Raw genomic sequence first — 144,179 nt, forward strand, 5'->3', positions numbered from 1 at the left:
TTTGTTCCTTTTCCCCTTCCCTAATGCCATCTAGCATACTAGATTTGCTTATGTATCTTGATTGTTCTTCTCCACCTACTAAAATGTAATTTCACTAAGAGAGAGATTTCTGTCTTTTTAATTCACTTTTTTTCTCCAGTGCCTGAAACAGTACTGAATACATAGTAGGTGCTCCTGAAATATTTGTTGAATAAATGAATAAAGTGATTTGTGAATTACAAAGAAAAGATTGAATTGTGTTCTGAATAGTTTCAATGCAGTATATTTTATAGTGTTCAAGTTTTTGGAAACTGACAACCAAAATAGGCATATTTATTTATGTAACCCAAATAATTGAAATGCTTCCAAGCCTCAAAACTGGCTCAAATGGAGTGTTTTTATTTATTTATTTATTTTTGAGAGAGAAGGAGAGAGAATGAGAGTGGGAGAGGGGCAGAGAGAGAGGAAGAGAGAGAATCTCAAGCAGGCTCTGTGCCATCAGTGCACAGCCTGACTCTAGGCTCAAACTCATGAACCGCAAGATCATGACTGAAGCTGAAACCAAGTGTTGGTGGCTTAAGTGACTGAGAAACCCCAGAGCCCGTCAAGTGGAGTTCTAACAGTAATCAGATACCACTGGTTTCAGCTCTTCCCTGTTCTTGTTATTTTTGTCTTTGTCCTAATCTTTTATGTGAATGAGAATAGCATACTGTACTCGTATGTACCCATCTTGGAGCACCAGTTAAGTTTGATCTCTTTCTTTCACTCACTCCCCACACCCCAGGAATTTTAAAGAAAATTCAAGACATCATGTCATTTCACCTGCAAATTCCAGATGCATTTCTAGATGTTAAGTACATTTTTAAGAGCATTACCAGCACACCATTATGACAGATAACAGAGTTAGCAATTCCTTTCATCTAATACCCTGCCGGTGATCACATTTCTCCAAATGGTGCCACAATATTTTTATTCAAATCAGAATCCAAACAAGGTCCACATACTGCATTTAGCTGTTATTTCTCTTGTCGCAATTATTTCATAACAGTTTTTCCTCCTTTTTTAAAATACCATTGATTTGTTGGTTGGACCTTGTGTCATTTGCCCTGTAGAATTTCTTATGTTCTAGATTTGGCTCACTGCTTTCCTGAGATAAATTCAGACTTGTTCTCTCATCCTCATGTTTTCTGTAAATGGTAGTTATATCTGGACATATGATCAGGTGCAGGTTTGATTTTTAGCCAATAATATTTCATAGGTGTTACTAAGTACTTCTTAATGCATCATGTCATGAGACTTATAACGTGATTGCCTCAATTGTAATAATGCTAAAATTGATTAGGGGTGTATGTCATAAGCCTGATTTCTTACTTATAAAGTTTTCACCAACCTCATACCTAATGCTCGCAGCATCCAATTATGATATTTCCTTACATTTATTTCACTAGGATTTGCAAAAATGGTGATTTTCCTACATCAATTTTTCCTTCCTAGCTTCAATTTTTCTTTGAATAGGAACTTTGTTAACTATTAGGTTATACTAAAATGCATTTTGTACTGGAAAAGCAGAATAAATGCTTCATTTTTTTCATTTATCAATTTTCAGACTTATGAATGAGGTGGTTCTCTAGAAATCCCTATGTAATCAACACATTTATTTTTAAAACACCATTATGAACTTTTAGATTTTAATATATTTTCATGCATTTCACTCTAGATTATTCTTTATGATCCTCAAATTTTCCACTTTAGACCAATGGGAGCTTCTAGAAGTTGGTTTCTGTGTCCTTTTGATGTGATCTCATTAGTCTGACAACATCTATGTCTCTGGAATAAGGTATCATAGGTCATCTTGTACATTAACTGATTTAAAAGAAGGATCAGCTATTTCCTATCCATGCCTTTTACACAGCAAATTATCTGATGCCTCCTGTCTTCAACATGGTACGTCTCAGAATGTTTTTGTTTCTGTGACACACTAATTCTGTCATTAGAGGTTCTAAAGATGTACAATAGGAACTTAATCCCTAGTGACTGCCTTCTCCCTTTTCTATTTCTTTTCTAAGGCCATGACTGAAAAGATGTTAGTTAGGGCACTGAAAGGTGGTAAAAACACTAGGATTGTTACGTTGAATGGGAAGAAGATTACAAAGATGCCCTCAGTATTAGATAAACTGCCTGGCCTCAAGACTCTAGACCTTCAGAATAACCAAATTCCCAAGGTGTGCTCAGAGATAAGCACCTTGACCCAGGTGAGGAATAGCATATCTTTTTGGATTGAGGTTGGAAAACAGGAAGAGAGAAAAGAGGTGAAAGGAAAGTAAAGCTTTGATCTCTGGGGACTTTGCTCTGGGAGACTTACTGTGGAGTGTTATTGGAGAGGCATCAAAGAGCTTTCTCCCTTAGGGGGTTACATGTGGCCAGGGAGAAGATGTTTCAACTTATTCATGTGCTCTTTGGCCCACATCTGGAATCAGAGGATTAGGTCTCTGCCACACTCTTCTTTCTGGAGGCTGTCATCTGGAGAAGGGCTGGGAAACTGGATCTCTTGTCTACCTTGGGGGCCTCATCTGGAAGTGATATTGAGCATCCCAGAGATGCTGTTCACCTTGGGGACTAATCTGAAGCTTTCGCTTATAGGCTTTTTTTTTTTTTTTGATATGAAGAGCCTTTTGGGTGGTAGGAAAGGGGTTCCTTTTCAATTTCCTAGAGCAGGCTGAACTTTGAAATGGGAGTGTTGGCAGGGAATGGGAAGGAGGAGACATTCATTTCTGGTGAAGCAGTCTTTAAAAGGTTAGTATTTTAAATAAAGAATACCCTTCTTAAAGAGCAGCAGTTGACATGAATGAATCCCAGATGCTTGTGTTAAATATTTCTGTCCAACAATGTGAAACTTCAGCTGCTAGAAGTCTTGAGGTTGGGAGAAAGCAAGGGATATTAACTTGCAGTTTTCTTTTTGTTCACTTCTAAACTAATTAGCAAGCACTGAAAGAACCTATGAACAGTAATCTCATTGCAGTTCATTAGTTCTGAGTTCAGAGTTACAAAAACAAAAACAAACAAAAAAATAAAACCCTATTTTCTTACCTTCATCTACCTCATTTCCTTTTAGGTTCGTAGAATTATTTGAACTTGCAATCTGTGGTCAAGTCTTTGCCAAAAACAGAGTAATACAAACTCCTCCCTTTAACGGTAATTTCCAGAGGTGCATTTTTGGGTTACAGGATGAGGATTTGGACTTTTCTGGTAGGAGAGAGGAGTTTCTATACAAAGGAATTTAGGATTTGACTGAGCCATGAGTTAATCTCCCCCCACTTGTTTTTTTTCCATTAAAGTACCACAGTGCATTGTTTCATGATTAAAAAACCACAAAAGGCTTGTAATAAAAAGCTACTATCTTCTGTCCCACTCTCCCCCACCTCCAATTCTGATCTCCATGTACAACCATTTTCCACTCATCTTTTTTCCCCTTGAATTGTCCATTTTAGATATCACTGTTCTTCATTCTTCCAAATACAATATATTTAGCTTCTCCATGGCTATCTTTTAAACTTAATATTACTGCACCTTCATTTCTACTTTTCCCAACTACAGTCTCTTTTTAGTCCCCACTTTGTAAGATGACAATGTTAGCATCTCTAATCCATCTTCAGCTCTCCTACCCTCACCCTCTTCCCCATCAAAAATTTTAAACTGGTTACTTAAAAACTTTTTTTTAAGTTTATTTATTTATTTTGAAAGAGAGAGAGAGACAGAGATAGAGAGAGAGACAGAGAGAGAGAGAGAGAGAGAGAGAGAGAGAGAGAGAGTATTGTAGGGGCACAGAGAGAATCCCAAGCAGGTTCCTCACTGTTAGTACAGAGACCAATGTGGGGCTCAACTCACAAACCATGACCCGAGCCAAAATAAAGAGTAGGATGTTTATCTGACTTGAGTTATCCAGGAGCCCCTAAACTTGTTGCTTTTATAACATGTATAGCATTTACAGTATATTCAGTTATAACTGTGGGTAAATATTTATTTTGTCTCTTGGACAATTCTAAAATTCTAAAATGTATATCATTAATAATTAAGTACCATTCATGCAGAATCAATTAATGTATTATGATTATATCTTTTTCCTCATATGCTATTTTTATTCCCTTGGAGTTTCCAATTGCCTTTCTTTCATTCTTGTTTCTTTTGCCTTTGTTCTGGCCTCATATTATTTCAATCTTGGTTACATTTTATATTCTATCAAATGTACTTTTTCTTTGAGTGACTTCCCTGCAGGAGCCTCCATTCTCCTGCCTCCCTCTAAGCTGATCACTATGTAGGTTTGCTGAATACTGTCAGTGTAGGCATCCCATTGTGGTTCTTCTGAATTGGAGCCACTGTTTCCTGTGCACATATTTTCCTCTTTCTTGGTTTCCTTTCTTATTTTATAGAAGTAAGTCTTCAGATGGGGCACCTGGTGGCTCAGTCGGTTAAGCATCTGACTTTGGCTCAGATCATGATCTTGAGTTTCATTGAGTGTGAGCCCCAGGTCGGGCTCTGTGCTGAGAGTGCAGAGCCTGGAGCCTGCCTTGGATTCTGTGTCTCCCTCTGTCTCTGCCCCTCCCCTGCTTGCACTCTGTCTCTCAAAAATAAATAAACATTAAAAAATTAAAAAAAAAAGAAGTCTTCAGATACCATCCTAGTCTGGGTATGTGGAAATTCAGTTTTCTGAACTCTTGTGTATCTGAAAACATGTACTCTTCCCTCTTGTTTGGTTAACAGTTGTTTAGTTAAAAATTACAGACTGTAAAATATATTTCCTTAGGAAAAAAAAGCCTGAGCCTGATTATCATTAGTGGGTCTTCTTGTGGCTCCCCCAGTACTTACCTCCTTATCCTATTTATATGAGCCCTTAAAATTTTGACTTCTATTAACTCACAATTTCCTTAAATAGGGAGCTGACTAAACTCAGTCCTTAGAAATTAGGTTTCTTGTGGTCTCCTTTTTCTTTCTTTCTTTCTTTTTTTTTTTTTCAGTTTGTTTGTTTGTTTGTTTATTTATTGATCATGACCTGAGCTGAAATCAAGAGTTGGGCTCTTAACTGAGCCACCTAGGCACTCCTATTGCAGTCTATCTTTAAAGCACCTTACAAGTCAGGTTCAGGCTAATGGCATTGTTAGCTATTCATGAAATAGCAATTTTTCAATATTAAGTTTCACAGTTGTGGAATTTTGAAAAGAATCAATCTCTATTTTTTTTAAGTTTATTTATTTGAGAGCGGAGAGCATGCACCTGTACGAGCAAGTGGGGAAGGGGCAGAGAGAGGGTCATAAGTAGGCTTTAGGCTGCCAAAACACGAGCCCAATGTGGGGCTCAAATCCATGAACCCTGAGACCATGAGCCCCATTGAAACCAAGAGTCAGACGCTCAACTGACTGAGCTACCCAGGTGCCCTTCAATCTCCCTTTTATAATGGGAGTTCTAGAAGCAGTTCAAATAAAATGTGCAAGAAACCTTCAAAAGATTTCGACTGTTCGTACAGTTCAGAAATACTGCATAGTCATTCCTACAATCTCTAACAGAAAGGACAGATGATAGTTTTGAAAAGAGAGAGGTAAGAGGGGCCACAGGTCCTGGAGGAGCATTTGGGAGTCCTGGATATCTTAACTGGTTCAGCCACTTACCAGCAAGTAAAAAGTGCTTAATCCCCAGGGGTCTCAACTTCTGCCTTCATTTACTCAATCCACACAGAAGTATTGAGCACCATCTGTGTGTCAGGTGCTAGGAACTGGTGATTCAGTAATAGGTGAACATCCTTGCCTTCACGGAGCTTCCACTCCAGCCAGAAGAGCTGTAGGAAACAAAGAAGCAAAACAAACGGGACACGAGGCAGTGATCAGCGCTGAGGAGGACACTGCAGAAGAGACAGGCAGGGCGTGGCCTGGAATTCAAGCTCAATTGTCGAGGAACGATCTAAGCCACAAAGTGTCCTTGTGATCTTTATAACCTGGTGATATGTATGTCACAGTTCTAAGATCAGAATTTTTATTCTAACCATTTGCTACAAAACCCCTGAATGTATTTTTCAAAAGTTAGTCTGAACTCTTTCTTGTATCGCTTCAGATCCTATCTTTTATTAGTAATTATTGGAAGTATCCCCCTACTACATTGGGCGAGGGGTCATCTATACTGCGCTTGCTTTTTGGACTAGCCTTTTTATCATCATAGGGAGTCCATTCAACCCCACTATTCTAACTTTTGGTCATATTTTCCAAAAAATAAAAAACACGAAAATATTCTTGATATTTTTTAAGTTCCTGGAATAAAAATAATACTTTTAAATTTCAGCACCCATAAAATGCTATCAAATAGAATAACAACATCAATCATTTCTAGAGAATGCTTGAGCACAATGCTAGGAATTCTGGTCCTCTTCAGGGAAGTTACTACCTTCATATTGTTAAATAAAATGTATGGTTCGGTAAGAGGTTAAGTTGCTGGTTGAAATCACTCAACCAGTGACTACTTCTAGGAAATGAGGTCTCTTTCAAGGTGGCTTTCAGCTTTACAGTTTCTTTACTTACATACTTAGTGTGAAGTTTGCCAGGGTGTGGTCTTCAATTTGTAGTTCCTAAAGACAAAAACTGGGTTGCCTGAAAATGGCAGGTTTGAATGCTACATGGATTGTCCCCACTTTCCATTTGTTTACATACACATTCTTTTAACAAATATTTACCATTCATCTTCTTGTGTCTGTGCTGGTTCCAAAGATACAAATGTGAAAAACACATGGACCTTATCTTGTTTAAGGATTAAGTTGAATGTTAACATATGTAAAGTTCAATACCGGGCACATAGGAACTTTACAAATAAGTTAGAGTTGCTATTATGATTAGTATTACCATTATGGTGTAACTGGCAACAAAGGTAAAGTGGGAGGAATTTCTTTAAACCTATAGATCGTCTTTCTTTTCTTTGCTTATTTGACTAGTGAAACTTTGGAAACTTTTAATCACTTTTAATGACATAAAAAAGATGAGTTAAAGCCTTATAATTCATGGTGATTGCATTTGGTCTGTGACGGATGAAGTGCTGGGATATCAACAATTTTCAAAGAAGCATTTTACAACTCATGAGGGTGGTGACCTTGTCTTGTTCCTAGTGCCTGGCACCTAGTAAACCATATAACGTAGACTTGAGCAGAATAGGATGGTAGTCATTTTCAGAGTTCAGCTTAACCAAACACAGTGTTGTCATAGTATGGCATCACCTAGGAACAAAGTTCCCACATAGGTAAATCAGCCATAGTTTTAAAGTCCCCAGAGAAACAAATAGCCATCATCTCTAACTGTGTGTAGCACTGTTGACATGCACCATAAGGTCCAAGGGTGGTATTGTAACTGTATTATTTTACGAGGCTTACATGTGTAGCTGCCCAGAACAAAGATACAGTCTACCAGAGATTTTTATTTGACCATAAACAATTGACAGTAAATAAGGCCAACTCTAAGCAGAGTTGGGTAGTTTGCAAATTTGTTATTGTGTTCCTAGTCGCTCCTTTTTCTATTTTCACTGTCCTCCTTTATGACCCGTAACACAATCAACTTCCTTTCTGCCTCTGACCCTCCCTCCCTCGCTTACTCTCTTGCTTCCTTCCATCTGTCCTTCCTTCCCATGTTCAGCAAAGAGTTATGTGTGCCTGACATGGATGAGGCACCATGCTGGATTTGGGCAATATAAAAAGGAACAAAACATCCACATGTCTCTATTCTCAGGTTTAGTGGGAAAGGCAATCAAAAATACAGATAGATGTAAAATCACCATTGTGAAAAGTCCCATGAAGGAGAATTAGGCTATGATATAAGCATCACTAGTCAGAAAATTAGAAGGTGGTCCCGAGAAGTGCAATGGAGTTAAGATCCAGAGGATGGGTTATGCGGAGGAGCACAGGAGGACGGCACAGGAAACATGTCCCTCTCCCCCTCCTTGGGCTCTGGGTCTCACTCTCTGGGCCTAGTAGAACAGAAGGGAGCTGCTGCCACTGCACTCTTTTCAGCAGTGCTATCCTTTCTTCTGTCCTTATCTACTGGAAATTTCTTCTTCCTCCATCAAGTAGGTAATGCCTCTGTTTCCTAAGCCTGGCTTTTGTATCAAAGAGAGATTGATTATCCTGCTTTACTGCATCTGTTCAGGTACAGAGGCACCTATGGAGTTCCTTCTCTCCAAGCTCCTTTACTCTTCCTTTGAACCTGATTCTTTGCCCAAGCCTGTGTTAAGCCTCTTGCACCCCTTCAGGAACTTCAGCTTCCTCTGCTAGAGCCAGTCAGCCTCTAGAAGAAACTCAGCCTCTTCTCTCACTTGCTGGCTGGGTGATGTGAAACAACTCACATTATCTCTGTGCCCCGCTTGTCTCATCCCTAAAACACGCTTCATTGTTCCTAGCGCCTAAGGTTGCTATTAATGCTATCTTGTATAGAATGCCTTTATAACGGCAAATTTTAGCTCCTACCCTAAAGTTACCTAAATATAAGTATTAACATTAACTTGTACAGAATGCCTTACCATACTGGTTACTTAGAAAATTTTAGCCCCTACCCTCACTCAGATATCCAAATGTTCCGTTCTTCCAAACACTTGAGGTTTTACATTTTTAACTGAATGTCAGTTTTGTGTTGTAAATCTCCTTTTCTGATAGTTTGAAACGCTTTCTTTGTTTCTTCTGTATTCTTTCCTTAAGAAGCTTCTGACAGGATGCTAACAGGTAATGCTTTGCTAAAGATTTTACTATGAATGCTAATCAGAGAGTCCTTCTTATATTGAGTGAGCAGGTCTTGCCAATTGCATGACACTGGACTTAAATTTGGGCTCTAAGGGGACCATGCTTAACGGTTGCAGGGACCTCTAGAGATTCGATGCCATGTTGGACCTGAGAACTTTTGCCTCTTTTTCCAATGAAATTACAATTGTTTTGAGAAATCTGACTTTGTGGATTAAGAAGTTTCTGTGGAATGAAATAATAGTTTTGAAATTTGTAAACTTATTCAAATAAATTCTTTCCAGAATAGCTAGACTTAGAAGAAGCATTTGGCAATTGTGTTGAACAGTGGTTTTAAAAATGCCACAGATTCCTTAAAAAGAAAAGGCATTTATAAGAATTAGCAGAGTGAGCCATGATACCACCCTCCCTGATAGGCCTTGGCCATACACATGTTATTAAAAAATGTAAAAATTCTGTTAGTCTTCTCTCACTTATTTATTTTTATTAAAGAGTTTATAGAACTTGCATTATATTATATACTTCTTAGGCATAGTGAATGGGAATATTCACTGTCCTTAAGGAATTTAAGAACACATATTAATAATATGTGACTAGTAGTCACATACTAGATCAAACATATACATATACAAGTCATAGGCAAGGTGATCTAACAGCTTATTCGAAAATGGTGTCATCAAGCATGATTTAGTTCAAAAAGATGTCCAGATAAAATGGACATTTTAACTCAGTTTTTTTAAACTTTTAAAAATGTTTTTATCCAAGTTAGTCATAGATATTATTTTAAAAATTAAATAAACAACTGAAAGACACAATAAATAGCACAAAGTTTTCTAGTAGTAATTAACAGCTACAAGCACAGTATATTTAATGTTAGGGGAAGTTTCCTGGTGCAAATTCTAGGCACGCATATGATAGGTCTTACATTGAAATGAGTATAGGAGTTAGTAAGAGGGAGCAGATGGCTAGAATAAGGAAAGCATGCAACCCTTTAGAAAGAAGTAAATCAAGATGGGAAGATTAGAACTGATCGAGCTCAACAGATATTTGATTTGGGTGGGAAAAAATGACATGGAGCCATATGAGTATTGCACCCACAGTGTGAACCATTAGCTTGCAGAAATGATCTAAGCAAGCAACATTTAACTAAAGATTATTGAGCAGCTATTCTACTCCAGACACTGTTCTCTGAATGTTAGATGAATCACATAGAGACCCTGTCAGTGCAAAATTTCCAACTTAATAGTAAAGGTAAAATATATACATGAATCACTACAACACAAAGGAGAAGATAATAATTGATCATAGAAAGCACCTAGTGCTTGGGGCACCTGGATGGCTCAGTTGATTAAGTGTCTGACTTCAGCTCAGGTCATGATCTCACGGCTCATGAGTTTGAGTCCTATGTTGGGCTCTGTGCTGACAGCTCAGAGGCTGGAGCCTGCTTCAGATTTGTGTTTCTGTCTCTCTCTGCCACTCTCCTACTCATGCTCTGTCTCTGTATCTATGTCTCTCTCAAAAATAAATAAACATTAAAAAAAAGAAAAAAAAAGAAAGCACACAGTACTATGCAACTACAAAAGGAAGGTGGCTTCCTGGAGAAGGTGCTATATACCAAGGGGAGCAGTAAGCACAGACCTGTTGTAATAATAACTGGAGTACTAAGGTGCAGTGACAGTTTAATGGAAACAGAATCCTGAAGCACATGATCACTAGAAACAATAAAAATTGTTTTCCTATCAAAATTAACAATTTAACAGAAAGTCATTATTCTTTAGCCAACATTTTTCTTTTTCCTGAAAATGTCATTGAAAAGTTACTGTGAGAGAAGAGAATGGTGTCTACCAGGGGCTGGGGGGTGGGAATATTGGGGATATGTTGTTGAGAGGTACAAACTAGGAGCTAGTAGATAAGTGAGTCATGGAGAGCTAATGCATAGCATAGTGATTATAATCAATAATAACTGTGTTATAAACTACAAAGTTGCTAGGAGACTAGAGCTTAACTGTTCACAGCACAAAAAAAGAGATGATAATTATGTGACATGATAGAGATGTCAGCTAAAGTGATGGTGGTAATCATACTGCAGTATGTATATGTATCAAATCAACAAGTTGTACGCCTTGAACTTATAAAATGTTACATGTCAATTCTACTTCAATTTTAAAAAGTGGCTTTGAAGTTAGAAAACTTTGAAAAACTGAGTTAGAAATCATTAAGAAAACAGATTTAAAATGTGAAAGCTGAATGGAAGTGTCAACAACATATATAGATGAAGCACCTATTGAATTTCTAGCACCAGGCCTGTCCAACATTTTGTACCATGGTCTTCTGGATCTAGAAGATTATATTTAGCATTTCATAGTATTTTCTATTTTCCACACACTTTATTATATTGTCTCTAATCCTTAAAACAGTCCTGAAAAGTAGACACTCATATTCCCGTATTTTTAAAGTAATCTATACACGCAATGTGGGGTTTGAACTTGCAATGCCAAGATCAAGACTCATATGTTCTACTGACTGAGCCAGGCAGACTCCCTATCTCCATTTAAAAAAAAGAAAAGAAAGAAAGAAACAAAGACATGGGGATTTGATTTGCCTGAGATCACATAGCTTGTACATTGCATATCAGATGGTCTCCAAATCCTGTTGCTTTGCCTATTATGCAATACTGACTAAAGAGTGTGAGCACCAATCGAATAAGAATATTTAAAATGAGAATTTCATGTACTGCATATAAGACAACTCCATTGTGTGTGTGTATGAATCAATGTATATATTATGTGCATGTATGTGCATATATATGATCATTCTGAACAATACTAAATTCGTTTTAAAAAATAGGCAGCTGCTGGGGCACCTGGGTGGCTCAGTTGGTTAAGCGTCCCAACTTCATCTCAGGTCATGATCTCACAGTCAGGGAGTTTGAGCCCCACATCGGGTTCTATGCTGACAGCTTAGAGCCTGGAGACTGCTTCAGATTCTGTGTCTCCCTCTCTCTCTGCTCCTCCCCAGCTCATACTCTGTCTCTCTCCCTCAAAAATAAATAAATGTTAAAAAAATAAATAAAATAAAAAAAGAATACATAGCACCTTACACCTTACAGTGTAATGTAGAAGTTAAGAATATAGGCCATGGAGTGAACGTGTGTTATTTCAGCATAAATCATAGCCTGGATGTGAGATCCCTTTTCTGTAAAATCAGGGGTATTGTGAGGTCTACATAAGGAATGTATGAGGCTGCCTGGCAGTGTTTGGCACATATTAAATTCTATTTAAATATTAGTCATTAGTATTGTCATTAATAAGTTAATCAGTACTTTTTCTTCTCAAATTTCTTGGTCTCTTCTCTCCTATTTATGCAAACATTGCTACACATTAAACCTGGATCCATAATCTAGTGACACTGAATTAGTGACACTGATGCTTATCTTGGATGATATCTCATCCAAGATGTAAGAGGATACATATCCATCTATTTTAAGGTAGGCCACAGACAGGCTGTACCTCAGAGGTAAGAGTATGCCTATGTAATCAAATAAATCAAATCAAATGTAGAAAAAGTTGGGACAGACAGACACTATTTGGGGCAAGTACACCAAGATATAGAAGAGGCTACAGGGATATTGAAAAAACATCTAGGACACATTGTGTAGGGTAATTCTTCATGGACTGGCGTGGCAGCTGTTTGTATATAATCTAGCAGGATTTACACATATTCCATTGTATACGCAGTCCATTCTTTACACTCTTTGGCTATGTAATGCTATAGGCAGGAAGTAATGATTACAGTTATAGGGTGGTTGCAACGAGATAGAGCTGAAAAAGGTGCATCTAAAAGGAATTTTGAGAATAAGAATGGTAACTGACTGAATTTGGGTGTAGAGAGAGAAAGAAATTCTAGGTGATTCCAAAGTTTGGCCAGAGCAGGATCACAAGAATAGTGGGTACATTAACCAAAGTGGGAATGGAATAAACAGATCTAGCATGCCCACTGTCCCTGTCCAGTTTTAGACCTTGAATTTAGAAAATGACATTACATTCACATGAGACATCTTTTGAGCCAAAACCAACAAGACACAATTTTTACAGGGATAACTGTACATTCCTACATTTACGAAAAGGATTAACTTGCACAAGTCCAGGATGTGGGTTATATCCTTCACAGTTCTCTTTGGCAGTGGGTTTTTGATGGGCACGCACAAAAGTAATTATGCAGCAACAATGTGCCCTGCTGCTGGAAGGGCGTATGGGTGGTGGGCTGCATTAGTACAAGTGTAGTCATCTGCCCGAGGGAGATTTCGTGGTCTCACCAGTAGCTTTGCTGTGAGATCACATTTCCTGTCTCACCCTAGGTACCGTGTTTCCAGAGAGCGGTACTTACAAAAATCGGAGAGTGAGCAGGACAGTGAGGGGTCTGGAAATTAAGTCCTGAGGGAAATGGTTAAGGAAGAATGGAACAAATTCAGGGGGAATATGATAGCAATCTTCAAATATTTGAAAAATTATTATGTGGGAGAGAGGAGAGAAAACAATGCTATTTTTTATGTTTGCCATGGGAAGAATTAGATAGAACTTACAGAGAGCCTGACAAAAAGAAGTATAATAAGTAAATAACACTTTGTAACAAACATGAGAACTACTGAGTGTGTGCATGAGTGAGGTATATAGTTGCGCACTTGGATTTTATATGCTTCACTAGGTGATTTAAAAAAAAGTTCTTCCTCAGGACACTTGGGTGGCTCAGTCGGTTAAGCGTCCGGCTTCGGTTCAGGTCATGATCTCACGGTTTGTAGACCCCAGCCCTGCATCAGGTCTGTGCTGATAGCTGGCTCAGAGCCTGGAGCCTGCTTCAGATTCTGTGTCTCCCTCTCTCTCTCTCTGACCCTCCCATGCTTAGGCTGTCTCTCTCTGTCTCTCAAAAATAAATAAAAAACATTAGAAATTTTTTTAAAAATTAAAAAAATAAAAAAGTTCTTCCTGATTATAAGCTGCTCTAATTCCCTGGTCAGGTGTACACAGGAAACCATTTCCTAGCAGTGGTGTCTGAATTTCAATCTATGGCAATATGCTAGTTTCCAAAGGACATGAGAATTGTACTCTGACATACCAACAGAAACTTCACTATAGATAATTATTGAAGTAACCTAAGTTTCAAACTTATCCAGTAGCTATCTCTATTATGACTAAGTCCTGCCTCAGGAATTACCCATAATAGAGAAAGACTGCATGAGTTTTGTTCTCCCCAAGTTTACTTATTTATTTTGAGAGCAACAGAGCACAAGTGAGGAAGGAACAGAGAGAGGAACAGAGAGGAAGGGGGTGGGGGTAGAGGATCCAAAGTGGGCTCTGTGCTGACAGCAGAGAGCCTGATGTGGGTCTCAAACTCATGAGCCATAGGATCATGATCTGAGCCAAAGTCTTAACTAACTGAGCCACCAAGGCGCCCCCAGATGCCTGGTATTTTTTAAACCCTTTGTGATTGGGACACCATTTGGAACTACCTTATCGAGGTATCTCAAATACCTCACCTCGAACAATTATCAACACATCCCAATCAGTGCAGCTCAATCAAACACCTTCTTAGGGAAGTCTTCTCTAATGACGTAATCTTGCCTTGAGTACTTTACCAACCCATTATCTTGTTTTCTTTCCTTTATAAGAAGCACTTAAAACTAACAGAATTTACTTGTTTAGTTATTTGCTGTCTGTCTCACTTTCCAACATATAAGCATTATGAGAGAGGGACTGTGGGTGTCCTTGTCCCTCTCTCTAGCACTCAGAATACCTTAAACATAATAGACACATAATACATATGATTGAATTAACAGACCATTTAGGTTGGGTCCTGAGGTGTTTGTCACAGGTAATTCAGTCCTGCTACAGTGTCTCTGGAACTTCTGTATAAATTATGTAATCTAGGCTGAACTTCTGACATATTTGTTCTGGTGATGGAGGATAACCCCACAGTCTTTAAGATACCTTTATGAATTCAAAGGTCATAACTGAATCTTCCTTTAGTTACCCTACTCTATCAAGAATAATTCCATTCATTCTTAGTGTTAACATGGGAATCCTTTAAATCTTGAGGTTTTCAGTTGAACCCTCTTCTTTTTCTACATGTCATAGTCTTGATGTGGAGCTCAGAATTTCACATGGTAGCCTTTTCTAGCCAAAGGGCCATGTACTTAATGTGTTATCCACAGCAGGTATTTTTTCCTGGGTCATCTACCTACTTTATACCATCTTTGGAGCTATTCCCTCAGAAAATCAGCTGTGACTTTCACAGCCACCCTACCACATTTGCTCAGATTGCTCTTCAAAATTACATTTTCTCAAATCTTGTTACATCTCATCCTCTAAGCAGATGGTTTTGTTTCATATTTCATTGAAAAAATAGATATTGTCCATAGGGAACTCCCTCATATTTTATCACCAAATCCATCCATGGCCCTGAGCTACATGTACATTCTCCACCTTCTTCACACAATCTCAGCGAAGAGTCCCTACCTTATGCAGGGCCAGCACCCACTTGTACTCTGGATCATATCCCTTCTCATTTTCTGAAGGATTTTTTTTTAAGTAGGCTCCACACCCAATGTAGGGCTTGAATTCACCATCCTGAGATCAAGAATCTCATGCTCTACCAACTGAGCCAGCCAGGTGCCCTTCACTTTCTAAAGAATTTTGATTCTGCAATGATCCTTCTCCTTATATCATTAGTTTCTCATTCTCTGCAGAATTATTTTCATCAGCATATCAACAAGCTATAATATCTTTTATTTTTTAAGAAACAAACCCTCAAGCTCCCTGCTAATTTTCTAAGCCCCCTTCATAGCAAAGTTCTTTAAAAAAATGTCTGTTACTCATTGTCTTCACTTTTCCACATTTTCTCCACAGCCCAGTTTAATCAGCATTTCTTCCCCAACAGTTCACCCCTATTGCGAAGGTCACTAGTGATTTTCATGTTGCTAAATCCTGTGGTTATTCCTATGCTTTTATTTTACTTAACTTTCCCTTGGGATTTGGCCTGTATCTTCTTTTTTAAAATAGCTTTCTTTTCCTTTTCTCTTCCTTCGGCTTCTGTGACACTATGTATCTTAGAGAATCTTAAGTCATAGATTTTTGTAATTTATTGAGGCTGTGCTCTCAGAATAAACCTGTAAAAGCATGAGGAAGCAGAATAGAACAGGGAAAGAATTAAGGTTATGATTGATTTCAGGAGAAATTTAGGCTCAGCCTTATCCCATCGGAGTTCTGGAGCATGCCTTGCACCACAGAGGCAAAGGCGCTGGCTGTTACATCCCTGCATCCATTATGGGATATAGGCCACCTTGGGAGGATGGAGTAGAGGCATGTCCTCCAGGTATTTCCAGATAAAGTGTGTCCTAGTAGCCAAGGGAATTCTTCACAGGGAGTGCACGAAAAAGTCCTCCATAGGAAAAGTCCAGTTCCTGAAGACTGGACACTGTCTCAATAAAGTAGATCTGTTCTACCAAATGCTGTAGGTGTCCTACACTCCCTGGCTGTAGGTGTCTACCTCACTGGCCATTCCTTCTCCTCCTCTCCTAGGCTCAGTCCTCTCCTCACACCCTCACTCTCATGATCTCTTACAATCCCACAAGATACCTTTTACCTGGTAAAAGCTCAAGTTTCACCCTCTGGTCTTAACCACTGCAGAGAATTCTAGACTTGCCTTTATAACTGTCTACTTTTCTCCAGAAAGAAATGCAGCCCTGTCAACCCTTTGTGTTTAGGTCAGTGAAACCCATTTCATTTCATCTGATAATAAAATAGTAATTTGCCTTGTTTTAAGTCACTAAGTTTGTGGTAATTTGTTATAGACCAATAGGAAACGAATATAGTCATAGACTCTGGATTAAGTCTTTCCATTAGAATGGCTTCATGAACGTATTTTAACTACACCTTTACAAAAGAATAAGGCCTTCAAGATGGTACAAGATGGTCATTCTCAGTGGAAAGCAAATATAAAACAAAACCTTTAAAATGAATTCTAAGACATGGAGTTTCATTGTAAATATACTATGTCTGCTTTACATTACTTTAAATCATTAATGTACATCCACATCAAATGCCAGATGATATTAAAATATAAACCATAATTTGCCTACAATTTCTCATTTTTCTTAAATCATTAATTTGTCAAGACCCCCATGATTCTCAGGCACCTGGCTGGCTCAGTCAATAGAGCATGTGACTCTTGATCTTGGTATGATGAGTTTAAGCCCCACCTTGGGTGTAGAGGTTATTTACAAAAAAAAAAAAAAAGACTCCTGTGATTCCTTTTTTAATATCCTTTAATATTAAAACTCTGAAGTTTGGAGTTGGTAATGAAATATGAATGGTAAATTCTGTTTGGGAGTGAAAGAAAAAATTCTTTTTATATCTTGGAAGATATAATTAGATTTCAAATCAATTATAATATTTTAGAAGCCAATCCTGTATCAGTGATATATGGGGTTAGAAGATCAAGGAGTATCTTTCTTAAGTGTAGGGGTCTTCCTTCATCTGACCAATCAGTCATTATATGACAGGAGGACCTCAGATCCTGGGTTATATTTCTGATTTCAAGAAATTAGCCCCTATGCCAAGGTTTTTTTCTTTTTTAATTCAAATATAATGAACAAACAATGCTATATTAGTTTCAGGTGTACTGATTCAAGTTCTATATATTTCTCAGTGCTCATAAAGATAAGTCTACATGATAAGTGTATGTGTGTGTGTGTGTGGGGAGATGAAATAGATAAAGGGGATTAAGAGTACACTTATCTCAGTAAATCCTTCGCCAACTTTTTAAACGCTTTGAGTCTGTGGGTTGCAATATTAGGATACTCTTTGAGATGCTCAAGTGAATTACAAATGAATCATTAATTGCGTTTTTAAATGCCTTTGGAATGGTTTGTATAACAATTTTAATGAAGTTCAATGGTTTAATTAAAAATGAAATTGTGCTTTAATTAACAAAATATATTTGAACATGAAGCTCAAATAAACTTTAGTTATAAAGCTCATTTTAGGTATAGATGAAATGATTGTTTAAGATTATGCTGACATTTTCTTAGGTTACATGAATCTCAACAAAGGTCCATTTTAAGTATATATATATATAAATATATATATATATATATAAATAATTTTAATGTTGAAATTGTAAGGTATCACATGTAAAAGAAACTGTCAGACATAAATTTTGAATAGAAAGAATTTTATACAGAACAATAACCAAAAATAATGATGCTATTTTTAATAGCAGTCACTTTAGTTGGTCTTTCCCTGGTTTGAATTACTATATTATTTTCAGCACATTCTTCCTGACATTTCTCATTTCTATTCCAATATTTTTATTCTGACATGCACTTTTATTGTACCTTATCATTTTAATTTTTCATGCAACATGCCTAACAAGACTTTTTTAATTTAATTTTTTCTTCCAAGTATTTATTTAAATTTCAGCTAGTTAACATACAGTATTAGTTACATGTGTAGAATTTAGTGATGAATCACTTACATACAATATCCAGTGCTCATCAAAAGCACCCTCCTCAATACTCATCACTGATTTAACCCATCCCCCTGCTCACCTCCCTCCAGTGAATCATAGTTTGTTCTCTATAGCTAAGAGTCCGCTTTATATTGGCTCTTTCCCCCACTATGTTTATCTGTTTTGTGTCTTAAATTCCAAATATGAGTGAAATCCTATGTATTTGCCTTTTTCTGACTTATTTTGCTTAGCATATTCTCTAGCTCCATCTACATTGTTGCAGATGGCATAACTTTTTTTTGATGGCTAAGTGATATTCCATTGTGTAGATATGTACATATATACATATATATCATCTCTTCTTTATCCATTCATCAGGTGATGGACATTTGGGCTCTTTCCATAATTGGCTATTATTGATAGTGCTACTATAAACATTGGGGTCCATCCCTTTGAATCAATATTTTTGTAAACTTTGGATAAATACCTAGTCATGCAATTGCTGGGTCTTAGTGTAGTACTATAACTTTTTGAGGAACCCTCATACTGTTTTCCAGATTGGTTGCACCAGTTTGCATTCCCACCAACAGTGCAGATTTCCCTCTCCCTGCATCCTCGCCAACATCTGTTGCTTCCTGTTGCTAATTTTAGCCATTCTGACAAGTGTGAGGTGATATCTCATTGTAGTTTTGATTCAAATTCCCCTGACGATGATTGATGTTGAGCATCTTTTCATGTGTCTATTAGTCATCTGGCTGTCTTCTTTGGAAAAATGTCTATTCATGTCTTCTGCCCATTTTTTAACTGGAGTGTTTTTTAGGTATTGAGTTTTATAAGTTTTTTTAATATATTTTGGATTACTAACCATTTATCAGATATGTCATTTGCGAATATCTTCTCCCATTCTGAAGGTTGACTTTTAGTTTTGTTGATTGTTTCCTTTGCTGTGCAGCTTTTTATTTTTATGAAGTCCCACTAGTTTATTTTTGCTTTTATTTCCCTTGCCTCTGGAGACATGTCTGTTAAGAAGTTGCTATGGATGAGGTCAAAGATTTGTGTTCTCCTCTAGGATTTTGATTGTTTCCTGTCTCACATGTAGGTCTTTCATCCATTTTGAATTTATTTTTGTTTATGGTATAAGAAAGTGGTACAGTTTTGTTCTTTTCAATGTTTCCACCCAGTTTCCCCAGCCCCATTTGTTGAAGAGACTGTCTTTTTTCCACTGGATATTCTTTCCTGCTTTGTTGAAGATTAGTTGACCTTATAGTTGTGGGTCTATTTCTGGATTTTCTATTCTGTTCCACTGATCTATGTGTCTGTTTTGTGCCAGTACCATACTGTCTTGATCACTAAAGATCTGTAATATATATTGAAGTCAGGAATTGTGGTGCCTCCATCTTTGCTTTTCTTTTTCAATATTGCTTTGACTATTCAGGGTCTTTTGTTTGAAGGTGAATAATGCATGAGTTCATTAAATTTATGTATGTTTACAGCTGACAGTACTAAATCTGGGAAATAATCTTTTAAAAGAAATTCCAGAAGAGATGAAATACCTTACATCCCTGAAGAAGCTTCATTTATTTGGAAATAAGATTCGTAAATTTGCATCTGGAGTATGTGGTAAGTTAGCCATAGAAGAGAAACATGATAGGGCTTATAAATTTGAGGTTTGTAAAATACATGTAATCTGTGTACAGTAGGTTCTGTATTTTGTGGTTTAGGGCTATTGAGCTCAAACTTAATAGCCTTATATTGAACAAGTGCAAAAGTAAAAAAGAAATTTTACCTTTTAATAATTTTTATTGGAGACATTTACACACTGCTCTTGAAATTAAGGAATTTTGGGGATTTTTTTCAACTATTTTAATATATATTTTTAAGGTTGACCTAAGAAAATAAATTAGTATTAGATTAATGAATTTTCCATTTTCAGAATCAATGTATATTTTGACTCTTTAATCTGGGCACCCTTTTTCTGCACCTAAGAGGAGACTAGTTGAAAATAAAATCAAGAAAACTTTCCTTATTTTTTACACTTTTTATTCTGTCACAATATTAAGCTACAATGTTTGATCAAGATGTTAAGATCTAAGGCTTTGATCCAACTAATAAAGCTAAAGCTATGTTATGAAATTTATAAGGTTCTGTGAACTTTTGAGACATGGATGCTATATATAATCACTGTCATCATTAAGCAGCATTTATTAAGGATATCATTGGATGGGGTGCTAAATTAGGGGTATATTTGGCAAACAGCACAAACAGACTCTGGCACCATCTCTTTACTTTAAAATCTTAAATCATGTATCTTGGAGAAATACTTTTTCTCAAAATAAGGGCAGTAACAAACACTTATTAATATTTATGCACATTATGTATGCAAAGCCACAGAGTCAGGGTTCAATTACAGTCTACTTAGGAAGAAAACAGTTTATATAAGAAAAAATTAAGGGCATGAAAACAAGTAGAGAATTTTATAAACTATTTTATAAACTGCACTTTGGGAGCAAAGTAGGTAAAACCTGATATATATAAATAATATTCAGCAGCCTAATTAAGGCTAATTCAGGTTTTCTTAAAGAAAAATTTTGTCTTACATGCCCATAAATTTGAGGTTTATAAAATATATGTAATTTATTTTATATGTAAGTATATATATGTGTGTGTGTGTGTGTGTGTGTGTGTGTGTGTGTGTATAGATATATAAAATAACAACCCTACAGGGCTGTTGAGCTTTGAAAATCCCATGTGAATGGCATTAAGTTATGTTCTATGGCGTGTTCTTATTATCTGAGGGCAGAAGCAGTTTGGTGTTAAGGAGTTGAGCATTATCTGGCAGGTACTACATGACCCTGTCCCCCCTGACCAGACCAAGGGGCTGGGCCACAGCTGGACTTGTGTCCCAAGGTGGGCCTGTTATTAGTCTCTTTCTTGGCAATTATGATAGAATCTAAAACAGTTTAATCAGTCTGAGCTAATCATATGAACTAAGACAAAGGTTGCAGTAGGTGGCCTGTGGGACGAAACTGGTTCACAAACAAGTTGGTTCTGTTTTGACTGCATTTTATAAAATCTGAATTAGGGTACCAAAACTTGGAAATCAAAAGTTCGTAATATATAAATTATATAAAATTTATATATCTGGTTCTCTGGCTCTTTTTCATCTGTTCATTTTATTTATTTATTTAAACTTTTTAAAATATTTTACTTATTTTTGAGAGACAGAGAGAGACAGTGCAAGCAGGGGAGGGTCAGAGAGAGAGGGAGACACAAAATCCGAAGCAGGCTCCAGGCTCTGAGCTAGCTGTCAGCACAGAGTCTGATGTGGGGCTCGAACCCACCAACCGTGAGATCATGACCTGAGCTGAAGCTGGACACTTAACTGAGCTACCCAGGCGCCCCAACGTCTAATCATTTTAAGAAAGAAAGACTAGGCAACGCTGGAACTGCATTCCCACGAGATAGCTGTGGCCAGAGGCTGGCTGAATGGCAGCTGGCCTGTTAGATAAGGCAGGTGCCCGCCAGTTCAGCACACTCCTGCCAGTTACACTGCAGCCAGGGCCGCTATTATGGTCTAACTTCTCAGTTCATACAGGCAGTTCAGTTCGAGACCCATCTACTCTGTCTGTGAACCTACGAACACAGGAGTTGTCGGATGTCTATCAATATAGAGAAAATTAGAAAAAAATCTGTTCAGAAGAAAAGCCTGGGGAATAGGGCAAAGAAAGGAGTAGCGAGAGACAATATGAATACCAAGTGAGAGAAGCTGTAGTGAGAGAAAACTATGTTCTGCAGAGACTCCCTGAGAGTCTATCCACCAGACTCTGAGCAGATGGTGGGAAAGACCGAGTTATTAGCCTAGAGAGTGGTATGGGTGTCCTTGGACATCACAACCTGGTTCAGTGGTTAAGAGAAGCATGAGAAGCCCAAGAAAACCAGGCATAAGCATTTCTGTGACCATCAAGAGTAACTAAAGGCCTATGTATATACACACACAGCCAAAACATATATATTTTGCGCCTATAATTACGTAGCACTACATATAGATTATGCGTATATAAATATACGTATATTAGTGTGATATACACCCCCCCCAATCCCTGTGGGCTGAGGGCCCAGTGCGTTGGGCGCAGGAACAGCCATGGCTTGACTCTAAGGGAAGTCCAAAGCTAAGCCCAAAAAGGAGAAGCCTGTCGCGGAGATGTACCTGGAGCCACCCTACACATCTGGAGTCACAGATTTGGAGTTCAAGGGGCTGGTGGTGCTGCGTGGGGAGATGCGCCTCATCCAGAGACTGGCCAGCCCGCAGCATGGCACCATCTCAGAGTTCTGCGCCGGACAGGTGCGCCTGGCCACGCTGTGTGGACATACGGTGCTGTCGGTTCAACTAGCGGGCAAGAAAGACAAGTGCACAGGCACCCCGTCCATCCATTTTGCCTTGAGCTCCGTGGAGAGAGGCTGGTGGCCGTGGAGGACACAAGTCCCCAGGAAATACGGCAAAGTCTTCTTCAGACCCTTCCGGCCCTGGCGAAAGAGATCCACGAGGACTCGCGCCACGTGCTAGCGCACGTCTACTTGTCCCCCTTCAAGCACACGCTGGCCCCGGAGCTGCACAGGCGCTTGTGCACACTGTATGCCCCCTTTGTCCTCCTCACAAGGCAGTGTCACCGGCGCGGCCCGGGCCACCACCCGGAGGTAATGTGCATCGGCGGGGCTACAGGGGCGCAGAGCCAGCCCCACAGGTGTGCCACACGTGCGGAGAGACGGAGGTGTGTGTGCCCCAGCGCGTGCGCACGCGTGCCTGCGGGAGTGCGCCTACGTGCGGGGCATGCGCACTGGAGGTCTGGGAGGCCGCCCTGCGCACGCGCTGCCGGGTGCGGCGCTGCTCTCCAGCCCAGCGGTGCCGGGTTGGGGTGGGCGGATGGCTTGCAGATTTCACTGCTCACCCCAAGCCTTGCTGATGGATAGATGAGCGCGGCCTGGAAAGAGGAACTTTTGGAACTCATTCATTCAGTCAACAAACATTTATAGGACAAAGCTTGTGAGTTAAAACTAAAACATACGAACCCTTATTTCTCCAAGGCATATAGGTATGCTGTTTCGAAGGGGCATATGCACCCCGATGGTTATAGTGGCACTATCAGTAATAGCCACAGTGTAGGAAGAGCCCAGTTGTCCATCAACAGATGAATGGATAAAGATGTGATAAAGTCTCCCCTTTTTAGCTTACGCCAGTTTAAGAGGGCATCTGTCGCCAGGAGCCCCAAGAGCCTTAGCCAAAGCAAGAAACCAGAAGGAAAACAAGGGTGTATAGAACAAGTTATGTTCTAAAAGGTATCTAAAGTGATTAAAATTATTTTCTAACAGATGGCTTACAGAATTTGATTCTGCTTAATCTGAACAACAATCGGCTGACATGGCTACCTCAAGAAATCAGCAGGTAATTTTGTTTATAGTGAGACTTGGTTAAACATCCCTTCACCAGCCCCACCCTGGTCATCTGTTGTGCCTCAGTGACCTCAAGTCCTTATGGGGTTTATATATGGAAGAGAGGCTTCTGAAGGACTGAGGCAAGCCAATGATTTTAAGCAGATGATTCTTTAAGCACTTGAGGGAAATGAGAAATAACAAAGCGTGATGGTCTTGGTGTAAAAGTGGGGGGTTGAAACATAAAGTTCTAAAGTTGATTGTAATATTGATTTCCTAACTCTGGGGTTCTTGGCATTTGCCCTGATACAGGGTTGGGGATGTGAAATTTTACTTCATTTAAGTATTGGAAAACGTTTTCAGCTTGATGGGAAAGGTAATATAAAGCAAAGTGTTGAAAATAAAGATACCATTTTCATGAAAAATCCTCACATTTTATTATCATTAACAACAACAACAACAACAAAATGCTGCACGTCTTATCCTGCGTGTCTGCACAGATGGGCTGCCATTTCAGTGGCTTTCTGGAGCCAGCTGAGGGCCCTGCCTTCTGCAAGCAAAATGCTCTCTTGGGCTTTTCCTCCAACAGATGGAGAGAAAGCCCTACTTGAGTTTACTTGACTTTGGAGATTCTCTTTATTGCCTGTTGAGTAGAAACAGATGTGTTACAACATAAGAGCAGCCAGATATTTAAAGGATACAAAACTATGCACAGTCCTTAACAAAGGGATTTCTGCAGCACCGAAAGTCTATTCCCATTCACTTGTCTATACCACTAGCCCATCTATTATGCTTCCCAGAGAGATTTTCACAGAGACAGTTATGTTTCAAGTCTGAGTAACTAGAAAAAAGTTTTAAGGGTTCTACTTTCTGAAGAAAAGGAATATTTATAATAATGAACATACCAATAGTTGTCCACTTGCTCCTTCATTTATTCAGCTTCTCAGTGGATTTGTGTATCAATGATGTAACGAAAAAAGGGATGATCTGGTGAACTAGGTCATATCTTTGTGCAACTAGCCTTATGACTTTGGGCCAGTAATTTAACAGCACCTTAGCTTTCTTACCTCTAAAGGAAACATTTTGGGTGGATGAATGTTAAAACCTTTGCAGCAATAACATGTTATAATTTCACAATTCAGTAAGCTTAGTTCTGTTTGGAGTACTAAGTGTAATATTCAAAGAACTTATAGATCCACAGGGATATGTTGGAAAATGAAATGAAATAAAAGCTTTCACTGAAAAAAGTAGGATTACAAAACATATAGGGTTGATGCTATTTTATAGATAATTCTGGATTGTTTGTATTCTGGCTGTGTCCTTTATGTAAGCTGAATGGTCACCTCTTCAAGCAGTATTTCCGTTTTCTGGCCTTGGGAAAGTTTCTTCACCTTCCCATGCCTTAGTGTCTTCAACTGAAGCAGGAGAACAATAATCGTGCCTATTCATAAGGTAGTTTTGACAGTTAAATTCTCTAATTAATCAAAAATATTTAGGGTTGAGTCTAAGACATAGTAAATTGGATGCTAGTTTTTATTTTTATTGGTTTTTTTTTTTCTTTCTGTTCCTCCCATTCATTCCTTGACTTAGTGGTGGATTTGGGAAAAGCATTGAGCATACATGACTCTGCATCCTGTTTTTACTCTACCATCAAGTAAGCAGCCGCCTTAGCAGGAAAGGCTGTGACTGGGTGGGTGTGTTTAATTCAGTGCAGGGCTGGTAGGAAGCCTGAAAATGTTCATGGAAGCTCTATGCTGATGTGTGATTCCCTTCTTCCTAAACCTCATGTCTTATTTCTCAATTTGTTTAGAACCCGGGAGAGGGAACGTTCTGTTTGTTGGCTTACTTAAACTACAGAGTAATGGTTCATGGACTGCTATAATATTAATTCAGAGTAGAATCAATTAAAATAGTGATTATAACAATGATTAGTGAAGAAAATTCCTCGTCCCTTCCTCCGCAGGACCTACTCCACACATTTTCACTCTTCTAACGTTCCATTTTCGACACTATATCCTCTCTGCAAATGACGTTGCCCCTTATTTTACTGAGACATTTGCACTCCCTTCATTCCTTTCTTTTCAGCCTCTTTCCCTTGCCTTAAGTAGGCCTTAAGACAAAGACTACTTCTTGCCTTTTTCTTCCTCATGGTCTCTCTTTCATAACCAGACTTCTGTAACCTGCCATCTGTCTGTTGATTTTATTTCCTACTTAATCCCTTAAAATTCTGTTTCTTCCCTCTTCATTCTACTGAATATTATTTTCAAAGTCCATTAATGTCCTTTGGGCAATCAAATCTAATGGCCTTTTCTCTCTGCTGAATACCAAGTTATACAAAAATCGTGAGTGTTCCATTCAATGAGTTTTGGCAAATGTATACACACCAGTAAGGTATTGAACATTTCCTTCAACCTACGAATTTCCTCATGTGCACTTCCGGTAAATTCTTGCCTCTCATAAGCAACTTCTATTCTGATTTCTACCTCTACAGATCAGTTTTACTTGTTCTAGAACTAAATAAATGTAATCATACAGTATATATTCTTTTGTGCCTGTCTTTTGCTGAGCATATATTTTTTTGAGATCCACCTTATTGTTGTATTTGTCAGCAATTTGTTGTTTTTTGTTTATCCCCAGTAGCATTTCATTGCGTGAATTATGCCACAAATTATTTTCTCCTGTTTAGAGACATTTGGATTATTTCCCACTTAGAGCTATAATGAATTAAACTATTATAAACATTCTTGTGCAAGTCTTTTTGTGGACATATGTCTAAATTATTTTTCATTTCAATTCCTAGGAGTAGAGTTGTAAAGTTGTAGAGCTGAAGTAGGTCGCTTAACTGACTGAGCCACCCAGGTGCCCCCATCCTAGCAGTTTGAAAAATGTTAACCATTGTGTGGGTATGCAGTTACCTTCCAGGGTACTTTTAGTTTGCATTTCCTTAATGTCTAATGACAGTTGAGCACCTTTTCTGTTCTCATTCCCCATTTATATATCTTCTTTAGTGAAGTGCTGGTATCAAGTATTATTTCCATGTACAAAATTATGTTTTTTTTTTCTATCTTAAAATTGAGATGTAAGAGTTCTTTAGGGGCACCTGGGTGGCTCATTTGGTTAAGTGTCCGACCCTTGATTTCAGCTCACATAATGATCTCATTGTTAGTGAGTTCGAGGCCTGCCTTGGGCTGTGCACTGACAATGCAGAACATGCTTGGGATTTTTTCCCTCTCGCCCTCTCTCTCTCTGTCCTATCCCTGTGCTCATGCATGCACTTTTTCTCTCAATATAAGTAAACATTAAAAAAAGGTCTTTATGTATTCTGGATACAAGTGCTTTCATACGTGTATGTATTGCAGATTTCTTTTTTTTTAGTATGTGGCTTGCCTTTTAATTTTCTTAACAATACTTAGAGAAGAACTGAAATTTTTAATGTTGATGCAGGTCAATTCATAAATATTTTTATTTTAAGATAAGTGCTTTCTGTGGCCTTTTAAGGAAATATTTGCCTACCCCAAAGTTATCAAGATATTATCCTATACTTTCTTCTACAAGCTTTATAGTTTTAGTGTTTATATTTAGGTCTGTGATTCATCTCAAATTAATGTTTGGGCATAGTGTGGAGTAATAGTCAAAGTTCATTTTTTCCCCACATTTTCCTATATTCTACGAGTTTTTTATAGTTTTAGTTTTTATATTTAGGCCTATGATTCATCTCAAATTAATGTCTAGTGTGCTATGGGGCAGTGGTCAAAGTTTATTTTTTCCCTGTATGTTTATCTAGTTGTTCTAGCACCATTTGTTGAAAGACTGCCTTTTGAGGGGGTGAGCACTGGAGCAGCAGGCCAGCAGGGGAGAGGTAAGGGAAGAGGGTGGGAGAGAATTTTAAGTAGGCTCCACAGCCAGCAGGGAGCTGGTCTTGGGACTGGATCTCACAAGCCTGAGATCATGTTATAAACTGAAAGAAATCTCAGTTATAAACTGAAAGAAACATTACTAAGAGTCAGTTACATACAGCTGACATGTTATATACTATGAAATAAAATAAGAGAACCAGGCAACTGAAACAGAGTTATTTTTTTCTTAGAGAAAACATTTTTAATTTTTTGGTTATTTATTTATTTTGAGAAAGAGAACATGAGTGGGAGAGGAGCAGACAGAGAGGGGGAGAGAGAATCCCAAGTGGGCTTCATACTCTCAGAGCCCAATGTGGGGTTCGACTTCACAGCCCTGGGATTATGACTTGAGCTGAGATCAAGAGTCAGCTGCTTAACTGACTAAGATACCCAGGGACCCCTTGACTTTGTCTTTTTTATAATAGTTTTGGCCACACTAGGTACTTTGAATGTCCATATAAATTTCAAAATTGATTTATCAATTTGTACACAAAGAAACTGTTAAGAGTTTTGTTTGGGCTGAGTTGAACCGTAGATCGATTTGGGGAGAATTGGCATCTTAGCAATATCATTTCTTTTTATATATGAACAAGATATATCTCTACTTTTATTTAGAACTCTCTTAAATTTACTGTCATGATTTACAGTTGTTAGTATAGAAGTCTCTCATATCCTTTGTTAAATGTATTCCTAAATATTTTATAGGTGTTTTCTTTTTTTTGATGTTACTGTAAATGGAGTTTTTAGAACTATTATTTTTCAGTTGTTTGTGTCTACAGTGTAGAAATCCAATAGAGTTTTCAATATTGACTTTGTAGTCTATGACCCTGCTTTTGGTTCTGGTAGGTTTGTTTGTATTTCCTCTCTTTAACATTAAAATATTTTTTAGGTGTTTATATTTGAGAGAGAAAGAGATAGGGCACAAGCAGGGGTGGGGCAGAGAGAGAGAGAGAGAGAGAATCTGAAGCAGGCTCTAGGCTCTGAACTGTCAGCACAGTGCCCCATGTGGGGCTCAAACCCACAACCCACAAGCCATGAGATCATGACCTGAGCCAAAGTTGGACACTCAACCAACTGAGCCACCCAGGCCCCCCTCCTGTTTTAACATTTAAAATGTTGATCATCTCTTTAATTTTGAGATACTCTCCTCCCATGCCTTTAAATTCCTTGTTAAGCTGGTTCATTTCCTGTTTCTCTATTCATACATTTGTCAGAAGTTCACTTTGCTCAAGAATCTTTCCCACTGGCTTCTCTCTCTTCTCCTGACCTTTTTGTTGTTCTTCTTGTCATTCTCATCTATTCACACGGGTTCCATTGTCAAGTTTATAGTTTTCCTCTAGTCTCCTTCACCTGCACTGATGACTTTCTTCCCCCTAGGTCCCTCTTTTTTGATAATCTAAAAAACATCATCTCATTCTGTTATTACTTTAATCTCAAGACATTTGTCCTTGAGATTAATGTATGTTTTCATTCTTAGTTTTGCAAGCAGACACATTTGCATCTAAATCTTAAGACTGTTATCTACTGGGTGGGTAATTTGGGCAATTTATTTACTGCCTCTTTTCCTTTATTTTTCTCATTTCTAAATTAAGGATAATAATTCCAGTCTTAGAGTTGTACTGATGATTAAATTTAATGCATACATGCATAGTTGGTGCTCAACATTACTAACATCTTTCTCCTTTATTCAAAATATTAATATCTTCTCAGCTTATTATGTCCCCCATTGCCCTGATTTTACAAGTTCTGTTATTCAAAGCCAAGTTCAAAATGTTTATTCTTCTAAAATGCTTGTGCTATACCTCATGTACCATATCTGCAATTAGAAACTAAAATTTCCTTAATCCGTTTCTCCAGGTCTGATGGCATTTTCTATCTTCATTTCATGGCTCTATATCTACTATCTCCTTCTCGGCCATAATATATGTAAGGGCAGAATGTGTGGCTGATTCATCTTGGCATCTTTCACAGCAACTAGGAGTTCTTAAGTCTGGTGCAGGATATTTAATCTGTACCTATATTGATATCTATACCTCTATTCATGTTTAATATGTATATGTATACTTGTGTATATGTATGTCTTCCTTTGTCTTCTGGCTTCCTCTTTATTGTAGCTAATATATACATACAAAGGATGAAAATAGAGTTTTCTCTTTTTTAAATCTAGGTTTTGATTACATAAAATACTTCTAACATGAGGGATGCCTGCATAGCTCTTTCAGTTGAGTGTCAGACTTCCACTCAGGTCATGATCTCAAGGTTCATGAGTTTGAGCCCTGCATCAGGCTCTCTGCTGTCAGTGCAGAGCTTGCTTCAGATCCTCTGCCCCGCTGCCTGCTTCTTCCCTGCTTGCACTTTCTCAAAAATAAACATTAAGAAAATACTTTTAACACAAGCTATCCAATTATATAATAGCTTTAAAAGTTAAAAATTTTTTATACTCAAAATATTTATAGTAGTTGTGAACCTGTGACTAAAGTAAGGCTCAGGTGAGCAACAACAAAAAAAATGAATTGACACATGACTTCTGATAAGTGGTATGCCCAATTGACTTTCTTATTCTCATGAATATCATTCATATCCCCTTTTTTTAGATTAAAACGCCTTAAATATTTGAGTATAAATCATAACCAGCTAGCCCGCATTCCTAAAGAACTCTGTTTTCTTAAGAATCTTTCTGAACTTCACCTAAACTACAATCAACTCATTTGCATACCTGAAGAGATTAAGTTCTTGAAGAAGCTCCAGAAGTTTCTTCTGGTCAGGAACAACATTGAATTTCTGCCAAAGGTAAGCAAAACATGGAACCAAATTTCCTTGGGTAAGAACTCATTGTAACTTGATGGGGAGTGGTTATGAAATACGTTTGGACAACTAAGTATAAGCCATCAAATATTTGCTTTCCCTTCAGTTAGACATAGTCAGTTCCCAACACCCTATGACATAGGAGGGTAATAGTTTGGATTATTCCACATAGTAGGTATTCCAAATTTAGTAAACAAGAATACTGGATGCTCACTTAAATTTGAATTTCAGATATGGAATGAATATTTTTTAGTGTAAATATGTTCTAAATATTGCATGGGACATACTTATACTAAACAAAATTGTTCTCTGAAATTTATATTTAAGTGGACTTCTTGTATTTTATCTGGCAACCTCGTGTACAGCGTAATATGTAAGTGTACTTTGGTTTTGGAATACGTGCTATCTATCTTCCATTTTTCCTACATAGCTATGCTTCATCCTTTTCCAACCTGTTCTGTGCCTGGGAGACTGACCTGCATGGGCATCAGGAAGCTCACTGTCCTCTGACTTCCTCTTGGATATGGCCAATAAGAGCCACTAGTAGGATGTGAAAGGGCAGGAGGAGAGTGAGTTCCAGATGGTATGCCCCTGGTACCCTCCCTGATAGGATGTTGTAAGTTGCTTGCACACTTTTCTGGAAGACTGTAGTTAACATTAGGTGATCATCATATGGACCGTTTCTACCTGCCCTTGGCTCTTCAGGCCTGTGGCAGTGAAGAACCCCCTGCTGTTTGGGGGAACTTTGTTGGAACCTTCCCAGACATTAATCCATGGTGCCTTTATTAAACTCTCCTCAAATTTCCCAGTTTGAGAGTGCTGTTTCTTGCTGGGAACCTGTCGGTGGGTTTACTTTCCTTCCCTATGCAAATAAAAATGACTTGATAGTTGGGAATGCATGTCAGAGTAAATTGAGGAATACAAAAAGTAGATCCATCCCTACTGTTTCATTTTTGTCTCAAGAGGATTACATTACCTTTAAAACTTCTGTGCACACTGTAATGTGATATGTGAAAATACAGCAAGGTGTAGGCTGTAAATAAGTATATTTCAAAAATTTTATTCTTCGGGTGCCTGGGTGTCTCAGTTGGTTAAGCATCTGACTCTTGGTTTCAGCTCAGGTCATGATCTTGTGGTTTCATGAGTTCAAGCCCCGTGTTAGGTTCAATGCTGGCAGTGCAGAGCCTGCTTGGGGTTTTCTTTCTCCCTGTCTCTCTCTGCCCTTCCCCCACTCATGCTCTCTCTATGTCTCTCAAAATGAATGAATAAACTTTAAAAAATTAAAAAAATTATTTCTTAAATTCCTTAAAAATCCTAATTTTTCTTGAAATTACAAAGTAAATCTCTTACAAGTATAACTCCTTTATTCGAGGGGAAAATCATCACACTAGTAACAGGATCATCATCATGAAGTGTTACATTATCTAGTGTTACTAACTCTGACATGTTGTTCTTACTTACTTCTTAAGTAAGAAGAGCACTCTAAAATAAGGAACAGAAGTTATGTGACTTAAACACAGTTTAGGTCAGAAAAGGGACTTCAATCCATGTCTGTCTGACTTAAAAGTCTGTACTTCCCATCATTACTCTTACTACAGTTCTTAAAAAAAATCTCGAGGAGTTTGGACATTAAAATTTTAAATGCTAATAAGTCCTGTCCTGAATTATTATGTAAAGAATGCCTATGATTGTTTATGTCCTTGTACATTTAATATGATTCACTCTTTCATTGTGCTTTTTGGTCTGCATTATACATGATAAGGTATTATAGAAAATACTCATTTGTTTTGATAATGAACAAATTATGAATCATTTTCTGGTACATTATAAATTATGTGTGTGTCTGCACATGTGTGTGAATGTGTATGCCCATTCAGTCACATTGGACATGTGTATAGAGACACTAACAGGTTTTATTTATTTTTTTATGAGGAAAGGATTGAGTTAGCACAGAGCTAAGCAAAAGGTAGATGTGAAATAAATGCCTTTGGAAGTGTTGCTAGAGAGACCTTTTATATCTGTTTTTCTAATGTTCTTTCTATTTTAAATTCTCACTATAAGGTGTTTTAGTAAACACTTCCTGATTAGTAACTTATTTACTCCATTCAACAACCATATCAAAGTAAGGGCTTCAGTTATCATTTTCATTTTGCAAATGGAGAAAATAAAGTACAAAGAGATTGAGAAATTGGTCTATAGTTACATCGTGTTGGAGGTGAGATCTAAGCCTACAGATAGGCCAACTCTCGGCCACCATGTTATGTTGTCCTGGAGTGGTTAGAGGAAGTGGAGACCTTAGAGAATCTGGTGTCCTAGGACATAATCGCTCCTTAGGGAGGTTATACTGAAAAACTGACCAGGTAATTAGGAAAGATGGTCAATCACATCAAGTTTGAATTCAAAAGAAATATTTATGATTCTACATGTTAGATTGTTAAAAATCTCTCTCTTATTTTTGACACAGGGAGTTTGTGATCTTAAAAACCTAAGAATCTTAGACATAGCTGGAAATATTATTCGGACATTTCCATCAGGAGTAAGTAGAGCCTACTTCTATTGTAACTGAAACATGACTTCATTTATGCTATTGAGATTAGAGAAATATACACAGCCGTAAAACCTGTAGTAATTGGAACCGTGGGTTATACAAATGACTCAAAGATTTGCTTTGTTCTAGCATTTCAAAACCTGTTCTCTCCCGTTCCTTTCTGTGTGTTCTCTGCCTGCTGAAATTGTTTGAGCTAAGTGAACTCTGATTGCTATCATAAATATTTTACTATATTAGTTATGGGTAAGTATTTTTGTTTTTATATACTGCTTTTAGTCACCTTAGACTTTTTGAAGATATGACTTCCCAAGACATAAATTGCTATCCCTTGTAATTAACCCACAGTGACATTTTTGTTAGCTTTTTTTGAGCCATAAACGTTGAAGAATACATTTTTCCCATTTGTAAACGAATTCTGACTTTCCTTATTTTAAAGAACTGAGAAATAGTTGGTCTTGGCAATTTTTGAATTTTGGAAGAGAAATGGCAGTTTTTCATATCACATTTTCTATCTGAGCAAGAATAATTCCACACACAAGGTAATGATTAGAAGCCCATCAGTCCAGAAGGTATACAATAAATAGTTTTTGATCTATTAAATACTTTTTTTCATTGATCAAATACAAATTGAGATTTCAGAGCTTTTTACTCTTAGAGCAATTTTTTTGTATTGAAGGTGACTCAAATATGAAAAATGAGTATAAAGTCTATTTTAGAAAAAAATGTAGTTTTTGTTGGGTTAAAATATACATTAACATAAAATTTATCATTTCACCCATTTTTAAGTAGAGTTTCCTGGCAGTTGTACAACCATCAGTATCTATCTCCTGATCTGTTTTTTTATCATCTCCAACTAAAACTTTGTTCCCCTTAAACACTACCTCCCCAGCACCGCCTCCCCTCAGCCCCTGGCAGCCGCCATTCTACTTTCTGTCTCTACATATTTGACAACTCTGGGAACCTCACTTGAGAACCCTATGCATCATACAACCGTACCATAAATTGTCCTTTTGTGACTATATTTCACTTTTAACATGGCTTCAGAGTTCATTTATGTTATAGCCTTGGTCAGATTTTCCTTCCTTTTTTAAGGCTGAACAATCTTCCATTCAATGTAAAACATATCACATTTTGTTTATTCGTTCATCTGTCAGTGGACACTTGTGTTGCTTCACCTTTTGGCTGTTGAGAATAATGCTGCTGTGAGCATGAACATACAAGTATCTATTGGATTTTCTATTGTCATTGCTTTTGGGGATATACCTAGAAGTGGAATCGCTGAATCGAATGGTAGTTACATGTTTACTTCTTCTTTTAAAGTTTCTGTTTAAATTCCAGTTAATTAACAGTGTAACATTAATTTCAGTTGTATAGTAGAGTGATTTAACACCTTCATACAACACCTGATGCTCATCACAAGTGCAATCCATAGGAATCGCCAAACTGTTTTTCAAAAATACACAGTTGTCTTTCAAAAATAACAACAGGATGTTGTTAATATTGACCTGGTAAATGTTGCCAGGTTTTGTCATCCTGCAAGTCTTAGTTCCTCTCTCTCTCTGCTCTGTGATGCCTTCCCTGTTTCCCAGAGTAGCTCTCTGGGGCCATCTCTTCGGTGCTAGCATTATAGTTTGTACCTCACAGTAGAGTAATTTTTTTCAAGTCTGTCTTGCCATTAGACTGTAAGCTAATTAAATTACTGAATATTTTAGTTCCCTTGAAATAAATATTTTTAAATTAAACAACGTCTTTTAAGCAGAGATCTTTCTCCAGCTCCTCTCTCCCTTAAGGCCCCAGTTATTTTTCAAACTGCATTTATTTGAAGAAAAAGTTGACCTGATAAAACTGGAAAAGTTTTAATGATTATCACCAGAGGGCATCATGACATTTATCTTTGATGTGCAATTTGTGACAAAATATCATCTATAAAACATTTGCAGACTTAACAGAAAATTTCACATTTCTGTAATGCTCTTGATTAGAATCCTCTCTTAGCAATCTAACTGCCTGAACTCTCATGACTGTGATTTTCAGATTAGAGGTGGTGGTAAAGGTTATATTTCTAAAGCTGTTCTTTGCAATTATTAGTAATTTGCAGATTTGCAAAGCGATTTTGCATGTTATCAAATATTTGTAACAATTTGATATTGAATAGCCCATGGAAGGAGAGAGATGGTACAATTTTTCCTGATCAGCGCTGAGACTCCAGAGAAGTAATTTGCCTTCCGCAGTTGCCCTTAAACTTGAGAGGGCGTCAGAGTACCTGGATGACTTGTGAAAAAGCAGAGGGCTGGGCCTTACCTGTGGAGTTTCTGATTCAGTAGGTTGAGGAGCCCAAGAATTTGCATTCCTGGTAAGTTCTCAGGTGATAATTATGCAAGTCCGGGCACCACACCTGGAGCACCACTGGCCTGAAGTATAGAGCAGTGTGAGAGTTTGAACTTGCACTCCAGATTTTCAGCTGCAAGCCCAGGGCTCTCCCCATATTAGAATGCTCCCTCTGAGAAAAAAAAAAAAAACAGAAAAGAAATACTGAGGAATAAATTCTTTGTCTCAGGAGTGACAGGCAGGGCAGTCTCTGTTATGCTACACAAGTAAATGAGACATTTCTTTCATCTCACTGGGAGTTTGGGTTCTGAAAGTTTCCCTGTGCCCTCAATTAAACTGATACTCAAGGAACATGCCTCGAACAGTACAATTCTTATGTATTCTGGAAAGCACAAGGAAAGCCTTTAAAGTTGGAAGCTGAGTTTTGTATGTTACTTACCTCTCTTTAGCCACCTCGTGGATGTATTTGGAACATGTATGCCATTGATATAAGTTTCTAAATGTTTATTCATCAGTCAGTCTTCATATTGAGGAGATTCGTAGCACGTGACTTTAAACACTAAATTTTATTTTTGAAGAGAGTTTGGTCAAATTGTCATCATGTAACTTTTAATTGTTTCTGAGGTTTGTCTTTATAAAGTTTCCCATTTACATCAGGTGGTTGTATTTGGAAGTGAGGCTCAGGTCTAGCTAAAATACTGACAAGGCCACATATAAATATGAAATTTATGGGAAGGTGCTTTGCTGAGCATAGACATTGAACAAATATGCCTTAAAAGATGTAAAGCATAGCCAGTGCTACATTTTCCACAGTTGCTGATTGCTTTCAGTTTCAAATTCATCATATTAAATTCATTTGAAGCTGTGGCCTCCATAAACAGATTCTGTGTTAGAGTTAAGAATCTTGAGTATTTGTATATCCCTAATGTCTATAGAAATATAGTATTTTTATAAGAAAAAAATACAAGGAGAAAGAGCCTCATGCAGTGGTGTTGTCATGAGAAAAATATGCTTAGACTATTTATGGGATGGATAATAGTTATAGCACCTACTCCATTTTATCAGTGCCCCCCTTTTTTCCTTCAAGAATTCATTATAAATCAAATTTGAAAACATTTGAGAACAGTGCAAACAGTTTCCCCTTTCACAGTATGAGAAATATAAGAGAAAAAGAAATGTAAGTAACTTTCCCAGAAACACAAATCATCTGAATGGCAGAGACTATTTGAATTCACTGTTCCCAAACAAAAATTAAATATGCCTAAGTTAGCAGTTTACCAGTTGTATGACCTTGAGCACATAACTCAATTGCTTTGTGTTATGTTTTTTTCCCTATGGAAGTTGGGGATATTAATAACACTTACAATAACACTTGTTGGGAAAGGGGCTGACACAGCACTTGGTGCACGGTAAATGTAGAATGAGTAAATGATTAAATGAGATAATACATATAAATCTTTTACTAGTGCTTGGCACATGATAGATAGTAAATGTTATTTTCTTTTTATTCTCTTTTTTTTCCTTTTTTTTCTTGTTTTTTTTTCTTTTTATTTTAAAGTTTTGTCTGAGCTACATATCACTGAATCCATCCCAAATAGACATTTTTGCAAGCCTTTATTTATTGTTTAAAAAAATTTTAAAGTTTATTTTTGAGAGAGAGCAAGAACACAAGGGCTCATGCAAGCGGGGCAGGGGCAGGGAGAGAGAGAGACACAGAAACCGAAGCAGTCTCCAAGCTCTGAGCTGTCAGCACACAGCCCAACATGGGGCTCGAACTCATGACCTGAGCTGAAATCAGACGCTTAACCTACTGAGCCACCGAGGCGCCTCTACCTGCCCCTGAATGATTTTAACTATAGCAGATAGCTGGGTAGTGGCTGATATGTATGCGTGGGTATACTAGGGGGATACAGTTTATTAGCAGTTTACTTTGCTTCCTGTTCTCCATGTGTTCTTTACCCGAATAGCTGTTCCAAATTATTTTCCTCTCTAGACTCATTTACAGTCTTCTGACCTACCCTGGATAAAGACTAAAACAGAACCAACAGACAATTTCCCTGAAGATGGTCCTTCTTTTCCTGGTATCTCACCTGTGATTCTGTTTATTTCTATCTCATCTTTTCGCACCCTATCTCTTGGCTTACTTGCTTTCTGATTGTCACACCAGATTACTCTAAAAAGAGGACCCTTCCTTGCTGAATTCCTCTTTTCCTAAACCGTCTTCTCAAATTATTGCCTATTACTTATCCTGATGTCTTTTCTTTCCTCAAATACTTTTAGTTTAAAATGGTATCTCTGCGGGTGCCTGGGTGGCTCAGTTGGTTAAGCATCCTACTCTTGATTTCGGGTCAGGTCATGATCTCCCAGTCCCCAGATGGAGCTCTTGCATCAGGCTCCACACTGAGCATGGAGCCTGCTTGGGGTTCTCTCTCTCCCTCTCTCTCTACTCCTCCCAGCTCTCTCTCTCTCTCTCTCTCTCTCTCAAAAAAAAGTTTCTCTGTTCATAGCCAATGCTGATTGATTTTGATCCATGCCAGTCTAAGCATATCTTGCTATGGTGTCCTTGGTTCTAGACACTTGCCTTACATCTAGCACAGCACAGATCCTGGCTTAGTGTGACTTCAGCCTCACATTTGTCTAATCAATAAAGCCTAAATATTTTACAAATGCTTCCAGCATCTTTTGTTTTACTTTTCTGTGCTTAATTCAAAGTCAAATGAAGAAAGCCATGCTATTTTTGAATGACTCTCATCATTTACAAATGAGACCACCTGCCTTCTTCAGTAGCATGATTTCTGTATATGAGCAACTGCATACAAATATGTGCACTAAACATAAGGAAGCCATTTAACTTTGGATATAGAAAAATATTTCTGTGAAACTGACCGAACACATGGAGAATGGTTATATAAAATTTCAAAATGTCCTCGAATGGTCAAAAGTGCAGTGTAAGCATAGGAAAGGAGTTGCTTGGGAAAATAAAATTGTGATGTTTGCTTTGCATCAAAACTTCTATCCAAACTTTTGAGACTCTTTTGCAAGATGATCAGAGAGTATCCTAAAAGTTTAAAACTGACAGGCAGGGGAATATCCATGAAGCTGTGTTCAAGGACACCCCCAGATGTCTCCACCATCTAGTTTTGGTTTGAGGTATCCACTTTGTTCAGTAGCCCATGAGAAATTCCAATCGTCTATCATCCTCTTTGCTTTTCTGCCTCTTGCATCGCAACATTAGAGATCGACTTTGTCCTTGTTGCCATATCTATAGTTTATTTTCTGTCTCTGTTGAATATTAAGGAAAGCTATATCCTGTACTTGAAGCTCATTAAATCCTTTCTAAAATTTGACCTTAATTTGAAAATAGTATATTTTCTTTGGTTGTTGGTGCTGCCTGCAGTGGCTCAGTTTATTAGGAGATATACATTTAAAACAACATTTAGTGACCTTTAAAAAAATGGGATATGGGCCAATGCTTGCCTAATGAAAACCCCTTGTGGCCTCTGTGGTTTTATATAAGTGATGTAAGCTTAGCTAATAGAGAATTAGTGAGTTCCAAAACTTGACTAAATGCCTTGCCTGTCACTACTTTTATGAGAATGAGATCATGCTTTCTGTCCTTTTTTTTATGGGGGGAGGCAACGAGGAGGTGTCGAATTATATGTGATTGCTTCTTTCACCATTCTAATTCTAAAATTTCATGAGATAGACTTTTTAAAATGAAAAGCTTAGAGAAAATTCATAAAATGTTGCCCTGTAAGCAGGGAGGGTTTTGTGAAAACTCTGGCTAAAAGAACTGAGGGCTCAATTAAGTTACAGATATAACTGATAGTCCCAGCTTAGCTAAAGTAAATAACCTGAGTTCTGCCTTTTTCTTCTGTATGTGCCTGTATCAGAATTTGAGACAGGCTGTTTTTGGATGCCTGTAAGTGCTGCAGAGTACCCTATTCCACATGGAGGGTGGTTGGTGGACAAGGTTTAACTCTCACTCGCTAGTCTTGGAAATTTTATTGTTCTAGCCAAGCAGCTAAAGACATTGAGGCGACAAAAGGAATGCCATTTATCTTCAAAATGGAGATCTCAAAATTTAAGTAACACTCACTTCATATGTTGAGAGAAAGGGAGAACAGGGTTATTTGCTCAGAGAGTCAGAGTGAGAGGTAGTATTTTTCCTGCCTTGTGAGAAAAGCTGAGTTTAAATGATTTCAAAATGAGAGGCAATACTTTTCAAGGGGTAATACAAATTGAGAAAAATGTTAGAGACTCTGATTGAAATTCAGTAATGCAGCCTATTTAAGCATTGATTTTTATTTGGATGATGACTTTTTTCCCCACCCCCTATCTCCACTCCCAAATGTAAGCTCTGTGAAAGCAGGGATTTTCGTGTCTTTTCACCGATGGATTCCCAACATCTAGAACAGTGCCTCTAATGCAAACTAGGTACCCAGTAAATACTTGCTAACAGGACACATGGTGGATAGATGGATGGATTGGGTGGATATGGACTTTACCTAACAAACATCTGCTTTGTTTTGCCAGAAAAATCAAAACTTATTTGTGAGAATGAGTAACCAAATAGTTGGTCGAAGGCAGTAAATTTCAACTGAGAAGATTTTGCCCTTCAGGGAAATTTGGCAATATCTGGAGATGTTTTTGGTTGTCACAACTGAGGAATTGTGGTGGTGCTATTAGTATCTAGTGGGTAGAGGCCAGAGATCCTGCTAAACATTCCTTCGTATACAGGGCAGTCCCCTGTAACAAAGTACTGTCTGGTCTAAAATGTCGGTGTCTTGATTTGGAAATCCTGGTTTTATGGACTTGCTATTTATTCCTGTATGTTTTCAAGATCATAATCCTTAGAGAATATATCCTTATCATACATAGATTTTAGAGTGAATGGGAATCATTCGTGGTGCGTCTTAAAATTTTGATGTCATGGCTATATGCGTATGTATTCCAAATTATGACTAATAATGCTTTTTGCTTTAAAGTTGGATTTTCTTATATTTATGTGGCTTTATCGGCTACATCTATTTTGATTCATGTTTGCAGGATATATCTATTTTAATTTCTTGCTTTCAGCCTTTCTATATCCTTTGGTTTTAGATACATTTCTTATAAATAGCATATGACTCTATTTTTAAAAGCCCAATATGATAACCTTTGCCTTTAAATTGCAGCATTTAGTTCATCTAAATTTAATGTAGTTATTGATTTATTTGGGAATAAATCAGCATTTTCCTACGTATTTGTAATTTGTTCCACTAACTCTGTGTTCCTTTTTCTCTTTCCTTGCCTTCTTTTGAAATGATTGATATGTTTTAATTAAAAAATATTTTAAAAAATATTTATTCTTTGAGAAAAGGAGAAAGAGCACGAGTAGGGGAGGGGCAGAGAGAGGGAGACATAGAATCTGAAGTAGGCTCCAGGCTCTGAGCTGTCAGCACAGAGCCCAACTAGAGACTCAAACTCACGAACTGTGAGATCATGACCTGTGCCAAAGTCTGATGCTTAACCTACTGAATTCCCCTGAATGGAGATTTTTATGATTGCATTAAAAAATTCTTTCTAAAGTATTTGTATACAATTTTGTTATTCTTGTGATTTACTATCTTAAAATTAAAAATCCTACTTGCTTTATGAAAGTGTATTATTAATACTTATACCCTACTCTTAAACAATAGGCAAAAGTTTAGACAAAAACTTTAGGATACTTTAAATCTATTTATCAACCTCCATTCTTAGATATTTTGCATGTATTATAACTTTGTATATTAAATAAAATTGTATTTTGGGTGCCTGGGTGGCTCAGTCAGTTAAGGATCTGACTCTTGATTTTGACTCAGGTCATGATCTTATGGTTGTGAGATTGAGTCCTGCATCAGACTCAGCGTGGAGTGTGGAGCCAGTTTGGGATTCTCTGTTTCCCTTTCTGCCCTTCCCCCACTAGTGCATGCATGTGTGTGTGTGTGTGTGTGTGTGTGTGTGTGTGTGCACGTGCGCAGCGCACACTCTCTCTATGGATAAACTTTAAAAACAAACACATAAATACAATTGTACTTTAAATATAACTTTATATTTTAAAAGGCTTTTATTATTATTTTACATGGATGATATTCATTTAGATTTATCTGTAGGTTTCACATTTTTGTTGTTCATTCCCTCCCTTCTCCCCTATCACCCATATTTCTTTGGGATTTTATGTTTGTTTCCAGCTCAAATCACAGTTTTTAGTCTTCTTTGAGAATGAGTCTACTTGTTATTCAGTTTCCCAGGTTTTGTTTGACTTAAACTATCATTCTTTTAACTTTATTCTTGACAAGTAACTTTTACTGGGTATAGAATTTTAAATCAACAGTATTATATTTCATTACTTTCAAAACTTCCTTCCACCATCTTCTAGCTTCCATTGTTGCTGCTGAGAAGTCTGGGGAAGTGTAGCTGTTGCTCCCTCTCAGGTAATCTGTTTTTCTTTTCCTGGCAGCTTTAAACATATTCCCATTGTCTTTCATATTCTGTATTTCAAGTATGATATGTCTAGATGTGAACTTCATTTTATTTGTCCCACTTGGAATTTATTTCGCTTCTTAAGGATGTAAATGACTATCTTTCATTGCTTTTTGAAAAATTCTTATTGTCTTTTTCAATATTGCTTCTCTCTCCCCCTTCTTTGGTAACTCTGATTTCCTAGATGTCACAGCTTCTCACTTCATCTTTTTTTGTCTTATCCTTTCCCTCTCCCCCCTCTGTTTTCTCTCCTTGTGTCTCTCTGTGCTTCATTCTATATATTTCTTCCCAGTATAGTTTACAATGCAATAATTTACTCTTCAGTTGTGTCTGATGTACTTTTAACCCATCCATTAGGTTATTTCCATTTTATTCAGTGGCACAATTTTTGGTTGGTTCTTTTTCAAATCTACCATGTTATTTTCCATATTTTTCAGTTGTCTACTAAAAATTTTAAGTTTATCTTTTATTTCCTGGAACATTTTATGTATGGTTGTTTTAATGACTGAGCCTGGTAAATTCAATATTGGGAAGTGCTTTTGGGTTGGTTTCTATTGTTTGTGTAATTTATCTGTATCACTCAGGGTTCTCCAGAGAGACGCTAATGTACCATCTTTTCTTCTTATGGGCTTAGTGATGTGTAGATGTGTATCAATATTCTCTCTCTCCAAGTATAAACACACACACACACACACACACACACACACACACACACATTTAATATTGCATTAGTTTCAGGCATATAACATAGTTATATGACAACTGTATAATCCTATAATGCTTGGTTATATTTGATTATATCCAGGACATTGTATTTGAAAAATTATTTTTGAAAATAGCTTGAGGCCTCAGATGATATAACTTCCTGATGAAATTTTCTTTCTTTCTTTTTCTTTTTCTTTTTTCTTTTGGCCACTTTTACAGTGATGTAATGGCATCACTATCACTATAATACAGTAGAAATAACAATACAGTACCGCTTCAGTTTCAATGCTTAAAGACTTACCTAGAATATTGAAAGTTGGGCTGCTATCCATGTGAGGTGGATGTTTTTTTATTTACCCTTATTCATATGTGAAAATTTCTTTCTGGTGTCAGAGAGCAAAAGTGATTTTAAATGTGGGGCTTATTTCTTTCAACATCTATCTGCTCCTAGATCATGTCTTGGTTTTCCTGTTGGTCACGTTAGTTTTTTGATGCTTTGAAGATTTCTAATATATATTTATCTTTATTGAGATATTTTGTCTGAATTACCTTATTGTCCATTACTGCATTTGGAAGATTTTGATTGATTTCACTAAGACAGTGAGAAAACTTGAATGGCTTTATTCTGAAAACCTCATTTACCTTCTTCAACAACCAATACATTTCCTTTTCTTTAATGAACATTCACCGTTGCTCGTTTCTAGGTATCAGAATATGAAAGAGCAAAGCACTCTAACTTTGACTCAGTCAAATTCTCTTCCTAATACATAGATATTAGATCTGCTTCTCTGCTTAAGTAGAGTTTATGGTCTCCTTATTTCCTGCCTTTTTGAGGAAATAGACTTCCCTCGTCTCCCCATGCCTGGCTCTTCTGCATCATTATAGGTCTCAGGGTAGATACCAACTTCTCAGGAAGTCCTTCCCTGGACCCCCAATCAGAGTAGCCATCTCATTACTCTATGACATCAGTTTTTTGAAGTTTTTCTTTATGGTACTTACCACTGTTATAAACATTGTTTATTTGTTTACCTGATTATTGTCTGTCTTTAGCTACTCTCCATTCTTTTATTGCCAGGGGAATGTAAATTCCCATAACAGCAGTATACTTGGCTGTTTATTCATTGCTATACTCTTATTGCCCAGGGGAGTGCTTGAATTTTTGAATGAATTAATGGCAAGATCATAGGCATCATTTGATTTTTACTCTCATCTGATGCCCATAAGTCACAAGAATGGAGGGGGGGATGGTCTGAAGAGTCTTCTCTGACTTTGAAGTGAGAATTTATTTCCATCTGTCCCTACTTCCTACATCTGCCACTTTCTTTACTTGGTCATATATTGCTTTCCTACTCCATTTTCTTTAGAAGACTCTGTGTTCTTCAGTCTTCCAAGACAACTCTAAGGTAAATCTCTGCTTAATAGCTGCACTACTTTTCTATTATAGTTATACTTGCTTTTTAACTTTAAGAGATAATTAAAGTTATACAAAACTCTAATATTCTTTTTGCCTTGGGTGCCAAGCAGTTTAGAACAGAACTGAGAAATTACGGCTTGTTTGTTTGTTTATTTGTTTACTTTTTAAAGATTTTATTTTTATGTAATCTCCATACCCAATATGGGGCTCAAACTCACAACCTCAAGATCACGAGTCACATGCTCTACTGATTGAGCCAGGCAGGCACCCCTGACAGATTACATTTTAGAATTATCATGGTTTTCTATATTTTTTCTTCTAATTTTATTGCCCACAATTTATAAGTCTCCTACTATAAATCACCTAAAGTTCTTGGAATAATTGAGCATATATTAAAATACAAACCAAGGCAAAAATGAAAACCTGAGCCCTGGCTGAGTAGGTATCCTAGGAGACTTCCAAAGCTCCCTATATTAAATTGCAGGGCATTTAACATTTTATTCATAATCAGTAGTGAGGGTAGGAGGGAAGGGGGTCACTTTTCTCATTAATCATAAGATTTTTATGCAGTGAGGATCAAATAAATTTATAGAAAGTTACTTGTGTATAAATGTTAGCTTTCTCTTCCCCACCCCCCAAGTGCCCATATGCAAAAAATTACACTGGTGTGCAGAGGAGATATAATGGTAGATAGGTACACTGATTAGTGACAGTAAAGACTCAAGGTTCTAGAGCATAATGAAAGGGGAAAAAATCATCTTTTTTTAAAAAAAAAGTTTTATTTATTTTTGAGAGAGAGGCAGAGAATCAGCAGGGGACAGGCAGAGAAAGAAGGAGACACAGAATCTGAAGTAGGCTCCAGGCTCTGAGCTGTCAGCACAGCCACAAGATCATGACCTGAGCCAAAGTCAGCCTCTTAACCGACTGAGCCACCCAGGTGCCCCCAAAATCATCTTTATCAGGAAGACAGCTACCCAGAAGTATCAGGGAACGAGGTCCAGAAGGTAGTTCTTCCTTTTGTTGATACCAGGGCAGCTTTCTTTTAGGAAATTCTGCAAGAAAATTTCCTAGACTAGATTAAATCTGAGAATTAGGGGCAGAACCATCAGGGGTGGACAAACGCCATCATAGGGTGCTCCTCAGTTTGTGATATATTGTTATATTGTTAGTAAGGTCAGGGTTTCGTCCATCTAGGTCACAGATGATTGTTGGAAATAGTAATGTGCTAAAGAGGATATGTAAAAATTACTGTATAAAAACAAATGATAACTAATATTCTTCAAAAACTGTATGTTTGGTTTTGTATTAAGTACTTTAGAAGTATCATCTTATTTAATCTTCATATAGCTTTGTGAGTTAGGTACTATTGCCTTTCCCATTTTACAGATGAGAAAACTGAGGCCTTGGGAAGAGATTAATGTGCCTGTAGCAGAGCTGAAATTAAAACCTAAGTCACTTCAAAATCCAAATACTCTTAATTACTGGTAGTAATTTATATAAATATATCATGCTTGAATGTCAGAGATTGTTCCTGTTCGTCAAGATTGTATGTTCTCATAATTTTGGTGGAAGGCATGACTGAGTTGAATTAGTCAGAGAAAGCACTGATCTCTGAACCTTGTGCCCCTGCTGCCCAGCTCCCTGTGCTCTTAGAGTGTCTGGTTAACTTTAGAAAATTGAAGTTAAGACACTTGAAATAGGTTCATTTGAGATGAGGAGTGGAGGTTAGCAGTTGACTGTGCAAGCTCTTGCTTAAACGGGCTTTTTGTGCCTAGTAATGAGGAGGAACAATTGGTAACCTCTGAAGTCCCCCTCAAACGGAACCTCTAACCTTAGCGCTGAGGGCAAGAAAACAGTATACTGAGATTGGAGCATATTTTTAGGTACATGTAGAAGAGTTTGTTGCTGGTATTCCTGGATTAAAAGGGAACTTCAAAGAAATTGCAGGTGCTACTAGGAGGATAGGGTGAAGAGAGAGCTGCAGAACTATAAATCAAGGAAATAATTCCAGACAGAAGACACTGGGTTCATACAAGGCTTAAGACAGCTAAGTGGTGCAATGGATATCAGAGAACCGACTCACCGATGGGAGACAGGTGACATTGCAGAAAGCTGAGTGTGTCACTGGGGAGACTGTGAGGCTTTTGAGATTGTAGTTTTGGTGTCAGAATATAAACATTGTGCTTTTAATAATACAAATAATACTGACTGATGTGGTAGTTGACTGAGCTTGCAAGTGTAGGTGATTAGACACCTAGCTAGTGCTTTAGGTTACATTAGTCCTGATTCACCATCACAGCCCAAGCACATCCGCCCCACACACTCGTGATGTGAAGGCCTTAGAGAAGTTGTGCTAGAAGGTATCCCTCACTTCCCCCCAAGGTTATCCCTTACATATCTCGGTGCCCCCTACCCTCTGGCACTCTGACCCAGAGATGAATGAGGGCAGGGTGATGGAGGAATGATAAATGGAAGAAATATATAACCTATGCATACCTGAGGCATATTGTTAGAAATCTAATTAATGCTAGCGTTTTTCTTAACTGTATGGCAGGATGAACAGTTATAGTTTATGCTCGTGGATCAAAGATGCACGGCAAAGCAGGAACAAAACAAAATAAAACAAACACGTAGCTTGTGTTTAATATTACAGTGGAAGAGGCCACTTTATGAAACTATTTTACAGCACTCCCATGTCATTCTTATTCAGGTATTCACTGTTTTGGAGAACAAGTTCCACTGAATGTGCCCTGGGGAATAACAAGTAGAGTCAGTTCAGCACTAACTGTCCCCATAAAAGGAACAAGAGGATTTATGTGTCTTCAGAGTAAGACCAGGACTGCCAACCAGGTGCTGTCTTTCAATAGAAGTTCTGCCCCTGCCCATTTTCATAGACACAGAGCTGGTCATAAACTCTGTTGTTCTTTCCCCACCTCCACCCTGGGGATCTTGCCTGATTTCCTTGCTGAAGAGTCAGTTTTTAGTAACTGTATTGCCCCACCCTTGTTGGGTAGTGATCCTTATTCAAAGATTTGGAGATTTGCAAAGTGGAGAAAGCAAGAGGAGGGCACCACACTGAAAACTCAAGAGTCCCACAGAAGCAGCAAAGTAAGGACAGCTCCGAGGGGGAGAAGGTTGGGTAGCTCATGTAAGTGCTTTCAGAATTAATAGACAAGGAAGCAGGATGGGAAGGAAATAGCCAATGGTGTGCTAGTACATGTTTGACAACCAGCTCTTTTTGTGACATCTACCGATTTCCATGGGGTACACACTCCCACCGTAGCCCGTTTCAGGTTACCGAAACGATATCACTGGAAGCCAAGTTGAATGTTGATACCCATGATCGGCTTTCCTGATCTCGTACAGTCAGCAAATCAATGGCAGTCACCTTGGCACCACTGGTATAGAATTTAAAGAGATTATATGTCTTTCTTTTATGTCAGAGATTCTTAAAACATTAGCTTTGCTATTTATAATCTGTCTAATCTTGGGTAGATATCCTACAGTTCCCTTAGTCACATTTCCTTACTATTAATTTGTTTATTCAGTATATATTTGCATGTCTTTTGTAGGCCAGGAACTATTGTTCTAGGCATTCTGGATACAGAGGTGAATACAATAAATTTCTTACCCTCTTGAATCTTACATTCTAGAAGGGGAGACACAATAAGAAAATACCTAAAATATAACTGTAGGTAGTTCACAACGAAAGCACACAGGGCACTGTATGACCAGGAGGGCAGATTTTGTGTGTTCTGTGCGCTACTGTTTGCAGGCTTACAGCAGTGCAAGAACAAGTCACAGTATAAAGGAGGATCTGCTACTCAAAGTGTGGCTGTCATATGATCAGAGCGACTTGAATGAACCCATGTGGCAGGTGCTGTTGGGAAGCTGGTTGATGGCATCACCTCAAACCCTCTACCCTGAACTCCTTTTGTGGGGAGTGGCCATGTGTCACGGTTCTGGTCAAAGAAAAATAAATGAAGATCTTTTGCATGGGGTTTCTGGAAAAACTTTTATTATTATTTTATTACTAATTAATGTTAATAGCTGTCAGTAGAAACTTCTTCAAAGCTTCGGATACTTATATTTGAAAACAGAAAGCAACACAATGCTTAGAAAAAATCTAGCATTTATAAAATAATATTCTTTTTTGTCTACACATTTCAGTGTACAGGAAAATTGTCAAAGAGTCAGTTGGTTGAGATTTTGAAAACAAAAGAACATGTGTACATACATGTATGTGTGAATATGTGTGTAATAAAAAAATAAATAAAAGTAGTGAATGCTGTGAGCAACCTGAGAGAGGATATGTGAAAAAAAGAATTTGGGTTTTATGTTCCTATAGCTGAACCAGCATTTCTCACTGGGTTTTTTTTTTTTTTTTTTTTTTTTGTCATTATTGTCTTCCTCCTGCTAGGAGATTTTTAGATATTTTCCCCCTAATAATTCCTCCCCTACCCCATTAAATTTTAGCACTGGAGAGATACTGTACATCTGTATGTTGTCAGGTAGGATTGAGTTGTAAGGGCCACAAGCAGTTATAATATCTAAGATTGTTTTGCCACTTCCGTAAACCGATTTTCACCTCCTTAGGGATCATATCAGCTCTCGCTTTTGAAATGCATGAGCAGAACCAGTAGAGAACTTGAAAAAAATACTTCTTACATTCTTACTTTTATATCTCATGGGCCAGATATGTGGGAGAGTTTTCAGACTTTTGAGAGAATCTTAGAATCAGCACAGCACAGATGTTAAGATAGCTTTCTTGAAATCCTTGAAATGCTTTTAGCCCTGGGAAAATTCTATCTACTTTGGGAAGCTGTATTTCAGTCTTTTAACCCACTATGGGCGGAGCCTGTCTCCCTCCCATTGCTGCCATTCCCAAACACATTCTTCTGAAAGTGCAGATCACAAATCAGAATTAGGGTGATGTAAGTTTAATCATTTGAGAAAAAAAAAAAAAACCTTTTGAAATATCTTTTCACTGTGGATTATTTGGAAAATAGAGATAAGCAAAAAGAATAAAAGTAAAATAACCCATAATCCAAGCATACTGGGGCCAGGGGAAGCACTGGGGAAAACAAATTAACATGTTGGATTATTTTTTTCCTATTCTTCCAGTTTTTTGGGGGGTGGATCTGTGAATTCATGTGTATACATGCACATATAGATTTTTTGTAATGGAATAGTCATACATGCTAATGTATTAGTATTATTAGTATTACTTATACATATTAGTGTATTATTTATACATGTTTTATAATATGCCTCTTCAATTTTTATTGTAAAAGTTTCCCCATTTCGTAAAGTATTTCTCTATCTTTCTTTCTTTTTTCCCATTGGGTACCTAGATTTATTGTGGAAATTTGACTTAATTATTGAATATTTTTTATCTTGCCTAGTTTGTACTTTTTTATTTAAATTACACTTGCCATTAGTATCAAGTGTACAATGTTACATTAGTTTCAGGTGTAGAACATAATGATTCAACATACCTCTCTATTTATAATAGATGCATCATATTGACATTGTTTATATTTAAGCAGTCTCCTATTTTTTGACAGGTAGGAGACTTCAAACTGCATCCCTTAATGAAAATGTTTCAATGAATGTCATTGTAGTTAATCTTTGTATGTGCCATTAATTACTCCCTTAGGAAAGATTCCTTGAAATATAATTGCTAGATCAAAATTATGCATAATTTACTGCTTTGATGAATATTGCCAAATTTTGCTTCAGAATGCTCGACATTTCTAAGTTTTAAAATTAGTTCTTCTTTTTGCTTTATCTAAGCAATATTTCACATGTCTCTTTAAAGATAACTATACTAATTACTTTAGAATCATGTTTTATTAGTTCTATTTCTTCTGGTACAAGTTCTTAACTCTGATTTCCAGGTAATTTTATTTTCAAACTCTCATCTTACTTTTGAATTTGAAACACTTATGATTCCTGTGAGCTGGCAGCTCTCTCTGCAGTTCACTTTATGGGAGAAGATAAAGCTCTTACAGGAGTTTGTATTGGCCAATGACAGTACAGAAACACTTAAAAATATTCCAGCAGGTATAATGCATTCTGATAGCTGCTCATTCTTCCCTGTGTTACCAGCCACTCAGGGTCCCTGTTACCTCTTTCTGTTCAAAGTACTGCTCCTGTTAGGCTATAGGTGTGCAGGATTCAGGGAAAGGAGGTTTGGGGGTGGGAGGTGGAGTGTGGCTGTGCATAAGAATGGGTGAATGAGCCTAGAGTACCTGCCTACGTCTGAGAGAGTACAGTAATCCACCTGTCTGTTGTTTGCTGAGTCCAGCTCCAGCAGGTCCAGGCTTCCCCTGAAGGATGGACGGTGTCGCACGAAAGTGATGAGAATCGACGAAAGGGGAAGGGAATGAGAGAACCAGGAGGTTCTTTCTGATCAGCAAGTGGGCATCTCTGCTCTCCAGCCAGGCATCTCTGCACTGACTGGAGAGTCAGCCTTTTTTATTGAAAAAAATGTATGGGATACAAAACAGGATTGGCAAGTCCTTAGACAATGATTCCTGATTGACAAATTCTTTGGTTTGTAAAAATTTCCCAAAACATAGATTGATAGAAGACTCATGCATAATCTTTATCAATAGTGATTGATTGTAGGTTATTTAGATGCTTATATGGGGAAAGGAAGGTGCCCTCAGTATTCAAATACAAGGCAATGTTTTTAGCATAGTAAAAGCAAAGGCTAGTCCTTTGTGAGCAGGGTTCAATAGCCTGTTTTCTTGAGGGGAAAGAAAAACAGGTTTCTCAGGAAATGTAATATTTGCTCCCATAAACACAAAAGAAGAAATTTCTATAATCTCATTCACAAGGCACAACTTAGCATATTTTTAGCATAAGAAGGCAAGTCACCGGATGCCAGTTGGCAATGTGTCCTGGGGGTCGGTGCTCAAGCAGAAATGGCAGAGTGATAGACAAATAGAAATGGCGGAATGGTAGACGACAGGTCTACCTGTTGCCATCTGACACTGGGAGGCCTTGCAAACCCACCTTACTTCAGAAATGGCTCCCAGCAGTTGTTTCATCACCCATTATTTTCTGGAGACCTCTACTTCCTCTGTGTTCTGAGTTCCCTCATTTCTGTGTGTGTGTGTGTGTGTGTGTGTGTGTTTGTGTGTGTGTGTGTGTGTAGGGAGTTTTTCCCAGGGCTTTGATATCATTGCGGGTTGATACTTCCTTCTTCAAATGATACTTTCTACACATGACTTCTGTTTTTATGAGGTTTTCCCTTCCTGTATTTAAGTGGCTAATCTTTATTTTAATCTTATTATCTTTATCTTTGTGTCATTTCTAGGATTTGTCATGGGAGAAGGATATTTGTGTTACCATCTTGAAACTGAAAGTACTTAGATCAGTTTGCTAATACATTTGCAGCATGTGAAATGCCTTTACCCTTATCTAGTAGGGATTGTGTGAAGCAAAGTATTGGGGGCAAAAAGGAAGACAAAATACTGGCTGACCCTAACAAGCAAGATAAACAATGAACATGACTTGCTTACTTTAGACAATTAGTATTTAGATGTTGGTACCTTATTTTTCTAGAATGCTTTAAAGTTATGAAGTATTTCATACTTCCTCATTTATCTTCACAGTCATTGAGATGGGTATTGTTATATTTATACATGAAGAACAGGCTCAAATACTTTAAAAGACTTGTACAAGTAAGTTGTGTGCAGGAAATGGATTTGAACCAGTCCCTAGCCTTTAGGACAATGCTTTCTCTGTTCTACTATGACATGTAGATTAAGTTATATGAGATGCATAAAAGAAAGGGATTCTAGTTAAAATAACAGTGACCTAAGAAAGCATTCTAGAATTTTTGTAACATTGATATCTAATCTGAATAAAAAAGAAGAAAGATATTTGGAGTGGAATTAAAGGTGTTATATTTTTGAGGAGCTTTATTTAAAACCATATTGGGTCTTGCATGGAAACCAAGGCAGAAGCTACAAATTGGCATTCTTTCTGTAGTTCTCATCATGCATCTGGCCACTAAAATTTTAATTTCCTGTCAGAATAAAAAAATGGAAGACCAAATATCTCACAATTGGTTTTCAAACCATAAGCAGCTTTCACAAAATCTTTGAATATCTTTCTTCTGGTTCACTACTGTGAATTTTTGCCTGGTCTGAATAAATTATAAGATGGAATTCTTCAGTTTAAATTGTAGAATATTTCAAGGCAGAGGTTGGCAACTTTGATTTCTTTGTTATTCCCCAAGGAAAACACCTTTTATAGTTTGGTTACTGCTGATTATTGCTTTTTATCTGTAACTAGGTCTATGAAGTTTAGAATATGGATGAAAGAACATTGCAGGGTATATGGCTTCCTTATCTGTGGAAGTACTTAGTGGAGAAGTACTAATTTCATGACTTGCTTTCAAAACCCTGAAACTGTTTTTAAAGAGGAACTAAGGTGTGAAAGTCATAGATTGAGAGGAGGGAGAAGTCAATTTTTATGTTTTACAAAAATGGATTTGCAGAAAAGCACCCAGTAAGATTAGTTGGAACAATTCAGAAACAGTGGAGAGAATCATTTATCTGCTGAAGGTGCGACAAGAAAATTCTATGACATGTTGAAATTGGTATGTGTGTTTTCTTTTGGCTGTTTGGTTACAGCATAAATAGAAATTAAAGTTACACAGGGAAGAGAGGAGAATTTCACAGGGATTCAAGAAGGAGCTACAGTAAGGCTGGGCAGAGCTCAGAGGTATTGGAATAGTTGTTCTCAGTTCAAGGAGCTTCCGGCATCTTCAGTGGCATGAACTATTAGGTCATCACACTTGTTGTAATTGGTTGGTATAAAATTGGTATAATGTAGCCATATTCTAAATGCTACTCTCCTTATACCTGGATCCTAGTCTCCTATAAATTCAACATACACATAGCCTACACTGGAGTCTTCAGGTCCTTGACATAATAGCTATTCTATTCCAGCTTCCAGAACCCGATTGCAAATTACTTCCATATTTCTTGGTTTAAATTCCCAAAAGAGTATTTGATTAGGCAAGCCTGTTGGATTTCAGATAATTGGGTCAGGCCTATGATTAGTTTTCTTTGGCTCAAGAGTCAAGCCCCTGTGTAAATGTCCAAGTAATACAATCATACCATGTAAAATCTGTAGGTAGCAGAGTCCCTGTGCAGTGGTGGGAGGTGGTGTTGGGACAGCATCAGCAGAGTAGGAAAAGTTTGATGGTCCCAGTATATGTTCACTGGAGCTGAAATTTAAATAAGGCAATTTGATTCCCAAGTCTGTTGTCCTAAACCCATTCATGTTATATACTAAGTCCTGTACTAAGAACTGGGGATATAATTGTGAGGAACCAGATAGAATCTCTGCTCTCTCAGAGCTGTAGTACAGTGGGAAACATATTAATCAAGTAATTAACATTATGAATGTATAATTATAAATTGAAGTCAGTACACTAAAGAAAGAACCACTGGTCTGTAAGAGAAAACAGAAGCCTGACTCAACAGGTAGGTTAAGGAAGACTTCCTGGAGAAGATGAAAGCTGAATGCTGAAGAATGAGTAGGAATCAATTAAGTGAAAGGAAAAGACATATTTCACACAGAGTGACAAGTATGTGAAAAGAGTTGGGAGTGAACATGGATGTTCAGGGAACTAGAAATAATTAAGTGTGGTTAGAGCTCAGAGATTGTATGGGAGGAGGCCATGGCCAAAGAATATAGGGTATGGTAAGGATTTTGCTCTTTATTTGAAGGACAACACAAATGTCAAAGGATTTTAGGCAGGAAGTGACATAATCAGATTTGCATTTTGAAAAGATCATTTTGTCTAAAGGATGGGAGACATACATGAGGAGATCAGAGGGAACATTGGGTGGACTACTGGTAGGCCCTTACCAAGGCCAAGTAAAAAATTGTGGTAACGTCATCCAAAGTGGTAGCAATAGGAATGGAAAGACCTGAACAGACCGAAGGGATGTTTGAGAGGTAAATTTGGAAATGTTGATAGGCTAGTAAGCTTTCTGTGGTCTGGGATATAAAACACTGGAAAAAGACCAGCTTTAGGCAAGCAGATCATGAGTTAAATCTTGGGTACGGTGAGTTTGACTGGTATTTAAGACATCGAACCAAAGATTTTGAGTAGGCATTGGCTATCGTGTGTGGAACCAGAGTCACTGGCATAGAGATTTAGTTGAAATTATGGATTTGGGTAAAATTGCCTATGGAAAAGAAAATAAAGTGAAAAGAGAATGTGGTGAGCTCTGTGGTAGACTCTTTCATGGTTGGGCAAAGAATGATAGGCCAGCAAAGAGAAAGTAGAGTTAATGTTGACTAGCATGCTGAGTGAGGAGACTTTCTGGCAACTACGAAGGGCACCATAACTCTGATTCCTGTCCACCCTGAAATGTGTCTTTGCAAATGGGACTTCTTTATTTGGGTGCAGAGACAGGGAAAACCAATGGCAGAGATGACCCACGGTTAGGTTTTCTAAGCACTGGGAATGAAAAGACAGAGGGCCAGAGGGTTCTGGTATGTCATATAATTTACCAGATATTTTTTTAAGATAGGAAAAGAGTTTTAAATTTTAAATAATTCTGAGAAACATATTTTGTGCATAAACATTTGCTCTCATTTCAAATATCTATCTTGAGTGAATTCCTACTATAGAATTAACAAGGAATAAAAATAACTTTTAGGCTTTTTTATGACATTGCAAATTTGTTTACTAATGGAGAGCCCCAATCTTGTTTACATTGGCAGTGGGTGTTCTAATTTTTTAAAATTATTTTTTAACATTTATTTATTTTTGAGAGACAGAAGCAGATCATGAGCAAGGGAGGGGCAGAGAGAGAGAGGGACACATAGAATCTGAAGCAGGCTCCAGGCTCTGAGCTAGCTGTCAGCACAGAGCACGACGCAGGGCTCGAACCCACGAACTGTGAGATCATGACCTGAGCCAAAGCTGGCGCCCCATAGGTGTTCTAATTTTTATTTTTTATTTTTTTCTGTAGATGGTTCTAAGAAGCTACTTTTTATTTATTTATTTACTTACTTTTATTGACGTATAATTAGCATACAATGTTATCTTAGTTTCAGGTGTAACATATAATGATTCAGCAATTTTGTACATTACTCAGTGCTCACCACCATAAGGTTATGCTTAATCTCTGTTATCTATGTCACCAATCTCCCTACCCACATCCTAATTTTTCTTGTTTGCATTTTGGCAGGCAAAATAAATGTATTCCACAAACTCTTAGTTTTTGTCACTCTCTTTCAGTTGCTTTGTGTCTTGAGTAATTTTCTTCGGTTAAGCTAGCTCATGCATGTGAAAATGCCTTTCCATTGTGTTTGCCCGTTAATGAAGCATTTCTGTCTGTTGAATCTGAACTGCTAAATGTATGATTCCATTTTATTCTGAATTTTAATGATATGGACAAATCTGAGACCAGAATGCCAAGAAGAGGGAAGTGCAAACATTTGAGTGAAGAATTTCTGCAAAGAAAGCCAACATTGCCAGAGTGTAGGGAGATATAGAGAAAGTGAGAGAATGAGTGCTAGGGGTCAAAGATGGTGCAGGGTCCAATCATAAGAATCCTATAAGCCAGTGTGAGGAATCTTGCGTTTCATCTTGAGTGAGATGAGAACCACAGGATGGTTTTGAGCAAGGGGGTGATGTGATCTAGTTTCCATTGTAAGGAGATCACACCACTGGGCATGGAACACACAGGGCCTAGGGAAACAAAGGCCTCTTCCCCTGCTGGTTCTCAGGTAGCACAAGGACAAAAGTGGGGTCTAAAGCAGGTGGGGAATGGGGATTGTGAGGAGATACAAACAAGTCTTTGCAGACCAGTTGTTCTTTTTACAGTGATATTTAATTATTTTAACACTTGTTTGTTTATTTATTTATTTTTTGTGATCCCAAACTGTGTTTATTTTTTTTTGCATTAGTTTTCTTTTCTTTTCTTTTTTTTTAAATAGTTTATTGTCAAATTAATTTCCATTTATTTTTGGGGGAGAGAGAGAGAGAGAGAGAGAGAGAGAGAGAGAGAAAGAGAATGAGTGGAGGAGGAGCAGAGAGAGAGGGAGACACAGAATTAGAAACAGGCTCCAGGCTCCAAGCTGTCAGCACAGAGCCTGACATGGGGCTCAAACCCACAAGCAGTGAGATCATGACCTGAGCTGAAGTCAGATGCTTAACCGAAGGAGCCACCCAGGCGCCCCTTTACAGTGACACTTAAATCAAGAGGCCTTGAAGAGGACTCTGGAGCCTCTGTCCCATCAACTTTAAGGCCCAGTGTATTGAAGGCAGGAAGGGGCTTGAGATTGAGGATCTTTTGTCGCTTCTCCCTGGCCAGAATTGAGGAAGGGGTGTGTGTGTGTGTGTGTGTGTGTGTGTGTGTGTGTGTGTGTGTTTAGAGCCTAAAGTTTAGTTATCTCCCTCCCTCCAGGCTTCTCTTGACCTCCCCTCTTCAACTCCTTTCTAAAGGTCTTCTCTTGGGACAAGTATCAGCAGATACCAAAGGATCCTCACTTTAGGTCACTTTATGCCTATTTTCACTCCCACTCATACAGAGTGTGTGAGACAAGGGTTCCCAGAATAGAGTTTTTGGCTTTCTTATGTTCAGATGATATCATTAGCCTACTCAGTACACAATTCTGATTAGATATGAAGTGTATCACATATTTTCATGAGTTTCTCATTGGCTACAAATCTTATTCATGTCTTTTTTAGAATTATTAATATATATTTTTTTGAATGCCATAGCCCCACACTTAAAATCTTTTCTGAGTTAGGCTTTAGCTTATTTAGAAATTCTAATTCTTCCTAATGGGTAACTCCATGAGTTTTGAAATGGTCCGAAGAGTCCATGGTAATTTGCTGTTAGCCTCCTTATCACTTTTATTTTAGCCATTACTAAATCTCAGCCTTTTTTCTTCTTGTTTACATTAACAATGTTCTTGCTAAACTGGATCCTTCTGATCTCCCTTACTACTTTTGGCTGGTCTGAAGCAACAGAAGAACTTTTGAATTTATACTTTGTTCCTGAGGCATGGGGCTTTGGAGGAATAGTTACCATAATTGACCACCTCTGGAGAAGAAAGCCTTTAAAATTTCTGTGTTTCCTGGAAGAGCTGTGTGTACCTGGGGATTCTGAGAAGATATCTGTTAATTTACCATTTACTGGGCAGCAGCTATGTTCGAAGTACTGAATTTAGAAGTTGCATATAGGCACTTAAGGTCTGGTGGATGAAGATAGACTTTTCAACAATGATTATGTCATAGTATTTATAGATGATATAAGATGATATAGATATAAGGCCCAAGGAGTGGACATGAAAACATTTGGTAGAAGCCAGAGAAGCGTAGGTGGATAATATTTTCATCTTAAAGAAGAGGTGATCCAGGAGTGAGGTGAGTAGAGACACAGCATTAGTAATAACTGTGAGGTAAGACACAGGCCTCTTGTGAGACCCCTAAGTACCTTGGGATGGCTGGCATATAAGGGCGAAGGTTGGGCTTACCAGGATATAAGGTTGGAGAAACTAGCTGAGGAGAGCCAATTATGACATACTAGGGAGTTTGAATTTAGTTTGTGGACAAAAGAGAACATTGAAAATTTTTAAGCAGGATTGTATTATGATCAGATTCTCTTTTTAAAAGGCAATTTTGGCAGCAGAGTTTTGCATGGAGACTAATTTGAGTACTATTACAATAATTCACGTAAGGTGAGGGTCTTACTCAAAGTAGAGTGTTACTGGCTGGGATTGGAAGTAGGAGAAGGTTCTGCAGAAATAGTGAGAAGGTTGGTGGGAAAGCAGAATGTAAAGAAAGGATAAATTCCAGAAGTTTTAAGAAGGTAGAACTGACAGAACATAGTGGGCGATTTGATGTGGCTGAGTAGGAAAAGGAAGGAGGAAAATTTGGATGAAACAGAAGTTCAGTGTCAAATGTTAGAATTTGTAGTGATTGTAGGACTTCCAGTTGGAGATTTTTCATAGACACCCAAATATTTGAGAGCATTACGCAGCAAGCTGGTTTGTAAAGGTGTGATCCATACAAGAAACCTTCAGCTTGGGGTGCCTGGGTGGCTCAATCAGTTAAGCATCTGACTCTTGGTTTCAGCTCAGGGCATGATGTCACGGTTCGTGAGTTCAAACCTCATGTTGGGTTCTGTGGTGACAGTGCAGAGACTGCTTGGGACTCTATCTATCTCCCCTCTTACTAGGCCCCTCCCCCCACTTGTACTGTCTCTGTCTCAAAATGAATAAATAAACTTAAAAAAAAACAAGCAATTTTCAGCTCAGAGTACCTTGAATCCTTGATTTTAATGAGTTTTTCCAGTATTCACTTCAACAAATCTCCTCTACACTCATGTGTGGATCTTTTCTTCTTCTTCTTCTTTTTTAAAGTTTATTTATTTTTGAACGAGAGAGAGAGAGAGAGAGCCAGATAGAGAAGGAGAGAAAGAATCCCAAGTAGGCTCAATGCTGTCAGTGCAGAGCCCTATATGGTGCTCGATCTCACCAACCGTGAGATCATGACCTGAGATGTCATCAAGAGTGGGACACTTAACCAACTGAGCCACTCAGGTGCCCCTCATGTCTGGATCTTAACATCATCTTCATCTGATCTAAACTGGAAGACTTAATGTCCATGATGGCAGTTTGAGCTCTGGTTCCTTCTACGTTCCAGTGCCCTATTGCTTGATATCCATATCTTTTCTTTTGGGTCACTGAGACTTCATATCCCTTTACTTCTCCTTGTACTTCTTGTTCATTGAAATGTTGTGCTATTATTTCTTTTTCTATCTAGTCTAGACCATGAAGTCCAAATCATTTGCTTTTTAGTACATGAAATGTACTCATTTCCTTGTTTTCTGATGTATACATTCTGTAAATTATCTATGTTGGTTCTGGGCTACTAGGTGCTAAGTGAAAGCACAAAATATATGAACAGGAAAAACTGCAAATGTGTCAGCACCTCTGTCTCTGGCTAGGTTTCTCTTCAAAAAAAGTGTAGCATATTCCCAACATTCACCACCTTCTTCATGCCTTTTTCCACAGTGACACCTTGTTTCATAACTCAGTTGACAGATGGTCTTACTCTTTATTTTGAAGAAAAAATTGAAGGATCATGTCTGACTCCTTCAGTGATCGAAACCAACACCTTCAAACTTGTCCATGCCTCATTTATTATACCTCCTTTCCTCTGGCCACAGAGGAGGAAATAATGCAAAGATGCTAGTATTCAGAGACCATTCTGTGTTCACCTGATCATTATTATTTCAATTATTTTTTTTTCTCCTTTACATTAATCTATGTTGGCACTTATCTCCTACATGCTCAAGTGCTCTTCATCTGAGGAAAATAAAAACCCTCATTTGAACTTTTATTTCCCTGCAGCTGCCAATCCCTTCTCCAGATATGACAGGTCAGTGAATGTTTATGACTTTCCAACTTCAACACTATTTTGAGCCTGATAATTCTTTGTTGTGGGGGCTGTCCTGTGCATTGTAGGATGCCTAGCAGCACCCCTGGTCTTTACTAATTAGATTCCAGCAATGCTTTCCCTTCCCTGGTTAGGACAACCAAAAATGTCTGTAAATCTCTGTTGTCGGGGAGGGGCAAAAATGTTCCAGTTGAGATAAAACTCATAACTCTTTTTTAAAAATATTTTTTAATGTTTATTAATTTTTGAGAGACAGAGACAGAGCTCGAATGGGGGAGGGTCACGGAGAGAGAAGGGGAGACACAGAATCCAAAACAGGCTCCAGGCTCTGAGCTGTCAGCACAGAGCCCAATTGGAGCTCAGACTCACAAACCATGAGATCATGACCTGAACTGAAGTCAGCCACCCAACCGACTGAGCCACCCAGGTAACCCAAAACTCATAACTCTTGTTGTTTGAGTAAGCATGTGCAAAGAGACTCTGAAAAGCTATGTAACAGTATTTTATTAATAGAAGATAACATAACTGATTTTGCTGCTGGAGTGACAATGGACACAAATATTGTTCTATTAAGTTACTAGGCTGACAGGAAACCCAGTAGTTCACATGGAGAGAGGGTACAAAAAATGTGTTTCTGAATATTCTGGGGAATATTCAGAGTGGACATTGAGAGATTGTGTCACTTCAGGTGTTACTAAAACTTATCTGCTGCAAAACAAATGCTAGTGAATTTCATTAATTAATTTCATTAGGATCACTTCTTTCTGAAATATGTGTGGTAAGTTAGCAAAAACTGAGTAACTCATTATCATGTATGTTGGAAATGTAGTGACAGGATTTGAAGGAAGGGAAGCATGATTCCTAAGAGAAATGTATGCTCTTTGAACCAGAGTCAAACTTGAAATGTTAATGATACATACATATACCAAGATACTCAAGTTTGTATCTATCTTGAAAAAAAGGGCTATGAGTTTTGATATAAATTATGAAATGTTATTCTTTAGGACAGAAAGGAAAATATGATGGTTCCATTAAGCACAGGGAGTGCTTTCTTCATTTCAGCATGCTCAGCACTGACTAGGGACTCCCATTGGATTCAACTCTCTAGGTTGCTCCCTGATGGTGGGTGACATAGGAAACTGCATTAGGAAAGTCAGAATGTCAATGGTGGGACCAGGAGACAAGGTGATTCTAACACGGCCTTGCACTCTGTATTTTATTTTAAAATCTTGTCTGTGTTGGAGAATTTTCTAGAGACTTTTGAGATCTAGTGACATGATGCCCTGGAAAGATGTTTTAAATCAGTTATTTTAGTTTATTGAATGCTTGCTATGTTTCAGACCCTAAGCAGAATTCAGGGAAATATCTCTAATTCTCCTATAAATATAAGATGCAGTGATGTGATGATGTCAGCTCTTCCTGGCTCATCAGAACTAATTTTCCATATCTCTTCCCAACTCTGTTTTGTGACTGCAATCGCCATGGTAGGAGTATTTATACCAAGGAATCAAAATACGCTACCAAGCAGGGCTTTTAAAAAAATTTTATTCTTTCCAGATAACTTTTACTAGCACACCACTGAAAATGGGTCTTCTTTTTTCCATTTCCAACCTGAAACTGAGGCTCAGAAAAGTAATTCCCTAAGTAAGCTTAACTTTGAAAACTACATGAGTTTCTCGGAGGCAAGGCACACTACTAATATGAGAGAATCCCCTATTTTTCTACTCAAGTGGTAGAGTCCAGTGGGGTTTAGGTTTTCTTCATAGAGGATTCAATATCCTTGTCAATTTTGTTCTCCATTTCTATTTTTACTGTGCACAATGAGTTATAATAAGGACATTTTGATTTTCCTTTGTTTTTCTTACCTTTCTTACTGAACATAAATGGATCATGGTTCATAGTCTTTCAGACCTGATTTTGGTGTATATTAGAATGTTATTTTTCATTATACTTGGTTTTCTAACAAATATAATTATTTGCAAAATATTCCCAGCATTTGATTACTTAATAACCCCTATTCTATTACTAATCTGTTCTGTTATCCTGAACAAGTTTTCTCAGCTGTCTCGTATTGGGGATGCCACCAGGGACCTCAAAGGTCAATGGCACTCATGCCAGCATGAAGGCTTCTGACAATAGACTACTTCCTGCTGTTAAAATATTAACAGGGGCTATAAGTCCTAAATAAAGTAAGGTGTAGCCTCAAAAGTGAAGTTTGTTATTTTATCATGGAATGACGTTTTTATTTTGTTTTGAAAGTTTCAAAACCTGAAGCTGAGGGAATTCTACTGTGAAGGAAACCCACTGTTTCTGAAGGAGCCAGTCACTGCCGTGCAGCAGGATGATGCCTGGAGTCTGCAGGTGAAGCCTCGTGCCGTTCACACAGCTCTTCAAACTAAAGCTAGGATTTGAGTTTTAAAGAATTTTCTTTTAAAGCATTTTGGCCAATCTGGCAAATGATTACTGTAACCCTAGTCCATTGGCAGTGTGGACCCTAGACATAATCTCTTTGACTTGCTTGTAGAATTCATTGTAATACTGATTTCCAGAGTGGCCAAATTTGGAGAAATGGAAAAATTTTATTGGATGAAAAGAAAGAGAGGAATTTGTTTTCACTTTAACTTTCCATGTTTTTTTTCAGTATTATTTAAAGGATGTATTTGATTTGTTTTTACCTTGATTTTTGCCTCTTTCTTCCCATTTTCACTTGTCCCTATTTCTAGTGGACGAATGAATCTGATCCAGAAATCATGTTCACTTTAGTCAGCCAAATTGATGATCTTAAAATATGGAATAGAAAAGCATATTAGAGGACTCCTTTTGTGTATTTTTTAGTGACAGATGAATTAAAGATTGCAGATCTTCCCACAGTTGAGTATGAGTCTCCATCATGAATTTGGACTTCTCAGATTCTAAGTGCTTACCAGGAAGGAACTAATTTAGTCCTCCAAAAGCCTTTAAAAGGTAGTGCCAGTATTGTCTCCCTTTTATAGATAAACTGAGATCAAGATAAGTTAAATAACTTGTCCATGTTCACAGAGCTAGTATGTGTTGGTATGAAGATGCCAACGTAAAGCATCTGGGCTTCAGACTCCTTGGATGGAAAGCTCATTGTCTCAGAAAGAGGCTGCTAGAAGGTGAGGGAAAAAGAAACAGGCTAGTCCCTTCCTGGAGGAGATTCTGGTTTGTGGAGGGGACTGAATAAGCAGTCAGCCCAGTGTGGCAGTGGTCACATTGGGAGCCTCTGAGGGCAAGAATGTTGCTCTGTGTCTGGGATGGAGATAAAGAGTGAGAGAACAGTGTTTCTTCCCCCTTATTTGAAACTGTAAGGGCCCAGGAGCACAAGCATTTTATGCGCGCACACACACACACACACACACACACACACACACACACACACATCTGACAACATGGGGGTTAGGAGCACCACTCCCCATGGAGTCAAAAATCCATGTATAAATTTTGACTCCCACAAAACTTAACTATGAATAGCCTATTGTTGATGGAAGTCTTACCAATAACATAAATAAACAAATTAACAAGTAAGTGTTAATGTATATATGTATTATATACTGTATTCTTACAATAAAATAAGCCAGAGAAAAGAAAATGTTAAGAAAATCATAAGGAAGAGAAAATACATTTACATTACTCTGCTGTATTTGTTGAAAAAAATCATTGGTTTTAAAAAGCAGAGGGGCTTAACATTGTGAGTTTTTAAAATCAGTGGGCCTTAACTCCTGGAACTTTAAAAATTAGCAATTTGGGTCTGGGGGAACCAAAGGGCCATAGAAGACTGAGTTCCTGCCCTTAAAGAGACTGCAGCATAACAAACAGCCCCAATAATACGGCATAGAAGCTGCAGTTTGAAAACCACCAGGAGTATGGGAAGGATGTTTGTTTACTAATCTCAGAGCTTGTGCAGGAAGGGCAGGAATCCTTAGGAGTCTTCTCCAAGAACAAAAGAGCTGACAGGCCCCCTAGCCTAGGTACATGGAGACATGCGGGAGCCAGCACAGTGTCAACACTCCACCTAGCTTACTAACAGTGTACCCCATACTCATGTTCTTCTACAGACTTACTCCTCTAACCCTGGCCTCCCCAGGAGTTTTCCAAAGTGGCTACAGGTCCCTTCACACAGTGGACCTGCACTACATTTGCTAACACTGTGCACCCCACACTTGCATTCTCCTGTTGACCCATTCTTCCAACCTGTCCTCCACAGGAGTCTAAAGGTGTGCCACAAGTATGGCACTGTGCAAGCAGCCCCAGTCAGGGCCAGTGCCACTCCAAAGTGACTTCTGCCCCAGGGAGAGTGGAAGATAACCACACATACCAGCTGAATTGCAGCTCCATCAGTGGGCTAGGGCAGACATCTGATCCCACTACAGGCCCCACGCACCAATGAAAGCCTCCTGGGGACAACACAGGGAGAGTACTCTGCAGTTTGATCTAACAGCAGCTCTGACACATGCTTGTTCTGACCCAACTCAAGCCCAAGGCAGCCCCAGTTCAGCCCATTAACAACAGGGACCAAACCCTTACAACAAGAGGGGAAGTGGGCCATTGCTGGCAATTTCACCGAAGTCAAATGCAGCTCAATCACAACAGTAGGGTACACAAAATATACATAGAAGATACCCTTGAAGACCCAGATTCTGATGAATAGGAGACATTGTGCTACAGGGCATCATAGGACCTTTCCTTCATAAGGCCACTACTTAAAGAGCAGGAGACATAGCTAAAATTTCTAATACATAGATACAAAGAGTTAGAGTAAATGAAAAGACAGAGAAATATGTCTCAACTGAAAGACCAGGAAAAAATCATAAAAGAGCTAAACAGAATGGAGATGAATAATATACCTGGTAGATAAATTAATGGTCACAAAGATACTCACTAGGTCTGAGAAAAGAATGGAGGATCTCTGTGAGAAGCTCAACAAAGAAAAAAAATTACCAATTAGAGGTGAATTCAAAGCCAATATTAAAACACACTAGAGGGAATAGAGACTAGATTACAGGAAGCAGAAGAATGGATCAGTTGACCTGGAAGATAAAGTAATAGACGGTAAGCATGCAAACAGGAGTAAGAAAAAAGATTAATAAAAAGAATAGATTAAAGGAACTCAGCAACACCATGAAGCATAATAACATTCACCTTATAAAGATCCCAGAGGAGAAGAGAGGGAAAAGGAGGCAGAAATTTATTTGAAGAAATAATAGCTGAAATCTTTCCAAATCTGGAGAAGCAAACAGATCTGGAACTAGGAGGCAAAGAAAGCTTCCAACAAAATCAATCTGAGAAAGTCCACACCAAGAGCATTGTAATTAAAATGACAAAAAGTAGTGAGAAAGAGAGAATTTTAAAAGCAGCAAGAAAAGAGAAAACAGTTTCATAGAAGGGAAACACCATAAAGATATGAGCTGATTTTTTGGCAGAAACTTTGTAGGCAAGAAGGGAGTGGCATATTATATTCAAAGTGCTAAAAGAGAAGAAAAACCTCCCATCAAGAATGCTCTGTAAGAGACTTAAATAAGTTTCCCAGGCAAACAAAAGTTAAAGGAATTTATCACCACCAGACTAACCTTATAAGAAATGTTAAAGAGGAATTTTGAGTGGAAAGGAAAGACTATAATATAAGCAAGAGTAAGAAAGGTAGGATGGATAAAAGCAGTAAAATTAAATATATCTATAAAAATCAGACAAAGGATTCACAAAATCAAAGGACATAAGGTATGATGTATACAAACACATGGAGGGGAGAGAAGTCAATATTGAGTGCTTTTAGAATGGGTTCAAACTTAAGTGACTATCAACCTAATATAGATTGTTATATGCTCAACATGTTATACATAAACCTAATGATAATGACAAAATAAACATCAGTAATAGATACAAGAATAAAAGGAATCTAAGTATATCACTAAAGAAAGCCAGCAAACCATGAGAGAAGAGAGCAAAAGAAGAAAGGGGCCGGAACAACTACAAAACCAGCCATAAAATACCAAAATGTCAATAAGTACATACCTACCAACAGTTAATTAAATTTTTTTCATGTTTATTTATTTGAGAGCGAGCGAGCACATAAAAGCTGGGGAGGGGCAGAGAGAGAGAGAGACAGGAGAGAGAGGGGGAATCCCAAGCAGGCTCCACACAGTCAGCACAGAGCCTGATATGGGGCTCAAAACTCATGAACTATGAGATCATGACCTGAGCCAAAAACTAAGAGTTTGATGCCTAATTAACTAAGCACCCAGGCGCCCTGGAAAAGGAATTCAAACATATCACTAAAGAAAGCCAGCAAACCATGAGACAAGAGAACAAAAGAAGAAAGGAACAGAGAAGAACTACACAAACAACTATAAAACAAGTAACAAAATGTCAATAAATACATACCTACCAGTAATTAATTTGAACGTAAATGGACTAAACACTCCTATCAAAAGGCATAGTATGTCAGAATGGATAAAAAAGCAAGACTTATCTATATGCTGCCTACAAGGGACTCATTTTAAACCTAAAGATACATGCAAATTGAAAGTGAAGGAATGGAAGAACACTTACGCCAATTGAAGTGAAAACAAAGCCTGGGCAGAAATATTTATATTAAACAAAATAGACTTTAAAACAAAAGTTGTAATGAGACATAAAAAGGACACTATATAATAATAATAAATGACACAATCCAAAAAGAAGATATAACAATTATAAATATTTATGCACCCAACATAAGAGCATCAAAATACATAAAGCAGATATTCGCCAACATGACGTAATCAAGAGTGATACAGTAATAGTGGGGGCTTCAACATCCCACTTCTATCAGGGGACTGATCATCCACACAGAAACTCGGTAAGGAGAGAGGGGCTTTGAATGATACATTGGCCCAGATGGATCTAATAGAAATATTCATCACATCCCATCCTAAAACAGCAGAATACACATTCCTTTCAAGTGCACATGGAACACTCTCCATAATAGATCACATTAAGCCATTAAAGAAGTCTCAACAAATTTTAAAAAATTGAAGTCACACAACACACCTTTTCCAACCACAATGCTATGAAACTAGAAATCAACTACAATAAAAAAATCTAGAAAGAACACAAATACATGGATGATAAATAACATGCTACTAAACAATGAATGGGTCAACCCAAGAATCAGAGAGGAAATAAAAAATATATGAAGACAAATGAGAATGAAAACACAATGGTCCAAAATTTGGGGGATACAGCAAAAGCTGTTCTAAGAGGGAAAATTATAGCAATACGGGCCTACATGAAAAAACAAGAAATACCTCAAACTCTAATCTAAAGAAGAAAAAGAACAAAAACAAAAGAAAAGGGAAAGAAAGAACAAAGCCCAAAGCAGTAGAAGGAAGGAAATAATAAAGATTAGAGCAGAAACAAATGGAATATAAACAAAAACAAAAACAAAAACAAACAAAAAACACAGAACAGATCAATGAAACCAAGAACTGGCTCTTCGAAAAGATCAACAACATTGATAAACCTTTAATCAGACGAATAGAGAGAGAGAGATACAACAGTTCAACATCAGAAATGAAAGAGAAGAAATAACAAACAGCATAAAAGTACAAAGGAGTATAAGAGAATAGTATGAAAAGTAACATGCCAACAAATTAGACAACCCAAAAGAGATGAATAAATAAATAATTCCTAAAAACCCAAAAGAGATGAATGAATAAATAATTCCTAGAAACATACCTCCTAAAACTGAATCGGGAAGAAATAAAAGAATAGGATCAGACTTATTACCCTTGATGCAACTGAAACAGTAATCAAAAACAACAACAAACTCTCAACAAACAAAAGTTCAGGTCCAAATGGCTTCACAAGTGAATTCTACCAAGCATTTAAAGAAGAGGACCTATTCTCTTCAAACAATTAGAAAAAAATAGAAGAGGAAGGAAGGCTTCCAAATTCATTCTATGAGGCTAGCATCACATTATACCAAAGCGAAATTAAGAAACTACAAAAAAATAGAATATCTCTCATGGACATAGGTGCAAAAATTTTCAACAAAATATTAGCAAACTGAATCCAAAAATATATTTAAAAATTCTTTCACCACAATCAAGTGGGATTTATTTCTGGGATGTAAGAGTGGCTCAATATTTACAAACCAATAAATATGATACATTAAATCAGCAAGAGAAGGAATAAAAACCATATGATTATTTCAATGGATGCAGAAAAAGCATTTGACAAAGTACAATATCCATCCACGATAAAAACTCTCAACAAAGTAGGTTTAGAGGGAACATCCCTCAACATAATAAAGGCCATATATGAAAAATTCATAATGAACACCACACTCAATGGGGAAAAACCAACAGCTTTTCCCCTAAGATCAGAAACATGACAAGGATGTCCAGTCTCACTTCTTTTATTCAACATGGTACTAGAAGTCTTAACTGCAGCCAGCAGGCAAGAAAATAAGTAAAAGACATCTGATATGGTAATGAAGAAGTAGAAGTTTCACTATTTGCAGATGGCATGATAGTATATGTATAGAAAGCCCTAAAGACCTCCAATAAGCTGTTATAATTGATAAATACATTTAGTAAGTTTTCAAGATACAAAATCAATATACAGAAATCTGTTGCATTTCTATTCACTAATAACAAAGCAGCAGAAAGAGAAATTAAGTAAATAAACATTTTTATTTATAATTGCACCAAAAATAATAAACTACCTAGTCAAAAAAATCAAATAGGTAAAGACATGTACTTTGAAAACTATAACACATTAATGAAATAAATTGAAGATAACATAAACAAATGGAAAGATGTCCATGGTCATGGACTGGGAGGATAAATATTGTTAAAAAAGCCATACTACTCAAAGCACTATACAGACTAAATGCAATACCTATAGAAACACCAACAGCATTTTTTGCAGAACTAGAACATCTTAAAATTTGTATGGAATCATAAAAGACCACAAACAGCCAAAGCAGTCTTAAAAAAGAAGAACAAAACTGGAGGAATCTCAATCCCAGATCTCAAGATATACTACAAACTATAGTAATCAAAACAGTATGGTAGTAGCACAAAAATAGATGCATAGATCAATGGAACAGAACCCAGAGCCCAGTAATAAACTCATGATTATATGATCAACTAATCTACAACAAAAGAGGCAAGGATATGCAATGAGAAAAAGGCAGTCTCTTCAACAAAAGGTATTGGGAAAAGTGGACAGCTACATACAAAAGCTTGTAACTGAACCACTTTCTTACACCAGTTATTTTTGTGTAAATAAAAATAAACTGAAAATGGATTAAAGACAAATGTGAGACCTGAAACCATAAAAATGTAGAAGAGAACACAGGCAGTAGTTTCTCTGACATTGACTATAGCAACATTTTTCTCAATATGTCTTCTAAGGCAAGGGAAACAAAAGCAAAAATAAGCTATTGGGACTACATCAAAATGCAAAGCTTCTGCACAGCAAAGAAATCAGTCAACAAAACAAAAAGACAACCTATTGAATGGGAGAAGTTATTTGCAAGCAGTATATCTGATAAGGGGTTAATATCCAAAAAATATAAAGAACTTCTACCACTCAACACTGAAACAACAAATAATCCAATTAAAAATGGGTAGAAGACATGAACAGACATTTTCCCAAAGAAGATATACAGAAGGTCAAGAGACAGATGAAATGATGCTCAACATCACTCATCATCAGGGAAATGCAAATCATAATTACAATGAGATACCGCCTCACACCTGTTAGAATGTCTAAAATCAAAAACACCCAAAGCAACATGTATGTGTTGGTGAGGAAGTGGAGAAAAAGGAACCCCGTGCACTGCTGGTGGGAATGCAAACTGGTGCAGCCACTCTGGAAAACAGTATGGAGGTTCCTCAAAAAAATTAAAAATAGAATTACCACATGATCCAGTAATTTAACTAGGGGGTATTTACCCGAAGAATACAAAAACACAAAAACAAAAATATATATGCACCCTATGTTTATTGCAGCATTATTTACAATAGCCAAATTATGGAAACAGTCCAACTGTCCATTGATAGATGAATGGATAAAAGAGATGTGGCATGATTTAAATTACTTGATCTGTCAAAGAATTGTGTGACTTTGATTTAGGCTATACCTCGGTTAAGATTTTTATTGTTTTAAAGCTTATTTATTTAATTTGAGGGAGGAGAGGAAGAGAGAGAGGGAGAGAGAATCCCAAGCAGGTTCTGTGCTGTCAGTGCAGAGCCCAATGATGGGCTCAATCTCACGAAGTGTGAGATCATTACCTAAGCTGAAATCAAGACTCAGAGGCCCAACTGACTGAGCCACCCAGGCACCTCTATTTTTTTTTAATTTTTAGAGAGAGAGAGAGAGTGCCCAAGTGGGGAGAGGGGCCTTTATATTTTAGAGATACTATTGGTTATGCCAATAGTAATTTAGTTTATATATACTAGCAGTTCCAAGTAATAACTATATTTCAATGGTATATGTTATTCTTCCAAAGTAACATATTGGCAGCAAGTAGGAGGAGAATATAATTAATGGGTAATATAAGAGTTATCAAGAGACATATCAAGTGCAGAAAATATGTTTGGTTCCAGAAATCATAAATGGAAAAAGTGAACTGTATGAATTGTGACCTTTTTATAGGTCCCATGTATTCCAACAAATTTTTCTACCATCTGCTATTTTGGAGAGTGAATCCATATTTATTAGTTTTTTGTTTTATAGTAAGACGTAGCCATTGAGTTCTGGTAGCTAAAAACATACCTCTAAAATCATTATTTCATTCTGAATCACACACTATGCAATGTGTAAGTAGTTAAGGAAAAGGTGATAATAGACATCGAATTTAGAAGTCCTGGTAATATTAACGTGAAAGAGTAATTCTTTCAGAAAGGATGATTTTATTATGTAACAAATCAGGGAAAAAGAGCTAAAATGAATAGGATGTTATTCTGCTGAAGGACCAGACAGTTAAGAAACCTGTGTATAAAGACAGCTTTCTCAGTTTCTCAGATGCTTGTTAAGTGAAAGGGATAGAGTAATAAGGAACAGGGAGATAACACTTTAGAGAATTTTTTTGTAATTTTTTAAGATTTTAATTGGGCAAATGAATGAAGATTATGTATATACATACGTATGTATGAACATACATACGTATGTATTTCCAAAGATTCCTATTAGAGCCTGTTGTGGACTATTTTAATACCAGTGGGAAATCTTTCACTTTGTCCAAAAAAAACAGTCCCATAAACTCTTAAAATTCATACAGTGTTTGTGTAACCTTTATACAGGGCTTCCATGCTACCAGAACAGACAATGAAGCTCATTTAGCAGAGTAAATCAAATGTTTGTTTTATTTGCTTGCTCAGTGAAGATTTGATTTTATGTACTATATAGCATTTTACTTTAAAATGATGATGTTGTTGATGGTCATGGTGAAAGCCAGCTTGCATTTTCTAGCCACCCCTTTTGTTATTTAATATTATAATTATTACCAAAAGTTAGGTTTCTGGACATAGATGTGTGGATAAGTTTAATACAGATTGAATTTAGAGATTTGGGTAATAGAAATCAGTACTGGTTGCTAATGTGACCCTATTCAGGCTCTCACTGCAGTATGTAACTTAGCCCAGTACATCTTAAAGTTGAACAGGCATACTGATAACCTGGGGAAACTTGTTAAATTGCAGATTCTGATTCCGGAGGTCTGGAGTATACTGGAAGTCTGAATTTCTAATAGGTTTCCAGATGATGCAGATTCTGGTCCATGAGTCACCATTTAAGTACTAAGGATTTAGATATTAGGAAATATGATAGACTTAGTTTTTTAGTCCAGTCTGAATATTTGTACAGTTCTTGCTTCTTGTAATGAGAGGTATAAAATTTGGACCTAAACTTTAATAATGTCATTTTTTGATCTTGGATTTATGATTTTTAAAAAATATGTATATTCTTCTATTTTGAGAGAGATAAAGAGAGTAGGCATGAGTAGGGTAGAGGCAGTGAGAGAGGGAGAGAGAATCCCAAGCAGGCTCCATGCTGTCAGTGCAGAGCCTAACATAGGGTTCTGTCTTTCGATGTGTAAGATCATGACCTGAACCAAAATCAAAAGTTGGATGCTTAACAAACTGAGCCATGCAGGCACACTAATAATGTAAATTTTTAATAATTTAGATTCGTTTATGTAAGAGACATAGAAATATTAAAATGGAAGTAACTTCCTTTTCTTATATTATTGAAAACTAATTTATAATGCCAGTCATTGGCAATATAATTTATTATATATTATGGAAAATTAATTTAACAGAAACTATGAGGAATAATCCCAAAATATAAATTAATATAATTAATATATTTTTTTAATCTAGGAAATAACATCAAGATTTATAATGAATGAGTTAGCAAAAAAGAATCCTTTGGTAATGCAAGCCATAGCAAGGCACCCACTGGTCAAGAACATAATCTCTCAGAGAAGAAAATGTGGCTTATGTGGAAAGTACTTTTTAAAAATATGGCTGGAATGTGTTGAATTTGTTCGTCCATCAAAGGTAAATAGTGCTTTCTGTGTGAATAGAGCATAATATCTCCTCTTATTCTTTGTCTTTCGTTAAGTGAACCAATTCTAACTAGATTTTTATCTAAGAATTGACTTGTATGATAGTATAATGATTTTTATTGAGCTTTGTTGAGATATGATTGACACATAACATTATGTAAGTTTAAGGTATAAATCATGTGGATTTGGTACGTTTATAAATTGCAAAGTGGTGTTGGGAAACAACAAATGGTGGGAAAAACTGGACAGTGACACGTAGAAGAAAGAAACTGGACCACTTACACCAAACACAAAAATAAATTCAAAATGAATGAAAGACCTACATGTGAGACAGGAAATCATCAAAATTTTAGAGAACACAGGAAGCACCCTCCTTGATCTTGGCCATAGAAGTTTCTCACTAGATACGTCTCCCTGAGGCAAGGGAAAACAAATGCAAAAATAAACTATTGGGACTTCATCAAGGTAAAAAGCTTCTGGGAAGGTAATAATCAACAAACTAAAAGACAACCTTCAGGATGGGAGAAGATATTTGCAAATGACATATCAGATAAAGGGCTAGTATCCAAAATCTATAAAGAACTTACCACACTAAACACCCCCCCCAAGAAAAAAAACAATAACAAAAAATATTCTAACTAAGAAATGGGCAGAAGACATGAACAGATATTTTTACAAAGAACACATAAAAATGGCTAACAGATACATGAAAAGATGTTCAACATCAGTCATCATCAGGGAAATGCAAATAAAACCACCATGAGATACTACCTCACCGCTGTCAGAATGGCTAAAATTAACAACTCGGGCAACAACAGGTGTTGGCAAGGATGCAGAAAAACGGGAAACCCTCTTAACACTATTGGTAGGAATGCAGACTGGGGCAGCCACTCTGGAAAACAGTATGAAGGTTCCTCAAAAAGTGAAAAATAGAATTATTTTATAACCCAGCAATTGCACTGCTAGGTATTTATCTAAAGGATACAAACATACTGATTTGAAGGACACATGCACCCTGATGTTTATAGCAGCACTAGCAACAATAGCCAGTTATGGAAAGAGCCCAAATGCCCATTGACTGATGAATGGATATAGAAGGTGTGGTATGTATACACCATGGAATATTACTCAGCCATCAAAAAGAATGAAATCTTGCCATTTGCAATGACATGGATGGAACTAGAGTGTGTTATGCTAAATGAAATAAGTCAGAGAAAGATATACCATATGATTTCCCTCATATGTGGAATTTAAGAAACAAAACAGATGAACATAGGGGAAGGAAGTGAAATATAAAATAAGGTGAAAAAACAGACAGGGAGGCAAACCATAGAGATTATAGACAACAAACAGAGTTGCTGGAGGGGAGATAGGTGGGAGGATGGACTAGATGGGTGATGGGCATTAACAGAAGGCAGTTTGTTGTGATGAGCACTGGGTGTTATACATAAGTGATGAATCACTAAATTCTACTCCTGAAACCAATACTACACTATATGTTAACTAACATGAATTTAAACAAAATCTTGGAAGGAGGAAAAAAAAACTGGGAGTGTCAGAAAATTGTGAGAAGAAATTCGAAAAGGAAAATTGTTTTGCACTGAAACAACCACTGATCCTAATATTAAAATAATTGAAAAAGCTTAAAAAGTAGTATTTAGTAAGTATGTGATATTGAAAAAGTATGCATCAATGGAATTAGAATAAGTGTATAGTATGAATTTATAAATCACACCAAAAAAGTAAAGATATTTAAAAAATAGATTAAAGAAAATTTAGATTGGGGGTGTGTGCCTGGGTGGCTTAGTTAGTTAGTTAGTTAAGCATCTGGCTTTGGCTCAGGTCTTGATCTCATGGTTTGTGAGTTTGAGCCCCGCATCAGGATCTCTGCTGTAAGCAAGGAGCCTGCTTTAGATCCTTTGTACCCCTCTCTCTGCTCCTTCCTCATTCTCTCTCCCTCTCAAAAAAAAAAAGTTAACCAAAAAAAAAACCACTTAGATTGGAATATACATTACCAGGCACTTGGCAACTGAAACATGGTTATTTTCATGGGTTGGTTTAGTTCCCTGCTTCTTGAGTGAGAACGTGCACAAAATACATGGGGATAATAATCAGATTAACCATGTTGGTAAACAGTTACTTTCATATTTCTTTAGGATTTTTTGTTGCTTTCCCCACTTAAGCAGAAAGAGATTATACAAAAACTAGTTAGCCTAGAAGCCTCCCTTTGTATTAAAAAGTTTTAATATCTTAATTATCTTTTCAGGAACTAAACTTAGAAAATGCTGACCTTTAGAGTAAATACTTCATCATGACGGGAGAGCCCATTTGATAATGCCAACGTCTGGTCGTTCTATTGTGCCTTACAGGATGTTCTGTCTCCGACAGAATTTGCCATCTGAAGGCACAGTTGAAGGAGGGAGGCACTTGATGACAAATGGGTCTTTATTCTTGACATAAAACAGCTAGAAACAACCAAATATCAAATTGTAATTGCTTTTATTCAGGTGAATGTGAAATGATGTGGTACTTATCTTATGAAATAGTGAAGTGAGGAAAATAGTTGATGAAGAGTTTTGCTCAATATTGAATGTTATTAACCTTTACCATAATTCATCCAGATGCTTTTATATTTTTTCAAATGTTATAACTGTTGCCATCTGAATTCAGTGAGTCCTTAGTAGTGAAAGAATTATCAATAATTTCAGTGTAACTGATATTTAAGTATTAACTGCTAATGATATAAATCTTTGAAACTAATTCTTTTTAGTTACTATCAACTTGGGCCATATTTGAACTAGTGACTTAGAAGTAACCTAAATGGTCTTATAAAATCCTTTCCAAACACTTGAGAGTGATCCTGAGCCTAAGATATGGATTTGATAGTTTTCATTTTGTATAGTTACATTAGTTGAACTTAACATTTCCCCAGATACCTCTAAAGTTGAAGAGTTTAGGGAGGGAACAGTTTGGAACATGAACTCTCAACCTTGTGTAGAATGATGTAATGTAATTAAAACTACCCTCAAAAGAGATTAGATTGAGTAGGTTTCACTACAAATGAGTGAAAATGCTGATCTACTTTATGAAAATAAATGAAAATTTGCAACCTTAATTCCTTTTTTATGACAAGCTGCCAGTAATGAAACATAATATAAGATTACATTTAATAATTTTATTCATTACTTATAGAGCAAAATCTTACTTTGCAGTAAAAAGTTATTACTGTTTAGATACCACTGACATTCATTTATGAAACTGATCATTTCAACCAGCCAACTGTGAAAATGAATGTAGGTTTTGAAACATTTATGCAATGGTTAGTCAATTTAATGTACATTAGGCACTAAGAGGATTAGAAGGCATCACATTTCTAATTCTAAACAGTTGTGAAAGTAATATGTATTTATTGTTCAGAAAAATTGAAATGGTGTGAATGATCTTTATTATTTTATTCAGAAATAGCAAAACATTTATAGTATAAATTAACTCACACACTGTATCTTGATTACTTCTACTCCTAGGGGAACTCATTGAATTCTCTTTGTCTTTAGAAAACTCTCACTTTTTTTTGTTCTGAGAGAGAGAGAGAGAGAGAGAGAGAGAGAGGAAGGGAGAGAGAGAATCTGAATCAGGCTCCACACCTAACTTGGAGAAGTGGGGCTTGAATCATGAGATCATGACCTGAACAAGACGTTCAACCAACTGAGCCACATAGGTGCCCATCCCTTTTGTTCTTAAACTACTGGGTAGAGTTACAGTTGTATTCAATCTCTCTGATTGATTTTTCTTCTAAAGAACCTCAAATTGTATTCACCTTCAGTACATTTATCTGAAGCTATGCATCACTAAAATGTTTGAACCTCCCATGTGAAATTCAGGGGACATTGGTTATGCAGAGGTGGGGCTGGATAGCAGGATTTCTGTAGAGGACAGAATGCTGCTTAGCTGGATGGGTGGCTGGAACATGAGCAGGATTGTCTTTCTGGTTTCTGCTCTTACTCCACTTCAAAGTGCCCTGTGAGTGGAATGGCCATATATTGTATAAATTAAGCCAAGATGCTTTTGAGAGTAAAAGTGAACATTATCCATAAACTGGGAAACCAGCAGGAAATCAGGACTGTCCTGGGAAAATTCACATGTATGGCTATACTTCTTAAATGGTGCAGTTAACTTTAGGGTAGTGCTCGTCGCTGGCTTTTATCACTGCTCATGCGGAGGGATTGTCATTCTGAATGTTCCTCTTAGATATTTAAAATTATTTTCAGTCACTCCATACATATTTGAGGTCCTGCTTTAAAAGGGAAACTCTGGGGGCTAAGTACAGTGCAAATAGGTGGGGGACCCAGTTGGTCCCAAATGGCTTAAAATCTAAGAGTTTAAACTCTAGAGATGCAAAAGACACTAGCAATAAAAACTAAAATGAGTGGTAAGAGATTTAGTGCTTCAAAGTGGAAGTGAGATAATTGTAGGTTGTCTGTCTTGGGAAGTGCCCAGAAAGGTACTGGGACTTTATAAGACCTTGATACAGGTAGAATTCAGATACATGGAGAAGGAAGCAGAGGGGATCTTTTAGAAGAAGAGAATGATGTGGAGGAAAATGAATCTTGTTCATAAGACAGTGAATCAATTAAGTTGGTTCATAGATGGAAATGGGAAGAGGAGACATTATTTAAAAAATGAGGTCAAATTCTATGAACCTGTCAAAGGATAGAATGAGTTTGACTTTGATCCCATTTGGGAAATGGAGTCCTACTAAATACAAGTAATGATATAAAGAAAGATGTATTTTAGAAGGAATCATTTGGCAGGATTGTACAGGATTAATTGGAGGCTGAAGAGAAGATAAACTAAAGAAAAAGAGATTAGTGGTTGTCTAGCATGGGTATAAGGTGTAGTGGTAGAAATGCAAGGGAAGAAACCTCCATGGAGAAGGAACCATGACAGGACTTGAGGGGTTGGGTAAGGGAAGCCACAGAAGGGTGTGGAGGAGAAAACCAGAAAACTCTAGAGGGAGCTTTCTTTGAGAGCAAGACCCTAGTTTTTGTCTCAAACATACTGAGTTTCAAGTATGTTTAGCCAGTGGGAGACAGATCAGAACAGTGAAGCAGTGTATTTCTGTGCATTTTATGAAAATGTATGCACTTTTCAACAACTGTTCATTCTTTCAGAGAGTTCTGCACATTGTTGTTAAACCATAATCAGAGCTCTTCTTTGATTAAAGAAGCTGGGAGGCATGCTATGACTTAAAACTGATTGAGAGTGTGGTGAACTTAGATTCTAGTCTGGTCCGTGGCTTGAACTCTGAGGCTTCACTATATCTGGACTGGTTTCCTTATTTGGACCTTGAAGGGATGGGACCAAAGTCTCTTCTAGCTTCAGACTTTCCAAGGGGCTGTCACAGTCATGCTTTTCATGGTCCTGCTAATTTGGAACGTGATACCAGAATTAGTTTCCTATTGCTGCTGTAACAAATTGCCATAAACTTGGTGTCTTAAAAAAATCATTATCTTTCAGTTTAGTAGGTCGGAAGTCCAACATGAGTCTTACTGAGCTAAAATCAAGATGTCAGCTGGGCTACATTCCTTTCTGGAGGCTCTAGGCGAGGATCCATTTTCTGGTTCTTTCCACCTATTAGAGGCCACTGACATTCGTTGGCTCATGGCTCCTTCCTCCATCCTCACAGCAACATTAGCAGATCTGGTCCTTCTCACATCACATCACTTGAATCTTCTCTTCTGCCTCCTTCTTCCATTTTTAACAGTCCTTGTGAAGAAAAACAAAAGAAAACAATCCTTTTGATAAATTGGGTCCACCCAGATAATACAGAATAATTATGAGTCTCTCAAGGTCTCTCTTAATAACACCTGTAAAGTCCCTTCTGCTATGTAAGGTAACATACATAGTCACAGGTTCCAGGGATCAGGACATGAACATCTTTGTGAAGGATTGGGAGGCATTATTCTGTTTTCTAGATACTTTCCCCAAGAAAGCAGGGAGGTATCTTACTTATTCTTTTTTCCCATTCTATATGCTTCATGTGATACTGAAACCTTATTCAAAGCTTTACTTTATACTGTATGATGTACATATATATTTGTGATAATTTTTTCTCAGATTAAAAGATGACAGTGATTATCACCAATAAGGCATATGTTGAGCGATTTTTAAAAAAATCTCAATTCCACCATTCAATAAATATAACACTTAGTAAATATATGTGTTTAAACTTAAAGTGCAAGACTACTTTTCCTAAAATAGAGAGAGTATGTAATCATATATTCATTTGCCTTATGAAAGAATGCACTTCACTGTAAGAGTGAAAAATTAGGGGTGCCTGGGTGGCTCAGTCAGTTAAGCATCTGACTTTGGCTCAGGTCATGATCTCACAGTCTTTGGGTTTGAGCCCTGTGTTAGGCTCTGTGCTGACAGCTCAGAGCCTGGAGTCTGCTTCAGATTCTGTGTCTCCCTCTCTCTCTGCCCTCTCTTGCTCACTCTCTCTCTCTCTCAAAAATAAATAAACATTTAAAAAATGTTGAAAAATAAAGAGTGAAAAATTAGCCTGTATTATAGGCTTTTCACATTTTAAAGCTTTTTGCTACAAAGATATTTCAGAATAAAAACATGTCTAATCATAGTCCAATTCCTTTTACTTTCCTAACTTCAGCTTGACAAAAAGGGGCTTTCAAGTGTTTCAATTTCTATCTGTAAACAACAACCAAAGCAGTAATTATCTTCCACAGAGTCCTGAAGTTATGTTAATTGAAGTTTGTGAAGAGAAGTCTTCTATGAGAGGGTGTGTCATTATTCCTTCATGACATTCTCATGCCAGACAGTTGTCACACTGGCAGAAAGCACCGTCATGTTCCCACAAGTGGACATAGAAATGTAAATGGTTTCAACAGGCGAGGTATTTGAGACTTTCTTTTATGAAAATATTACCGAGTTCAGTGACTCTAGGTGGAAAAGTATATGACCAAGGAATTATGTTGAGTTTATTTCTCTCAGTAAAATTTCCAGGAAACAGTTTATAGCCCTGAGAAATATTTTATCAGAAATAGTAATAATTAAGTTAGAGAATAATTATAGGCAAAGTTTCACATTCAGTACAAAACTGATAATGGCCCTTGGTACAATAAACTTTTAAAAAGTTAAACATTTTATTCTAACTAAACAGTTATACTCTCAAGAAGGGAAAAGAGGGATACAGACACTTTGCATTCCTGCCATTCTTAATGACACAAGGGAAATGGCTAAAACCATAGTGGAAATAGAAAATGCCATCAATAGTTTCTATTGTAAACTTTATACCTCATGGAGAAACTGGACAAAGAAAATCAGATTAACTGTATGGCCCCGCTTGTTTCCTTGGTTGATGTTTGTCTTTCTGTAACCTCCTCTTGGCTCATGTTCTAGTTTCTTGAACAGCAGCTGAGTGAAGTGTATTAGCATGGTTTATTTTGATAGCCCTTAGTTCTAGGTGATAGGTCCTACAGTAGTAAGCAGAGGTAGCTGGTGGCATCAGAGGCTTGTCTATCATATGCAAAGGGGAAAAACACATCTAGCTTTTGAGTGACATTTCAACACTTTGCCATTAGAATCTAACCGATTGCTAGGATCTCATATAGATTTAAAATACTATACATAGTGTGTGTATCATTAGAAAACTGATTATGAATTCATCTTCCTCTAGACTAATGTAGTCACATTGTTGATATCCCATGATTCAACATTTTATGGTCTATTTATTGTTTATACTCTGTTGTTTCCCCAATACAATATGCACATTCCTGAAGTTTTGCTCTCAGAGCTCGCTCTTTCTGAACGTCCTTTGTGTCCTTTGTAGGCAGCCACATCCTAGTTATCCTTTAAAACCCAGCTCACTATTTTCTTATATTGTGAAATCTTGCTTAATGTGCAGCCTATGGTGGTGTCTCCCTTCTCGGAAATATAGAACCTATCATGGTGTTGAGTCTTATGTTTCTAGGGTTTTTTTTGTGTTTATGTTTTAGCTTTCCAACTAGATGCTGAAAAGATTCTTTGAGGCAAAGATTATTTATTATATATCTTTGTATCTTTGGCATGTTGTTTAGTGTGGTTCAAGTTTTAGGTTGCTTATAATTTGTCAGAACTCTTGGTTGCAAACTAAAGAAACCCAACTTACAGACTAACTAATAGCAAGTAATAAAGAATGCTTAGGAATGGGTCTGGCTGAATATTTAGTCTTGCTAGATCAGGTAACCCAAATTTTATCATGAGGAATCTCTCCTGTGTGTATTGTGTTTGCTTTCCTTTGTCTCCATTTTGCATTCACTATATGCTAAACTATGCCCTCTGGCAGCAGAGGGAGAGCTTTCTTCTCTCAGTAGATCCAGGAAAGCCCTGGGGCTGGTGTTCATTGGCTTTATTGGACTGTCCTGGGTTATGTGCCCAGTTTGACTTATGTGGCTAAGTCTTCACCCAAGGAGTAGGATCAGCTGTCTTCTTTCTTCCATAACATTTGCACTGAAATCAGTGAAGGGGTGGTTCCCAAAAGGAAAAGACAGGCTTTTGTGCCAGTAGAATGGGGGAATAGATGCTGGACAGACAAAAACAAGATGCTTGTTGGAGATTTCAGTATATTTGGCTGATTAATCAACTAAAACTTCTCTAGGAATAAACTTAGATTTGTAGAGATTCTATACCATTTTCCACCTTCATCCAAAATATTTCATCATTAGAATAGTGCCATGTATCCTCTGAGCACTTCATAGTCACGTTTGGAGGGGGATGTGAAGGTGATATGATGTATGACTTGGACTCCCCACTGATTTGCCACCAAGGCTAACAGGCTATCACTCTCTCAAGGATGGATTAATACATGTGCTTAGGTATTTGAACCTTTAAATGGGCCCTCACAGTTCTTTTTTAGAAGAGTGACCAAAACAGTAATGAAATCTCTCGCTGTAGATTGTGATGATGTAGCCCAGTGGGTTCATTATAAAAGTAGTGTTGTCAGCCAATTAAACTACTAGTTGTGTGACTCTGTTTTGGATTCTCTCACTAATAGCTAGGTGGACTTCATAAATTGTTTATAAAGCATATAAATGGTAAGCTTTTGAAGTTGCCATTATTTCCAGTATTAGTGGTCAAGACATGTATACTAAGTTGGCTAATAGAGTTCCAAATGCCTGTTTTGTTCATGGAGAATGAAAATCAGAGATGTAAAGTATAAAAACTTAAATCATGTAGTGGGCAACTTGCTGAAATCCAGCCAATAAAAATCTTAATGAACATTATGGACAGTGAGCAAAGAATATTAATTTCCATGGGAAATTGGTGATGGACAGATGAAATGAAGATGTTATTTGGAGAGCTCAATAAATGTCTGCTGAGTGATCAATTTAATATCCTGTAGGACAGATGTCAGGTTTGTGTGGATTCTGTATTTTTACCTTCATCAGAAACACTTTATTGCTAAACAGTATAATAATTGAATAAAAGCATAGACAATCTTTTATCATTTTAATTTTATTTAGTGTTGAATATGCCTTTCTTAGCTAGTTAATTTGTTTATTTGTGTGTGGAAAAGGAGCAAATCAAGCATAAATAGAATACGTACCTTTTAGAAATTAATGCTGTGAAATCTCTGAGAAAGCTAATATTTATTTTACTCAAAGATATTTGAATATTGCATTAATGTTATTTTTAATCTTTACCTTTAGAGATGGAAGATAAGCGGAAATCTACAGCTGGTACCTCTTCAAATATTAATTTGTTCTTACAAATGTTTTAATCAACGTGGCCCTAACCTCTTTGGAATTGCTCAAGTGTAGAGCCGGTGAGAAGCTCAGTTAGACCCTCACATGACTTGCCCCATCAGTTCTGCACAGAGAGTCAGTTATGCCCTACTTATGATACCGTGCTGTGTCTCTTCTCTTTGCCAATACATTAAGCAAAGGAAGAAAAATAATTTCCTTGTAAAGATCCCAACTTAAGCACTATAGTCTACCTTTAGATTTTTTAGACTCTAGGAGTGCTGTTTCTTTAACTTAAAAACAAAATAAAGAATGAAAAAATAAAGATCTGTGCAGCAAGTGAGTGTTATTTTTCCCTGTCATTTTATGACCACCACCCTCCTTTTCTAGATAAGTATTAGAGATTGTGATGGAGAAAAGGATTTATTTTTTGCGTGTTTTGCAACTGAAAGAGAATTACTTTTTAATGCTAGACAGTTGTATCCCATTTGTATGATTTCAGCTGAGCTCTTATTTTTTTAAGAGGAACTAATGTCTTATTGAGTAAGATAAAACCTTCATTCCATTTAAAACTAGTAGAAGGCTGGAAACTCAGGCTTGGTTACTCCTAACATTGCTTTGTTTCTACTTTTAAAGTATTCTATCTTTATTTTTGTTTTTCACAAGAAACCCATAGAAGCCAGGGCAATAGCACTGAAATGAGAATTTGACTCATTTTCTCTGAAGAACAACAGAAAAGTAGAAAAAGTAGTTTTAAAAATGTACAGTATAACATAGACCAGTAGTCATTTAAATTTTTTTAATGTTTATTTTTAAGACAGAGAGAGAGTGTGTGCACGCATATGCCCACAAGCAGGAGGAGGGGCAGAGAGGGAGGGATACAGAGAATCGGAAGCAGGCTCCAGGCTCTGAGCTGTCAGCACAGAGTCCAACGTGGGGCTCAAACGTATGAACTGCGAGATCAGGACCTGAGCCAAAGTTGGACTCTTAGCCAACTGAGCCACCCAGGTGCCCCAAACCAGTTGTCCTTGGGTGTGTGGCTCTGTCCAGCAGCAGCCATATCACTTGTGAACTTGTTAAAGTAAAGAATTATCTACCCCAGACCTACTAAATCAGAAACCAGGGGAATATGTCTCAGTAATTTGTGTTTTAACATATCCCCCAGGTGCTTTCAAGGCAAGCTGTCATTTGAGAACCATAGGCACTGACAAAGAAATTTACTGTAGGTTAAGAAAAGCTAGAAACCTAATCACAATTTTATATTTAAATCCCATTAGAAATATGTTTCTTCATGTTAAGTATTTGATGGTACTTCTGGTGGAAAGCTGAGTGGGTTCTCATCTTTCATGTATTTTATTATCGTGATACTTTCCTAACTAGGCTTTTTATTAGTTCACTTCAGGATAGAAGTCCTTTATGTATCAGAGTTGCCTTTCGTATACCTAGGAAGCTACATCAATGGAGCACAGCTGAAAGACTTTCAGTCCTAAAGAATACAAGAGTTAGGACCCACTGAGACAGAGATGGAGCCTCAAGGTAAATTTCTAAACGCTCCATTGACCATGCATTTTAAACAAAGATTAAAAATAAAGTACAAATGAAAGTCATAGGAGCTCATTAAAATGAATTACAGGAATAACTATGTTTATTGAGGGAAAACCAGTCAGAAAATTGATTTGATTAAGGAAATATTTTTGCGCAACATGTGCTGTTCAAAAGAGTGTTCTGTTTACCATTTTAGTCTCATGACCACAGCCACAGTTTGTGTGTGTTCTGGGGAGAACGTTGTATCCATTCATTCATCTGAATCCTGATTTGTTCAATAAATATTTCAGGTACCTCTGAAGCTCAGGTGACATGAAAAGAGAATGCTAACTCTCTATTTCCCCTTTTTCACCCAACCTCTTCATGTGTCAGGGTCCTGAGACCTTGTTTCTGTTCCCTTTTCCAAAACTGGTCTTTTGGAGGTTGTCAGTGACTTCCTCCCAGTCCTGCTGCTCCTCATCTGGCTGCACTTCCCTGCAGGTTCCAGCTCAGTTGACCATCTTCTGCCTCTTGGAACTATGTGCCTTAGGTTCATTCGTTGTTTCTCTGGTGGCCTCTTCCTCAAACCTTTAACTGAATTCTCTTCTCTACCTTCTATCAGAAAGATAGACTATGAGACTCTCTGCTCAGTGCCATTTTCTTCTCTCTTAGCATTTTGTCTTTATCTGAAGTAACTCATCTACTCCTACCAGTTTCATTTAGCTTCATTTATCACACTTGGAGGTGTTGCCACTCACTCTCTAAAGAGTTAACTCACATTTCCAAGCTCCTCCACTTCAACATTTCTAAAATAAGCCAGATTCTCTTCTCCACAAATATTGTCTAACCACTTATTCATGTAGGAGACACATATTTATTATTGAGGCACTACTATCTACCAGGCATTGCTTGTTCTGTCCTAGGAATATAGCCGAACAAACTGGCAGGGCCCCTGCTCTCAGAATGCTTATATTCTAATAGGGTAGGGGAGGCAGACAAGGAAAAATAGACAAATGATATGGAGATACGTACCTTGAAGAGAAGTAAAATAAGATCCAGGAGTTAAGAGAGTGATGGGAATAATTTTTATAGAGGGTGGTCTGGGTTTGATAAGGTAATATTTAATCAGAGATCTGAAGCAAGTGGGGGAATGAACTGTATTGGTAAAAATAATGAAGCAGAATCAGTTGAGTATTTGAAAGGCAAAAGCTCAGGATGATGCTAAAAGTGCCAAGTGACCAATGGCATGCTAAAGTCAAGCCATGATTCCGATGTCAGGAAATTTCGTGCTGCTGGATGCATGGTCATATCAAACACCAGCAGGGCAACCAGATTGGGGAAGGATGCATCTGCTTCTAGCCTGTGGGGCCACCCCATGTTCTGGCTCATTGGTTAATTAAATCGGAAATTTAGTTACTCTTATTCCATGTATACGTGGGTGTGTATGTGCACATGAGTTCGTGGTCTCTGCTGGCCAATCTGTAACCCATCTGAAACACTATTGGAATCTGAAACACTGCAAAATAGTTTTACTTCCTATCAATTAACCACCAACCTTTATTTATTCAGATGAAATTGAAGCAGCTGAAAAATTGAGGTTTTATGAATTTGTATGCCATTTTTTCCCCCTTATGTCTCTTCTTTAGGTGATCTCTGGAATTTTTTTGGTTTACTCCCATTTGCCTCAGAAAGATGTAGGAGAGGAAAGGGAGAGAAATTAAGCCTCTTTTACTGTTTTCATAAATTCTATCATCAGGAGCTATGGGAAAATAGTTTTCAAACAAGAATATATATGTGTGTGTATATATATATTTAATTTTAGGATTATTAATTAACTCTCTTTGTCCTCAGTTATAATTTCTTCCCAGTCTATTCTATTTCTATTCTGTTCTATTCTATTCCTATTATATTAATGAATTCCTATATGTATCCAGTTACTATGAGTAATTCAAGCATAAACTCTGATTATTTGTATTTATATATCTCCTTTATCTACAGAGTCCAACATGGATTTTTCTCCCAGTAGTAATTATCTCATATTTCCAACAACTGTTCAGAAAGGTGTCAGCTGAGTCCAGTGTGCAAAGAATCAATAAATCTAAGTACCGATACTATTTTTGTATAATCAAAGCAATAAGCCATTAACATTATTTGCTTTATAAAAAACTTTTTAGTTAAAAAACATTGTTTACATTAATGTTCATTAATGGAGATTACTGAGAAGGTTTCAGATGAAGGGACATTTAATTGTTTTTCATCTGATAAAGCTTCTAAAAACTTGAGAAAAACAGTTGGAACTCTGCAAACCCACTGCTAGAACTGGGGGAGCTCTCTGTAGACCACAGGGCTCCAAATCATGTGGAGTCTCCTGACCTGCAGTTCAGAAGGGACTTCGAGGCGCCTAGATCAACTATGGCACACCAGGATTGATGAGGGGACTCTTAAATAATCCTTGTCCTGCTAGAGTGGGTATCATGAGGGGCCAGAGTAGTCACCTAAGGTGGATGGGAGTGCAGGATGGATGCCCTCTTTCTACATGTAGGGTTAGAGTGAGTGAGGATGGCTAATAGGGCAATGCTATTAGCGAACGCTGGGCTGGTGGTGGATGAGTGAGCTACCAGCGCTGAACAAGCGAGGCTGCTTTAGAAGGTGGGTGGAAAAAAACAAAGGGTCTATCTTGTTGTCTAGTCATGCCATCCAAGGACCACTGAGAGATCAGGTACATCCAAGGGCTGGTTGTCAGGGCCTCCCAAGGAGGAGGGGGCTTGTCAGCATCATTGCGGACTCAAGGTGAGAACAAGCTTGGATCACTGCTTGCAGGCAGATAGCGTGGGGTGGGGGCCATGTAGGGCAGAGTGTTCGCAAAATATATTTTATGGAAAATTTCTGCTTTTTATTCCCATAGAAAGTTGATAAAAATTTGGAGAGGAAAAAGAAGAGTGTTTTGGAGGATGAGGAAGATGGATGTAGGGAAACAGATCATAAATAGCCAGCACTCTCCTAGTAAAATTAGAAAAAGCTTCCAATCAAATTATAATAAAACCTTTTATTTCATTCTGGTGTAAATGAGGGGTTATATGTAATTTTATTTTTATCTCTCCTAATAGAAGACAAACAAAAGGCATTAAAAATGTTTTAAAGATTACCACTTAAAATGTCTCCATCAGGTAAGTAACACTGGCTATAAAAGAAAAAAGTACATAGGAGACTAAAATATTTATGTTCTATTGAAAGACTTCCATTCTATGTTTATAATTGCTCATCCAACAAATGGTTCTTGACACCGTCAATAGGGAAGACATTCTCTAAAGCTAGGAATACTCCTTGTAGAGGCTTCTGTCTATTCCTCACACAACAACATCCCCCCACCCCCCACCCCCATTTTGCAGGGAAGGAATACTTCCTTGGCCACATATTTAATTATGAGTTCCATCCCTAGCATTACAAAACCCCTTACCTTTTGTTTCTGCTATGTGTTGTCATCACTTTCTATTTCACTCCATAATTTCCTTAGCAGTTTTATTTAGTGTCTGTCTCATTCCACTCTAATGTAAATTCCATGACAGCAGGGCAAGGCTTTTTCCCTTAACATTTTGTTATAAAAATTCTCAAACATATAGAAAAATTGGGAGAATTTTATAGTGAGCACTCATATGGCTGATCACATAGATTCTACAATTCACATTTTACTATATTTGCTTTATTATATGTCTGTTCATCCCTCTATTCAACCATGAATCCATTTTTTTTTAAATATATTTTGAAGTTGGAGACATTAGTGTATTTTTCTTCCAACCTTTCAGTGTATATTTCACAAACTAGAGTTCAATACTTGTTTTTCCCCCCTAAGGTAAAGTTTACATGCATGTGTTTACATGCACAAAGTTTATAAACACAGTTTATAGTAATAATCCACATGAGTGCACTCGGTGGGAATTGAGTTAATGGCAGTAAGAATTGAAAATGTGAGATAGATTCAGACCTTAAAAAATTTTTTTATCATTCATTTTTGAGAGATAGAGAGAGACAGATCATGAGCAGGGGAGGGGCAGGGAGAGAGGGACACACAGAGATTCAGACTTTTAGAGACAGAGCCCACAGACCGAATGTTAAAGAGTGAAGTAGAAGGTGTAGACACAGATACCTCTGAGTTTTCTGTCTTGGATTAAGACTTTGGCCCGTTGAATCACTGTGTTCCAATTTACAGTTTAGGGTAGATTATTTTAAATCCAAAAACTGAGAGAAAAAAGATGGAGTCCGTGGGTAGCCATTATCTTCCTGATTTCACTGTAAGAAAGTCAGTAGTATATGATGCAGAGAAGAGAGAGAGAGAGAGAGAGAGAGAGAGAGAGAGAGAGAGAGGGAGGGAGAATGTATTGTCTGTCTTCCTTGTTTTGATTCTTTTCTACTGCTAGGTAGGAACTAGAGATCAGAGAAGCATCTGGCAGTGCAACTCTGGCCTTCCTTTGATCTAATAAAAACTTCCTAGTCATAGTGCTGGAGCTTTGAATCACTTTTTTAGAGAATTAGTTGTAAGTTATCTATTATTCTATATAATTTTGTTAGAGTGTGTTGTAACAAAAATTACCCAAGATTTCCAAGCTGAAAAGTCCCACTGAGATAGAATTACTCATTAAGAAAAAAAAACTGATTTGAATTAATTTTTTTTCTCTGGATATATTTTAAAGTACACAGGCAATACCCAAAGTACTGTCTTCCTGGTGGAAATAGTCATGGAATCAAATTATTTTAATCTAACATTTCCAAGGGTTATTTTTTGAAACAAGTGAATCTACTCATAATATATTATGTTATATTTATATAAGGGTTTGTCTTGTGAACCAGAATTCTGATAAATTAAGTTTTTAAATAAATTATTTAGTCAAACTGAGAGAATTTTTCATGTAATAGACACCACGTGTTCAATTCTGAACTTATTACTGATTCCGAAATTCTCATTTCACGAGAGGAATTATTTATGGTTAGAAATGCTTTTCCACTGTACTATGTTTAGTATAGTGCTAAGGGTATTCCCATTAGCTGAGTACTCATAGATTTTCAGGGCACATATCCCAGAATCAGTTCTTCTGGTTGAATGTGTCTTGCTGAATTTCAGAAACATCTAGGCAAAGCATAGTGGCTTGGCATGTGGAAACCTGAGTTCCAGACCGCTTGTGTAGATGACAGGAGGGCAGAACGCGTGAAGATGTTGCCAGGCATGCTAAATGGGCCCATCCTGTGGTGCTGGTGGTTGTTGAAAGAATATCCATAGGATGCTAAATATTGGCTAAAGGAATCCGTCAATGCCTATGCGTAGCGGGCTTATAATATGTTTCTATGAAGCCTCAATTGAAATAGAATGTTGATCTTTCTAGTCCTGTAATTCTAAGAAAGGTTATACATTTCTGAAGCTAGTGACTACTGACAAATTAAGGTTTGAAAATTCTTGCCAAGAAAGCTGCTCAATGTTCTTTGGGAGAACTGACGCATATTGGGAATATCTCTAAGTTGGTGGAGAATGGCGTGCCTGGGCTTGGCAAGTTGTTTCCGTGGTCTTGCCTGATTGTATTTAGATTGTTGGTTTTTTAAAAAGATCCTCTGGAAACCCTGAAGATCAATTATTTCAGCCTAGTTAAGATGCATCAGGTTGACTGATACAAAATATATTTCAGGGTGAGCCCAAAAGGGGAAAAGGGGAACCGTGAAGAGAAAAAGCAACAAAGAAGTTGGTCGCTAGAGAGAGTGGAAAGAGAGGAAGTTGATTTCTCCTCAAAGAATGTAGAAGAGGGGCACGTAACCTGACGTCTCACTTTTGAAATAAATGTGTTACTGAAACCCAAAAAGGTAAAGTAACTTGTCTGAAATCACTCAGTGTGTCAGTTGAAAAGCCTTCCTGCTTAGTTCAATTTGTTTTATTTTAAATATGCCTTGCCCATAGAGTCTTCCAGAGAGCCAGGCTTCCTATAATATAGTGTATTAGCTTTCTTGTTGCTATACAAAGCCATTCTTTGTGCTATTTTTTGGAGGCTTAAATGTAGTTCTTGTCTTCCAGCCCCGTCACTGTCCTTCATTCTTTTATCTTTCTCTTCTCTAACATCCTTAAAGATGATATTTCAAATCTGATTCTCAGAAGCATTTTCTTATTCCTAATAGATAAGATAGCATATGTAGAAGGCCAGAGCAGTAAGAATGGATTTAGTGTGTTTGCCATGAATCTGGAATTAATTTTCATATTTAACTTAGTTTAATTTCTTTCCAACAAGTATAATTCTCAATTCTTCAGTTTCAGTTTCTGGTTTTTACTTGCTCTTCAAAGCATGACCACCTCTGGGAGTGGAATATTTATCAGGAATATGTTTTGTAGATTACTAGCTTTATAACTTGATTGGTTTTAATCAAGTCTGTTGGTCATATCACAAACTTTTCTCTTTAATTCTTGCTCAAAGTATTAAACTCATTTTTCAGAGTGGCTTCCCAAAGCCTTACTAGTTGGTTGGTGTGTTAGGAAATTATCCTAGGTTCCTTAAGAAGAAGATTAGGAAGTAGAATAGTTGCTTGCCGTTAAGTCATTACATATATATGTATATGTATGCATACATACATATATATATGTACACTTGTATATATATACACATATATATAAAAATTCTTGCGTGCATTACATTTAGGTAGTTCCTCTGTTATTACTTATAAAAATCCTGCAAAAAGACTTGGCAGCAGAAGGCATGTATCCTTGCCTATTTTTCATTTGTATATTTGTATATATTTTTCATTTGCTCATTCTCAACTGTATTTAGGGAATTCAGAGACCAAATTTTGAAGTAGATGATGATTTTAAGTAAGACAGCCAAACCTGAATGAGAACTCTATATTATTTCAGTTGAGAAATCATCATGATTGAAGATAATCTTCCCATTCAGTTAGTAGACATATTATGACCAAGCTGTCATTGTATCGCTACTTTGTTTCCTCAGACATACTCAGATAAGCAGTACACTCAAGGAAGAACATGTCAGTCCTTTCCTCACCTGACTTACATGGATGAGTTCAAAGGGACTTGGCCATGTCACCTGTTACTTCAAGTTTACCGTTTCTTCTAAGAGCAGTCACTCATGCCCTACAAATAGACATGCCATGAATTAGCTGATTTCCCAGCTATGCAGGAGTTGGAGGTCCTTAGAGGATTAAGTGGTCTGACTCTGTTGCTGTATCTGGGATTTCTGCAAGATAGAATTGTGTCTTAGCTGTCTAGCTCCGGTCCTCCAGCGCTTAGTCCCCAGATTCTGAAAATAAGTATCAGGAGGACAAGGAGCAATGAGAGGAGACAGAAGGAAATATTGCAGGAGATATATTCTTCCCTTATGCTTAGGTCTGACACAGGGGACACTGGCATGCACTTTGTAATAAATTACCCATGTGCATATCCTTACTCGTTCCAATCAAGAGAAAAAGAAAAATCAAAATTCTTACCCGTCTAGGAACACTGTGAAACAATGTCAGCCATGAAATATTTATGAAAGATTCTGGATGAAGCAGAGTCTGGGGAAGGAAAGGACTGGGAAAGGTCTGGGAGACACAAATATTTTGGTGATTGAGAATCATTGTCTGGGGATTTAAACATATATCTAAAAAAGGATTGGTTCTTTGAAAGGACGGATTCCTAATGGATGTTTAAAATATATATATTTCTCATACACACAGGAAAAATTTCTAACAGCCATTGATTAATAACTTTCAAGTCATATTTGAGTTGATATATTATAGGTTTTAATGCCAGGTTTACTTAATTTAACCATCTTCTGACCACTAGTATTTTGGTTTGGAATTTCTATAATATTCTCATATAAGAAATAGATTAAATAGAGTCAGAGTAAAATCTCGCCCCAAAGCTATTCAGGATTCTTAATTTCTCTTGACATTTCTGCAAGTGGAAAAACTGCACTATTTATTACTTTTTAAACATTTTACTTACATGCATAACTCTGTGAGCTATAAATCTCTTATCTCTTTGGGAGGACCTCAGGACAGAAACTATAGAATGTATCTGGAGTAGACACTGTTCCCAATTAATACAGAAACAAAATTTGTAGTATATTTATATCTCAACTTGAGTTTTGGGAAAATAGTATTTTTTCTTTTCCCAAAGAAAAGCACAGATCCTCTTGACTCCATAAGAAAGAAAAAAGAAACCTCTAACCTAAATAGAAGGGAAAAGAATTGAATCTAGTAATTGAAGAAGCCTCAAGCTTCAGATTTCCAGCCCTTGCCACCTCTCCTTCCCCTTCTGCCAAGGTTTCAGAGAATAATAGTTAGAAGAAGCTGTGGGAAGTCCAAAATCCATTTGAGTAATTTCATAATTTAGGCATCCTGGGCAGCAGGAATTTGTTTCTGTAACAAGGTATGTTAGATTCTCAGATGAAGTGGGTAAAAGCAGAAAATAGCCAATATATTTTGGGCACACATAATTTTAATAAGATAAAGTGAGAAGAATTGGTGTATTATACTACGGAAAATATTAATTACCATCAATAGTCATCACTGATATAAATTTGGGAAGGTCTGTGCAGGTACAAGCCCTAGCAGTCTTTACATAAGTCATTATTGACTTAACCACTAGGGGACACTGTTGCTTCACAGAGTTCGTGCAGGACACCATCAACCATGTAAGTTGTAGAGGAAGCACTATTTATATATGTCATTAACATATTTTTATAGTTTAAATATGAATAGTTGATTTACCAGCATGACATGGAACTAATATTTATTGGCAATATTATTGAAAACAGATTTGACAATACTATTTACTATATAAAATGTACAAATGCTAAGAATAAAACTACTACCACTTCTGCTGCCACACCAATGACTAATATTCATCAGCTGCTTAGTCTCTGACAACCTTCATGCTTAGTCTTTTAGGTAAATTATTTTATTTGATTCTTCTGTCAGTCAAGATTGCTAAAGATGACACAGCTGAGCAGTGGCAGAACTGGAATTCAGACCCCACCTGGCTGCTTCTCCAGCCCCTTCATTGCCAGATGAAGTGGCCAGTCACCTGGTAGGTTAGTGGCTGGGCACTACCTGAGCTCTGTCGCAGTATCTCCAATCCCGTTCTCTAGGTAAAATAAGACGGTCTAGGGAAAAATAGAGCAGATTTAACATAAACATACTATGGTTTCCTTTACATTACCTTTAAAATCTATTTTTGGGAACTCAGATTTGTGAAAAAAAATGTGTCTATTTGATATACCTATTAACATTTTTATTTACAGCAAATAACCTTAATTGAGGATTGCTGCATAAAACACAGGATCCTCATGTACATTTGTGTTTCAGATAAATGACTTTTTACTGTAAGTATGTCTCATGCACAAATCTGAATTTCTGACAAACAAGACATATACTTATTTTTTTGCATAAGTCTGTTCCAAATATGGCATGGGGCATATCTATATTTTAAAAAATAAAAATCATCCTTGTATATCTGAAATCCAAATTTAAATAGGTATTCTATATTTTAATTTACTAAATATGGCAACATTAACTTACCTGGTTATTTTGGGACAGTTTAACAAAAACACACTCAATATCCTTTCTCTCTTTCTTGGACTTTCTCCTTTTTACTATATCTCTCCCTTCCTTCCTGTCTGAAGATACGTATTTGTCCTTTTAGAGGATGATCTTGTGATCTGTGCCCTTCATCCTTTTGCTTCCTTTTGCCAGAATTGCTCCATCTGGTATCATGCATATTTCATTTTCACGTTTTTCCCCCTCTCTCTCTACCATGTTTATAAAAGTGATTGGAGATTTCTGCATCAAAGAACCTGAAGCTTCCTCTGAATTATTTGGTTATACTTCTTGAAAAAGTTGCCCATATCTTCTTATCGTCCGTTCACTCTTCAAATAACTATAGTTTGGTGCCTACACCCATTACTATAATAAAACTTGTCTCCTGAAAGTCATTCAACACTTTTCTAATTGCTAAATTCCATACTTTTCTAAGCCCTCATCTGTCCCCCCTTCTATTTGATGGTGTTCTATCTCTAATCCTTTATTTCAGTTCTCCATATTATTTCCCATGGATGAATCATCACCTTCTTGTGGTGCATTCTGAAATTCTCAGTCTCTGTCTCAATTGTAATAATGTCATCACCATAGACCCAGATCCTAGAAAGATTTGTCTTTGACATTTTTTAGCCCCAGTGCTTTTGTCTTATGTGGCTACTGCCTCCACTGTATTCTTGCATCTATCCATTCCTTCTGATATTTAATCTGATTATATTAATCAACCAAAGGAGGGGGATTTTTTTGAAAAGAATTTAAGATTAATGGGAAAGGAATTGCATTCCATATTTCCCACTTTAGTCTCCTTAGTTAATGATTATCCTGGGGTCACAGGAATAAAAGTTGTATTCTTGTGATGGGGTTCTTTATTTTCCTGGACTTATGGATAAGTTGTTGAGCTCTCTGCTTTGAACTGGTTGCTTTTGGGCAGTGATTCCTTGGGCCACGAAAATGGAGGTGGGAGATGAACCACTTTTCTTATCTTGTACCTGACGTGAGTCTTCAGGTTCAGAAATTGCTGTATTGATAAATGTAATAGAGGCACTTTCATTATGTTCCCTGTTTTGAACATTAGCTACTCAAGATGTGGTCAAGAATATGGGAACAAACATATATACATTTTGCCTTATTTGTAATCTCAAGAATCAACTCTAGAAGGGCACTTTTTATACCCTGAACTCTTAAATCTTGTGCTTTTGGTTTCAAAATCCTAATTATGTTAGGTCTCCTAAAGTATAATGCTTCTTCATTCTGACACTTCCTGGAGGATGGGTAATCCATGGAGATGGGTCAGAAAACATGCTGATCATCCTGCATAATTTTTAAAGGAACCCATTAATACAGTGGTTTCAGATAATAAGAATGTTCATTGGATTGGAGACTTTGGGACCATATATTTAATTAGGTGGAGATTTTCTTTTAAGTACAGGTTAGTAGACTGTCCATCAAAAATAATTTCTTCTCCATAGACAACTAAAAGAATTGATAAGCATAAGTACTATGTGCTACTAAGCATATTCATCACTTTTTACTTTGCACTAATTTTACATTTCTAAGTACAATAAAACTTTGTTTTTTTTTATAGATTGGATTGAGACTCATAGTCAATTTGTTAAAAGTGGTTTTAGATGAAAATATGAGAAAATGTTTCTTCTGGTTCTCTTAAAGAATTACTTTAGATTAAAAACTCCTAGAGCAATAGAGCAATAATGGTAAGTTTACACTACTTGGATGGTCTCTCCTGCCAATGACTATTGAAGACATTGCTGATGGATCTATGCAACTTTCTTGCTGAGCATAGATGCATTGCTTTAGAATTTTTCTTAATTTCACATTCCAGTAATTCGACTGAGGAACTAATTCATCTTTATTAACACAGGATATAGATGGCCTTTTTGTTAATTATACTCAGAATATAGAGGATAAAAACCAGAAGATAAAGTCAAGGGTTTAAGAATGTCAGGAATGCCTTGAGGACATGACAAAGTTTAGGGTCTGAATAGAGAGAGTGGAATTGCCAGGGAGATTTCCAGACTAGACAGACAGGAGTACATGACCATGTTTGGAGGATAAATAATGTTATAGTTCAAGTCAAAATTTCAAATTCAAGGCAAGGCAGATGGAAATAGCTTTGGGTTGTGACTCAATTTGGAGGCCAAGTAGACTGGTTTGCAAAAAATTATAAACTGGATAAAATTGTCAATTCCAGAAGAAGAAAACATTCCTTTCTAATTGAATAATGATGGGAAATAAGACATATATGGTGTTCTTCTTGATGCTTTTAATCCATTAAGGCATATTGAAAGTTCAGTTCAAATCTGTTGAAATACCCACACACATTGTTCAAATCATCTTAGCAACCAATGAAAGAAATTTATAGGCGTTAACAACTAACATTTATCAGTGCCTCTCTCATATGCCAGGCATTGTCCTTGGTACTCTGCTTATCTAAATCCTCCCCTCAAAGACCTTGAAAAGCTAGCATAGAGTTTCAGCTTTGCTTGCCAATGTGCTGGTTGGTTGTCTGGCTCCATGGTACAGCATTTCAAATATTTCTTTTTTGTTGTTCTCCTTTTGACACAAATAAAAAGCAATGTTCCCGGGGGTTTGGTTTATCTACTCTGGTATATATATAGTGGATAGGGTGCAAATGTTTTTGCAATCTGTGTGCAATGTAAACCTTGCAACTTCTACTGTAACTTTCAGTAATGCCAATAATTAATTGGGAGAATGAAAATTCTGGTACTGTTCCCTATATGCTACTTCTTGAAACAAAAGAAATGCTTTATGGAAGGTCTTAAAAAGTCCCTGGAAATTTTGAATTTTCAACAAACTAAAATGGTTTGGGTATTTGTTTGCATTTTCCAATAAGTGATAAACTTGTTTCTTTTTCTGTTTGGCTCCACTGCCACAGTTATATTTAGCCACCCAATTTGACTTGCTAAAGACAAATAAGCTTGAGCCCCGAGACTTTCTGAATATTATTATTTTTAAAATATTTTATTTTTAATTGAAGTATAGTTGACATGTAATATTAAATTAGTTTCAGGTGTGCAGCAAAGAACAATTATGTACATTATGAAATGTTCAACACAATAAGTATCTTGTAATATTATTGACTATATTCCCTATGCTATCTAAATATTTTGTTTTTTTGGTAACATTAGTGGTAGCCCACACTTGAATTATGTTGTCATATATGGAATGTAAACCAGAAAGTAAAAGCTATCTCAAAAGAAAAATATGTTCCATGGCTTCAAAGTTCCAAGAAATTCTAAGCATCATACTTTAAATTTTTATTGGAAAGTCAATTGATCCAGAAAACTAGACATCATTAAGTGTTGTGTAAGTCAACATGTGACAGATCAAATAATGTCCCAGTGAGACCACTCACAAGATGAATTTATTGTAGATCAGGGCTGGTGTAAGATGCTAACCCAAAAATGCGCCTTGGAGCATGGGAAAAGTATCCACCAATAAAAATGACATCATTAGTGATGATTCTTTGCCAGTTAGACCCTAATAATTGTACTTCTAAGGAAATAATCCAAGATTTGGCTTAAGATTTATATCCAAAGATGTATATCCCAGTATTAGCTGTAGTGTATTTTTTTTAAGCCTAAAAACTGAAAGAACCAAAGTGTCTACTACTAGGGAGTGAGTATGTAAGGAATGAACGAACATGAAGGAATGAAGGAATACTGTGTAGTCATTTAAAATATTGGTATTCTCTAAGAGTTTTCTATAATATTTTAAAGGCTGATGGCATACTACTCAGTGAAATGAAAAGTTGTATGTACAGCAATGTCTCAACTATGTAAAGGAAAAGTTTTCCTCTGATATTCCAATCCCTTCTAGATGAGGACTATGTGCCCAGGGGGAGAGTCTAATGAAACTATTAGAAAAATTCCATTATCTCTTTTAATAGAAATACTAGACTGAAATGTTACATTACTGCTGAAGACATAGTATATTTGATTTCATGAATAAGTTTGATATAAACTCTTAAAATACTTTTTTGGACAAAATGAAAAAATTCTGTTTGACTGTTCTTAAATAATTCCTACTAAAGAACAAATTTTAATCTGAAGGACAGTCTAGTAGATGTGTAAGGTTTTTCTTATTTATTGATTTGAATAAGGACATATAGCATGCTTGATCAATTTTTGGGTAATGCTATGGACCAAATTCCATATTCTTCAAATTCATTAGAGCCCTAACATCCAGTATGATGGTATTTGGAGATGGGGCCTTCAGGAGATAATTAAGTTTAGATCAGGTCATGAGGATGGGACCTTTCTGATCTGATTAGTGCCCTTATAAGAAGAGATATCAGAGCTTGCTTATTCTTTCTCCCCCTGCTATATGAGTAAGGACACAGTGAAAAGGTGTATGTCTGCAAGGTAGGAAGAGGATTTTCACCAGGGACCCAGTCATCCAGTACCTTACTCTGGGACTTCCCAGCATCCAGAACCATGAGAAATAAATTCCTTATTTTTAGAATAAGCTACTCACTCTATGGTATTTTGTTATGGCAGCCTGAGTTAACTAATACTGGTAATGCAATGCTTAAAGGAATAGTTAATATGTTGAAGTGAAGTATATAATTATTAGTGTTAATAATGACTGGATCAGATTCAGAAAGACTTCAACAAAATCAGATAAGGTTTGATATAAAATTTGGTGCTTAGATTTTTATAAAATGCTCCTACATAAAAAGAATGGAGAACATATCATTTAACAGGTTGGTTTGGAAATACAATTTAATTGTATGGTATTGTTTACACTTTTAGTCAGAACACAGCTAAGCACTATTAAATTCTGATATCATATTCTAAAAGAAATATTGGAAGCTGTAGCAAATCATAAGGAAGTGATCATAATGGTGGACTGCTTGAAAGCCATATTACATGATGAATAACTTTTATTTCCAGCCAGAATGGAGTAGCAGGGACTAAACTTACCCTTCTGCTTGAAACAAAAAAAAACCTGACAAAGTATGTGAAACAATACTGGCAAGAATTTGGATATTAGGCAACAAAGGACAATAATGGAGAGATTGGAAACAAATTAAATGAATCCAATGATTGTCTCAGCTTACTGCTAGGAAAATTTCCAAGCCATGATATAGCAGACCATGGGGTAGCTGGGAGCCCAGCAGACTGGTAGTCTTCGTAAGCTAAAGAGAAGGATCTGAGAGTCTGGGGAGGCCTAAATAGACAGACTTCACATGGCAGAGTATGAGAGAAAAGAGTGACATGGAGATAGAGTCTCAGAAATCTACACATGCTGAATGTTCAGCTAAGTAAAGATCAGCACATGAATATGAGTAATCTATAGACACGAGGTAAATGGTTAGAAGGTGTAATCCTAGGGATTCACACAGGGTCAGGAATAGTTCATGTTTCCATCAGCCAGAGTGAAAATCTCATGATCCACAAGGCATCAAGTAGTGAATTTGGTTTTGCCTCAATAGTGGGAATAAATGTTCTGGTGGCCCCACCTACCAGTATAATGCTTTCAGGTCTTGCTTTTGAATTCTGAGATGAAAAACACAGTGGATGGAATTAACAGTGGATACCCTACAGAATGAAAGATTAGTGAACTTAAATAGAAGCTACCCAAAATGAAACATTAAAAAGTCTGAAGTAAATATACATAAAAGCATCTGTAAACTGTGTGACAATATCAGATAGCCTAATATATATTTATTTGAAGTCTCCAGAGGGTGTAGAGCAGAAAAAAATATTTGCACAAGTAATTGCCAATATTTTTCAAATATGATGAAAACTATAAACTCACAGATCTAAGAAGCTTGACAAACACCAAGTGTGTACATCAAAGAGAACAAAATAGTTGGGAGGAAGAAACACCAAGATACATCATAATAAAATTACCTAAAACCAGTGGTAAAGACAACATCTTAAAAGATCTAGGAAAGAAAGACGCAACATGTACAGAAGAACAAAGAAGATGACAAAAAATTTCTTGTTGGATACAGTGTAAGCTAGACAGTGGGACAATGTCTTTAAAGTACTAAAACAAACACAAAGAACACAACAGTGACAATAACAACAAAGAAAACTCCTGCCAACCTAGACTCTACAACCAAATGGAATTATCTTTTAAAAAAAAGGTAAAATAAAACCTTTTTCAGATACATAAAATCTGAAGTAATTCATTTAGCAGATCTGCACAAGAAAAAATGCTAAAGGAAATACTTCAGGCAGGAGAATAATAACAGAAGAAAATCTGGAACTATCCAAGGAAAAATGAAGACCAATGGAATTGTAACTTCTTGGGTAAATATACTAGAATTTTAAAATTATTTAACTCTTTAAAAGACAAGCAACTTTAAGACAGAAAGTAATAATATATTTGGGAACTTGTAACACATATGGAAATAAATATGTGACAATAGTAGCACAAAGGAAAATAGAAGTATATAGTTATAAGGTCCTTCTACTACATGTGAAGTGATATACTTTCACTTGGAGATAGACTTTGATAAGTTAACGATGCGCAATATTAACCCTAAAGTGATTGCCAAAATAAGACTTACAGCTAATAGACCAACAAATAAAATAAGAGTCATAGAAAGTAATCCAACAGATGGTAATAAGAGAGAAAAATAAAGAACTGATGGAATAAGTATAAAATAAATGGCAAAATGATAGATTTAAATCCAATCATATCAATAATTACATAGGTATAAAATTGCCTTCAAAGAAGGCATAGATTGTCACATTGTACTAAAAAAGCAAGACCCAATTCTATGCTGCCGACAAAAAACCCACTTTAAATATAAAGACAAAAATAGGTTAAAACTAAAATGATGAAAAGCATATATGGAAATAACTGAAGTAATTGAGGACATGTAGCTGGAAAATGAGGATACCTAGAGAAGCCCAATCACAATCTTCAAATTTACATATATTTCCTTAAACATGGAGGTTAATGTTCCTAGGAATAGGACAGCTAAAGGAGCAGTTAAAGGTTCACAATCACGCCGCCCTTAGAAGGGTGGATTTCTAGCACTGCACTGAGTAAGTCCCCTTTTTGGCATTTTCAAATCATGTTACGTCATGATACGCCCCCAGCCATAGTATATTTCACTTACTGCATATCAGTTATTGGTCAGAAATGAGAAAGGGCTTTGACTAATTCTCAATGAGCTGCTATTTTCACGGTTTCCTTCTTTCCTTTTTCCTTCCTTCCTCCCTTCTTTTCTTCCTCCCATCCTTCCTTCCTTTTTCAGCTCAAGTTGCTGTAACAAAAATACCATAGAGTTAAATAACCAACATTTATTTCTTCCAGTTCTGGAGTCTGAGAAGTCTAAGATCAGGACACTCAAAGATGAGGTGTCTGGTGAGGACTCTCTTCCTGGCTTGTAGGCAGCTGCCTTCTCATTGTATCTCACATGGCTGAGAGAAATAGCTATAGTCTCTTTTTCCTCCTTAAAAGGACCCTAATCCTATCATGCGGTGTCTATCCTCATGACATCATATAACCTAATTCTTTCCCAAAGGTCTCACTTCCTACTACTATCCCATTTACTGTTAAGGTTTCGACATAAGAATATTGGAGGGACACAGCATGGGGTCCATAATGCCTTCCTTCCTCTTTTTCTCCCTGTCTCTGTCTCTCTCTTTCTGTTTTCTTCCCCATGTATTTGAAAATGCCTTGGATCATTGTAAAATATGCATTTGATCCCCCCCCCCCCAGGCATTATTTTTTATTTCACTAGAGCTCTCCCCTTTTGGCTCCTTTTATAAGTCAAAATAAGTCACAGAACATAAAATAACGGCAGAAGGAAAAAACATGATAAAGAAACAGACTGCGAAGTGCTACTCAATCCAAAGAAAGCAAAGCGAGGTACACTGGCAACTGGCACTGAGAGCACAAGATTTTGTTCACGCTCCTGGACTGTTCTGAGTAAAATGTTAAGGTGTCGTTAGGACTGGAGTTGACTTGTATGTGCACATCCACCTTAAATTTTTTAATGTTTATATATTTTTGAGAGAGAGAAAGAGACAACACGAGCAGGGAACAGGCCAAGAGAGAGGGAGACACAGAATACATAGAACCTGACATGGGGCTCAAACTTATGAACCATGAGATCATGACCTGAGCCGAAGTCATGCACTTAACCAACTGAGCCACCCAGGCATCCCCATCCCCATTTAAATGTAACAGTTTTTTTGAAATCAACAGCACCAAAATAAAAAAAAAAAAAAGATTAGACCTTTTTGGGGATAGCACTAAATGAGTAAGTCCTGAAGCTGACTGGTTATTAAGTGTCACAAGGATTAGGATAAATACTGAAGATCTTGGCACAATAATTGGGAAACAGATGTTTTAACAATTAGAATGTTGGGATGCCTGGGTGGCTCAGTCGGTTGAGCATCTGGCTTCGGCTCAGGTCATGATCTCACGGTTCGTAGGTTCGAGCCCCCACCGGGCTCTGTGCTGACAGCTAGCTCAGAGCCTGGAGCCTGCTTCTGAATCTGTATCTCCCTCTCTCTCTGACCCCTCCCCTGCTTGTGCTGTCTCTCTCTCTCTCAAAAATGAATAAAAAAAAATTAAAAAAACAACAATTAGAATGTCTAAAAATTGGAATGAGCTATTGTTCTAAGCTGTTTCATTCATTAGAAGAATTAAGACAGAGGATGGATTCAGGGCTGTGCCAACCTATATAAAATTTGGGGTGAATTAGGAAAAGGTATCCTACCTGAAAGATGACTTAATAGTTGCTCTCTTTGTGTGGTTGTATTCGCAGGCCAGTTACACGGCTTAGTAGCAGAACCTGGCCTTCGTTTCAGCCTCTACTCTCCTCCTCAGATGGGAACTTTTTTAAGTCTCTTTGTTAGAAATGCTGTAGATCCACTTCTTGAAGTAGATATGTGTTGGGAGTGATGCCCTCTGAAGCTGATGAGTATCTACATTTCCAAGGGTAGCGTGGATGTAATTCAATGCTTTAGGCGCCCCAGTCGCCAGATAGGTCACACTCAAGCATACTGCCGCAATCAAAAGTAACACAAGATCTTTAATCTTATACAGTGTCTCTCAAAACCCATTTAATGTGGTCCAATTTATAGCCTGTACAACATTTCCTAAAAGGCTCTTTTCTCATTCGAGCCTGACTCAATTTCCTCATCCTTCAGAATTTCTTCAGAGGCTCTTACAATCTAACTCTCCAAAACTCTCTCTGAAACCCCAGCACATGAAGTTTTCTGTCTTTGCTTTGTCTCCTCCCTTTCTCTCCCACTTACTATCTAGTTTTTCCTCCTCCTATTCTCAGACTCAATAATATAAGAACAAAGAATTGTGTTGAAAAAAGGACTTTGCTTACATTGTGAGAGAACTGAGAGAAGATGAGCAAGTAAAGATAGAATCTTTATTTTTCTCACTATCTCTTACTCTCTTTCCCTCTACACCTATTTTCCTAATTCTTTAATATCACAACCTAGAAACCAGGCTGAGATAGACTAAATAATTCTGGGGTAATTTCAAGAGTAGGGTCACTTATATGTTAATACCTTAGTGAGTAGATCCTGTGTATGCTGAACTTTCTCTTAGGTCCTAGGGAAAAAGGTAAAGCAAGTTATGTAAATAATCCTCACTCACTAGGAATTTACCATTTCATGAGCCAGATGGACTATAGAATAAGATAGATTTCAAAGAAGAAGACCAATAGATGAAAATGATTATAGCTGTATACCTGTAAGTAGCTTCAGGGCTACCTGGGTGTTGGGTATAACAGCATGAGCAGAAGTATGGGGGAAGCCAAGGAAGCTCTCATGGAAGAGGTAAGCATTGAGTAAATGTTTAGATGAGGAAAAAGGCCATAGAACATGCAAATTAGTATAGAGATCTACTGAAGAGCCAAAGTCACCTGCAGCAAACAGTGGCTATGCTTACCTGCTGGAACAGAGGGTCTGAGTAGGATGGGAAGCCTTTTTTTCTCCATGGGCATGCAATTCGCCCTTCTCTGGTAACCGTAGCATTCTTTGTGTGACCTGTTATTAATTTATCCCATTCTGCTTTGAGTTTGTTAGTTATACATTTTCTATTTCCTTCATTAAATGTTAACTCCCAGACAATGGAGACAATTCCCCCTTACCACCACCCTACTCCACTTCTATAGCACCTCACAGAACCTATCAAATTGTGGTTATTCAATAAATACTTACTGAATTAAACGGAGGTGACGAGAAGCTAGTCAGAGACAGATAAGGGAGGGGAGAAAGGTCACATGCTTGTGCTAATGAGTTTGATACTGGAAATCACTGGAAGTTCAAACATGTCAAGGGTGTGATCAAAATGATATTTTAGGAAGAAGAATTTTTCTGTCATTCCTCACAGGAGGTGGAAGATATGTTCATCTTTTTAATTGTCTAAGTGTTGCCTGGACATTTGGGAAGAGATGTCTCCTAAAGATGATACAAAGTACTGAAATTTAAGCTAATTTTAGTCATTGAATCTTTTGAATAAATATATTTAGTCTTCTTGAGTTTTATGGGCTGGGTAGACATACTCTGAGAATCTCATGGGTGTGAATAAATTTCTTTATAAGGGTTTTTGGTATTGTTGATTATAAATAGGAGTGACATCATGCTCTGGGGTGAGATTTTAGCATGTTTTAAATAGTGTGCAAGCACATGGAATTGGTAAAGAAGTCTGGATATTGGAATTTCAGATTTACACTTCAAAAAAGATTTTTTAGGGAATGATTTATTGTAATTTTTAGGTGTTTTTTGATTGAAAGACAACAGAATCATTTGGTTAAAATAATTTCTCATCCTTCCTGGTCTTAAGATATTTTAGAATACTTGCTGGCACTAATATATTTAGGTACTTCTATACAGACTCATCTTCAATTCTAAAAATCCATTCATGCGAATTCCTTGTTACTAACATTTAACACAAATTTTTTTTTAATGATTGAAATTACACAAATCATAGCTGGTGCTTGGTGATTCAGTCGAGCTCTCATTTTGTTTTCATTTTGTCAGTGTAGATTTGACTTTATGATCTACATATGTTTTGAAAAAATATTTTTAGTGTTAATTTTGATTATAAAAGTAATGCATAGGATAGATATAGATATATAGATACACAGTTTCTGAATTACTTTGCTTATATCCTGAAGGTAGCTTATAAAACAAAATTCGCGATTATAGTTTGTGAAGCAAAAGCAATGTAGCATCATTATTAAGAGTGGATTTGGTTATCTGGTGGCTCTCTCTCTCACACCAAAAGAATAGAGTTAAAGTACTACAACTCAGTCTGTGATATCTTAACTAAGGAAAAGTTTGTAAATTTAACATGATGTAAACAATCAGAAAAATACAAAGCAAATCCTATCCTGTGCATATGAATGAAGTGTACATACATCCCTACATATTTAGGATCTGTTGGATTTATAAAGAAAGGTAGGCATTTTTGCAAAGATAGAAAGCAATGCCATCTTTGGAAAGCTGAGAGAACAGGTCTCCGCCTTAAGTTAAAAAAGTTAAAAAAAAGTCCAGCAGAAGACCTTGGAAGTAGCCAAGGGGCCCAAGTACTTTGTTATTCTGGAGCCTTTCAGAAACCAGATTTCTGCTCTCTGGACAAATCAGTATTAAAGGGGCTGTGGTAAATTTATACCATGATATTCTTTCTCTTGGCCTCACAATTTTAGTTAATATACTGGCTTTTTGGTTTAATTCCAATGGCACAGCTCATAAACGCAAGCTTTTTCTTCTGGGACATGGGGAAACAATCATAAAATAAAAATCTTTGACAGCCTGTCCATTTTATTATAAAATGTAACAACCTATCTAAAAAAGAGAGATCTCCCAAAGGTCATGAGAAAAGAGGGCAGCACCACACAAAAATCTGGGGACACTCTAAACGATAGTTTGAACCATACATTATTCCTTGAGAAATTCCAGTTACCATAGCATGAGTGTGAGAATTATACAGTTTGGAGAAATAGAGAAAACTGAATGAACAATTTCAGAGACAGGGAAGAACTCTTGCCACAAATATTTGTTCATAGTTCACAGCGATGCTTATTTTCTCAGCCTGTGAGATGAAATTTCAGTTTGTTTAAGAGAGCTGGCTATTCTGTTCTCAGATTGGGCAGTGGCCGTCTGAATGTTTCTGTATGAATGAAAAGCTCCTCTCCAGGGAATAAAAAAGATAAGGACATTTAACCATGTCTTCTTATATTTCTGAGTTTTGTAGAACTGGTAGTTGCCTGATGTATAAAAAATATATACTTCTTCAAAAAGTAGGTCTTGATTGTCTGAATATAGTTTGCACTATAGACCCCTCTGGCAGTTTTATGATTTAGCACAGCTTGTAGGGGAGGAACTGGACTCGCTGAGTGCTTCCTGGTTTCATTAGCATAACCCAGCCCACTTCCAACACACGCCCACAACTACCTCATTAGCCATTGGGATTGGAGCCAAAAACATAAGACTACAGTGAATATAAGGGGAATTACTGGCGAAAAAGCTCTAGACCAGCTTAACACTGAACCCATTACTTTTCCAAGATCAGAAAAATATTACACTAACAGGAACCATTTCCCCGTCTCAGATAAGGATTCAAGGTTTTAATCTATACCTTTTTATCTAGAATAATTAGCCTCACCATAATTAAGACATACAGCCTGGCTGCATATATTTAAGTGCTTCTGTTAATCTCTTTCCCCTTTTCCCTCTTTTATTGATTTATTTTCTGGATAGCTTTGACATTGGAAACCACAGACGAATTGGAGCCTGGCATTGAAAAGAGGTGTTCTGCAACGATTTTTTTTTCTTGTCTAAAAAAGTTTAGTTCTACAAGAGAGAATCTGAGAAATGACAGGGGCAAAGAGGAAAAAGAAAAGCATTCTGTGGAGCAAGATGCATACCCCTCATTGTGAAGACTTTAAGCAGTGGTGCAGAAGGCGGCTACCTATTCTGGAATGGGCACCACAGTACAATCTGAAAGAAAACTTGCTTCCAGACACCATGTCTGGGATAATGTTGGCAGTTCAACAGGTGACACAAGGTAATGTACTCAGTTTGATTTTCCTGTTTTAAGCAGAATAGATGTACCTTCGCTTTCTTGGAAGAGTATTATGACCCACTATCTATAATTTAGATCCAGTGAAATGGATAGTTAATTAACTTTGGGGAAATAAGCACATTGAATATCTGTATACAAAAGCTTTCCTAGTTGTCTTTTTTTTTTTTTTGCTATCTTTTAAAGCTATTAAACACTGAACCAATTTTTGAATGGTATTATTATGTATTTGCCATGTTAAAATGCATACCATATAAGAGTAGAAGATCAGTAATTGTGGGAAAATGAGTTTTTATAGCTTGACCTTACTGATATAGTTTGTTACTTTCACTGAGTGAAGCTACAAAATATCTGCTGGCTTGAACATACCGTTTGTAAACCTGATTAGCAGCACACAATTACCTGTTGTAGCCTTGAGAGTCGCTATAAGCAAGGAACAGAGCTTTCTGCACATAAAGGAGGCTCTTTGCCAAAACCATTATTTGCAAAGAGAATCCTGTGCGTCCTTAGAGCTTGTATTTTACTGTGCATGCTGGTTTAATTCTGTATCACATTACATACTGTATTTGTTTCTCAATAAGTAATTTAAACTGGTGAGAAGTCTGAGTTTAACTTTCCCAAAGCAGATTCTAAGTGATACTCTGGATTTAGATAGATAGGTATTTCTCTTGGCGAAAGCTTTAACTAGTGTGTACATGTATGTGAACATGTGTGCGTGTGCGTACATTTTCCTTAAAGATATATTTATTATATTATTATCATTGTTATTATTATTTTGCTAATTCAAATAACAATTTCCTACCTGTAGCAAGGAAAAGACCCAATTTCTCAGCCTTGAAAATTTGGAACACTTTCTTTGGCACAGACTCTATAGATTTATATTCCCTTGTCGTTTCACTACATCCCTAGCTTGAACTGTTATTCATACTGTTAAGTTATAAGCACTCTTTTAATTGAATTGTTCTGTAGCTGGAACAAACTGGCTTGTGTATTTGTGTTTTTAGTATGATTAGGAACATCTGCACTGGTGGCTTTACTTTAAGATCCATAAGACTATCGTACTTTATGGGATTCCACTTCCCTGAATAGTCTTATATTACATTTTCTTAATGACTATTTTGCCAATAGTGAAGTGTGGTCATCCTTAATAAAACTGAAAAGTAAATAACAGGTTAGGGAACTTTCAGCCCTGTTTTTATTCAATTTTAAATTCAAAATGCGACACTACTATGTACTTTGAACCTTAAGTGATTGACTTCCAAGGCCTTTTCACCAGATAGTTTTAGTATATTTACTATACAGTTATAAATTTATTTTGCCATAATGCAATGTAAAGAGAAAGAGAAATATATTTTTTAAATAATGTGTCATCTCTGTAGTTATTAAGGAAATCTTGGGGATATGATAAAGATGTCTGCGATACACCCTTAGCAAGAGTATTTATGTGTAAGTCTTTGGTAGTTAATTGTATGGCTTTCATTAAGATACAGATTTGGGGGGACTTTGTTTTATGAATCATATATTTCATTGGTTATAAAGAAACACATTGGCCATCCCCTGACTGATGGGAAGCACAAACCTTCTCAGCCCTGTGTCTTGGAAAGTTATGGATCTGCCCTGTGCCGCTAGGAAGAACTTCAAGGTTTTCATTGATGTATGAAAAGACGAAGTCTTCTAAAAGTACCTATTCTTTTAAGAACAATTCTCTCAAACTTTTTCAGGCTCATCCACTATGGAGAGATAAAAAGTGAAATATACATAGCCGTTGTTATAAGGGGCACTGTGTAACCCCTGTGTTCATTGTCTACCCCTTTCCTAACAAAAATCCCAAGAGACAGCAGTCTCTTCTCCATTTTCCATATGAGTAAATGGAGGTTTAGAAAAGCAAGTAATTTTCCCTGGATCTTACACCTGATAAGTGGTAGAATGAGGACTTGATTCCAAAGCCAACACTTCTAACATTTTATACTTTATGTTCTACACTGCCAAGATAACTAGACTTTTTAATAATACCAATGTTATTAGTAATAAAAGACATTTCTTTGGAAAGGTATGATATCCGTCCGTTTAAATTACTTTTGCATTTAGGTTTCATCCCTGAAGTTTTTAGACTTAAAGGTAAGTGACGAAGAAAATGACTACAGTAGAATATACAGTAAGAACGGCACTTAGATATCACTAAATTCTATTTATGTGAATATAGGCACTCATTATCAACTCTATTTCTTTAGGAAAATTGGAAGAATGGGGTAATTTTTTGCTTTTACATCATAACACAATAGAAACAAATACCTTTTTTCACTTTACTGATCTTGGAAGTAGCTTTCAGTTACTTGGCATAGTTGAATTATATGAAGTTGTTGAACCCGATATTTTTTGACCTTTAAATATGGAAGGTTATATGGTTCAAACGAGTAATTTTTTATTCTTCTCTCTTTAGAAATGCCTTTAAAATTAAGAAGGATAATGGAAACTAACATTTGAATGTATTCTATATGTCAAATATTTTAAATTATGTATTTTATAAGCACTTTATTAAAGATTTCCCAATTGTTAAGTATAGATGATTGTCAATTATTATCATATTTGACTCCCATACAGCATTTTCTGTATTGACTATACTCCTTCTAAGACTTTCTTCTCTTGGTTTTGAGACATTGCTCTTTCATTTTTCTCCTACCACCTTTCCAGCCTTCTCTTCTTATGAGCTTCTGCAGATTTTGCCTCCTACTCTACCCACCCACTAAGAATCAGTGTCCAGGAGACTCAAACCCTGGCCTTCTTCTTCAAGAATGCCTTAGGAAATTTAATCTGCATAAGAGTTTTTAACTACCATCATCTTGCTAATGAGACTTTGTTCTAAACCCAAGATCCACATATTCAATTGTACAAACTTAGAATTTTTCTAGAAGCACTTCAAATGCAACATTTAATCTTCTAAAACAAACTGAATAGCACCACTATCCTAACTAGAATTAAAACAATTAATAATAATAGCAGTAATTTTCAAGCACACATGTTAACACTGTGGTAACAATATTTGACATTATATACAAAACTGAGACTCAGAGAAAGAAGTCACTTGCTTAAAGTCACACACCAAATGAGCATAAGAGTTAGGATTTGAACTCAAGTAGTGGGGATCCAGTAATGCTCTCATCTTACACTGATTACTTCCCATGAAGGGGTCTCAAGAGTCATTCCCAACTCTTCCTTCTCTTTTGCCACTTAGCTCGTTAGCACACAGTCGGCCACTGGGCTCTGTTATTTCCAGTCACTCATTATGTTTCCAACCACGTGGTCTTCCTCGTGCCTCCTGCTGTAGCCCTAGTTCACGGTCTGCGCTCTTGAAATCATCATTTCATGGCCTCTCCTTCTCTGTCTCCTCCTATAGGCCATATTCCGTACTGCAGCCAGAATGTGAACATCTGAACACAGCTCTTCTCTGTCCAAAAATCTTCAATCCTCTTTTTCCTCTAGGATAAAAGCCTAATTTTTCAGTACAATTTATTGGATCATTAGTAATCTGGGGCCCTTGTTACAAAGGTCTACTCAAAGAGACCTCTCCTCTGAAAATCCCTCCCCATCTCCTGGAAAGATGCATATTTTCTTCCCTCCCACTCCCTCTGTACTTTTTACCTATCTTCATGATAGGCCTGAGCAGATTGTGTTATATTTTGATACAGCTTTTCCCACGCTGGTCTGTAAGCTCTGGAAACAAAGGTAATGTTGTAATCTTTACAGTCTTACCAACTTGTATATTGCCTGTTGCATAGAAGTATATTTTCAGTCAATATCTGTCAGAAGTATTAAAAACAGTTTAGCTTCTTCACACTCTGATTATTCCATAGTAGCATGGTGCCACTCAAGGAAGGAATTTAAATTTAAATTCTTAGATTTTCAAAATAAATGCAACAGAGATACTAAGAGTAAAGAATACATTAAAAGTATGAGTGACTAATGTCTTCTAATTCCTTTTACTTTCTTGAAGTTATAAACTTGCCGCCCTCCAGACAAATCTGGTAAAAGACATATTTCCTTTATTCGAAAACAATGTTAATTTTTTCTCCAGCCAACATCAACAAGTATGAACAGTTCATATATAAATCCAGATGCTTGACCTCTCTTGAAAAAAGAGGGGATGCACAGCCGTACGGGGCCCATGTTCCCATGTGGCAGAGACCCGCTGGGCCTTCCTAGAAGCCACCCCCCTTCGGACAGGACATGCACTTTGCATTTTGCCACTGTCTTCATCACTCACCATCACTGCCACCGTTTCTGCTAGTATTTCTGTTACCTGTCCAGCCCTAGATCTGAATTTGTTTCCCCTGCCAAGACACTTTTCTAGTATGTTTTGTCAATATGCCTAATATGCCTCTAATTCACCCCTGAATAAAAACTTTACCGAGAGGTTACATAAGATTGGATTCTTAACTTAGATCCACAAAATTTTTTTTTTTTTTGAGAGTGAGAGGGTGCAGGGGAACGAAGGGCAGAGGGAGAAGGAGAGGGAGAAAAGCAGGGCTCATCTGAAGTGGGGTTTGAACTCACAGGGAGCGGGGCTCAGATTTACAGAAACTTTAGTTCTTTGAACCTGGATTTATGTATTCCAGTGTACTTCATTTCTTTATAATCCTTTGCATTTTCTGTTAATTATTTTTTAAGTGTTTGTGTACTTCTGAGAGAGAGAGAGAGAGTGAGAGTGAGCCTGTGAGCATGAGCAGGGAAGGGCCAGAGAGAGGAGACACAGAATCAGAAGCAGGCCCCACCCAGGCTCTGAGCTGTCAGCACAGAGCCCAGTGCTGGGCTCGAACTCACAAGCAGTGAGATCATGACCTGAGCTGAAGTCAGACACTCAGCAGACTGAGCCACCCTGATACCCCTCTGTTAATTATTAAAAAAAAAAAAAATTCTGGGAAGGAGCTCATAGGTGTTGCCAGACTGCTAATGGGGATTATACCTCCCCAAAATAAATAAATAAAAGTATGGATATCCTCATTTCAAAGGAAGAGTAACTTTAGACCTTTTTTTCAGCATGTTCAAATATTTCTTATAAACAATTTGTAATTTTATTTTTTAAAATATTTTTAAAATTTATTTTTGAGAGAGAGAGAGAGTGTGTGAGCAGGGGAGGGTCAGACAGAGAGGGAGACACAGAATCTGAAGGCAGGCTCCATGCTCTGAGCTGTCAGCCCAGAGCCCAATGTGGGGCTTGAACCCACAAACCCTGAGATCATGACCTGAGCCGAAGTCAGACGCTCAACTGACTGAGCCACCCAGGCACCCCAACAATTTGTATTTTTAAAAGCTTTTAATAGATCTGGAAGTTCTCATCATTACCATCAGGTACAAGACCTTGTAGTTCATCTACCACAGTAACCAGTAACTGACATTTTGTAGGACCTCATTACAGAATGGTTTTTGAAGATGAGCAAACATCGTGAGGAAAGTCACTAACTTAAAACCTATCACAAAGCATCCAGCTTTGGCTCAGGTCATGATCTCATGGTTGGTGGGTTCAAGCCCCTGCATAGGGCTCTGTGCTGACAGCTAGCTCAGAGGCTGGAGCCTGCTTCCGATTCTGTGTTTTTCTTTTTCTCTCTGACCCTCCCCTGCTTGCGCTCTCTCTCTCTATCTCTCAAAAATAAATAAATTTTAAAAAACATTAAAAAAAAAAAAACAACCTACCACAGACATGGTGGGCAAGTTAAGCAGTACAGGACTCTGGTCTCTGGAGTATTTGGTCCACATTCTAGCCTGAACAAGCACTTGGGGGAAATAGTTTCTTTGTTTCCAACCTGAAAACTCAAGCACTGAGACAGGGCGGAGACCTAAAATGCATGACTTGCCTTGTAAGAAGCTAATCCACTGAGAAGGAATATGAGAATGTTTTGCCTTGCATTCCAAGGGATCACCTAGAAATTTTGTTCCCAAACCATGAAAATTTTATGCTGCCATAGGGTTGCCTGATGTTCAAACCACAGCGTTCTGGGCCGCAGACAAAAGACGGATATTCCTTATAATTATGCAGAATGTGTGGCATTACTGGCACCAAAACACATGTGTGGAAGCTGAGCCCCGTTGCCCTCCTGAGGCCAGCTTCGTGACATGTGGAGCAGTAAGTGGGAATTCCTGAAGCGTGCTGCATCGGGAAGATGAAAGGCTTCTCTGGGAATTTCCCCCTGCACAGTCTCAGCTTTGAGATACAGAGTCCTAGCATTAGTGATGTATCTCTAACCTAAGCCTCTTAATCACTATTTCTCCCTGCTGGTAACTTGTTTCTTCTCCAGCAACAAGCGGCAGCGAAGTAATGCTAAGCAATTCTCAAGGATACTTGTCCTGACTCTTATAAAAATATGCCCACCGGCTACTAACACTCCTGACCTTTCTCTTCCGTTTCCCTTTATCCTGTGGACTTAGCCTCACAGCATAACTTCAGGCTTCATTCGACACCCCTGGTTTTCTTTTTCTTTTTCTCAAATCTAAAACAAAATCTGTATATTAAAGGGCCATTTATGTACTTCTGCATTTAGAAGAATAATCTTTATACTATTTAAAGTTGTTCACATGGAAGAATCATGACCTTCCTTTTTAGTATGTGGAGAACTTTCCAAGGTTACAACAAAATAGATTGGTGGTAAGTGTGAGCATGAAGTGTGTGGCCTATTTGGAGTAGACTTCTATTTTTTCCAGCTAGGATCCGTCTTTGCTCCTGTTAATGACTGTATCTTGGATTTGTTTGAGGAAACAACCTCTCTTCCATTTTTGGTATATGTGAGTTAGTGTATGTGTATATGAAGTTATAATTTTGGCTATAGTGACGGAGTCTAGGCTTATCAGTGGGTTGAGTCTCCCTCAACCAGGATTCTCAAGCCTGCAGATCCATTGGGGAGCACCTGGATGGCTCAGTCGGGTAAGCTTTGACTATAGCTCAGGTCCTGATCTCACAGTTTGTGGGTTTGAGCCCCACGCTGGGCTCTGTGCTAACACCTCAGAACCAGGAGCCTGCTTCGGATTCTGTGTCTCCCTCTCTCTGCTCCTCCTCCATTCACCTCTGTCTTTCCCTCTTTCAAAAATAAACATTAACACACACACAAACACACACACACACACACACACACACACACACACACCCCTGTAGATACATTGGAACCACCTTAGGGCTTAGAAGAATACTGGCACCTGGGTGCCATTGTCAGTCAATTGTCAGATTTCCTGGGAGTGGTTCCCAGACATTAAGACATGTTTTGTTTTTTTTCCTTTCTTAAGTTGTCCCATATTCTGTGGCATAACAGTGTTGAGAACTGGATGCAGACACAGTGATTAGTCTTGTGAGAGCTTGTGGCTCACGTCTTGGTAATTAGTACAATCCCATCTATAATTCAGGTCAGTGACTGGTTCAGGGATGAGATCTGCCTCGTAGGCACAAGGGCCTGGATTTCCTATGCAACAAGTCAGTCACAGTGTGCAAACACATTTTTTAAATTGCCTAGATGAGGGGGTGCATGGGTGGCTCAGTCGGCTGAGTGTCTGACCTCAGGTCAGGTCATGAACTCACAGTTTGTGGGTTTGAGCCCCACGCCGGGCTCTGTGCTAACACCTCAGAACCAGGAGCCTGCTTCAGATTCTGTGTTTCCCTCTCTCTCCGCCCCTCCCCTCCTCACACTCCATTTCTCTCTTGCGCTTGCTCACTCACAAAAATAAACATTAAAAAAATTAAATTGCTTAATTAGGTTTAAGCTGGGGTTAAACTACACATTTGAGAATTGTTACAATTTAAATATGACACATTTTTAAAATAATTCTACAGAACCCAGCAAGATAGACATCATTGTACGTTATATTTTTCTGAGAAGAGAGGTTTAAGCCTCAGAACACTAGCTGCCTTGCCCCCAGTTCTAGTACTGCGTAAGAGAGGTTCAGACCTGGTTCTGCCAGGCTCCGTCCCTCACCCCTCACTGCTTTCTGTTCCCCAGTTAGTTCGGGCATAACAGATATTGGACTGGGGCTGACCGTGGGCAACAGAATGCGCAAGCCTCCCTTCAGCCCCTCAGGTGCCCCTGTCCTTGGTACCATGTGACCCTGCTTAATAGAGTAAAACCCAGAGAGTCCAGTTGAGAGTGGGAGAGGGCTCTGCCACTGGGAAGAAACCCCTGTCCCAGAGCTCCTGCTCTCTACCTTGAGAGCTTCTCGCTGCCCTCCGTTAGACTTGCTTCAGATGAGGGAGAGGACACGTGCTTGAACGCTGACCTGAGCATCAGTGAACAATAGCTTTCACCATGTGGTGGAAAGAACACCCAGATAAGATGTTTGGGTGAGACTTTGCTAAAGGCTTGGGGGCAATAAAAGGGAAAGACAGAGTGCCATGGGTTTGGAGCCGGGCTTACTCATCTTCACTAGGTTTATTCCCCTTCGTCGTAACTCTGCTCTCCTCCATCACAGTAGATGCCGTCTCTAACCCTAACCACCCCTGCCGAGAGTACCATGGTGGACATTTGTCCTTTGCCATTCTGAGTCTAAGAGAAGAAAACCTACCTAGAGCTTTTCTAACTTTTCTGACCTTGGAGATGTCTGCCCAGCAGGCATGACGCAACTCCCCCCGTAGCCATGAGCTCAGCAGCTCAGGTCTGTCTCAGCTTCACACCATTTCTATAAATTAAAACCCCCCCACAATATCCTGTCTATCTAGTCTTTGATCTTGATCAACTTTTCCCCATACATTTTATTTTTCATGAACTAATCCATTTCCCTGGCTTCAATTGCCACTTTTCTGCTGGTGAATTGTAAAAATATATTTGTAGCCCAAGTTTCTCTTTTTAGTTCTAGCTATAAATATCCAGCTGCATATGGGACACCATCTTAATGTCTCCCAGGGACATATTTACAACTGGACACATCGTTTTTCCTCTCAAAATCAGTGCTTGTCCTCTGTTCTGCATTATACTGAAAGTCACCCCCAACTACCCAATTGTCTATGCAGGAGTCTGGGAATGACCTTAATTGCCTATTCCCCTTAACAACCGTATTCAGTTAAGGAGCTTCTCTATAAATTCTTTCTTCTGAATGTCTCTCAAATATACCTCATGCCCATTGTCCTTGTGACAACTTCCTTAGTGTTAATAGATATTGTAACATTTGCTGAATGCTTAAAATATGCCATAAAGGGTACTAAACATGCATTGTGTGTTTATGAATTGATCTTCAGAATAACCTACGAGTTTGATACTATTATTATCTATATTTTAAAAATGAAGGAAGGAGAATTAGTTTGGTTGTGGTGCCAAGTATTATAGTTTCTATAAAGCAGAGGGAGCACTTAAATGCTTGTCTTTTTGATCCCTAGCCCGGTCTCTGATCTTCATTAAAAACCACCATCATTCCTTCTGTGCAAGTTAAAATGTCTTCTTGTTTATGGTTTTGTGTCTCTACGATCTATTTCAAACTGCAACAAAAAATTTTTTTGAGTTAGAAAGTGGAAATCTTTGTCTTAAATTGCTTCAGCTACACCTTTGCTGATGGCTTTTGGACCTTTTTTTGGTGTTTCACTATATATAGCCTCCTTGCTTCACACTGTCTTGTTGGTCTCTCTCACTTTCCTTCCCTTCCCTCACCCCTTCCCTCACGGCTCCCTGGAACTCCAAATGCTTCCCTGGGACCAAAACCACAAGGGTGTTTTTATTGACATGAATAATGTCAATGTCGGGAACCAACATTTAAATAAGAAGACATTGTTTTAAAACTGAGCGGTTTACCCCCTGTATTGAAATCTAATCATCCAATAACAAAGGGCTCATGTTCCTGAATGGAAACCCTAAGCTGAAGTTGATTGGTGCTTGCACCCTTTCTGTGGGCATGGACTTTCCAATTTATCATATTCCCCAACACTCACTATCCTTTTATATTAGTACCACTTCGATCCTGTTATTCATCCTTTACCAATCCAGAGAAAACAGATATTCTCAGATTTAGCTCAAGGACAACTTGATTGTCCAAATTCATGACAGCATTCAGAAGAAGTATATATTTCATATAAAAGCAAAAACAATTTAGAAGGTAGTTAGGGATATAAATAGCCAACTTTTCTCTCATTAGACAGGATTGGACTTCTAAAGATGTTTTTCAAAGCCCTTCAATATCTGGAACTTACCTTTCCAGCCACATCTCTTCTTCACACTATGTTCTGGCTACACTGAACTGCTCTTAGTTTTCTAATGGATCATGCTTGTTTTGCTTCAGGACATTTGCACATAGTGTTTCTTCTTAGATGGATAATCTTTTTCCTTTTGTTCCCTTCAGTTGATTATATCTTAGCATATATCAGAGCTGGGTTTAGCTCAGTGGTTCTTAGCTTGGCTGCATATTAGGATCTCTTTTGGCACTTAAAAAATACCTGTGCTCAAATCCTAGACCATTTAAATGAGAATCTCTGGAGAATTTAGGGCACATCATTTAATTTCCTGGGCTTTAGCTTCCTCAACTAATCAAAAAAAAAGTGAAGTAAAAGAGAAGCTAGGGTTGCGAATTACAGGCTTTCACAAAGCACTGGACACCTCTGCTTTGTTCTGCCATAGTACCTTTATTTATCCACTTAACCTGCAATAGTATTTGGTTTTATATTTCATTGCCCTCTTCAATTAGGACTATTTATAATCTAGGGTGACCAACCCTCCTGGTTTTAGCAATGAAGGTCCTGAGTCCTAGGAAATCTTTTCAGCTCCTATCAAAGTATTTGGCACATAGTAGGTACTCAAATGTTTGTTGACAGTGAAAAATCATAATTGAGGTGACAGGACAGAATTTTCCTGTGTCTGCTCTTTTTTTGGTGGCTACTCTCCCCATGGAAACTTTCAGTCTTTTACTGTTCCTGGTAGTTAAGCTTGTAGGACTGTTGATCCTGAAGCTTCTTGGTCCTGGTAATCCCTTATGTTCACATTTGTGAGATGCCGGTATGTAACAGCTCTGGGATAGACACGATGATGTAATTTGCCTCAACCCCTCTAGTGATTAGAGTCTATGATCTTTGATTAACCATCTCTGTCTCTGAACCTAAAGAATGTGTGTCTATAGGAATTTTGATTGCATATAGTTGTGGTTCTTGAACATATGTAAATTGACTCTGGGGGACCCGTTTATAATATCACTTAGCCCTGAGCCCACTGATGCTGTGAACCAGACAGCTGATTATACTGTGGTTTGCTAATAACAATTCTGAGACCACCACAAACCAGTTACCAGAGGGAAATAACTTTCATCATGACCCACACAGTTTGGGTTTGATTTCTTATGTGTAGTTCTTGGAAGTGCCTAGTGCCACCTAATTATTTTGTTTTCAAGAATACTAATCTGTCTTCCTAGGGTGCTTTATTCATTTCTATTAAAAAACATACTTGAAAGAATACATAGTATTTTGCTATGTTCTTGGAAAGAGACAGAGAAGTATAAGACAACACTCCCGCCCACAAGGGCCTTATTATTTTTTCCTTCCTCAGAAATTTGTACAAAGTGTATGAGAATATGATCTTCTTATTCAGCCTTGAAGATCTCAATCTGCTTTGGGTACATAAGGGTGGGAACATTTTCTTAATGAAAGTTTGTAGAGTATTGATTTCAGCCACTTTCTGCTGTGAGTAGGTTGTATAATCTAGGCAGCTGCCAAAGAATTCTGTATTTTTATTTAGGAACATGGAAAGTAGTACAAGCCCATCTATATACTATAACATGAAAGCAATAGTTGATGGTAAAAACCAGACCAATGTAGAGACCAAAGTGGCAGTCTTCAAAAGCTGGTAAGACATATGGTATTATATGAATTGGCACTTTAAGAAATCAAGTCCTGCTAATCACTCTTTCTCTGGAGACAATCTCTAGGGAATTATATGCACAGGTAACATTTGGGGAATGGCAATCAGTGGCTCACTTTATTAGCTGTGTTAGTGTTTAGTGTTTAAAGCATAGCTCTACCCAAGCTGAATTGTGTCAAAATCAACTTAGGCCTGAGATCAAAGAGGTGTTCTTTCTTGTAAAGCTAAGGTTTGGATGTGCTTGTGAAAAGAGTGAGAGAGAGATATATCCAAACTTACCAAGCCCTGGTATTTTCATCATATTAAGAGCATGGATGAAGAAATAGTGGAAGAGAAAAAATGTACACATGTGGACATACCTTTGCCCATTAAAAAATGTATCCTCAGATTAAGAGTACACTTATCACAGTGAGCACTGAGTCATGTATGGAATTGTCGAATCATATTTTATGCCTGAAACTAACACTCTTTGTTAATTTTACTTCAATTAAAATTAAAAACAAAAGAAATGAGTCCTCATAAGAGTTTTCAACTTTGGCCTCTCCAATTAACAGCCCTCCTTTTGGGTGGGGAGGTGGAAGGTGGTAGGGGGAAAGCATCCGAGAACTGCTCTGCCCTTTGAGCTGAGGGTGTAGCTGTGACCTGGGAGAGGTGGACAGAATCAAGACATTTGAGAAGGTAGGGCTGAGGTCAGGCTCAGGAAGGTTAGTTATGACGTACAAATTCATCCTGGTGGGTGTAAAGTTTAGTACCTGGATGTCAACCAGTGGGAGCAGGACATAAAAGGCAAACCTGGGAAATAAAGTGTCAGAAGCTAAGATAAAATATGGGAGCAACTCAGGATTAGAACCTGGGTCCAAGATTCTGGATAAAAAAGTCTGAGTTACAGTCTAGGAAGCCAACAGAAAGGAGAGATCTCAGAGTCTTTTCTAATTAAAAATATTTTTTTAATGTTTATTTATTTTTGAGAGAGATGCAGAGCATGAGTAGAGGAGGGACAGAGAGAGAGAGGGAGACACAGACTCTGAAGCAGGCTCCAGGCTCTGAGCTGTCAGCACAGAGCCTGACACAGGGCTCAGACTCCCAAATGAGGAGATCACGACCTGAGCTGAAGTCTGACATTCAACCGACTAAGCCACCAAGGTAGCCCTCTAATTTTCTACCCAGTATATGAAAAGGCTTCAAATTTTGGTGAGTGGACTTGAGCCCATGGGAGGCAGTGAGAAAATGCACTTGGCTGGCAAAGAGAAGTAAGGGAAGAAGCATGAGACAACATTTCATGTCAAGTGGGAGGAAAGTTCTTGTCTTCTGCTGCTCGTTGGCCTCGTGTGTTGTCTACAGGAAACTTGGTCTTAGAAAAGAAAAAAGAAAAGAAAACAACACATTAAAAGATACCATGGGGCAATTCCTGTCCAGATTTACCCAGGTAGAGTGCTCAAGGGGAAAGAACAGCAGGACCTGTGAGAAGTCCTAAATCTCCCAGTCATACTCTGCCCAGTGTGGTCAGCACCTTCTAAATACCCTTGGGTTGGTACTGGCCTCTGCAGTAAACAATTAAATAACTTCATTTCCTGAACTGTTTACAGTCTTCTTGATCACTTGACCTTGCTTATGCCTTCATCCACCTGATAACCAGTGTCTTTCTTTGTCTTTGACCCTTTGTTTTTCTCCTCACACCCTTTATTGCTCTGGATAAATGTATCATTTCATTTCTAGGACCCTTTCTGTCTTTATCAGATCCCCAGTGAAAAAGATCCCAGTATTTTGCTCAACACATAATAGTTTCCTTATAGATGGAAATAATTCTTGTTATGCTCCTTACCAATAGATCTCACAATCTAATTCAAACCTAGACACAAAAGCACTTATAATAATTTTGGTAGTAGTACAAATGAAGAATATACAAGTTGATAATATGATCAACTCTTGCAGCAGTGAGATTGAGGCTAGTTAGAGAAAGCTGCAAGAAGAAATTATACTTGAACTAGATCTTGAAGGCTAAATGAGTGTTTCTCAGGTAAGCTGCAGATGAAGGTCACTACAGTTAGAAGAAAAACAGATTCAATGATAAGAAGACTAAAAGAACACAGTTTGTTTAAATACTCATCAGTAATTTCGTTTGATGGGAGTTGTAGCTTGAGAGGGTAGCAGGGCCCAGATCACGAAAAGCTTGAATAACGTGGACAAAGTGTTTGGGCTTATTTTCCAAGGTGATGGAGGGTCTTGAGGGAGGCCAGGGTGTGACAAAGGTTTGTGTTATTCAGTCTGACAGCAGTTATGTTACATACTTTACACAGGCAAGAGACTAGTTAGGAAAGAGTAGTTAGGAGAAATTCTATTCAGGAAAGGAAGCACTGTGGTCCGAACAGACCAAGGCAGAAGTTGTGGCAGGAGAAGAGAGAGAAGGGACAGAGTTGTCCAGTGGTAAATGGAGTAGATGCAGTTTGCTCAGTGTGCTCTGTGAGGGGAGGGTGAAAAAGAGATGAGCTAGCATTTTAGGCTCAGTGTATCCTTCTGTCTGGGTCTCAGTGCCTGTGAGCCAGCACGTCTGTCCATAACTGGGCAAAAGAACATTGTAATGACTATTTGTATCCTGTGGGTTCATGATCATTCTTTGGCGTGTTGTGTGTAAACTGGGGGTATTGCTGGAGGATGGCACTGTACAGACAGCAGACAGGAAGATCATGATTGCTTTGGTACGATTTGTGTGGCCAAGCTGCCTGCGTCTCTGAGGCTGCATTGTGTGAGAAGAGAGTGCCAGCCCGGACTGCGGCTGTCACCGCTGGTCTGCACAGACAAGGGCTCCTCAGTTTTGTCTGGAGTCAGCGATTAGCGACAGATGCCTTTCCTCTGCTCAGCGTTTCCTCATTTTCACATGAGCCCTACTGTTTGCTCTTAACACACTTTGCCACTTGAAACTGGTGAGCTAATGAATCCTTTCCGGAAGTAGCTGGATTATCTTTAAGTAGTGAATTAACCCCCTCAGAGCATGGTGGCTGCACATAATCCATTTTTTGAAATGGTTTAGACCATCACGGCCTGAGCAGAGATATAATCTCACATGCATGGTTTCATATTTACTTCTATGATTATGTCACTAAAGCTAAGGGATTACTTCTTTTTTTCCCTTTGAAAATTACAATTTTGAACATAGTTAGGTAACAACTCTTGTATTAAAAATATTAAAAGATGGAAGTGATCTGGAGAAAGTCCTTCCAGTTGACCTACTTTGAGATGGAGAAACCAGGGACTACTGTTTCAGTCTCTTTCTCTTCCTAATTAGTGGATCTCACACTCCAAAGCCAATCCAGTAAGAAGAAACAAACAAATGGCATGTTTTGTGTATTTGAGTGTATGCTTGCACACTTGGCTCTGGTTCCTGTGATCCTTGATCGCCACATGAAATCAAGCCCTTTCTTTATCATCTCTGCCCCCCTCCTCCCTTCCTCTAATGCAGTAGTGTGTCTCCTCCTCCCTGGCTGGTACTTCCAGTGACAGATGGCTTCACGGCCAGCCTTTACAGTGCATCCTTAAGAACTCCTCTTCTGTAGGGAATACAATCCACACTTTCAAAATGTTTACAAGATATTCTCTTGACCTGTTTTTCTTCCTTTTATTTTTTTTAATGTTTATTTGGGGGTGGGGGCAGAGAGAGAATCCCAAACATGTTCCACACTGTCAGTGCAGAGGCTGCATGGGACTCGATCCCATGGACCCTGAGATCATGACCTGAGCTGAGATCAAGAGTCAGACGCTTAACTGTCTAAGCCACCCAAGCTCTCTGACCTGTTTGCCTTTCTGGCTTTCTCACTCAAGGGCATTATTCCCCATACACCCCTCTCCACTGAAGGCTAGTTACCCTCCCATTACCCTTGGTAATTTCACATATAAAACACATTACACTTGTATTTACATGCTTAATATCCACCCTGTTCAATACTGCATATCCATTTGCTTGTGCCTCTTCCAAGGTCAGCTGCCTTCACATGGTCATGTATTTTTGTAAACATTCAGAAGTGAGGTATTTTTACAGAGGTTGATTATGAATACTGCCTCTTCCCAACTCAACTTCCCTGGGGTCACACCTCTTATGTGTGGTAGCATTGGAGTGGCTGCAGATATTTGGGGGATCTGGCTAAAGGGAAGTTGCCGCAAATGGCCGACACTGACAGAGATCAAATAAAACTCACTGGACGGTAATGTAACAAGGACGTTTTCAAGAAGCTGGTTAATTAATGTTGGCAATTCTCAAATAATATTTAACTTTCTGCACAAGAAAACTTGAAATGCCGTGAAATCTTTCAGCTATCAAGAATCTCAAAAGAGTCTTTCTTAATCTGATAGTTTGAATTACACATATTAGTAACTAGTCATAAAGCTAAACTAAAAATTTCTAATCTACCAGTAATCAAAAACAAACTTAAATACACAATGATATCTTAGTCTGATTCCCCAGAAATTGGAACCCAAGTCAGAGGGTTTCTGTACAACTTTGTAATTAGGTAATGCAAGCCCAGAGGGCAGGAATGAGCGACTCTGCGGGGTGACCTGGGATGCCTGATGCGGGGCTGACTACCTCCAACGGGGGCACATGGCTCTCTCTTGGGAGCCATGGCCCCAAGAAGGTATCAACTGCAGCTCCAGACCATCGTTCAGCGGGGAGAAATAAGGAAACGTGTCATTGGTCATTGGTCAGAGGTTCACCCCTTGGGTGCTCCTCTGAGTTGACATGCGGGAGCCTGGGCATTCACAGAATCCCAGAGCAGGTATTGACAGAAAACACTAGGGTAATAAAAAGAGAAACTGTCAGATTGCACCATAAGAAGTCAGACAGCCCCTGCCAGGCTACGGGTGACGGGCAAGGCCAAGAACACCTGACATGATACATTAGAAATGTGTGACGTGCAAGAGGAAAGCCAAATTTATCTTTCCATTTTCAGATGAAGAAGTGTTCAAAGAATATACAGCCTGCAATGTTAACGGGAAGAAGAATTATAGAGTTATATCAGGAAGTTAATTAATAAAAACAGCGTATTGTTTTCTATGGATATTTGATCATGGGGGTTGTCACCTTTTTATAATTTAGCATGATTTCTCAGTGTGAATAAATACCTTCATAACTAATTTTATGCTACTTCTCAGTTTTTTAAATTCACTTCTTTAGTTTAACTATTAAATTAATTAACTTAAAACTTTTTTTTCTAGGAAGCCTCTCAAAATATGTAAGATTTAGGGCTCATAAAACCTGACTGTCCAAATGCTCATATATGTCCTGTCTTAAAACTAATAAGAAAATAAACAGACTCCACTTTCTTTGATACCACGTCTCCATCTGGCACCAAGCTTGTTGCTCTTCTCCTCATTATTCAGGATTTTCAGGGGTTGATTCATGTTTCCTGCCCCTTCTCCCTGCACTCACAACTATTCCCTAACCTGCCTGCACTTGGTTTCTATGCCCTCTTTTCCCCAGGACGTGCTCAGTCTAAGGTCACCCATGGCTCTTCTGTTATCCCATTCAAAGGACATTTTTGTCCTTTGTCACATGTGCTGTTTCTGTAGAATTGCCACAGACTTGGCCTTGTCTTCCTTATGCCTTTTTTCCCTAATTCTCTTCACTCCTCAAATTTTGGTGTTGACCAGGCCTTCAGGCTTCTCACATTTACCTGCCCAGTCTCTTTGGGCTTAAACCCCAAATGTTGGCTGTCTTATTTGAGGTGCCTGTCATGTCTACTCATACCTGGCCAGTCACCTTTGATCCTGTGACATGTTCTGGGAAGAAAGTGTTCTGTGCTAAAGCCATAGGCCAGGGAACTGATTTGCTTTTTAACTGTGTGTATAATGCCTCTTTATATGTAGTGGGACATTTCCTTTCCCTACTGCTACTACCTGGATATTGGCCGTATTTCCTAACTGCTCCTTCCACAAATCTTGCGTGTCTTCCACATAACTGCTGGACCAATGCACTTCACAAGTGGCTGGGTGGCTCAGTAAGTCAAATAAAAGACTTCTGCTCAGGTCATGATCTCATGGTTTGAGTTCCACGTTGGGCTCTGTGCTGATGGCTCAGAACCTGGAGCCTGCTTCAGATTCTGTGTCTCCCTTACTCTGCCCCTCACCTGCTCACGCTCTGTCTGTCTGTTTCTCTCTTCTAAAAATAAATAAAAATTTAAAAAAAATGTAGAAAGCAGACCTTGTCACCTTGCTTCCATTAGAAAAAAAATCTAATGATTTCTATAACATTTAGGATAATGCTCAGATCGCTTTTAGAAGTCTCTATCAAAAATGTGTAAGTTTTTCAGTTTTATAAACTTAATGTACAAGGTGAAAAAAAATTCAAAGATTTTTAAAAAGATGTGTCATCTCCTTCTTAGATTTTTACATAAAGGATTACATAAAAAATATAAGCCTACAACTTGTTTGTCATGTCTAACAATATATAATTAACATGTCTCCAGATTAGTGGATATGGATCTAATTCACTCTTTTCAAGAGCTGCGTAATATTCCATAGTACTACTATATTAAAATTCATTGAACTGTCTCTACATTGATGAGTATTCAGGTCATTTCCTTATTTAATTACTACATAAGGTATCTTAATACAAAGGATTAGATATATATTCTTAGGTAACTATGAATTCATGTAGCAATTCCAGTAAAAGTGTAATTAAAAGTGAAATGGAATTTCATTAAGCATGCATGTGTCCCATGTTCTTCTCTAAACCAGATGCTTTGGGGAAGGCAATGCAAATCTCCAACCTGGCAGGCTGGGCCGTGTGTCCCCTACTAGAGCCTGGGGTAGGGGTCAACTCCCCTTTTCTCAGCCCATGTTCTTTGGGTGAAGGAGGAACTTCCTGAAGGAAATGGGTATCCTGCTACTGATGGAAGGGCATATGGAGATGGGAGGCTAAAGACAGCACATGTTGTGACACAGAAGCTAATGACCTATTCAACCAGGGTGCAGGTGGTGACATGATCCCCATGTTGTAGACCGGGATTTCATCATATGCGAGTAGAGGAGGAACACAAATATTGAGGCTTCGCAGTGTTCCATATGCATCTCCTTATCAATGAAATTTGCCTGGGGACAAATTCAATTGGCTTGGAGCTGTGGTGGTGGCTTTGATCAGCTTGGGGCCCTTGTCCATTCATTTGCTCTACAAATGAAGGTTATTGCCCCATCTAAAATGAGAAGTCCATGTTCTCAGCAGTATGTAGAAGTCATAGAAACTAATCAACTTAGATTTTGAAGGATCCAGAGGTTTTTCCTGCTAGAGTCTATGGAGGGAGTGAAGGTATGTCTAGGTGTTGCTTCTCTTGAGGGCCTAAATGTTGTGGTGTGTGTGACCTATGAAAGTCCCTTTGTTCAGCCTGCCAGTAACCCGCCCAGAAACATTCACTGTGTGTGAATTTTGACTTTGCACGTGTGTGTGTATGTGTGTGTGTACGGCTATATATTTTAAATTAGTTTTCATTATTTGCTTTATAAATGTACCAATTCTGCTTTTACTCCTGGGGCAAATGATTCATCATTTGAAGAGGAAATACAATGTGTAGCCAATAGGGCATTTGTAGTGACTCAATATTCCTATCTTCCCACTGCCCCAATGTTTTGATTCCAGGTATTTCTACCACCCTTTCTGAATCAGAGAAAATATGAGATTATTTTAAAAATAGAGAAAGAGGAAAGGAGAAGTTCTGGAGGAAAGAAAGGAAAGGAGGGAGGGACAGCGAGGGAGGAAGGTGGGCAGAACAGAGCTGCTCAGCACCTTGTTTCACCAGGCAGCCTGTTTTTCCTTTTCAACTGTAAACCTGTAGAAGTACCTCGGGTTCACCTTGCCTTCCATTTCCTTTATTCCTACAAGCTGCCCTTTCATTTTCATTCAAAAGACTCCTCATAAGAACCTTAAGTCGGTGATTAACGAACACAGCACAGGATTGAATCTTTCATTTCCTTTCTTTGAGCCTTATTGTTAGTACTTTCTCTAAATTCTGAACACTCTCTCTTACTCTCACGGAACTATTGATACTTAGCCCTTACTCTTTGGAATAAGAACTTTAAGTGCTTCTATATTTAGCCATTCTAGGCTCAGATTAAGTTCTGAAATGAACTCAAAAATACTTCTGATGCTTAATATTCATGACATCATTCTGCCACCTCCACTCCCAACCCCAAGGCATTTATAAGAAAGAATTAAGGTTTTGTTATTGGCTTTTGCTCCTATGAAGTATCTTTACTGAGGGGGTGGTACTTGGATAATGCTATTATTTATTAAGTGGTGTGACTTATTAGGATAAGAAGCTCAGCTTTGGTTTTAAAATAAATATCTCAAATCCTAGAGTTCCTCCTTCAGCCATACCCAAATGCAGTAATTCATCTGTGAGCCCAGCACTGAGAACTGAAAAGGAATGTTTGTTTTCTTCTTGGCAACTTAAATTGAATACAGTGCTTTATCACGATTTTGAGACACGAGTATTTTCAAGATTGACCAAACTAAAATCTTCCCATTTTTGCAGAATATAATGAAAGCTTTCTATGCTTTTCTGCAGGGCATACGTTCCTCAGACAGAGGTCACAAATAAAGTGGGCTGATCATCCAGCAGGGGACACCTTTTTCTAATTTGCATATAGTGCTGAGTGACCTGGCAGCGGCCTCAGTGAGATGCAGGCTGGGAGCAGAGGCCTGGGGTCTCTAGGTCTTTGCATGAGCCTGTCCTCCTGGGCTCACCCTTCTTGATAGTTTTGCAGATATTTTCTTTCTGGTATACTGGAAATTATAGAGATTAATGAGATAGTTAAATTGTATAAAAACCCAATTCACAGAGTTTTAAAGTTAAAAGAAAACTTTTCTAAAAAAAGTTTTAAAACTGTAGTTCTAAGGGGAGTAAAACCTGTGCTTCTGAGTCCTAGCTGCCTGACCTTAGACTAAACAGGTGAGGTCACCAAGCCAACAAAACATAAAGTCTCCAGCAGAGTGGCTGTCCACGTGTGACCCCAGCACCCAATCCCCAACTTCCAGCACACTATTTAAGTACTAGACAGGGTCTCTTGCAGTCCCAAGTTTCTTTGAGCTTCTGAATAATGGCTATCAGGTAAATCCAGATAAGACTGGGCTGAAACAAATAAAAATCCATATCTTAAAGTATAAAACATCATCTTCTCTGTGATAAACAGCTCTCTTTTTCGCCAGTAGTGACTGAGTGGCTTTGTAGGCCTCTCAGCCAAGAAGGTGGAGTAGGAGCAGAAGTAGAGACTGCTTTCCTTAGAGGTACTGCTTTCGTTCTTCATCTCTCCCAGCACTCAGGCGCTGTGCTTAGGGAAGCCATTCGCGTGCACACACAGCAGCCTGTCTGGGTTGGAGGTGCAGAGGGACTGGTCGGCAGTGTTTGACGTTGTGCTCAGGGGACCTTGAAATGTCAGTCGTGTTCAGGAGCCCTAAAACTCCGGATGCTATTGATGGGGGGAGTATGGAGTCTACTCTATTCCTGTACTGGACAGCCATCGCTATGCCTACAAAACCTGTTTTCTTAAAAACTGCATCTTTCAGAGCCTTCAGAAAGTGACCATTCTTTCCTGGTTATATCAGACTTGCATAACCAGTATATGACTTTTGATCTTTAAAAATAATCAGCCCTCTAAAGACACTAAGGTTTCAGCTCCCTCCTCTAATCTCCCTTTTTCTCCCTCCTCTCTCTCTCTCCCTTTCCTCTTTGCTCTCTGTTTTCTCCATATTCCCTTTGGGCACCCTGTGACCTCACATGTACTTTGTTTTTATTTATTGATGCTGCTTTTTGTTGTCTTGCTTCTCCTTTAATGTCAACTAGATTAGGTAATACAAATACTTATTAGCATGTGCAGTATTTCTTCCCCAAATAATAAGAGTTGGAGAGTTGTAATTCTGCTCATAATTTATCGAATACCCTGTTTTAGAAACATGGAGAAGAGTGTAGATAATCTGACTAATTTGTAAGTGACTTCAAGCCAGTGAATATGTTTACGTTTTTTGGATTATTTAACATATTTTAGCTGGGTGAGTGTGTGTGTTTGAGAATATGTATGTGACTTATTTTGTGAACCCAGAATAATAAAGGAATCAGAATAAGGAAACTTTATCCAGCCACCCATGCTTTTGGAGGTGTGTGTGGGTGGATGGCTTGGGTTTTATGGTTCTTATTTGTGGAAGCAGTATTTGACGTTTTAAAGTACTGTGTATCTATATTTGTCCATTCCTCTTTTATTTGGGCCATTGTTCCTTGTCTTCTTAGCAGAGAAGTGGATTCTGGCTGACGGTGAAAGACACTGTTACCTAAAGGAAAAGCTCAGTATCAGTATCAGGTGAAATGAAGGAAGTATCTACAGGATTACTGGTCTTTGAGGTTGTTTTTGTAGAATCTACTGAAGTGATATTTTGCATTTATAGGTTTCGAGATCTCTTAAAGATTTGAGTTAAGCATGTTTTACATGATTAGTCCCATTTTAATTTAGTGAGACTATAAGATCCAAAGAAATTCTGCTTTTGAACTGATTTTGCTATACCTAGGTTTTAAGGGTAGGGATAAAGAGAGACAGACAGAGGGAGAGGAAAAGAGAGGGAGGGACGGAGAGAGAGAGAGAAAGGTATTATCATAATCAAATAAACAGATAAAGAGGTAGCTATTCATGAGGCAAGAGTCAGGATCCCACTGCTTCTAGCTCAGTCTGTACATTTGCTTTTGCAGGTAGAACAAAAATGCAGCCAAATAGGCCCACTCCTATCTTGCTGATATTTACACATTTACGAAAATTTAGCATGCGTATAATTCATCCAAGAGGCTTTTGTTAACGATGCTGCATGCAATTTCCCTTTGCCCCCATCATTGGTTTAGTAGATCTGGGTGATCTTCTGAAATGTGGTCCACATTTTTCCTTACCTGGAAACACTCAGCATTCTGTCTCTTGATAGGTAAATTTTTTCAGGTAACTCATTCTGAAAATGAATGAGAAAAGTTATTTTCTAGCCTCCACGTGGCTGATGTAATGTACGTTTTTTACAAAGTTGCATAAGCTGTACATGCCAGGAGGGGCTTTTGGTGGGGCGGGGGAATACTTAACACCATCCTTCCCAATAAGCAGAGTGCTGCCTCTCATCCTGGCTGTATGACATTCTAGAACAGCCTCTGTCACTGACCTTTCTGTAATTACTCTTATTTATTTTCATCAAACATTAAGAAGACATAGTAAGTAAATAGCAATCCAGATGAGTTTTTAAAAACTAAATAAGGGACTGCTCGTTGGTAGACCTTTATGTATTTTAATTGAAGCTAAAATGTCTTGTAGTGTTTGAAAAAGTATTTGATGTGTAACTAGAGTTTATTTAGTTAAATAGAAATTAAACCTAATGATCTTGAAACTATACTGTTGGGTTCCATAGTGTGAATAATGAATTAACTTCATCTTCAGGTAATCTAGATTCTAACACCACTCCCTTCTTCAAGTCTCTTTGTACCTTATTTATAAAGTGCATTATGCTTAATCAAATGCCTACCAGTAAGTTGTGTAGACTTAACTGAATATGCAGAACCTAGTTTAACTAACCATTTAATGCCAAGGACCAGCCACAAGCAAGACCAATTTAATGAACTGATACTCACATATATTTTGGTCACATTGAAACCATTTGTGGTCATTTAGACATGTCTAAGAAAATTTTCTATGTGTATGTAACATACAAACTATGTAGGGAGTAGTGTCTAGGAGGAATAAAAATGAACAGCTATGAGTTACTCCTTACTATTTAAATAAACAAAGTTGCTTGTTTTTCACTCTCAGAAACTATGTCTGCAAGAGGCTGGGGTCCAGGATGTGAAGGGTGTGGGCTCACACATTGCCCTGCCACTGTGGTACACGACGTGAGGCCGGCCAGGAAGCTGCCAGGCAGGCCACCTTGAGTGCGTGTCCTTCTTGTCCCGGGCTTCCTGAGCTTTTCATCTGTCAGTGGTGATGCTGCCAGTCCTCCCTCTCCCACAGATGCTCTTGTGCCAAAAAAAATAATACCGAAATGTGTAAAAATGCTTCTTGAAGTGTCTGTGAAGATATGTTACTTGTGATGTTACTGGTTTTACCAGGAAGGCTCTCTGAACCAACGTTTCCCTGTAGACATCTCTGTCATTAAAGGGGAAACGTGGTGGTCCGAAACTAATAGTTTTTGGAAATGAAATTTAAATATAAACTAAATATGGGAGTTTTCTGTTATTTAGGATTGCAATGTAGTTTCTCACTGAGCAAATAGGATAATGAAGTCATAGTTCCTTTTGTCATTAAATAAACCCTTACCCCTTCTACCTCGTAGTGGACTATATCTCGGGGTTATAAGATGATCCTAAGTACCTGCGTCTGCTTGACAGGGCTGGCCTTTGCTGTTCTCTCATCCGTGCACCCCGTGTTCGGTTTGTATGGGTCTCTGTTTCCTGCCATCATTTACGCCATATTTGGAATGGGACGTCATGTTGCCACAGGTAATAGTTTCTGTCTATGTTTATGCTTCTTACTAATGGAAGTGACCCAGAAGTGCTCATTAGTTACTGATTACATTTCCAAAGCAATTCTAACTTTACTTCTGAAGGCCTCAGCAAATACAGGCACAACACATTCATCTCTCTGTGCCTCAGATACTCAACACATACTGTGATTTATTGCTATATTAGTATGTAATCAAGCTTGTTTTAAAGATTCCTTTCATTTTTAATTTGTAAAAAGGTCATAAGAGAAAGCCATATATTCTGAATTTACAATGAATTAAGAGAAGTTATGCACTTTGAGGGAAAGAAAAGGCTATATAGAATTTGGTATTCAAATACTGAAAAATATTTTTTATGTAATAGATATTTGGACTAAAGGATCTTTTAGGTTTCTTGTAAGCTAGGTTCTATGGTGCCCTTTCATTAGTATATCTCTTACCTTGTCTACCTCTGTATTACTAGATAAAATGTGAAGTATCACAAATAGCCATAATAAAGCAAGCTGGTTAAAAACCTGGATTTTAGAGTTGGATGGTCCTGGGTGTAGGTCTCATTTGTTGTTTGCTATCTGCATGACCTTGGACAACATTTTAAAGACCTATTTGCTGCTTTCTGGATAGTGAAATAAAAAAAAAATTCCTATGACTGTAGTGAAAGCTGAATGAGATAGTTGATGTACAGTGTCTAACTTAGTACTTGCTCTATAAGATTTAATAAGTTATTATTATTACAAAAATGACACCTTAATCTTTTTTTTAACATTTATTTATTTTTAAAAGACAGAGAGGGACAGATCATGAGCAGGGGAGGGGCAGAGAGAGAGGGACAATAGAATCAGAAGCAGGCTCCAGGCTCTGAGCTGTCAACAGAGCCCGACACGGGGCTCAAACCCACGAACTGTGAGATTGTGACCTGAGCCAAAGTTGGATGCTCAGTCGACTGAGCCACCCAGGCACCCCAACATCTTAATCTTAAATATTAAGTTAATAATAATAAAAATACTTTTTATTAGAAATATCCATAGAGGCATTTCTACTTACACGCTTAAAATCTCAGCCTCTAGGTATGTGTCTATTTCTTCAGTGGTCAGTTTGTGTTATTGATTGTGTTAGTTTCCCATTTCTGACGTAACAAATTACCATGAGCTCTGTGGCTTGAAACAAGATAAATTTATCTTACAGTTTTAGTAGTCGGAGTGTGAAATGAGTTGTACCGGTTTAAAATTGAAGTGAAAGAGCTCGTAGTTAGCCACCATGAGCCTCCTGAGCCTCCTGAGGTTTTCATATTTATCATCTCATTTATATTTCCCCCAAACCCTGAAAGGTAGGTATTATTACCCTCAGTTTATGGATGAGGTAATGCAGACCCAGAGTAATGTGGTTTAAGTCACATTATTGATAAATAGAGGACTTACATTCAAGCCTAGGCCACCATCTTAATCCCTGCCCTGAGGATATTTTCTGTGCTGGGAAAATGTATGGTCTGGGCAAGAAGAGCAAGTAGATGGGTGTGGCTGTGTGTTGAAGGAAAATGTGTGTATGTAGGAAAGTTTATTTTGTGGAGAGAAGGATGGATAAGTCAGGGTGCTGAGAAGAGTGTTTCTGATAGATCTATTTGGTTTTAGCTTTAATGGTGGAATCAGCCATTGTTATTGAGTCCCTTACTAACAGAAGATTCCCCTCCCCCCACCATCACCCCCTTTTAGGCACCTTCGCCTTGACATCCTTAATATCAGCCAATGCAGTGGAACGGCTTGTCCCTCTGAGCAGCCAGAACCTCACCACACGGAGTAACACAAGCATAGTGGGTTTATCTGACTTTGAGATGCAAAGGATTGGTGTTGCTGCAACCGTTTCCTTCTTGGGAGGCGTGATTCAGGTAAGTGGTACTGAGACTTGGCGATGAAGAAAGGGAGACAGTGGAAGGAAAGGCAGCCGGGGCTTTATTTTTATTCGTGTTCATGTCTTTGTCTCTCTACATGGATGAAGTCTAGATGTGTTTTATCTTTATGGAAATATTGTCTACTATATAGAGTAGTTACTCTGTAAGTGCTAGTAGAATAAATGAATCAGAACCAAGAAATCAAAGTTACAGGGAAGTAATTTTTGACTTTTCAAGAATGAGCTTTCTAAAGTATGTTTTACAGAATGGAATGTGCTTCCTTATAAGACAGTGAGGCAATCCTTGTGTTCCTACAATGACTGGATTACCACTGGAGGACAAGGTAGGAGAAGGTCCTGCAGTGGGAAGACACATGACTAGATTTCTAGGGGCCTTCCCAGTTTTCGGAGTTTATGATGTTACTGCCTATAGCAGTAACAAGTAGTATTTTGTTTGTTCCATGGTTTGGCTGGTGTGAAGTCTTTCGACTCAGACCATCACTAGCCATTGCCCCTTTCAACATCAGGCATCTATTTTGTTACCAGACGTGCTCTGGTCTTTCTATTTCTTCAAAATATCAGACTACGTGATTTGTTGTCCCTACTCAGTTGTCAGAATTAGATAATTCAGAAGTGAATATAAAATAAATGTAGGAAAGTATTGACTGCTTTGCATGGAATTTGTCTTATAGCCATTTTGGTCTATTCCTCTGTGTTCTGTTGAGTTACAGTACATAAACTTCCTGGGTGGCTGTTTTCTGGGTTGGCAGAGGTTCACTGTTATAGTTTAACATTGTTCACGAGGTCAAAGGTGGCATAAAGGTCAAGAAAGGAAAAAAGGATAGTTGATGGTTGCCTGGAATTGGAAGGTTAGAAGAAAAGATGTGATCTAAAGGGAAGGAAACCAATTCTTAGAGTTATGTTGCCTTCTAGCTCTGTAAAAAGCATGGGAGAATTGAGGATGTAAGACCATTACTAACTCAACTCTTCCTCGTTCTTTAGGGAATAGACCAACCAAGTGAGTGGCAGTTTTGACTAGGAAACTATCGGACTAGAAGGCCAGTATGTATTTTCTATGGTCACAGCTGTGCTTTCATGAAATACAGACTGGTTGTCTGAGTATCCTGTGACCTTCATTATATTTTTTTAAACATGGGTGACGTCCATGTATTCTGACACTTGCACAGGCAGGCTCAGCGGCCTCTTCTTCCTTGATGGGCCACTGTGGGCCTTCTAATGGACCTGTCATCAGTGTCTACCTCAAAAATAATGAGCCATGTGAACTGGTGATTCAGAAATGGATATGTTGCCATAGTTTTGGTATAGGACTTCCTTGACTTCTGGTCATTTAAAATAAAATAAAAATCTCTGTAAAAGGTAATATCATTATTCCTTTTGGTCCCATTATTTTCCATTCATGGCTTTCTTTGAATTTAGGATTTTTACTAGATTTGGACTTTATCTTATTCTATTTAGCATGGAACAGGTAGTTTTAGGTGTATATTATTACCATTTTTAAATATCCAAGAGAGTAAAGAATTAACAATAAAACCCAGTAACCTTCTGCTTAGTCTCATTTTAACCATTTTCCATAGTTTAAAACAATTATCAGGTATTTTGTTATTATCTAGCATATTTGGGTTAAGAATTCAAATGGTAATAAAATATAACAGTAAAAGCAGGATTCAAAGAACATAAAAAGTAAATGTTTCATTTCTCAGAAAGAAACTCCCTAGAATCACAGCATAAAACAGGATATTATTAAAGATAATAAAAATCATTTGGTTTTCATGGACTTTTATTACATGTAAAATGTGGTCCAGAGAGTCGCATGTTTTCTTATAACTTTATCAAACATCTGCTTTCCTTTGTCTTTAGCTCTGATCCTGGATATGTGACCCACGTTTTAGCCAGTTTTTGAACAGATGGCTGGACTTTATTTGACCTCCAAACTCATCTGTCCATTGTCAACCAGAACCCTAGGGTCTGTTGGATCTACTGGATCCAGCTTTTTGGTCATTTTTCCTTTCCTCCTTCAGATTTGAAATCTGCGGAATATAAGGGCAGAACCAAGGTGTCCAGCTTCTACAAACACAGATGTCTGTTTCCCTTGTCTTATTTACTTTTAATTCCAGCTGATGGAACTATTTAGGTTAATAAAATTATACAGTTAAGGTGTTTGACACCGTCACATCCAATCTGGCTCACAGGTTGTGTGTCAGTTGGAAGTGCTCTCAGCTGTAAGTAAGCGCTGACCCTACGACTAGACTTACACTATGGAGACATTTATTGCATTTTGTGTTACAAGAGGTCATGGAAGCAGGTTCTTCAATGTCTGGCAACCCATTTAATTGATGAACTGGTTGGTTTGGTTGGTTTTTTTTTTTTTATTAGATACTAAGGTCTCTGTGACTTAGTACATTCACTTTTTTCTTTCTGGTAGTTCACCAATAACTTCCCCCCTCTAAATTGTTGCTTTTATTTATTTTACTTCATTTCCCATTCAACTGTTTCTCCATTTCTTTACTTGACTTACATTCCTTTAATGTTGTCTTAATGATTCTAGTATGTCTTTTTCTTTAATTTTAACATGTCTTATGTTACTTTTAGGAGAAACTATGGCATAAAATATTAAAGGAATTAGAATTAAGATGTATGTTTATAGCAAACTGTTTTCAAACCATAAATTTTCAGATTTTACTTTGGGAATTGCTCTTTTTTGCCTTCCCGCAACTTTCTCTACACCCATAATATTTCGGTTTGCTTTCCGTATTAGATGTTACCTGGAACACAATGTTTTTAAAATTAATTACAGTATGTGAATCTATTTTCCAGTCTTCTGAGCACTTAGCATAGCACTCTACACATGGTAGATTCTCAGAGAAGTTAGTGCATTAGAAAATGAACTATTAGTTCAGAATCTGAAAACTTAAGAAATAGCAGACATCATGCCAGGTAATAATTTTGTGATTTTAAGAGCATTGAGTCTGACATTTGGTGACTTAGAAGAAGAGACAACGAGCAAACGTACATTCAGAGAGCTGTCTTTCTCCCCAACTCACCCCCAGCCTCCCTCTGCTTTCTTCCCACTCTAACACATCTCCTATGGGTGACCTATCTCAGTTATTTCCGGTTTATACTTTTAAAAAATAAATATTTTCTTATTTACCCTTCTTTCTTACACAAAAGGTAGTCTTTTGTATTTGACTTTTTTCACTTAATAGTAGTATATCCTGGAAATCATTCCATATCAGCTCCTAGAAATGCCCCTCATGCTTTTGTATTGATTGCTGCATAGTGCTCAAGTGTATGGATATTCCTTTATTTATCAACACATCCTCCTCTATCTGGGCATTTAAGTTGATCCCAGTATTTTGCAATTGTGAGCCATGATACTGTGAATGTGCATATGTATTTTCATATTGCTGTCTATCTAAGGTGACTTCCTAGAATGGGACTCCTGGATTGAAAGGTCAATGTAGTTTTGTTAGATGTTTTCAAATTCCCTGCCAATAGGGTTGTTGCAATTTGCATCCCCACAGAAATACATGAGGGCACCCTCAGCCTACCAACGGAAAGGGAATGTGTTGTCAGACTTACATTTTTTAATGTTTATTTATTTATTCTGAGAAAGAGCATGCACACATCTGCACACAGACATACACACACAGACACACACAGACACACACACACACACACACAGACACACACATATATGTGTGTGTATGAGAGAGGGAGGGGTAGAGAGAGACGGGGTGAGAAAATCCCAAGCAGGTCTTGCACTGTCAGCCTGGAGCCCACAGGGGGCTTGATCTCATGATCAAGACCTGAGCAAGAGTTCACTTAACTGAGCCACCCAGACGCCCCCAGATTTTTAAATTTTAATCAGATAAGGGAGAAATCTTATTCAAGGGTAATTTGCATTTCTTAAATTATGAATAATGTCAAATTATAACATCTTTGAATATATTTAAGACTGTTTTGTAACAGTTTTGTGGATTATGTGTTCATATATTTTCTAATTTTTCTATTAGAGTTTTGTTCCCTTTTCCCTCACATTTTACAAGTTCTTTATGTATTATGGATATTAGCCCTTTACTGTGATATATGCTATGAGTGTTTTAGTCTAATTTGGCAAGCAATTTATTTTACCATGCAATTAAAAAAATTATGTAGTCAGATTTATCAATCATATTTTTAATTGTCCCTGGACTTTGTCAATATTAGAAAGCTTTCCCATGGGGCGCCTGAGTGGCTCAGATGGTTAAGTGTCTGACTCTTAGTTTCAGCTCAGGCATGTTTCACAGTTTTGTGAGTTTGAGTTGTATGCTGGCAGCATGGAGCCTGCTTGGGATTCTCTCTCTCCCTCTCTTTCTGCCCCTCCCCCACTTGCACTGTCTCTCTCTCTCTCTCTCTCTTTACTCTTTACTTTTTACTTTATTTATTTTTGATAGAGAGAGAGCAGGAAGAGACATAGAGGGAGACACCATATCCAAAATGGCTCCAGGCTCTGAGCTGTCATCACAGAGCCTGATGCAGGGCTTGAACTCATGATCTGAGCCAAAGTTAGGCACTTACCCAACTGAGCCATCCAGGCCCCACTAAATTATTTCTATGTAATGTTTTTTTACATTTATTTTCCTGATCAGTGTGGGATTTATTCTTGTTTGTGGTGAGAGATAAGGATCTAATTGCATTCTTTTCCCAAGTGGCTGCCCAGTTGGGCCAGTGACATTTATTAACATACTTGACTGTGCTTCCATAGTTTGTAATGCCACCTTTACCATTTCCATACTTCTTTAACCCTACTCTATCCTATCCTACCCTGTTGGTCTGTATATATATTCTTGATAACATCCTGTTTTAGTTACAAAGACTTGTAGTTTGGTTTGGTCTGGTAGGACTAGTCCGCCTTTGTAGTTTTTAATGTTTTAGTATGTTTCTGGCTATTCCTGCAAGGTTGTTCTTTCTTCTGAACTTAAGCATCAACTTGTCTAGATCCATTTAAGAAAACTTGTTATTTTTACCAGGACTGTGTTAAATTGACATCTTTATGATGTTGAATTATCCTCTCTAAGAACTGGGTGCCTTTCTTTTTGTTCCAGTCTAATTTTGTTAGACTTTTTAGTCATTCAGGAGTGTTTCCTCTTACAAGTTTTGTACGTTTATTTCTAAGTATTTATTCTGAACTATTTAATCATCTTTGTTGCTGTTATGCATGGGGATTTCTCTACCATTATGTCCTCTACCTAGTTATTGGTTCTGTTTATAGAAGCTATTGATATTTTTCCACTCATTTCTTTATTTAACAAATGTGTGTTAAGATGCTTTCAGCTGCAGAAAATATAATATACGCACAAAAGTGGCCTAAAAGTCGGAGTTTAGTTTTTCATGTAACAAGAAGTCTGGTAGTAGCAGAATTCCTGGTTGGTTAATTCAGTACCTATAATTTCATCAGTAGCCCATGTTTTCCATATCTTCCTGCTATGCATCCTCAGCCGGCTACTCCTAGGTGACCTCTTGCCCCATGACTGAATGACTCAAGATGCTGTCATCGTGCCAGGCACATGTCCTCACATAATCACAGCAAGACTCAGGAAATTGGCCATTTCTTCTTGTACATTTATTTGTCAGGAAGGAAAACTTTCACTAGATAATCCCCATTGGACTTCTCATGCTTAAAAGTATCACATGCCCATTCTTAAATTAATTGCCAATGTGGCAGGGGTAGTATTACCATGATTGTCTTAGACTAAATTCACCTCTGGGATATGGAAAAGAATTCCTTCCTTGAATACGTCACAAAAAGAAAAGTGAACAAAACTGGAATTCTGCTAAAGATAAAGAATGTGATAGTTGCCAGAAAGATTAAAATCAGTGGCAGTCACAAAAGAAAACTTACTGGATCTCTACTCTAGCCAGATATCCCTTAGACACAGGGAATACAATGGGCTCAGGAGGGAGACAATGGGCTCAGGTCATTTTTCATAGAATATACCATCTAGTAAGGAGAGGGGTAACTGAACATGTCATTATCAGGAAAGCATAAGTTATTTTTGGATGAAGGAAATGAATAGGCAAGCTCCAGAATTGTGTACATGTACAAATGGAGTGCTTGAGTCTATTAATTACATATCCCAATACCTTATTGAATTGTTGGTTTTTTTTGTTTGTTTGTTTTACTATTGAAATGAATTTTAGAGGTGGCTCTAGGTGGCTCCTAGGTGGCTCACTTGGTTAAGTGTCTGACTCTTGATTTCAGCTCAGGTCATGATCTCACGGTTCTTGAGTTTGTGTCTCACATAGGGCTCTTAGCTGACGGTGCTGAGCCTTCTTGGGATTCTTTCTCTCTCTCTCTCTCTCTCCATCTCTCTCTGCCCTTCCTCTTCTCTCTCTTTGTCTCTCAGAAAATAAACTGTAAAAAAGTTTAAATGAGTTTTCTAGTATTTTATAGAGATAGTTTTATTTTACTTATTTTTTTACAAAATAATTTAACTTGTGACTTATCTCGTTCCGTTGCATTAGATGATATCTGCTATAGTGACAAATAACAGAAACAGTGAGGGTTTTTTGGCTTTTCTTGAACTTGCTCAAAATATCATTAGCATCTCCATGAAGATACTGGCCTAGAGAATAGAGTGTATATATTTTGTCATGTTAAGAAATTATTTACTGCTTTATATTTTTGTATTTTAATAGAAATTAGAAAAAAGAATTGAATATTGCTGCAGGGTTTCCCAGCACCTATAGAGATAATCATATTATTTTTTCCTCTGACGTCTATCATATGTTATATTATATTAATGGATTTCTTAGCATTGAATCAACCTTAATAACTCCCACTTGATCATGATGTATTTTGTTTTTAAGGTGGTTTTGGATTCTGTTTATCTAGTACTTTTGCATCCTTTCACCTCAGTGGTGGTGGACTATAGTTTTCTTTTTTGTGCTGTCTTTATCAGATCTGGTTATCCATATTGTACTTTCTTCCTAACTTATTTTTCCCAGTGTTCTTACACCCTTCTAGTAGGACTAGTGTTAGAAGGTTTATAGAAGGCTCCTTTAAAAAATCTCCCATTGAAATAATCTGTTCCCTGGTGCTCTTTTGGGGGGTAATTTCTTAAAAATATTCTCTATTTCTTTTACAAAATAGGTCGGTTGTGAACTCTTATCTCCAATATGGTCAAATTTAGTAATCTGTATTCCCTCAAAAATTATCCTTTTAATCTAGCTTTTCAAATTTGTTTGTACATAGGGCTCTGATTTCTTATGATTTTTAAACCATTTCTTCTTTTTGTGTTTTCTGCTTTCACATTTTATCAGTTTATATTTGTGCTTTTATCTTTTTTCTCGATCAAATTAGCTAGTAGTTTGTCTATTTCCATTATTTTTTTAAAAAGTAGGATTTTGAAATAGAATGCCTACTTTTTTCCATTGCTATCTCTGCCTTTATCTTTACTGTTTCCTTGCTTTTGCTGTTTTTTTTTTTTTAGTTTATTTGTTCTTTTTCTAGTTTTTGAAATTCTATACTTTTCAGTTTGTATTTTCCCTTTCACCCAACAATCATTTAGGAAAAGGTTATAAGTTTCCAAACGAATGGGTCTTTTTGTTTTCAATTTTGACAATAATTTCTGGTGTTCCTGCATTGTGGTCAGAGAGTGCTGTTTATAATATCTCTACATTTTCTTATTTACTGGTGTTTTCCTTGTAACCTAACAAATGATCAATTCTTGTAGGTGTTTTATAAGCACTTGTGGAAAAAAAAGCATAGTTTCTTAGTGTATAGCTAAGTTCTACCATATTGGTTATGTTGCTAAGTTTTCAGCATTCTTCTTCTTCTTCTTCTTCTTTTTTTTTTTTTTTTTTTGTCTACTTGATCTTTCTTGCACTGAGGATGATGCACTCCTTACCATAGGCTGCTTTCATCAGATTAAACAGACTTGCCTAGTAGTAACTTGATTACCTTTTAGGTAAAGTGTTTACGTGTATGTCATAAACATAAATGCATTCAGATATATCTCATTCATTGTCATTCAGGCAAAGAAATAATTCCTGTCTGTCTTCTCCCTTACCATTTATTTTATACTGCTAGTATAAAGTGTACTTATACAACCACAGAAATGTAGTGTGATAGGTTTCTACGTTATAGATTAGATTATGGGCCCTTTAAAAACAACTTTATTGAGGTATAATTGCCATACATAAATTCCACGTATTTAGAATGTGCAATTTGACAAGCTTTAACATATACGCATACCCATTAAGCCATCACCACACTCAAGATAGTGAAAATAGCGGTAACTCCCCCAAATTTTTCTTGGCACTTGCTTGATCTTCTTACTGCTTTAGGACCCCTACCTCCCATCAACCATTAATCACTATAGATTAGTTTGTATTTTCTAGAGTTTCATAAAAAGATATCCACTGTATTATTTTTTGTCTGGCTTCTTGCCCTGTATAATACCTTTATTGTTGTTGATATTATTGGTTTTTGTAACATAGCAGGGACCTCTATGATTAGAACTCATGCAGTATCTGATTGTAACTGAACTTTCTGGTCTGGGAATCTTTTTGTTTCCCTTTTGCCATCTACTTCTAAGGTACATTATATGTCTCATTTTGCAAATAAGTGTTTCTGCTGTAACTGATGGAATCTGTGCCAGTAGTGTTACTTTACCAAAAAAAAAAAAAAAGGAAAGAAAAAGAAAAAAGAAGTATTTTGTAGCCAAAAACCAGTAGTAGCCAAGAAAGGAATTGCTTGCTCACTCACAGAAATGGGGTGTTAATTCAAGGCAAAGTGGACCTGTTTAAAATGCCAACATCAGTAAGCATTTCTGTTGGGGAAACAAACACTCAGTAACAGTCAAGTGACTTTTAAAACCATTGTTCTCTTCTCCCTGTAGCTTTTATTATTCTCATGTTGGGCATTTTGCCCGTTCTCTTTTCCAAGAACTGAGAGGGGTCTGGGATTGTCCCCTGCCCATTTACTTCTGGAAGTTTTCCCAAGCTCTACTTTTCTGAAGCAACCATGGGGCAGGATTTCTGCCCTGGAGGGCATGGGGATACACAGCTCCTTTGTTTGACAGTTGCACAAGCATGAGGTGACACAGGTGGGGTAGTTAGTGCCACAGCCTTGTATTGGACGGGCGCATTCTGGAAACACACAGTCTTGTGTCTTCAAGGATGATAAAAACCAACTGCAGACCCAAATAGGAAATCTTCAGTTACTTTTGGTTTTATACTAAGCATTTTTTGGAAGTGCAGGGGATTGTGAGTGTAGGAAGGATTTAAGATATAGACTAGTTTAACCTGCCTATTCAACGTGTCATGCATACTCTTTCCAGAAAAATCATTCACTTCATTCTTTTGAAGTACAGGAGAAGGACAATCTAAAATCCCTTTTGATGATATTGCATTGTTTCCCAACCATTTTAGTCAGCAAGTCATCACTTTGTTTAATCTAAATCTTTCCAGCTGTACTTCTACCTGGCAAAGCTAAGAAGTAATACAATCAAAATTAGAATTATAACATCCTTAAATTTATAAAAATGAAAATCCTTCACATTAAAAACAATAATAATATTTATTACCCTATTATATGCCAAGTTCTCTTCTCATTTTACTACATTTATTCATATATTCAGTCCCCATCAACATTTTGTGAAATAAGTAATATTATTCTTCCCATTATACAGATGGAGGTACTGAACCGTGAATGTCTTATTTAGAATCTTATAATTAAGAACTAGCAAAGCTGGAGTTGGATACCAGCATACAGTCTCCTAACGGCTACACTACATGGCTTTCTAAACTCATACTCAGGCAGAAGCAAGGAAATCAACCTAGTGACTTTTTAAAGTTTATTTATTTTAAGAGAGAGAGAGAGCAGGCAAAAGGCAGAGAGAAATCCAAGCAGGCTCCACACTGCCAGTGCGGAGAATGACAGGGGACTGGTGAACTGTGAGATCATGACCTAAGTTGAAATCAAGAGTCAGACACTTAACCAACTGAGTCACTCAGGTGCACCAACCCAGTAGCTTCTAAGGCCAGGCGTTTTGTTAGTTCTTTCCCACATTTTACCTCCTTAATAGAAGCGGTAGCCTACACGTTAGGCATGACTTGAGTGCTGGGACAATGGCCTTGGCTATACAACTGTGTGGCTGCCATTCTCCAGGCCCTCAAGGTACTTTCCAGGTCACTTGCAAGTCCTTCAAGGCTCAGCTTAAGTATAATCATCTCAGAGAGGCCTTCCCTGGTGTCTCTGGACGTGGTTATAACTGATGCCCTCCACTTCCTTTGGTGAGACATTGCTCAGGACTTACTTGATAGGGCTCCTTAATCTACCAGGAAATATTTTCCAAATATTTACACCTGCCTTTCTAGACTGTGAGCCTCTAGAGCAGAGACTGTTCATAATTCCAGCAACTGGTATTTAATTAAATGTAAGTTGAACAACTTGAATAATAAAAAGGTCAATTAAATGTTAATGGTATCACTCGTTAAATAGCCAAAATTGAATGGAGACTTTTTTTTCCTAATTGACCATTTTCACCCTTTGTCCCTGACCAGAAGATAGGAAATGTGTTTATATTGTTTAAACTATAATACAGTTCTTGATGAAAAAGGAGTAAGAAAATGTATAATAATTTTCTAATCTGGTTATGGATTTTGCCAGATCCATCCTGCCAACACGTGAAGACATAGTCCATGCAATTTCCTACTTCTTCCCACAGCTGGCCCCCCACCCGCCACCACCCAATCAACAATGAACATACAGCCACTTCCCATGCCCCCGTGTCTGCTAACACTGTTAGTCCTGTCCTGCCCCAATCATCTCCTTACTCAACACCATCGTTCTCGATAGCTGGGGCAGGAAGGAAGGCAGAGGAGTCAAATCTCTGTCCACCCCTAGCACTGTTGATTCTCACTGCCTCTTGCATTAGAGGCTATATTTTTCTAGAAAAATCTGAGAAATGAAAAAATTATGATGCCTCTTTCAACCATAGAATTCCAAATAAAGATAATTCTTGTGCCCCTGTCTATATTTGACAATTAAAAAATCAAATGAACAATAACCTGTGTTTCCCGGGCACATGATCAATTTGCTTCTAGGTAGTACAGCACATGGCTTATGACTGTTCTCCGTTCCTGCTGGGTCCAGTTGAGGTGTTTTCTGTCCTTTTTCCTTTGGTTGCTCCTCTTAGACTAACGTTTTAAATGGTCAGTTGTTCCACATTTTATCATCAGATTAATGCTACCAAAGCCCAGTTCTGATTTTTGAGCCAGTGTGCACCACACTTCTTGGCAAAAGTAGGTGTTTAATAAATGTATGCGAGAGTGATGTCACTTGCTCCTGCAAAACTCCCTTTTCACTACTTTTAAGGTGCTCCATACTCTGACTTCAGAATGTACTGCTTTACTTTCTATTACTCCCTTTTGGCTAGTTGTGCTCCTTCTAAACTGGCGGCTCCATGTCCTCTGATCATGTCCCATGCTGTTCTGCTCTATACTCATATTCTTCCCTTTTTCTGAAAGGCTGTCTAATAACTTCTCTCACTTGGATTCCCCCTCACGTGTCAAGGCACAAGTGTACCCCTATCCAGAATAATTCCCTTCTCCCTCTGAAGTCTGTGGCACACTTTCTCTTTCTCTCTCTTTCATTTTTTTGAGAGTGAGAGAGAGGGTGCTTCCACTTGTAAGTAACTGAGGAAGCGGGGCAGAGGAGGGGAGGAGAGAGAGGGAGAGAGCGGGGAAGAATCTCAAGCAGACTCCACACTCAGCGAGGAACCTGAGGTGGGCCTGGATTGCACAACTCTGGAATCATGACCTGAATGGAAATTCAGAGTCCCACGCTTAACTGATTGAGCCACTCAGGTGCCCCCGTGGCACATTTTCTATTCCTCTCCTTTATGTATGTGCACACTTGTCTTGGTGTTGTTATTTACGCACATATCATACCCCTGAAGCCCAGCTTTCTGAAGCTCCTCTGAGGGTCTCTCTTTTCCCTTGTGCCTAAGTGTGCAGAACTCAGGAGCCCACCATGCATAGCACACACTTTGGGGAGAAATGTCGTCTTACCTGAAGATTGTGTGGAAGAGGTGGAGGGGGTTTCTTTTCTTTTCCTCTTAGAAAACTTCTTTGTTTTACAATAATTTTAGATTTCAGTAAAGTTGCAAAGAGGGTACACAGAGTTGTCACTTACCCATCCACCCCAATTCCCCCTA

At 37.7% G+C, this 144,179-nt stretch overlaps 2 protein-coding genes across 4 annotated transcripts in view; both read left to right on the forward strand.

Moving 5' to 3' along the window:
- The first annotated feature begins 1,992 nt into the window (after positions 1–1,992).
- Positions 1,993–81,955, forward strand: LRRC69 (leucine rich repeat containing 69). Of its 3 annotated transcripts, XM_029923756.1 has the most exons (8): positions 1,993–2,231; positions 19,729–19,855; positions 23,603–23,675; positions 30,153–30,348; positions 32,828–32,899; positions 61,576–61,677; positions 71,706–71,885; positions 81,598–81,955. In XM_029923756.1, exons 1-8 carry the CDS (start codon positions 2,049–2,051, stop codon positions 81,706–81,708), a joined length of 1,044 nt encoding a protein of 347 aa, XP_029779616.1. In that variant the 5' UTR covers positions 1,993–2,048; the 3' UTR covers positions 81,709–81,955. The 3 variants fall into 3 exon arrangements, with proteins under 3 accessions (XP_029779616.1, XP_029779618.1, XP_029779617.1); XM_029923758.1 differs by lacking the exon at positions 71,706–71,885; XM_029923757.1 differs by lacking the exon at positions 32,828–32,899.
- A 23,614-nt stretch (positions 81,956–105,569) lies between these two features.
- Positions 105,570–144,179, forward strand: part of SLC26A7 (solute carrier family 26 member 7) — a 109,513-nt gene continuing 70,903 nt past the window's right edge. Inside the window, exons 1-3 of the mRNA XM_029923581.1 lie at positions 105,570–105,762; positions 129,962–130,072; positions 131,781–131,953. Coding sequence (XP_029779441.1) covers positions 105,570–105,762; positions 129,962–130,072; positions 131,781–131,953 — 477 coding nt within the window. The remainder of the gene's footprint in view (positions 105,763–129,961; positions 130,073–131,780; positions 131,954–144,179) is intronic.

The sequence above is a fragment of the Suricata suricatta genome, chromosome 15 (genome assembly GCF_006229205.1).
Source record: "Suricata suricatta isolate VVHF042 chromosome 15, meerkat_22Aug2017_6uvM2_HiC, whole genome shotgun sequence".
In the NCBI taxonomy this organism is placed as follows: domain Eukaryota; kingdom Metazoa; phylum Chordata; class Mammalia; order Carnivora; family Herpestidae; genus Suricata; species Suricata suricatta.

What these genes read in the sequence shown, in the direction of transcription:
- LRRC69 (XM_029923756.1), top strand. Translation starts at nt 2,049, where the DNA reads ATGACTGAAAAGATGTTAGTTAGGGCACTGAAAGGTGGTAAAAACACT. An exon ending in ACATTGAATTTCTGCCAAAG is followed by an intron (nt 30,349 to 32,827) that starts GTAAGCAAAACA and finishes TTTTTGACACAG; the next exon opens with GGAGTTTGTGATCTTAAAAA. An exon ending in AATTTGTTCGTCCATCAAAG is followed by an intron (nt 71,886 to 81,597) that starts GTAAATAGTGCT and finishes CTTTACCTTTAG; the next exon opens with AGATGGAAGATAAGCGGAAA.